The sequence below is a fragment of the Arvicanthis niloticus genome, chromosome 26 (assembly GCF_011762505.2).
Source record: "Arvicanthis niloticus isolate mArvNil1 chromosome 26, mArvNil1.pat.X, whole genome shotgun sequence".
NCBI classification, from domain to species: domain Eukaryota; kingdom Metazoa; phylum Chordata; class Mammalia; order Rodentia; family Muridae; genus Arvicanthis; species Arvicanthis niloticus.
In genome coordinates this window covers 26,777,160-26,919,223 of record NC_133434.1, presented here as the reverse complement: position 1 = coordinate 26,919,223, position 142,064 = coordinate 26,777,160, and the positions used below count along the sequence as shown (strand labels likewise).

General features: G+C 46.5%; 1 protein-coding gene and 2 pseudogenes across 6 annotated transcripts; 1 reads left to right on the top strand and 2 right to left on the bottom strand.

The window, feature by feature from the left end:
* Positions 1 to 12,529: 12,529 nt before the first annotated feature.
* Positions 12,530 to 13,511, bottom strand: LOC143438883 (small ribosomal subunit protein bS16m pseudogene; annotated as a pseudogene).
* Positions 13,512 to 75,929: 62,418 nt separating this feature from the next.
* On the top strand, positions 75,930 to 113,750 carry Anp32a (acidic nuclear phosphoprotein 32 family member A). 5 transcript variants are annotated; one of them, XM_076925332.1, is made up of 7 exons: positions 75,930 to 76,140; positions 105,670 to 105,819; positions 106,008 to 106,130; positions 108,304 to 108,496; positions 109,466 to 109,563; positions 112,213 to 112,276; positions 112,477 to 113,750. In XM_076925332.1, the coding sequence occupies exons 1-7, from the start codon at positions 76,087 to 76,089 to the stop codon at positions 112,536 to 112,538; spliced, it is 744 nt and encodes a 247-aa protein (XP_076781447.1). In that variant the 5' UTR covers positions 75,930 to 76,086; the 3' UTR covers positions 112,539 to 113,750. The 5 variants fall into 5 exon arrangements, with proteins under 5 accessions (XP_076781447.1, XP_076781450.1, XP_076781449.1 ...); XM_076925335.1 differs by lacking the exon at positions 75,930 to 76,140 and adding an exon at positions 76,532 to 76,597; XM_076925334.1 differs by lacking the exon at positions 75,930 to 76,140 and adding an exon at positions 76,569 to 76,836.
* On the bottom strand, positions 76,088 to 79,082 carry LOC143439252 (uncharacterized; annotated as a pseudogene). The gene is made up of 2 exons (XR_013107573.1): positions 78,520 to 79,082; positions 76,088 to 76,572 (listed from the first exon to the last, which is right to left on the bottom strand). The product of XR_013107573.1 is annotated as an uncharacterized LOC143439252 (transcript).
* Positions 113,751 to 142,064: the final 28,314 nt, after the last annotated feature.

Sequence of the window (142,064 nt, the reverse complement as noted above, 5' to 3'; positions counted from 1 at the left end):
CTTAGTTTCCTTGTAGAGACCAGAAGATGTTGAAGAGAGCAGAGTAGAGGCCAGATCTAGTAAGGAGACCCTGGGATACTGCAGGGGAACCTGGACTCCTGGTAGCAGAGGATTCGGAGCATGTGGCATGTGGTAGTGTCTGAGACATGTTTAGAGTTAAAACCAGTAAGATTGTGCTTAGAGAGATGGAGGCAGGATCAAGGGTTGATGTCTAGGCCAGCTCCATGTCTTAGCTACTGGGAATACAATGCAACAAATATGTATGTACAAGTCTGTCTATGGCATGCTCACATCAGGTACATACCCAGGGATGGAATAGTTGACTGTACAGTAGTTTCATTTTTTTAAAAAAGAAAAATGTTTATATGTGGAGCTGGAGAGATAGATAGCTTAGTGGTTAAGAGCACTGACTGCTCTTCCAGAGGACCCAAGTTCAATCCCAAGCAGCCACGTGGTGGCTCACAACCATCTGTAATGGAATCTGATGCCCTCTTCTGGTGTGTCCGAAGTCAGCAACAGTATACCGATCCATATACATAAAATAAATAAATCTTTAAAAAAAAAAAAAAGAAAGAAAGAAGATAGAGTTGAAGGTCAACCTAGACTACATGAGACCCTGCCTCAAAACAAAGATTAGGGAATTGTTTAAATGTGGAGGATGATACAAGATGACACCCATATGACACCCATATTTCTGGCTAGATCATTAGGGTATATATATATATATATATATATATATATATATATATATATATAAAGATTTACTGAAATGTGCAAGGTAGGTACATATGGAAGTGGAGAAGGATAAAGAATTTTGTGCTCAATACTGTTAAGGTAAGGATGGGCTTGGGACCTCCAACCAGAGTGGTCTATCCAGTGAGGAGTTAGTCAGGAAAAAAACTGAAGTTGCAGTTGGGTTATAGGCATGAACATGGAAGCAGAGCTGTCTGAGATAGATCAAGAAAGATGGGCAGATGGAGCAGACCCTGGTCCTAGGATGGATTGCCAGGAGACAGGCAGGCTAGAAAGGACACAATGGAGAGGGAAGGACTCCAGGGAGTGTTGGGCCCCATTTTGGCCCTGGTTTGGGCCTTGTGGACAAACCTGAGCCTGGTTCGAGTTTCTGCGGCCTTGTGGGAGAGCCTAAGCCTGACCTATCTCAGTCAGTTCCGTACTAGGGTGACTCAGATAGACCTGTTTGGCCCTGCCTCTGCCTCACCATTGCTGATGTAAAGCTTTGCCATTGGCCCTGTCAGTCACCCCATACCCTCCGCCACCCTTCCCCACCTCCTACATCATCTCACCCCACCAAAAATCCACTCCCTATGCTCCGAGTTTATATAAGCGAGAGGCTGATGCAATAAAGTTGAGCTCCTGCTTCAAGAAGATTCCCGGCTCAGTGTGGTTGTTCACCGGCTGCCCAACACTCACCATCCTGCTCAGCCCGGGAGAAGAGGCCCGGCGGGACCGGGACCTCTCACCTGGACGTGTGGGCAAGGAGCCGACAAAGGAGGAGTGGAGTAAGGAAACAGAGCAGAGGCACGCCATGGAGGAGGCTCAGGCTGTTAGACTTCTGAAAAGACAATGGGGGGGGGGGTGGCGGTGGCAGTGGACAGAGAGAGTCGGGGAGGCAGACACAAAGACAGGCTTAGGGCTAGCATCAGCTACAAGGCCCTTGACAAGAATAGTTTCGGGGAAATGATTTGGGAAGAAGCCAGGCCAAGCTGAGTCAAAGGATGAGTAAGAGGTAACAAAGTCGTGACAGCTTGCATGGTGCTGTTTCAGGCACGGTTCGTGAGTCTTCGAGGCTCCCCAGCAGTGCTCAACCCAAATATAGCAGCATGCTGGAATCAAACAGTTGGGACTGTTTGAAAAGCAACTTGGAATATGTAACAAAAGCAGTAACATAATATACACACTGTGATATAAATTCTATAACACAGATTTAGGGGGAGAATTTAGGTCCTAAGATAACCATAGCTTGTAATACAGAAACAGTCAAATCTAAAGAGAATATGGACCTAAGGCTCCCATTCCCCTCCCCCAGTCCCCTGTTGAAATCCCAGCCCTCACCAAGATGTGAAAGGGATGGAGCTTTTGAGATATGAATAGATCAAGGGGTTGAACCTTCATGACTGAGATTGGTACCCTAAAACAGAGACCCCAGAGATTGCATGGGAGGACACTGGACGACAGTCATCTGAGAAGAAGGTGGCTTCTACCAGATACCAAATCAACTCTCCCACCTCCCAGTATTTGAACTAAATTGTTGTTTCAATCACCTGGCCTGTGGTGTTATTTGGTACAACAGCCTGAACAGATTAAGCCAGGCAAATTATCTCTGTTGGCTAGAGTGCTGTGCACCTAGGGACTGGGGAAGTGGCTCAGCTGGAAAAGTCCTTACTATGTGAGCATGAGGGCCTTTGTTCTGAGCCTCTGTGTACCCATAAAAAGCCAGGTGTGGTAACTCAGTGCCTGTAACTCCAGTAGTGGGGAGATGGAGACAGGAGGATCCCTGGAGCTTGCTAACTGGCCAATCTAGACAGATTAGACATCTCTGAGAAACCCTGTCTCAGTAAATACAGAGACTGATTAAGGAAGATGTTGACCTTTGGCCTCCATGTGCATGAACACACATGTATTCAAATGCAACACACACACAGAGGCACTTATGGGTGCACACATGTGAAAATAGGAGATACACATAGGCATGGGGTATGCTAAACTGTTCTATTTTGGTTTTCAGAGAGGCAGGAAAAGTTTTTTTCTGCGGTCTCAACCTAAGATTTTCCTTAGACCCCTTCCTTAGCTGGACATAGCACAATCAAAATTTGCATTTACTGTACTTTATTCCTTCTCTCAGTCCAATAGATTGGGGTAAACCTGGTTAGCCAGACACACATGTGTCTCTCTAGCTGAAGATGCACACTCAGGAAGTCCATTGTACACTGCTCAGTGACCACCCCGTGTTCTCCTGGCTAGAAGTGAGCTGAGAAGTTCACACTGGAGCCCCTGCCTACTCTGCAGCATTTTTCACATCCTTACCTCAGATGTCACTTCCACCCTCACTTGGTCCAGTGCTTGGGAAAATAAGTCAATCTCAATACTTCTAAAATGAATACATCCATGGCTCAGCAGTTAAGAGTACTTCCTGTTCTTCCTGAGGACCCAAGTTTAGTTCCCGGCACCCACATCAGGAGGCTTACAACCAGCTGTAACTCCAGCTCCAGGGGATCTGTGTGCTCTGCAAACACCTACACAGCATGCACACGCATCGACACACAGACACTTAAGTAGAAATAAAAGTAAACCTTTTTTTTAAATGAACCTGTGTTGCCGGGTGGTGGTGGTGCATGCCTTTAATCCCAGCACTTGGGAGGCAGAGGCAGGCGGATTTCTGAGTTCGAGGCCAACCTGGTCTACAGAGTGAGTTCCAGGACAGCCAGGGCTACACAGAGAAACCCTGTCTCGAAAAACCAAAAAAAAAAAAAAAAAAAAAAAAAAAAAAAAAAAAAAAAAAAAGAACCTGTGCGTGGTTGACTGTGCCCCCTCTAGTTCCCTCACCTTCTTGGATGTGTGCAGTATACCTGTGAATGTGACTGTGGGGGTACACCATCTGGAGGCCAGAGCAGGAGTCCTAGCTTGCTTTCTGTTACTGTGATAAAACACTGGCTGAAAGCAACTTGGAGAGGAAAGGGTTTATCTGGCTTACAAGTTCACCCATCCTTGAGGAAAGACACAGCAGGAACTCAAGCTAGGACCTGAGACAGAAGCCGCGGGGAATGCTGCTCACTGCCTTGCTCCCCACAGCTCAGCCTGATTATTCCAATCCAGGACCATCTGCCATAAGATGGCACCACCCATAATATGCTGCCCCAAGAACTGTCCCATAGAGATGCCCACGGGTAATCTGATAGAAACAGTCCTTCATTTGAGATTCCCTCTTTCCAGAGGACCAAAGTTTATGTCAAGTTGGCAAAAACTAACCAGTAAATTATCCTCCTCTATCACTCTCTGCTGAATTGCTTTTGAGACAAGTCTCTCACTAAACTGGAAGCTCATTGTTTGGGATGGTCTGGCTCAAATCCACCTGTCTCTTCCTCCCAGTTCTGGAGGTACAGCCATATGCAGCCATTCCTGGCTTTTTATGTGAGCCCTGGGGTTTTAAACTCAGGCCCTCATGCTTGAAGAGGAAGTGTTTTCTCCATGGAGGCATTCAGGTCTCCATTCATCCATCCATCCATCCATCCATCCATCCATCCACTCTAATGATACTTCTAAAGGTACTGTCTCTAAGATACATGTAATGTCTAGTGCCTCATCCCTATAACTTCAGCACTTAGAAAACTGAGGCAGAAAATCTTGCTTTGGGGATGAGTCCAGTCTGAGAGTTGGGAAAGCAAAAGATGTTGGTTCTCCAGGACAAAAATCACAGGTTCTGGCAGAGAAGTAATTCTGCCACACGAGGGCAGCGGAGCCTCACTAATGAGTGAATAGAGTTGGCTGCTAACTTCTGAGCACCTGCTGCTGAGAGGCTAGAAACCAGCCTTTGATTTTGCTACACTGCAGCAATAAATGCTTTTCTATTTATTGTGCATTTTGCGTTCATGCTTCACATTCTAAATACACCAAATATCGCACAGCAATGTTTTTAAACAATTCAATAAGAATAATTTAATAAGCCTCTGCATGTTAAAAGCGTTGTTTCCCCCCTGTAGGCTGTTTTAAGGATTGTTGCCCATCACTCAAGTCTCCAGTTCCAGTGCAGCTGCTCTGCACACAGCCCAGGACTGAAATCAGCTTACAAAACCACACCCATCTTCAGGCACAACAGAGGCTACTTCTGGAAAGTGCCCTCTTTTGCCGGGTTCTGACCCCTAGTTAGACAAATGGGATTTTGTTTTGTTTTTTCACTTGCTATAGAGGACTTGAAATTGGCTCTGTGGAATGTTTTTGTTTGTTTTAGAGTGATTTATTTAATGTTATGGGTTGGCTACTTTGCCTATGTGTGTGTGTGCACCAGAAAAGGGCAGAAGAGATTATCAGATCCTCTAGAACTGAAGTGGCAGAAGATGGTAAGCTTTCTTATGGGTGCTGGAAACCAAGCTTGAGTCCTTTCCTCTGCAAGATCAGCCAGTGCTTTTAACCACTGAGCCAGCTCTCCAGCTGTTAACTGAGCTACTTCTCCAGCCCCTGTGGAATGATTTTAATAAACAGGGTAGGTATGGCTGAAAGGGGACCCAAGCACATGGTCCTTGGCATACATTTAGTCCTATCCAGGAAGACTGCCATTATGACTGTTAGTGTCAGACTTCATGACAGTCTAAGGGTGAAGCTGGTGACCTAAAGATATGTTATAAGTCTCCACAAAGCTGTCCACCTGGATGAACTTCAAAGAAGTCCTCAACACAAGTTCAGTTAGAAACTCATTCAACTTCTGAAGAATAATATATACATAGATAATAGGAAAGTTCTTAAGAAGATAGACTTCTTTCTCTGGTGTGTGTGTGTGTGTGTGTGTTGCTGTCCCATAGACTTTTGCATGTCTGTCTGAGTTCAAGATCTATGAGTATGTGTTGAAGATTATATGATGCAGTTTTCCGGCTGGTGCCACCAAATCAAATAGAAGATAATTTTATATATAAAAAAGGGGGGGGGGGTTTCAGGGCTGTGGAGACAGTCAGCAAAGCACTTAGAGCTCAAGCATAAGAAGTGGTCAGTCCCCAGCAGCTGCAGAAGCATGGTGGTGTGCACTTGTAACCCGGGCACTGGGGAGGTGAGAACAGGTGGCTCTCTGGGCAGCCAGCTTAGCCTAACCATCAAGGTCTGGGTCTCAATGAGAGTGCCTGTCTTAAAAAGAGAGGTGCATGGCTCCCCCAAGAGAGGTGCATGGCTCCTGGGGAATAAGCTGAGAGTGACCACTGTCTTACACACACACACACACACACACACACACACAGTGACTTTCAGTGGGTTATAAATGTGGTGCTGTTGGTGGAGTGAAGAAACTCAGCTAGGAAAGTCCTTATGAACTCTGACTATGCATCATAGCTCCACCAGCAGCTCCACCCTGACGTGTGCTAATAGAAGATATTTTTGGCCACCGAATTGGCCAAAATAGCCTCATTTCTAGACATATTAGAGAAACAGGAGTCTATCATACACACAGCTAATCAGGCCATTTACACACAACTCCAGTGACCACGTATAAACTCTTTACCAGCTTGAAACATCAGTAATTGAGAAAGGTAAAAAAAAAAAAAAAATAAGTATCGTACTGAGCGTTAGCTCAGTGAGCAAGTACCTGGCCAGCGAATGAGTGATGCGAGGCACCTCACTACCTACACACTTGTGCTGTCACAAACTGTGTCCTTTTACCCTTAAAACAAACCCTGAAAGCTAAGTATCCAATATCACAAACACACACACACCACAAACACACCACACCGGGATCTGGAGCAATTAAAACACTGGCTCATTCATTCAGTATATGAGTTTCCTCACCCACCCCGAATCCCTGGCTTACACAATAGCAACTGACTCCTTCGGATTCTTAAGCCTAGAAGAGCAAAGTCTCTTGTGTTTAGTTTCTACTGACGCCTCTCTCTGTGGCTAGTAGGTGACCTCCTCATGTCTCCTCATGATCCTTCTGTACGTCTGTGCTTTTGTATCTTCATATAAAGACACTGGTCATATTGAAGACGGGCATGGGTCTATGGCTGTAACCCCAGCACTCGGGGGGCAAAAGCAGAAGCAGGTTGGAGGCCAGCATGGGCTACGAAGTGCATTACACAGCAGTTGTGAATAGAGATCCTATCTCCAAAGAAAAGAAGAGGAGCAGAAGGAGTAGGAAGAGGGATGGCTGGAGAGGGAGGAGAAGACTGGGAAGGGGCAAGGGGAAGAGAACTCACTGGTCATTTAAGATTGAGAGCTCGCCCACAGGACCTTATTTCTCATTTTACCTTGGTTGCTTCTCTTAAAGACCCCATCTGTGGTGCTGGAGATTAGGGCTTTGTGTATACATTTTGAGGAGACATAGTTCAGCCCATCACACAGCCCCATTGGAATCTGGAAGCTTGGGCATGATCTTCCTGACATAAAAATCAAGACATTCACCAAGGGCCCTTGAAGATGAACAAAGAATCCAGAAGTGTATCTTAGGGCCTAAAGAGATGCAGGGTGCAGAGGGAGGAGCCTGGCATGATCTGAGGATGATTTGGGTCTTCCTGGAGTGCTCAAGAAAGTGAAGACATGTGCTGGAGGGATGGCTCAGCAGTTAAGAGCATTGATTGTTCTTCCAGAGGTCCTGAGTTCAATTCCCAGCAACCACATGGTGGTTCACAACCATCTGTAATGGGATCCGATGCTCTCTTCTGGTGTATATGAAGACAGCTACAGTGTACCCATACAAATAAAATAAATCTTAAGAAAGAAAAGAAGAAGGAGAAGAAGAAGGAAGGAAGAGGAGGAAGAAGAGGAGGAAGAGAAGGAGAAGGAGGAGAAAGGAGGAGGAGGAGGAGAAGGAGAAAGGAGGAGGAGGAGAAGGAGAAAAGAAGAAGGAGAAGGAGAAGGAGGAGAAGGAGAAGGAGAAAAGAAGAAGGAGAAGGAGAGAAGAAGAAGGAGAAAAGAAGGAGGAGGAGGAGGAGGAGAAAAGAAGAAGGAGAAGGAGAAGGAGAAAAGAAGAAGGAGAAGGAGAGAAGAAGAAGGAGAAAAGAAGGAGGAGGAGGAGAAGGAGAGGAGAAGGAGGAGGAGGAGGAGAAGGAGGAGAAGAAGAAGCAGGTGGTGAAGGCATAACAACTGGAGAGTTTGTCTAGAGAGCAGAGGACCTTCTGTCCAAGGCAGCTAGGAGGTAACAAGGTAGCCAGAACTTCAGCCCTGTGCTGCTCTTGTATGGCAGGAAGGAGGGAACAGAAGGAGCCAGTGGAGACTGGGAGGTAAGGCAGAAGCAGAGGCCACAGGAAAACCCTATCTATCAGCCCCAGCACTCGGAAAGGGATGGGCAAAAGCTGAACACCATTGGGCAGTTGGAATCTCTAAGAACAATGCAAAGGCTGGTATAAAAGTAGGCCATCACAATGTGCTTGGTGTCTCTGTGCCCTCGCACGCCTTGTCAAGACTCAGGACAGGCACTAAATATTAGGACTCGATCAGTGCTTACAGAAGCACATGCAGGTGTCAAACCGGAGGGTCGTGACATCATGTCACGAGTTCTACTCTGTCGGTCACGTGTTGATATGCAGCTAAAACAAAAGGAGGTGAGGCATATAATTGGAGCACATCTGTCATCTTCACAGTTAGCATAAACCTGAGTCCAGGCTACCCCTGTCCTGTCACAGCTCGATGACAACCTTTCAAGCTACAAGACCTTCCTCCACCACTGCTGCCTCCCACAAAAGCCATTCAAAGCCAACAACTTCTCCAGTTCTTTGTTCAAATAGCCTCTGGGCAACTCCTACATTTCTTCACAGTGCCTCATTGTTGATTTTCCAACCGTTTTAAAACACTTCTAAATGAACATCCTATGCCTTTCATATGACATCTGTCTCACCATCACTACTGGATTTGAGTTTGCCACCTGTGATTCCAGCTCCCTGTATAACTCCTGGAGGGCAGGAAACCTGCCATGTTATCCACCTGTTCAGGTTTCCTTTGTGTTGCTCTGTCAGATGTTGAGTACCAAAAGCAAGTTTATTTCAGCTTCTACTTCCAGGCAACAGCTCGTGGAGGGAAGTCAGGGCAGGAACTCAAGGCAGAGGCATGTAGCAGAAAACATGGAGGAATGATGATATTGTCATTATCATCTGCCCAACCCCCACCCGATTGCCCTCTGGCTCTGCTTAACTAAAGCATCCAGCATGTCTTGCTCCTGGGAACTGGAACAAAGAGAGAAAGAAGTAAAGAGACAGCAACACATATATAAGGTGAGATTCAGACCAGGTGGAGGTGGTACACGTCTTTAATCCCAGCATTCAGGAGACGAAGGCAGGCAGATTTCAACGGGTTCGAGGCCAGCCTGGTCTCTCCAGATAAGCTCCAGGACAGCCGGGGCTACACAGAGAAACTCTGTCTCCGAAAAACAAAACAAACAAACAAAAAATCCAGGAGAGACTGGATGGGCTGTGCTCAGTTGATGGAGCTCCCTACTACAAACAGCCTAGAAGATGCCCAGAGCTTTGATCATGTGCAACACAGGAGGGGGTTAGCTAGTCTGTGGGAAGTCTCATGTGGGGAAGTAGCCTCAACCTGAGTTGTAGGAGGAAGAAGCTGTGGTTGTTAGTTTTTGCACACACTGCCAACATCTACACATAGACCAGAGGAAGGTTTTGCCAGTTTCCTGAGCCTGAGGAAGGCTTTGCCCTTCTTGTGGCTCTGAGGCATTGGGGTCTTCACCATACCCGCGCTCTGTCAATAAAACCCACTCACTCAGTACTCCTCTGATCCTTCCACATTCGCCCAGGGCCTCCTCTGTTCCTCACCTCACGGCTACCCTTATAGAGCCCAGAATACAGTGCAGCCTACAGTGGGGTGTGTCCTTCTACACCGATTAACAGTCAAGGCCATCCCCCACAGACACACCCACAGGCCCTTCTGATGGAGGCAGTTCCTCAGTGGAAGCTTTCCTCGCCCGACTCTAGGCTGAGTCAAGTTGTCAGTTCAAGCTAACTAGGACACCCCACTTACCATGATGCAATTCTTCAGCCTGGCCCAGCCTTCCTTCAGCAGGCTCTCAATCGGTGTGCTGAATTCAGCTGAAATGAAAATGATGGGAGAGGTTGTTATAAAGAGATTGTTCTGCACAAGCATTTGCTTTCATACAGTTCCACATGGAGCAACCAATGAAAACGCAGCCGCCTGGACAACCGTCTACTCCACAGTGCCTCGTTCTCTCCTCGAGCTTGGCCAGCCAAGCTCCACTCTGCCCCCTAACCCGTCTCCCCCGCATGCCCAGTCACCGATGACTATGCTATTGGTCTCCAAACTTCCTCCGTGAACTTGCTCAGGGAAACGGAAGAATCACTATACATTATCACTAATTATTCCTCTTGGCCCATCTGTGCAATAAGAAATAGCACCAGGGCTGAGAGATAACCCAGTGGTCAAGAGTGGGTGCTACTCTTGCAAGGGACCCAAGTTCAGTTCCTGGCACTCAAGTCTAGCAACTTTAGCTCCAGGACATCTAATGACTTCTTCTGGAAACCTTGGACACCTACAAATACACACACACACACACACACACACACACACACACACATACACACAATTAAAAATAAAATTTAAAAGGATCTTTTACAATATTGTGTGTGCACCAGCATGTGAAGGCCAGGGGTTGACATCAGATATCTCCCTCCATTGTTCTTCATCTCATCTCTTTGAGACAGGGTCTCTCACTGAACTCACTGATAGTTCAAACAGTGGCCAGCAAGTTTCTGGGTTCCACCTGTCTCCTCTTCCCCAGCACAGAAATCACAGGTGCACACTGCCATGCCTGCCTTTTTATGTAGGTGCTAGATATGGAAACCAAGGCTCTCATGGTCTCACACACTGACACACACGCACCTTTACTGGCAGAGCCATCTCCCTAGCCCCAGGACACACACCTTTTTGCTCTCCATGGTATTCCATGCTTTGCCAGTGCCTCTTCTGACCTCCTTCCCTGGCCTCCCTCCCTGGCCTCTCTCACATTTTGCTGTCCTTAAAGCCAACCCTTTCCTATTTTAATGATTCTCTATATTACCCCAGTGTACTTAGCAGGTAATGCCATCAGCAATTCAGGGATTTCCAAGTTCTTTTGGGCAGGACATAAGAGTCCCATCAGGAAGGACAGGCCTTCTCCAAAGGCAACAGTGACTTGTGTGGGGAGCCGACAGAAGACAGCTATCATCCTTGCAGCCATCTTGAGCCACATACCCTGACAAGAGACTTGATTACAATAGCCTACAACAGCTGAGCACACTCTGATAACATCTTGTTTTAGATACCCAAGATCTTCCCTTGGGTGTGTGAGACTTAAAAGTGTAATTTAGAGCCAAGACTTAAGGGCATGACTTAGAGATCAGATTTAGAGACAAGACCTAAGGGCATGACTTAAAGGCGTGGCTTAGAAGTGAGACATAAAAGGCAAGAGGCAGAAAGAAGAAATTATTAGGTATTAGGCACTTAACACTTGGAGAAAGAACTTGGAACTGGGAAATTGACTAGCAACAGGCACTAGGATTAGGTGCTAGGAACTAGGGACTAGGAACTCAAGACTTGGGACTTGGACTAGGAAGAGAGACTGAAGAAAAAACGGGATTGAATCACACTCTATCTGGTCTCCATTCTTCGAGTCCGTCCTCACTCTCTCTCTCTCTTGCTGAACCCTGACCCATGGACCGGAGCAGCTTGGGGCAGTGCGGGCTCTGACAACTTAGCCCCCAAGGCTTTTGGCAGTGTGGGTTCCAACACTGATAGAGCGGTCCATGACATTTTGGCCCCCAAACGTGTGGCAGCTCGGGCCGAAACAGACTTGAGCAATTAGTCAGCTATTACAGAATACCAGCCCAGTCCTAGTGAACACAACTCACTCTTCCAATGTCATTTTACCGCTGAACTCTGAGATGGCTTGATGGCTTAGCCAGTAAGGTGCTTGGCACTGAGCCTGGGGACCTGAGTTCAGTCCCTGGAACCCACGTGGTTCCAGGAAGGAGAGAGCCGACTTTCACAAGTTGCCCTTTGATCTCCACACACACAAATGACAGACAGATAGATGATAGATGTTAATGTTCTTTGAAAGGTGAACTCTGAGTGAATCTCTAAATATGTTTATTTTACTGGCATCCATAATTCACATAAGGATAGGGGACTGGGTTTTGTTGCCTGTCACCTCCTGTCCTAGTGTTTGGTTTCTAGAAGCTTCACAGATATTTGTGAAGAGACTCTAGCAAAGGGGATCCATTCATTGGTAACTTTTTTTGGAGACAGGATTGCATGTAATCCCGGCAGTTCTCTAACTCCGACTCCTGTGTGCCCTTGAATCCCTGACCCTCGCAACTCCACTTCCCGGTGGTCTTGACCTCCTGACCAGTGCTGGGATCACAGCACACCCAGCAAATTCTGAAAGAAATGCCCTCAACTGTGCCTCTCAGCTTTGGCCGTCCACTAAACCAGCCTCTGTAGCTCCTTTTTCCTACCTGTTCTCGGACACACCAGAAGAGGGCATCGGATCACGCTAGAGCTGGCTGTGAGCTACCATGTGGTTGCTGGGAACTGGACTCAGGACCTATCTTTCCAGCCCTCCTCTTTATTCTTCCCATCTTTTTCCTGTCTCCTTCCTCTCTCCTCCTCCTCCTCCTCCTCCTCCTCCTCCTCCTCCTCCTCCTCCTCATTCTCTCTCTCTCTCTCTCTCTCTCTCTCTCTCTCTCTCTCTCTCTCTCTCTCTCTCTCTCTCTCTCTCTCTCTTCCTTCTTCTTCATACTCACACCCAACACAAAGCTCTATGCGCAAGTTTTACAGGCCCTTGACCTTGCGACCACAGCTGGGTTGGCTGAAGTCAGCTTGCTTCTGTCTCTTTGAGCTCTGATTCTTCTTTCTGAGATTCTAAGAGGAAATCAAGTGCTCTCTTTCTCCGTAGTCTCTCAGCATTAGTGATCATCATCTGATGCGGGGGGTGGGGGGTGGGGGTGGGGGAGGTGAGGGAGCCAGAAAGACCCGGAAGGTTCTCCGTAGGCTTAGACAGGTGAGCCCCACAACTAATCCAATGCCGGATCCAGTCCAGGTTGAGAGCAACAAGTTTTTCTGCGTTACTGTTGGGCGGAGGATCGTAGAAGCCCAACTGCTCCGGAAGCGGCCATCCCTGGGACACTTGTGAACAGCCGCAATGCAACGCGGTAAAAAGACCAGTTGGTGCAGCCACCCAAAGCAAGGCATAGGCTTTGGTGTCCTCCATGATAGGTTTTGCAGGAAAAGATTGTGAGGTGGACCATGGTGCTTCCGCGAGCGGCTCTTCTACTGTGTTTTCTTTTTCTTAATGCTAACAGACATCCTGTGTTGTGTCTTCCGCTGTCCTAGCCCCTCTGAGAGACTCTGGTGCCCTCAGAGTATAAGGCTCCAGGTTGATTTTCAAGACAGGCTTGCCACAGCCCACTAGGGGGCACCAAACAACACAAGCAAGTCAGGAAGATGGCTCAAACCTACTTGAAGATAGATTTTCAGTCATGCCCCTATCTTCAGGAACAGTTTTCTGTTTTTCTTCCATGTGTCTTACCTGAAGGGCACACACACATGAACATCAGAGATCATGAAGACTCTGAGTAGGAAATGAAGAACGACTGCCTTCCCCAGCAGGAATCAGCTTCTATACAGAGTATCTGGAAACCACCTCTGCTGACTTCAGCTGAAGCTCACCGTCTGCAGCCAGGCTGAGGATAGGGCTGGGGCTGACGTCATTTCATAACATAAAACAGTAGCAATGCACTGTGGAGCACAGGGTATCCCTGGGGGGCTGCCCCGTGGGGGTCAGGCACAATTAAGGTTTTGGGGGTTCTGTTTGTTTGTTTGGTTGGTTGATTTGGAAGGGTTGTTTTGGTTTGGTTTTTTTTGTTTTTGAGACAGGATCTTGGCTGACCTGGAACTCATTTCAAAGGCGAGGTTGGCCTCATAGAATATTACCTGCCTCTGCTCTGATTGCTGAAACTAAAGGCGCAGGCCACCCCAGCAAACTGTACATGAGTTTTTAATCCCTCCTGATTGAAAGATGCTGGGATGTGTGGGAAAAAAAATCTGGCGGGGGGGAGGGGAGGAAGGTCTGGTGGTGGGGTCCCACGGAGGTCCGGGGTCCCACGGAGGTCCGGCGTCCCAGAGGGCTTCCCACACCGCCGGTGGAGGAGGGTCCCACATTCACACAACTGTAGTTCAAGGTTTTAAAGGCTGGGAATCTGGCGGCAGGCGCAGGAAGGCCCAGGCTACACGTGGAGTCCGGTTTTCCAAAGCTTTTATTGTTCATGGCATGGTGAATGGGTATAGATGGCGTGCACTCCCCGCCAAAAGTCAGGGGGCCTGGCTTTTTATAGGGAAAGAGAAAAGGGGCGGGAATAACTTAATTAGCTATGCCCCCGCCTTTAGATAACTCATTAATATTTTAATCTCTGGAGGTGGAGACTTGCTAATCACGCCCTCTATCTGTGTGCTAAGTGACTGAAGGTCACAGGTTAAATGGAGTTACCTTGTCCAAGGCCCGACAGGGATGGATTGTTCAGCTTGGACTTGAGGAAGGCTCAGCTAGGAGGGAACAAAGCAGGCAGGGTCAGTTCCACTATCTTAGGGCAGATATGGGAGACTGTGACTGCCTTTCTTTGAAACTATTCCAAGACAATGTTCATCCTCTGCTCAGCTGCCAAGGTTTAAAATGCAAGGGAGGTCACCGCTCAGCTGTCACCTGAAAGCAGCTCTGTTCCCAAGGACACAGGTCAACATTAGTAGTCAACTTTACTGGCTGGAGGAAAGTGCGGGAAAATGCAGACTTTTGCTAAGCCATCTGCCCTTACATTCTCATGATTGTCTTCTTTAGTAAGGAGACAGGCTGAACAGAGCAGCACTCGCTGTCGTCCCAGCACAGTGAGGGTAAGACAGGTCTTTAGTCTGAAGCCTTTAGACGGGCTGCATAGGGAATTCTAAGCCAGGCCAGGAGACAATCACAGACAGAAGGATTCAATCACAAAAATAAATAAATAAATAAATAAATAAATAAATAAATAAATAAATGTAATAACAAAATTAAAACATAGCAAGTCAGTTTCATAGAATTCGATAGATCACAGGAAACTTCAGAAATGAAGACCCCAAAAAAATTTAGGGAAATTCCCTCTTCGTTTAGGTTCAGCAAGGCACCTGTGGAAATTTGATCAGACAAAGGGGGCAACAGTGACACTCACACAGGGGCCCAGCTTGTGGGTTCAAATTGGTTCTGCCTGAGTTTGGAGCAAAGTTGCCTGGAATGAGGGTCCTTGGAGGAGAAGGGATGGGTTTTACAGCTCGGTTTGCAGTTCCTGTAAATTCTTGTCTCTGACATCCACTTTTAACAGGAGGACGGGAGACAGTCGGAGCAGCCCTTGCTTGGAAGCTGCGTCTGAGGCTTTCTGATGGCTTTAGTTCAAAGTACCCAGCACCCATAAACACCATGCTTCCGGGTATCGCGCTCCAGAACCCAACACTACCACCCAGTGAAACTGATGGGAGAGCCTGAGCTCAGACAATTCTAACTATTGGCCTCGACACAAAATAACAACAACAAAACAGCTCTCACTTCAGAAGGGAAAGGAAGATTTATTCTGGAGTTAAGTATGAGTGACTGTGGCCCAGAAACAGAGATTTAGGTTACCCCAAATTTTCATTTTCCAATATGGATGAAGTTTCATGGAATCTTATAGGAACGGAGCAAAGAAACTCACTAAAGCAGACACTTTTCAAACATATTGGTGCAAATACTCAGTGGACAGTGAGGGGCCAGACCTCAGCAGTACGCCCTGGATGTTATCTAACGACTCAGCTTTGGTTGACAGAAAATTAGGCTTTTGCTAATTAACTACATTCCAAAGGGTTTTATCCGTAGCCACAGTGTTCCTTCTGAGCCGGGGCTTGGGAGCAGGGCAAAGATTGGCTACTTAGTGGGCTAACAATGGCCCAAGATGAATGATAATTTCGCTCTAGATGGACAACATTCCAAACTCTCCACAGACCACTGAAGTTTATCAGTCAATCTGCCTCTACAGAGACAGCTTCTGCTTAAGAATTCGCCATCACAGCCTTGAGGCACCAGTAATTTTGAGGCCGCAGATATAGTATAGCCAGACCAGACACAGTTGGGATGAGCTCCCGGCCACACTGCTAGGCTGTATACATATAGACAAGCCTGGTGATCTTCCAGAGGCTCCAGTGACCATCTATAAGATGCACTGTCATGGAAATCAAATGACAGGCACCAAGTCATCTCTCCAGAAGGGACTTTTTAAAAAATGAACAGAGGGCTGGAGAGATGGCTCAGGGGTTAAGAGCGCTGAGTGCTCTTCCAGAGGTCCTGAGTTCAAATCCCAGCAACCACATGGTGGTTCCCAACCATCTGAAATGAGATCTGATGCCTCCTTCTGGTGTTTCTGAAGACAGCTACAGTGTACTTATATATAATAAATAAATGTTTAAAAAAATGAACAGAAAGAGCCTGATTATCAGGAAGACCTGAAAGAAAACTTGGTGGTATCTGGGCTGCAGGCACCTTGGCAGCAGACAAGGGGGTCCTGTTGTCTGCAATGGCAAGGTGGGGAAACAGGATGATCTCACGGTGTCTATAGCAGGAGTGGACAGAATTGCAAAGATGGAGCCATAATTATGATGGAAGATTTTAATGATTCCCCTCTAGTTAACAGAGCAATAGACCAAAGATCAATATGAGATGCATATTGGAGCAGTGGAGCACATGGGATACAGTACACATTGTCAGCCACTTCTCTCACGGTGACAAGCGATAGAGAGAAACAGTGTAGACAAGGAGAGATTCACTTGGGCTCCTGGTTTCAGAGGTCTCAACCCACAGTCACACTTGCCATGGGCCTGTGGTAAGCCATGGGGAGCTTCACGGTAGGGAGGGCAGAGCTGCCTGCTCTGTGGGCATAGACAGGAAAGGGCCAGGGCACCTTCCTTCCCTTCAGTCTGCTCCCTCTATCATGTCTCACCAAGTGAAGTTTCTACCACTTCCCAAAAGGCAACAATGTTCCAACTGCAACGAGTAGGAACCAACTGAGAGCTGAAGACCACACCCGAGCCTGCGGGGCATAAAGTGGAAATGTCTGCTTTCTCTGGAGACTCAGTTAGGTTATAATGAGGTTTTGCTGGAGCAGACACACACGGGTAAAAGGATGAAGGATGCTTAGAACGAATATAAACGGGAGCCCAGCTCGAGCATTAGTTTCCTTTGCTTCGCCTTGCGAGTCTTCGCTGACAACAATGTATCGATTCACCCTTACCTCGAGGGTCTGAGCTTCGCTTGTGGTGACTTTATAGAGAGAAACTCACCAAAAAACTCGTAAGATTCCTGCAGCTTCCTGCAGCTTCTGTGGGCTTGGGCCAATTGGTGAGCCTCATGGTTTCTTCGGGATTGAACTGCCTTTGCTGATCTGAGTGTGCTGTTTGCTAGTGGACTGGACTGAGAACAAGAGAGATTAGAATCATCCTAAAGAACTATTTCTAAACAGGTCCACTTCCTCCATATCCTAATAACTTTTCTTTTCCACTACCTCTGAGGGAAGGTTGAACCCTTATTAAAGTAGGTTGTGAACTCACTATGTAGACCGGGCTGGCCTCTAACTGATAGAGATACCCAACTCCTGATGATGCCTCTGGTGGTATTAAAGGTGTGTGCCACCATACTCTGCTGCTTGTATAATAATATTTCTATGAATTTAATGTATGTAACACCATAAATCAAATCACAGCAAATTTCAATGGGTGGATTGCATCACAAGTAAGTTAAGAATCAACAGTACAAACATAATCAAAAAATCCATTCTGACCAGTGGCATGTTGGGAAATGCATAGCTAGTGGCTTCCAGGATATCAAAGCTACAGCCTTTCTCCTTCAGGTCATGTTGAAATATGAAGTGTCTGTCCACTCAGAACTACCCCAGAATTCTTTTTGTTTTGGTTTTTGGTTTGTTTGTTTGTTTTTTTTTTTCAAGACAGTATTTCTCTGTTTAGCCTTGGCTGTCCTGGAACTTGTTCTATAGACCAAAGCAGAGATTCAACTGCCTTTGCCTCCCAAGTGCTAGGATTGAAGGTGACTTTCTTTTTCTTATCAGTTTGGCTTATTTAAAATTTCTGTCCAGGTGGTGGTGATGGCACATGTCTTTGGTCTCAGCAAAGGCAGGCAGATCCTTTGCGTTCAAGGCAACTCTATGGAGAGAGTTTCAGAACAACAGGGCTATACAGAGAAAACCCTGTCTCAAAAAAAAAAAAAAAAAAGAAAGAAGGAAAGAAAGAGAGAAAAAAAGAAAGAAAGAAAGAAAGGAAGGAAAGAAGGAAAGAAAGCCTAGAAAGTAAGTAGGCAAACAAGGAAATGCAGAGTCAGATACCACCGAAACCACCTCAGAAGGTTCATGCAATCTTCACCTTCCCAGTCAACTGGACTGGATCTTAGAACCACTTGGGAGACTCACCTTTGGGTGAGTTCATGAGGTTGTTTCCACAGAGATGTAACTGAAAGGGTTAACAGGCAGAGCAGAACCAAGAGTGCAGGTCAACTTGGTCGTGAGCTCTGTGTTTCAGGAACTTGGCTGACCACAAGATAGATGGTTGATTATGAATAGACTCTTAGAGAATAGCCTATACAAAATGTTCCCCATGACTGTTCCTTGGACCCTGTCACAAACTGAATAATGGGCTGGGACTTTCCACAGGTACTCTCCAATATCCCTCCTTTACTCCCCCTGGGTTGTGGTTTCCCCCCTGGGTTGTGGTTTTGGCCTTTACATTTTCTCTGCCTCCAAAGCCCTGGGGTCAGACCCCACTGCTCCTGGGTGGGTCATGGGTCTTGACCTCAGTATACTGATCGAAATATACCTCTTGCTGATTGCATCAAGTTCGGTGTCTTGTCAGTTAATGGGTGGCCCGAATTCCCGAGGCTTGGGTGAGGTCCTCCCTTCCTGGGGGCCTTACATAACTGGGGAAGGGGGTGGGGGACTATACCCTGTCCGGGACACAGAATGAATAAAAGAAAGAGAAAATGAGCTGAGGACCTGTGTTCATCTCTCTCAGTTTCCTAACTGCGGCAGACCTAACTGCGGTAATGGTAACATGGGGGTGAGACCCGCATGAACGAGGTTAGTGTCCTCCTAACTAAGGTCTGAGAGAGTTCTCTTCATCCTTTACCAGGATAAGGTACAGCAAGAAGTTGCCATGAGCCAGGAAACAGGCCCTCAGCATACATGGAACCTGCCAGGACCTTGTCCTTGGATAGTCCAGAACTGTGAGGAATAACTTTCTTCCTTGCTTCTTTCTCAAGAATCTCCAGACTCATTAGAACTTGCCCCGTAGTCACAGATGACCTTGAACTTCAGATCACTCTTCCTTCGTCTCTGAAATGTTATGGAAAAACCACACTCAGTTTATGAAATGCTCGGGATAAAAATCCAGAGCTTCATATACGCTAGGCAAGCTCTGCCAAGTGGGCTAAAACTTACTACATATCTAGCTGGACAGGATGACTTATACCTTTAATCCCAGCGCTTGGAAAGCAGAGGCAAGGAAATCTGGTGTACATAGGAAGTTCCAGGTCAGCCAAGGCTACACGGTGAGACTCTGTCTCAAACAACTAAAAAAAAAAAAGAAGAAAAACAGGGAGAGGAGGGAGGGAGGGAAGGAAAGAACGTCTATTACCTCTAAGATGCACAGTTTGTTACAGCAGCCAGCTGATTTTTAATAAGGTATATATTCTCTCTACTGCTATCCAATATAGTATTTGTGGTGGTTTGAATAGGTTTGGCCCCCATGGAGTCATATGTTTGAATGTTTGCCATAGGGAGTAGCATTATTAGGAGGTGTGGCCTTGTTGGAAGAAGTATGTCCTGTGTAGGTGAGCTTTGAGGCCTCCTGTGCTCAGGCTCTACCCAGTGTGGAATCAGACTCTCTTCCTGGCTGCCTTTGGATCGAGATATAGAATTTTCAGTTCCTTCTCCAGCACCATGTCTGCCTGGGTGCTACCATGCTTCCCGCCATGATGATAGTGGACTGAACCTCTGATACCGTAAGCCAGCCCCAATTAATGTTGTCCTTTTAAAAGAATTGCCTTGGTCATGGTGTCTCTTCACAGCAATGAAATACTAAGATAGTATTTGCCTTAGTTAGAGCAATTAAGCAAGAAAAAGAAATGAGGGATATAAATGGAAAAGAAAGAAATCAAATTATCCCTGCATACAGATGATATGATTCTATACTGAAAAGTCGCTAAATGTTCTGCTAGGAAAAAATCTTGAATCAGATCAACACTTTCAGCAAAGTAGCAGGATACAAACCAACATGCAAAAAGCAGTAGCTTCCTATAATGAATTACTAAAAAGGACGTATGGGGGAAACTCTCATTCTCAATACTTTCCAAAAATACTTACTTAATCAAGGAAGTAAAAGACACCATAATGAAGTCTAAAACACTGGAGAAATCCAGGTGTGGTGTCACACACCTGTAATCCCTGTACTCAGAAGGCAAAGACAGGAGGGTCAGGAGTTCACATTCATCCTTCAATATGTAATGAGTTCGAGTCTAAACTGGGCTACAAGAGACCCTGTCTCAATTCCCCACAACCAACAGAAAGGTATACACAGAAGAAAGAAATTAAGGAAGACCTCTTCCCATATTCATAGACTAAATAATTAATATTGAGAAATGGATAGATTGACAAAAGTAATCAATAGACCCAAACCACACCTCTCTGCCTGCACTAAAATCAAATCAAAATGGATCAGACTGTTTAAGGTAAGGCTTAAAACTTTGAAACTATTAGAAGAAACCATACGGCAGACGCTTGAAGATGTAGATACAAGCGAGGCCTTTTGAAAAGAGACTTCAATAGCTCAGGAAATACATAAAAAAAAAAAAAAAAAAAAAAAAAAAAAACCTGGCCAATGGGGTTGCATGAAACTAAGGAGTTTCTGCACAGAGAAAGAGTCAGCAGAGTGAAGAGGAATCGTGCAGAAATCAAAATGTCTGCCAATCATACACCTGACAGAGGGCTAGCGTGGGTAATCTCTAAAGAGTTCTAAACACTAAACACCAAGAAAACCAACAGACAGGCAAATGAATCAGACAATTCTCAAAAGGAGAAATGAAAATGGCCAATAAATATTTGAAAAAAAAAAAGTTCAAGATTCCTAGTCATCCAGGAAATACAAGTTAAAAATCACTAGGAGATCCCATCTCATCGACGGCAAGGTGACTACTATCAAGAAAACGAGAGCCGGGCGGTGGTGGCGCACACCTTTAATCCCAGCACTTGGGAGGCAGAGGCAGGTGGATTTCTGAGTTCGAGGCCAGCCTGGTCTACAGAGTTCAGGACAGCCAGGGCTATACAGAGAAACCCTGTCTCAAAAAACAAAAACAAACAAAGAAAACGAGAGGCATGTGCTAAGGTGACAGTTTCCACCTGTGATGGACCCTGATCAAACAATCCACAAAAATAAAAAAGACAACAGCTACAATGGAGTGAGACTGTACACAGGTGCAGCCCGTGTGGGAATCAGAAAAAAAAAAAGGGGGGGGGGAGTCAGAGAGGTTGGTCTTGCAGAGGACCCAGGTTCAATTCCCAGCACCCACATGGTGGCTCACAGCCTGGTGACTGCAGTTCCAGGGGACCTAATTCTCTCTTCTAAACTCCGAGGGCACTGTATACACACACGTGGTACACGGACATACATTTAAACAAAATGCCCATACACATAAATTTTTTTTTTTAAAAAACGAAACTACTGTACAATCAACTGTTCCATCCCTGGGTGCGTACTTGAAATCAGCATGCCACAGACAGACTTTTATATACATACTGAGTGCTTTGTCATCACAATAGCTAAGGCATGGAGCTGGCCTAGATGCCCACCACTGATGAGTGGACAGAGGAACTCCACCAGTCAATGGAGCTTTGCTCTGCCATAAAGAAGAACCAAACTATGCCGTTTATAAGAGAATGAATGGAGGTGGAAATCACTGGGTTGTGTTAAGTAAATTAGACTCAAAAAGACAAGTATTACATGTTTTCTCTTGCCCACATGGACATACACACATGCACACACACAAATTAATCAGTTGTTATTTAAAACTTCTTTTACTATTTCTAGTATTAATGATATTTATAGTGTCGCTATTGTCCTTGTGATACATTGGTTTTTTTTTTTTTTCTCTGTGTATATCTTCTCAGTTGTTGGGTATTGAAACAACTATTTGTTCATAGACTTCTTCATACTGGTGCATACTGTATTAGAGATTAAGTCTCAGAACCTGAACTGAGAAATACATATTTGATTTTCTTTAAGGTAACAAAACCTACAGCGTGTTAAGATAAAAATACACATTTTTATTACAAAGAACTTTATTTTCTGAGACAAAAAAAAAAAAGTATAGCAGTTTTTTAGTCAGGCTTTTACTGCTGTGAACAGACACCATGACCAAGCCAATTCTATAAAAAAAAAAAAAAAAAAAAAACAACATTTAATTGGAGCTGGCTTACAGGTTCAGAGATTTAATCCATTATCATCAAGGTGGGAGCATGGCAGCATCCAGGCAGGCATGGTGCAGGAGGAGCTGAGAGTTCTACATCTTCATCTGAAGGCTGCTAGCAGAATACTTGCTTCCAGGCAGCTAGGAAGAGGGTCTTAAAGCCCACACCCACAGTGACACACCTACTGCAGCAGAGCCACACCTCCTAATAGTGTCACTCCCTTAGCTGAGCATACACAAACCATCACAAGCAGGAAAACAAAAGCATTATTTCCCATTTTTACAGTTCTTCCTGGTGACTGGCTTCACAGGAGATAGCTAAGTACTTACACCAACTTCTGTGTTCAGTTGTGGTTTGTTATTTGCTAGACCACGTGAAGTTAATCCAGCCACACAGATAGGGGATTAAAAGGGAGGGGTAGTTTTAGGGAAGTTGCAAGGTAGGATGTGAAACTGTGTTGACTCTTCATTCATCATTATACTGTGCCCAGGGTCAAATCCATCCTCCGTTAGACTGGATCTGACACCCACCCAACTTTGTAGGAGTAACATGGCCTGGATCGGAGGGTAACAGGGCCCAAGTGATTACCTACTCCGTCACTGCTATTCGCTGGGGTTTATGGGCACTGAGTCACAGGGATTTAGAGTTTATATTGTCTCCTTTTAACTGAAGGATTGCATTTGAGGTGTACAGATGTTATTTGAGCCTAGGAAGTGACCTTGGGTCAAAGGGACATTAGTAAAGCTGGCACAAGTGAACAGGGTGATGGCTAACCTGAGGCGTCTCCAGTTTACAAGGTTAAAGACAGAAAGAAGCATCAGGTAACCATTTTTAACAGCAAGATTTCCAGAAAAAGGCCTGGAAATAGCAGGAGGAGGGCTGTTTACTGCCAACCTCCCATATGAGCTGCGGTGTCTACGCTGATTCATGAGGGAAGAAAGCAGTCTCAGGAGCTCTCTGGGCAGTGTGTGTGTCCATCTTAGAAAGAAAGCACAGTGTGTGTGTGTGTGTGTGTGTGTGTGTGTGTGTGTGTGTGTGTGTTTGCATGTGTGGATATAAGTGTGCATGTGTGAACGTCCATGTGGAGGCCACAAATTTCTTCATCAATAGTGTTCTATCATTTTTATGTATGTATTGTTTTTGATACAGGATCTCACTATGTAGCCCTTGCTGGCCAGGCATTCACTATGTAGACCAGGCTACCCTCTAACTCTGAGAGAGCTACCTGCCTCTGTATTCCAAGCACTACAATTAAAGGTGTATACCCCAATACCTAGCAACCGTTTTAGTTTTGAGATAAAATCTCTCCTTGAATCTAGAACTGAGAAATTTGGCTACACTGACCAGCCACTGAGTCACCAGGGATTCTCTCATCTCTGATTCCCTAGTACCTGGGAGTGCACCATGTTCTGCCATACCTGGCTTTCTCTATGAATGCTGGGGACCCAAATCCAGGTGCTCACACTTGCATGGCAAACATGTCACTGGCTGAGCATCCCCTCAGACTTAGAACACTTTCTATAAAGTCAGCAGCAGCCTTCGCTGTCAATAAGAAAGTGAATAATTACTCAGCCATGTCAATATACCTCAAGTCTATACAAGACACACATAAATTATTCTCCCAAGTAGCTGAACATTTCCTTAACTATTTCTAAGGCAACATAAAGGAAAAAGTAAGAACAAGTTTTTAAAAATTTAGAAATGGGGAGCTGGTGAGATGGCTCAGCTGTTAAGAGCACCCACTGGCTGCTCTTCCAGCAACCACATGGTGGCTCACAACCATCTGTAATGGGATCCAATGCCCTCTTCTGGTGTGTCTGAAGACTGCAACAGTGTACTCACATAAAATAATAAATCTTTTAAAGAAAGAAAGAACAAAAGAAAGAAAGAAAAGATCTAAAAAAATATAAAAATAAAAATTTAGAAATACTAAACAGGAATTAATCTGAAGATGTTCTGAGTGTCTCTTATGTAATTAGCCAAGAATGGAGAAAGAAATGGTACACTGAACTCTCAGGGTATGTTGCCATCTCACATATCCTGTAATATGCCCATTGTACCTCGTCGATTCCTCACTTATGATTAACAGTTCATCACTGAGGACAGAGTGAGACTTGGTGTTGTAGGCCCTAGGAAGAGGCCATGCCCTTGTGGGTACCCTAACCGAGCTCATGGTCACACACACACAAAGATATGAACACAGAAGGCAGAGAGAGGCTAAGTGGGGAGAGGAAAGGGACCAGGGAGCAGGTGTGGTTCAAGTTGGTAATGAGGTATAAAGCAGGGAAGACAAGCCACAGGAGACAGCAACAGTGTGAGATCTAGTGTCACGGATGTGGACGAAAATCAGGAATATTGGGATATTTTTTTGTTCCCCTTTTACAACTGAGGAGCAACTCATTCTGTTGCACTATTTAAGACTCAGTGCTAGAGAAAACTGTGTACATACATTTATAAGTGTTTGATAAGTGTCATGAGATCCAGCTGGGCCGTGGTGGCTCACGCCTTTAATCCCAGCACTTGGGAGGCAGAGGCAGGTGGATTTCTGAGTTCTAGGTCAGCCTGGTCCACAGAGTGAGTTCCAGGACAGCCAAGGCTATACAGAGAAACCATGTCTTGGAAAACAAAAACCAAAAACAAACAAACAAAAAAGAGTCATGATATTCTAGAGCCAAGGAATATGTTCTCATTTTATTTGTTGTTGTTGCTTAATTTTTTTTTTATTTAACTTTTTTACTGATTCTTTGTGAATTTCGAAACATGCACCCCAATCCCACTCAACTCTCTGGCCCTTCGTACCCACCTTCTACCCTTGCAACCTCCAAAGGGGGAAAAAAATCTCCTTGTGGAAGCCATCGTGTGTCACAGCCTGTCCCACAGCCTCTGGCTTCTGCTACATTATTAATATTGGATCCTCACGGGGCTCCTCTCAGACAGCCTGTTTCGGCTTGTGTCATGGAGACCCTGCAGCTTTTCATCTGTAGGACCCGCCACTCACGAGCTCCAGCAGTTCGTAGATGAGGTAGATGCTGGGACAGGTCAACTCAAAGTTCTGGATCTGGGCCTGAGTTGTAGCTGAGCTGATCAACCCGCCAGCTCTCCGACACCAGGAGGAATTCTCCAGCACTGCCCCCGCTAGCTCACCCAATGCTGCAGCCTGCAAGCGGCAGAGCTGGCTCTCCCACTCTCATGCCTTCAGGGTGGGCTTGCCCACGCTAGCAGGGCCAGCTCTAGTGTGTTGTCCAAGCCAGATACAAGGCTGCCATAAGTGGTGAGGGGCAAGGGGAAAGCTGTATTTTCATTGTTGTTGTTGTTGTTTCAAGAAAAATCTTAACACCTTTCATATTAGGCCTGAATAAACTACCAAATTCTGAACCGAGCCATTGCCAATTAGTCGAATTTGATCAAGTATGGCAGGCTCCTCTCATCTAAGATAGGTGGGTTAGAAGTGATCATTCCGTGCCGCTCACTCGGTCTCTTGTTCTTTAATATGTTCTTTAATATGATGTTTACAAGGGCGCTCAGGCTGTGGGTTCTGTTGCCGTGGAACTGACTAGAGCCAGTTCTTCAGAAGGTCAGGTCAGGGCTGAAGAGATGACTCTGCAGTTAAGAGCACACACTGCCGTTGCAGACGACTGGACTTTGGCTCTCAGCACTCAGGTTGGTGGTGGCTCCAGATCCGAAGCTCTCTCTTCTACTCCTGTTATAGACCAGTTTCCTCCAACTGAGAGCGGAAGGAGCACAAGTCTGAGAAAACAGAACCTTGAAAGACTCACAGCCACCTCTCCCCAGCAGTATAAAACCAGTAAACAGTTGCTGGGGGAGGAGACTCTGACCAGCCCAACAGCAAAGACAGGAGATTTCTGGACGGCCAGACCTCAGAACTGCCTGCCAGCATCGCAGAGAGTTCTGGAGGTGTAGCTTCTAGCTGCAGTGAGCTGTGCAGAGCTCTGGGTGGTTGTGAGCTGCTTGAGTAGGGTTGTGCCTCTCTATTCCCTGTAGGTAGTCACTAACCCGTCCTCATGCTAGGAACCCCACAGACTCTCATTGGCTCACCAAGTTAGACTTCCGCGCATGCTCTGTCATGTGTTCCCTTTCTGGAGTGACTAGATGCGACGCCGTTGTTTTCACGGGAAAAGTCTGTCACACAACTCTATGAGTACCTGTAACCACACGTGGACATAAACAGAAATGTATTCTTAAAGAATAAAAGTAAATAATTGGTTAAAATTTTTTTTTTAATTTTCCTCAAGAGTTGGAGGCCAACCTGGTCTACAGGACAAGTTCCTGGACTCCCGAGGTTATACAAAGAAGCCGTCTCGAAAGCAAAACAAGCAACAAGCAAAAAAGTAAAGTTTCAAAATGTAAGCCCTTTCTCATTGGCTTCCGCCCTTCCCCCCAGACCCCCCCCACCCCCACCCCCCGTGATTAACAATCCACAGGCATTAGGTATTTGCAGGTATACTGGTTTTACTGAAGCCTCAGTACCTCGTCTGAGCCGTGCTCTGCAAAGATAATATTGAGCGCCACGCTCCATCTATCTATGGAAGAGCCTGTGAAGCCTCTCTCTCTCTGTCTCTGTCTCTCTCTGTCTGTCTCTCTCTCTCTCTCTCTCTCTCTCTCTCTTTTGTTTGTTTTTCGAGACAGGGTTTCTCTGTATAGCCTTGGTTGTCCTGGAACTCACTCTGTAGACCAGGCTGGCCTCGAACTCAGAAATCCACCTGCCTCTGCCTCCCAAGTGCTGGGATTAAAGGCGTGCGCCATCACTGCCCGGCATGAAGCCTCTCGTATTAAAGAATGTTCTTGGGCTGGGAATTGAATCCAGGTCCTTTTCCCTGGACTACTGCTCCAGTCAAGTTGTTAAAGGAACAAAGGAAATTTAGTTCTTTTAATCTTCAGTGTATCTGTTTATGTCATTAAGTAGTAAAAATTGTTTATAACCTCACCTACTACTAACTACAATTAAAATTCATCTGAATGAACACACAGAAACACACAATTATCCTAATAGGTATATATCTGGAGGAAACTAGAAATGATAGATATACATAGCTAGCTATATATAGATAATTATATGTATTACTTAACTATATGTAGATAACCATACCCAAATAAGTATACAGAAACGTGGAGTCACATAGCCTCCTGGACTTCTGTATTGTTATAACTATGGCTGCCTACTTTTTTCCTTTCTGTCTTTTACCAAAAAAATAAAATTCCCTTCTTCCCCTTCCCCTTCCCCTTCCCCTTTTCCTTTCCCTTCCTCTCTCTCTCTCTCTCTCTCTCTCTAAGTGTAAGTGGATAAGGGGCATTAACCATGTGATCACGATGGCCTGAGTTTGCAACTCCAGCTCCAAGGAATCTGATGCCCTTGTTTTGGCTCTGTGTTGGCACAGATATGTGCATCCCTCCTCCAACACACACACGCCACGCGCGCACACACACACACACACAGACAAATATACTCACACAAAAACAAATAAATAAAAAGAATAGGATAAGAAATGCCAAAATAAGTTAGCTATTCTGGGCTGGTGAGCTGTCTCAGCGTGTAAATGATGTTGGCCATCAGACATGGTAAAGGAGGGAACTGACTCCTGAAAGTTTCCCCTGACTCTCGCTCATGAGCTGTGTACGTGCACACCGAGAAGGTAATAATAAATTGAAATATTTAAATTTGTAAAGTATTCTTATCACTGTCGTTTGAGTTACTAATATTGGAACATGGTTTTAAGGAGGCACCGTCACTTCCATTTTCCAGAAGAGGAAATAATAGATAACAAGCTTTAAATAAACTGCAATCTGGGCAATTTTAACCTCTTTCAGTTTTTTGAGACAGTGTCCATGTATCCCTAGTTGGTCTAGGACTTGCTCTGGAAACCAACCTGATCTCAAATTCATTGAGATGCATCCTCTTCTACCTCTTGACTGCTGGGATTAAAGGTATGTGTGACTGGGCCCTGTACGACTCAGTCCTAGACTCCAAACCTGTATATTTAATCTATGTCAATAAATACTGGTGAGTACATTGGCTTAAAATTAATTGTTCAATTTAGTAAAGTCATGAGTGCAAAACTTTGTTTCAGTTTAAATTATAAGTCATTTTCTCATTCTTCCTATAAATAAAAAGATTTTAATGATCATTTATAAAGAGCTTGGATTGCTTTTGGTCCCATTTACAAATTTAATTAAATGCCTTAATTATTTTAAATTGAATTCTGAAATTTAACTCAGCCAGTACCTTTGTCAGTATCCCAGTTATCTCATTAGCATAGACCCTTCCAGTTAAGTAATACTTGTAAATTTAATATGTTCAATATAAATATGTCTTAAATGCCTTTAATTATTCTTCTACTGTTTATAAAATAAATAAGATTTAGACATTAAATAACAGGCTTAAGCCAGTTACTCATGGACACATTAACGAATAGAATTGCAAATCAAGCCATCAATTCTATTAGACATTACAAATGCCAACGTGTTAAACAGAAACACACTCATTAACACATAAATATTAATGCTATTTGTTGGATTTACTTCATCTTGATATTTAATTCTAAATATCTTTAATCAAAGCGTTCAAGCAGTCAGTTCCTGTAGAGGAGGAGGATCCCATATTATGGCAATTGTCTCATTAATAGCAAGAATTCCGGACAAAATGTGAGGAAACAGCAGTATGCAGACACTGGAGGGCAGCTGGAAGTAAGACAGAAGGAAAATGTATCTTTTCCAAGCAGGAGAGCTACCTGAATGTAGTTTAGTCAGGTCGGCTTTTCCCAGCACACTTCCGGGCTCACGGCAGAAGCAGGGGCAATCCAGCTGAAGCAGGGGCTGGCATCTCCCTAGGCTGACGAGATCTAAGACAAAGCTTTGAAAAGATCCTGATGCATTAAAAACCGTGTCGTGGGGGAGGGTGGGTGGTAGAGGCGGGGCCAGGTACAGAACAGAGAAAGGCAGAGGAAAGAGATTCAATTATTTGACATTTTAAAAAGCTAAAGATGGCATAGAGGGTAAGAGCGCTTGCTGTGCAAGCATGGGGACCTGAGTTCAAATCCCCAGCTGTTTCATCAAAAAACATACAGATAAAAACCCAAGAAACAAAGAGCCTGGTGTAGCAGAAAGCACAAAATGTCATGTTAGCGATGAGGAGGTAGCAATTTGAATGACAGAGGATTGTCACAAGAAAGTAGAAGCCAGAAGAAATCCACACACCATCTATTAGGTGCTCAAAGACCCGGCAACCAGAGTCCTAGCGTTCCTCAATGACAGCCTTTAGTAAGGAAATATAAAGCAAGGTATTTTCAGATGATGAACACCAACAGAGCGTGCGCGATGCCAGCAGACCTGCGCGGGCAGCGGCAAGTGTTCTTAACTACGGAGCAATCTCTCCAGTCCCGCTCAAAACAGGGAAAAAAAATAAAGATAAAAGAGTAAAATATGTAAGTGGCTATAATAGGCTCTCTTCCCCTTGAGTTCTCTAACTGCATCTGAGAGTTGGGGCTAAAATTATAACATTGTATGACATAGCTCTGCATGGGGCTCGTCTTTAAGATAACTGCATTATAAGGAGGGTAAAAGAATCCATAGGTTCCTGCTTCTTACTCATGTAGGGAAGCAGGAAGTACAGCTGCTGCAAAACACACAAAAGATGGCTTCAGTGGGTAAGTGCGCTTGCCGCTCTGTTTGCGTGAGGATGGAGGTTTGGATCCCAGAACCTACGTAACAAAGTCCGGTTGGTCCTACACATGCTTATAACCCTACCAGTGAGGTGAGCAGAGACAGGAGGATTGCCACAGCCTAGCCAAAAAATCATGAGCTCCAGGTTTAGTTGAGACACCCTCCTCTGATGTCTAAGACTTGTATATAGATTTGTGATCACACATGTTTGCTTGTACACGTGCACGTGCACGTACACACACACACACACACACACACACACACACACACACACACACACAAAACCACTAAAGATTACTGGGGTTAACTCAGTGGTAATGTGCTTGCCCTACATAAGCTAAGCCCTGAAGCCAATTATTATTTTGTGTGTATGGGTGTTTTGCCTACATGCATGTCTGTGCACCATGTACATCCCGTGGAGACCAGTAGAGGATATTGATTGGAACTGGAATTACAGATGGTTGTAAGCTGCTACGTAGGTGCTGAGAACTGAACCCAGGTCCTTTGAAAGAGCAGTCCCCAAGTTAAAATCTTATAGAGTATATTCATTAATTGCAATGGGCTCAAACTTAGAAATTATAAATAGAATGATTAAATAGAATAGATTAAAATAGAGGCTAAAGCAGAGAAAAAAAATCTCCCAAACCTATAAATAAAACAACATACTCTAGCATCATCCATGTATCAAAGTGAGTCTCAGGAGAGAATTTTAAAACGCATTAGGCATAAAAACAGAGTGCTTTAAAGTATGTGGAATACAGCTTTGGCAGAGCTGAAAGGCAAATTCACAGTCCTGGAATTCTTAGATTAGGAAATGGAATTGGAGCTGAGAGATGGCTCAGCTAATAAGAGCCCTCACTGCTCTGGAGGACCTGAGTTTGGCTCCCAGTACCACATGTTAGGCAGCTCACAAACACCTATAGCTCTAACTCCAGGGGAGTAGACCAGACTGGCCTTGAACTCACAGAGATCTATCTACCTCTGCCTCCCAAGTTCTGTGCTCAAAAGTATACACTAACACGTCCAGTATAAAATAGTTGCATTAGTTAAAAACATAATAGAGGGGCTGAAGAGATGGCTAAGCCAGTAAGAGCACATGCTATTATTGCAGGGGATCAAATACCCTCTTTGACCCTCCAAAGGTCACGGACACGTGCACACATACAGAGAGAGAGAGAGAGAGAGAGAGAGAGAGAGAGAGAGAGAGAGAGAGAGAGAGAGAAGATCTTAAAAATAATAACAGATAACGGAGGACTGGTAGTTAGGGAGCTTATAGAGCTTGCAGGAAGACTTGGGTTCTATCCTGCACTGCATAAAACAGATACAGGGGCACAGACCTGTAATCTCAAAACTTGAGAAGTAGAGACAGGAGAATGAGAAGATCAAGGTCATCCTCAGCTACATAACAAGTTTGAGCCGGGCGGTGGTGGCGCACGCCTTTAATCCCAGCACTTGGGAGGCAGAGGCAGGCGGATCTCTGAGTTCGAGGCCAGCCTGGTCTACAGAGTGAGTTCCAGGACAGCCAGGGCTATACAGAGAAACCAAAAACAAAAAAACAAAAAAACAAAAAAACAAAAAAACAAAAAAACAAAAAACAAGTTTGAGGCCAGTCTAGGATATGAGATACCCTGAAGAGAGAGAGAGAGAGAGAGAGAGAGAGAGAGAGAGAGAGAGAGAGAGAGAGAGAGAGAGAGAGATTTACAATCTTTCAAAGAGGAAAAGGAGACGATGACCTCTATATGTAAAATGAAATTCGTGCAGAAAGAGTGTTGCAGAACAGCAGATCTTCTGTAGAACGTTGGTCGGCTCCTCTGCTGACCGGGCATGATGATTAGATTCAGGTGGTGCATCTCTGTCAGGAATCTTGAAGAAACTGCTATGTTCTCATGGCGTCTTCTCAGTTGGTACAGGGTTTCAATTTATTGTGTTACTGGAAAGGTCACCTTGATTGTTTCAGTAAGACACTGCCTTTGAGGTTTTCCACTATAGATTTTTTTTTATTTTGTTTTTTTAAGTTAAAGAGCTGAAGAACAAGCCCGTTCAGTAAAGCACTTGCCGTGCATCCATGAGACCTGAGTTTTATTTCCCTAGAATCCATGTGAGAAAGCCGAGCTCAGAGGCACTTGCCTGTAGTCCTGGTGCTGGGGAGGAAGAGACAGGAGGACACTTGGGTCCTGCTCTCTAGATAGTCTGTCCAATCAGTGAGAGGCCTATCCTGAAAAGATAAAGAATGATTGAGAATGAGCCCTGAGGACACACATACACACACAAAAGAAAAAACAAAGTTTGGAAAAAAGAAAGGAGAGAGAGAGAGAGAGAGAGAGAGAGAGAGAGAGAGAGAGAGAGAGAGAGAGTTGGTTACACATAGGGCCTGGGAAAATAGCTCAGTAGGTAAAGCTGTTCATACTAAGCCTGACAACCTGAGTTTCATTCCGAGGACCCATGTGAAGGAAGGAAAAAACCAGTTCCCATAAGTTGTCTTCTGATTGCTACAGAGTCAATGTGGCATGTGTGCACAACCTCTCTTTCCCCAACACTAAGTAAGTAAGCAAATAAATAAAAAAACAAATGTAATTTTTAAAAAGTTTTAAAATTGTAATTGTGGGGAACCTCGGAGTTAGCTCAGGATATCCCAAGACCAAGTTCTTAGCACAAGGAGATTTGCTCCAAAGAGACAGAGGGCAGGGATAAAGAATAAAACCTGGAGATAGAGGATGAGGGAGGAGGAGAAGTGAGTAACAGAGAGGCAGAAAAGGGGGCAAGGGAGAGGGCAAAGGGTATTTGTCCTAGGAGGGGGACAAAGGACTGCCTCTGGATAGAGAGGAGATAGACATAGGAAATAGGAAAATGGCGGTTTAGGTTTATAATGGTATTGGGCATGTTAGTTAGGTGAGCCAAAGGGGGCTTTTGATTGCTGGGTTTTAACACTTTGATAGCTGGACCTTGGTAGTCAGCCTCAGGAGGAGAAAATGGCCAAATAAAGGAATAGACCTTAGTGGCTAGCTTTAGGAATGTAATCTAATGCTTTTTAGCAAGGCATCGGGTGTTCCGAGCCCCTTCCGAATCCCCTTCACCCTCAAAAGAGACACGTGAGGCAGTGTTCGGGTAGTTACTACAAGGAGGCTTTATTCTTGTATCAGCAGAAGCGGAAAGACCCCAAGCCCAGGAAAGGCACTGCTATATATACCCTAGAGTGGCGTGTTCACTTCTGATTGGCTGTTCACTCATCACCCCATATTACGCCCCGGGATGGGCAGTGACTTTGGTGCGCTTTTGCCTTTTGCACCTGCGCAGTTAGTTGTTTATTTGTGGGAGCACAGGATGCCCTCGCCATCTTGTAATGGCGAATGCTGTCAAGCTCACCGCAGCTCCTAACATCTCCCCCATCTATATATTTAAGATGGAACAGCCTATTGTCTATCAAGCGCAGCACCAACTCAGTGAGGGAAAGCAGAGGCCTGATTCCCTGTGCAAAATGAGGTATTGTAATAGGTTTCTTCTCTTGTCGTCGTGCAATTAGTAATACTTTCCATACCCATCTCGATGCCTTTTGACGGGGAAAGGGAGCCTCTGCCCTGGGGCACCACCAGGGGAGGAGGTTTCTTGACATCAAACCTTTGTGCAATCAGGCATACTTTCGGGAAATCTATCCACACTCGTGGAACATTCCCTGTCGAGTACCCACTCGCAAACATCTCTAAATATTTAGGTACCACAATTATTCAGGCAGGGGCTGGCTAGACTTAGACCTCTCATTGACCCAGTGCAATGGGCCGAACCCTTGGGGTGCATCGACTGAGGGTCTCAGTCATCAGTTACTTTCTTAGCATAGATAGCCAAATTTCAGGGGAAGGTCCTTGCTCCAGGCTACGAGTGCTTGGGCGATAGCGACCTTGTCACGTTTTTGTTGGGCTCTGAGCTTGCAGACCAACCATAACATGAACACTAATCCACAACATAGGGCTGCACCAAACAGGCCTATCCCCACCCTTTAAGAAAGAAAGAAAAGGCAGAGGTAAGCCAAGAAGTAAAATCGCCAGGGGTAACAGGGTCCACTCGTGTTCCATCAAGGCTCAAGATCCGGATCTGCAATTGCTGCTGCATCTGGTCCAGCTCCCCAGTCCAATTCCCTTGTAAATAAGCAGAAAGATTATGGCTTTGAATAAATGTATCATTCATAAATCTCAGAGGTGTAATACATAGATGTGGGGTTGCTGACACGCAGCTCATCTGAACCACATCTGTGAGTTGTTCCACATGGGCTTGGAGCAAATCAATTCTCTGATTGACCAACAGAATGTCTGATGCCAAGTATGCATCCACTTTCTGTAGAGTGGTCAAAGCCTCAGAAGTCTTTTCTGAAATTTGATTAACAACAGCAGCTGCTGTAACTTGATTAGCCAAGGCTATGCCGGCTGTCACAGCTGCAGCTGCAGAAATGGTAATAGCAGTGACAATGGCTGCAGTAATGCCAAAGTCTCTTTTATGTCTTATTAATGATGTAATAGGGAAAGTTTCAGGATCAGCTTCTACTGGAATGGGCACAAAGGTAGGCACGTGCACAACCAAGGCCAGGTCCAGTGATCCATTCCAGCATTGTGCCAAAAAGCATGTAACATTCTTACAATCCAAGATATCAGAATTATTTTGAAAGTTGGATAATATAAAGAAAAATGGGGGGTCCACACACACCGACACCACTTGTACAGATGCATTCCTAAACACCTTATTAATTTTAATGTTATTCAAATGGCTAGAGATATTAGATACTTCATGAAATATACCATTCAACAAGGCAAAGGCAGATACACTGGCACTAGCTCCAGCCTCATTACTCAACACCCGTTGATAAAAGGGCCAAATATTTTCTATGCCAGTGTTCTTACCTATAATATTCATTATAGCCAAATCGAGAGGAGGGGATAAATTAAATCCTCTGGCAATTTGTTTCTTGGGTTTAATCTTAGACTGGCAAGGTGAAAACACCACTGGAAAGGACAAATCTGGATAGCACCACGGTATCATCTGTTGTGAAGTGGCAGTATTGGTATGCCAATTGGGCCTCTTAATTATAGTAACATTACTTCTAATCATGGTGGTGGTAATGTTTATAGGTGCTGATTAATTCAGACCGACATTTCCTGGTCCTTCCATCTGTCCTGAACTAATCTGATTCAAGACAGCCCCTAGCACTCTTGTCTCTACCTTACTGTAAGTCACAGGATCCACCCAATTAGCAAGAGTAGCTTTCTTAAGAATCATACAAGGTGTATGCAGTTTACTTGTCTATTACCCTTGCTTGCTGCCACAAAACAAAGTGTAAAATTTAATGGAAAACTTGTAGCATTATATAACTCAGGCTGCTGGTGGGTGCGCCTGCCGAGAGCGAGAGCACGGGGCATCCATGTAACACCCAGTAGCTGTAAACAACGGCAGCACTGCAGAATTTGAATGTACTGGCATGGGAACAGGCCAAGATCTAACTATGGCCCATAGTGGTATACTTATCCCCAAATCGAACATCAGCATCAGGAGAATCAGAGCCGTCATCTTGCAATCTAGCTTCATTCTTCACAATCTACACCAGTTGCGTGGGGACCCAAATTGGATTGTCTTCTTCCTGTGGAATAACACAGACAGCTCCCCTCCCCGGCCGTGGCGGGGGGGAGGGGTCTATCGCGTCCGTGACCTTGGAGAAGGACAATAGCCATCTCTAAATTAGCTGCCGCAAGTCCTGCATTAGTAAGGGGGCCTACCAAGCCGAGACAGGCTCTCAACCAGTCTTGTAACCCTCTGTTCCTACGAGGGGCAATGACTGTGCGGCATTCCGCTGTAGCATTTTCAAAGACCATTTGTTCTATCAATGGCATCACCTGTTCCGGGTCACCAAAAATCCTACCTGCTGCCTCGGTCATTCGGGCCACAAAATCAGAAAAAGACTCATTAGATGTCTGAATTATCTTGGACAAATAAAGATTACTGCCTTCCTTCCTAGGGAGAGACTTCCATGCCTTTATTGCAGCTGATGCTATCTGTGCGTAGACCTGCCAGGGATGAGTGGTCTGGTTGTTCGCGTGTACGCCAACTCCAGCCAGCATGTCAAAAGTCCATAATTGTTGTCCCTCAGTGTTTGCATTAATCCTGGCTTGTGCTTGCAGTGCCTTGTGCCACAAGGCCTTCCACTCTAGGTATTGGCCCATATTGGTAAGTACCACCTTCACTGTGTCCTGCCAGTCTCCTGGCGTCATAGCAGCTGCACTTAACCTCTCCACTTGGGATATGGTAAAATTAGCCCCAATTCCATATGCACGTACTGCCTCAGCTAATTCTTTGACCTGCCTATACTCTACTGGGGCATGAACACGTGCTCCTTCTACCGCTTCAAAGACTGGAAATGACAGCTGTAGCTGTCTCCGATCTCCTGGGCTGAGAAATGAATTAGAGGCACTGCCCAAGGCATAGACCGGAGGCAAGGGCGGGGCTGAGGGACTCAAGGTCTTTCTTAGTCTTATCACAGGACAGTTATTTTTTGCATAGGCGGCTGCCTCCTGCTCTAGGCTCTCCTCCTCTCCTTGCATTAGGTCTTCCTCAGAGCTGCTAAGGTCTATGGCGGCAAGCTCCTTAATGGGGTAAAGGGGGGTCCTTTTGACCTCCACTCTCTCTTCACCAGCCGGTGAAGGGTCCTTAACCTTAACAGGCCCTGCAGTGGCCCCTGTTCCTTTTGAGTACTCTTTTCTTTGACCAGGCTCCTTGGCCTGTCTCTGTTGCCCAGGCTTTTTTGCCTGCTTCTCCTTTCCAGGCTCCTTGGCCTTGTCTTTTTCCCCAGGCTCCTTGGCCTGATGCCGGCTAACATGCTCTGTTTCTGATACCCTGGAGTGGACCTCTCCTGAAACCTCTTGACTTGCCCTAATAGCTGTGCTACGAGCTGGATCCCCACAACACAAATAAGCTAAAAGCAAAAGCAACACAAGCAAGAGGCCAACTAGTGCAGTGGCGCGGCAATGAGTGAAAATCCGCTCGCAACCAAGGCTTCCACCCCAAACATACCTCTCAGAGACGTACCTCGATCCTGTAGTCTTTTAACCTGCCCCGAATCTCGGGGGGGGGGGGTCTCCGCGGTGCCTTGAAATTCCTGGGTTTCGGCACCAGATTATTCCGAGTCCCCTTCACCCACGAAAGAGACACGTGAGGCAGTGTTCGGGTAGTTACTACAAGGAGGCTTTATTCTTATATCAGCAGAATCGGAAAGACCCCAAGCCCGGGAAAGGCACTGCTATATGTACCCTAGAGTGGCGTGTTCACTTCTGATTGGCTGTTCACTCATCACCCCACATTACACCCCGGGATGGGCAGTGACTTTGGCACCCTTTTGCCTTTTGCACCTGCGCAGTTAGTTGTTTATTTGTGGGAGCACAGGATGCCCACGCCATCTTGTAATGGCGAATGTTGTCACGCTCACCATGGCTCCTAACAATCGGGAATCAGGGAGAAGGGCCAGGCCTGCCAGAGCCATGTTTGCCATGCTCGGGCTGGCTGGAGTCCCTTCAGTAATTACATGTAGTAAAACTCACTCTTTTTTTTGGAACACAGTTTTGTAAGTTTTGACAAATATACAAAACAACATCACCACCACTAACCTCAAGATAGAGGGCAGTTTTTATTTGTTTATTTGTTAGTTTTAAAACAGGGTTTCTCTGTATAACCTTGGCTGTCCTGGAACTCTCTCCACAGGCCAGGCTAAGCTTGAACTTGGGGATCTTCCTGCTTTTGGCTCCAGCATGCTAGGTGGGCCTAAAAGGAAGGGCCACCACTGCCCAGCTAAATTTCTTTTTTAGATTTATTTATTTCATTTTATGTGAATGAGATTTTGCTTGTGTGTGTGTGTGTGTGTGTGTGTGTGTGTGTGTGTGTCTGTGTGTGTGTATGCCTGGTGTCTACTGAGGAAGCTAGAGTTGTGGTCGACGGTTGTAAGCTGCCATGAGGGTGCCGGGACTTGCACCCAGTTTTTCTGCAATGACGACAAGCACTCATAACCACTGGGACACCTCTTCTGCCAGAAAGGACAGTTCTACATTGAAGGAAAATATTTCTTCCTTCGTAACTCTTCTCTGCAACCAACCGTCTCCCATCCCTAATGCCAAACGCCACCGATCCTTTCTTCGTCTCTGTGGCTCAGCCTTTTCCATGCTGTCAGTTTGTGCTGGAACATAAACAGAATCACACATTATGTAGCTAAAGCATGTATGTAGAAGCACACAGTGTTGGACTAGGCATGGTAGCCCTAAGTGAATTCAAGGTAAGCCTGGGCTATAAGAGATGGCATGCAGGGGAGGGGGACTTCCATATAATCCAAAACACATTTATAGGAAGACAGATGTGGGGCTGGAGAGGTGGCTCAGAGGTTAAGAGCACTGTTTGCTCTTCCAGAGGACCTGAGTTCAATTCCCAGCAACCACATGGTGGCTCACAACCATCTGTAATGGGAGCTAATGCCCTCTTCTGGCTTGCAGGCATAAATGCAGGCAGAACACCGTATACATAATAAATAAATCAATCAAAAAAAAGAAGAAGAAGAAGAAGAAGAAGAAGAAGAAGAAGAAGACAGATGTGATGGTCCATGCCTGAAATATCAGCACCAAGAAAACTGAGGCAGAAGATTCTTGGCCAGCCAGCTGGAGCTACATACTAAATAAACTCCAAACCTGTTTCAGAAACATAACCAGACCTCATCTTAATTAAAAAAAAAAAAAAAGCAAATTGCAGGAAAATAAGTTAAATTTTACACACACACACACACACACACACACACACACACATATCATGATATGATTGTACACAAGTGTGTCAAGGTATAATTGTGAAGGTCAAAGGACAACTTTGGGCAATTGGTTTTCTTCTGCCACGTAGATCCAGAACCAAATTCAAGCCATCTTCAAGTTTGGCAGCAAGCCCCTTTACTCACTGAGCCATCTTGCTGACCCAGGAAAGCAATTGTAAACTATGTGACATTCTTTTCCCATGTGAAAATTTCAAGGTACCGGCCCTTTGTGTCGGCATGGATATAGTCACAATCCTTCACTGCCATCATGCATTTTGGAGCTCAGATTTTCCATGACTGGGCTACGGCAAGCCCTTTTTGTTGGCTCTAAGACTTTTTGAGCGGTTATCATTTTGGAGGCACTCCTGTGTTCTGGAACATGACATGCCAGGCTTTGCTTGTATTCACACCTAGAGGGACGTTACTTGTCACAGTCAGCGCAGGGACCTGCATGAGTGCCTGTGTAAGAACCTTAAGTTCTTCTTTGAGTTGGTAAGTCAACAGACTCACTGTCAGAGTGGAAGAAAGAATAAGCAACTGTCATTCTAGAACAACCACCTACTTTGCTGTGATAAGAAATTATGCATATTCTGTTCCTTTCCAGAAAGAGTCAACATGAAAGCAACCATATTGGATTCTTGCTGTACTTTGATGAGCCCGGATGTGAGTGAAAAATCTCTCTTGGTATCTAGTGTGAATTATGAAAGTTGACAACATTTAAATGTTTGCATGCAACAAATGTGGCCTTTAAAAAACTTCACAGCAGAGGCAGCCTTTCAGTTCCCTCACTGGCTAGAGGAGACTGAGGAGAACCTGAGTTCACAGCCTTCCTCAGCTAGTGCTGTCCAGGGAGGAGCCATAGGGCAAAAGTTGCCTTTGGCCTCCACTCCTTGGTCCCCCAAATGCACAAGAGATGTGAGCTCATTTGCATATAACACTCACAAGCCAAACAATGAAGTCACTCTGTAAACTGTGAGTCACTGTGACAAGCTCCAAATGGGAGAGCTGTCCCACAGAATCAGGTGCAGAAGGAGCCCTGATTATGGACTTGGCCCTGGGCATGAACTCAGAAGGGAGAGGATTCAAGTGTAACAAATGACCAGCTTTAGAGGGCTTACTCCTGTGTTAAGGAGTTGCGGCTCTAACACAGGACCCAGGTCCGGTTCCCAGCACCCACATCACTGTGGCTCACAACACATGTAACTCCGTTTCCAGGGTGTAGGAAGCTGACCTGACAGACCTGACGGCTGGAAGGCACCGCAGGTCTGTCATGTCAGCTTGAAAAGCGGCGGCATTGCCGCCGCTTCAAAGCAGCTACCCATTTTTTCTTACCGACTCAAGGCGGCTGCCCGTTTCTGCTCTCGGCGTCACTGACTAAAAGCGGCTGTGGCTGCCAGCTGAGAGAAGCAGCGCCCCAGCCTCAAAAGCGGCTGACAGGCTGACATTCGCCCGTCAGCCGCTGAGGCAACAATCCAAGATGGCGGCTACTCAAGGCTTTCAGGGAAAACTAGGAACTTGACTCCAGCCCCTCCCAAACGGGGCATGCAAATGAGGTACAACTAGGGTACCACGAACCTGGCCAATCACCCCACCCGGGCGGGGTATGCTAATGAGTATGCTAATGAGTCATTGCAAATTGACCAATCGGACACCTCCATGTGCTTTGCCACGCCCAGGGCTGGGGGTATATAAGTAGCCCGTTCTGGGCATTCCAGTTAGTTTCTCCCAGAAACCTAAAAGAGCACTTCCAATAAAGGCTGTTGAGAAGAATCCGGTTTGTCGCGTCTTCCTTGCTGGACAAGCGGGGCGCAACAAAGTGGTGCTGAAACCCGGGTGGAAGAAAGAAGAAAAGAAGACAGAAGAAAAGAAGAAAGAAGAAAAGAAGAAAGAAGAAAAGAAGAAGAAACGAAGAAAGAAGAAAAGAAGAAAGAAGAAAGAAGAAATCCGGGACAGAAGAAAGAAAAAAAGAAGGCATCTGAGAACGGGGGACCCGAGGAGAAATTCTCGCGGATTCAGAACTCTTCACCCTGAGAAGCGGCGGTACCGGTAAGTTCCCTGATCAAATGGGATAAAAGGTCCTCAGAAAGAGAGGATTCGAAAATCTGCAGATTCAGAAAGACCTCGGTAAAGAGGCACCTCAGAAGACCTCAGAAAAGAGGCAGTTCAGAAGTCCGCAGTCTAGCGGCAGTTTGCCCAAGGGAAAGTTCCTGAGGGAACGGGACAATATAAGCCCAATTTTTGATTAGGACAGACGGGGTTAGGCCACTCCACCTGTCCACCCGTGTGTAAACCTCACATAGCTAAGTGAGTAACATGGGGAATACTCAATCCAGCCAATTCTTGAGTGCGTTGCAAGAGCTCCTTGAGCAACGACACCTTGATATAAAAAGAAAAATCCTAGAGGGCTTTCTACGTGAGATAGAGCGAGTAGCCCCATGGTTGGCGCTCACAGGGTCTCTAACCATTAGCTCATGGGAGAAATTGGGTCGAGAGCTTGATAAGGAGGCTGAGGAAGGGTCAGTGAAACCTGGGGTGAGGCCTCTTTGGCGCATAATACGTGCCTGCTTGGAGGATAAAAGATGTGTTGAGGGTGTGAAAGCAGGACAGAAATTGCTTCAAGAGCATCAGGAGAGCATGTCAGAAGAGGAAAGGGCCTTTAAGGAGAAAAAGGAGGATAAGGGGTACAAAGATAAAGAAAAGGGAAAAGCTAGCATAGCCAGAGACAGGTCTAAACGACCTGAAAAGGATAAAAAGGAGAAAAGGGAAGAGGGATCCAGAGGGATTTACCCCTCTTTGAAAGAATTAGAAACTTCAGATGAGTCCGGGTTAGCTTCTGAGGAAGAAGCAGAGCTGGAAAGGGGAGCCGCTAAGTGTAGACAAAAAAGATGTGATTTTGGTCGGGGAAACATCAGTAAGGCCAAGGATAAACAGGAAGAGAATAAGTTAGACAAAAGGGATGAGGAGCTGAAAGAGTTCCTAGCCGAAATGAGATCAATGACTCTTTCAAGAAAGAAACAGGAAGAGGGGAGAAAAGATGGGAAAAAGGGATCTTCTTTTTTCCCTCAGACGTGGAAGGAGGCAGCGGGGGCCTTTCCTATTTTTGAAGATGATAATCGGCAGAGATTTTATGAGCCTTTAGAGTTTAAGCAACTAAAGGCCTTGGCTGAGTCCGTCCAGGCGTATGGGGTTAATGCATCTTTTACTCAGGCATTGTTGGAAAGACTAACCTTGCGTGCTATGACCCCATCCGATTGGATGAGTACAGTTAAAGCCTGCTTAACTATGGGTCAGTATTTGAACTGGAAGGCCCTGTATATCGAGTACGCTCAAAGCCAGGCTCGGGCCAACCAGATCGATGGCCAAGATGCCTGGTCCTTTGACATGTTAATGGGTCAGGGTCAATGGGCCGCAAATCAGACAGGTTATCCCATACCAGTTTACAACCAGATTAACGCCATGGCCATAAAGGCATGGAGGTCCCTGCCCAACAAAGGAGAGGTATCAGGAAACCTAACAAAGGTCATCCAGGGGCCCACAGAGCCATTTTCTGACTTTGTGGCAAGAATGATAGAGGCAGCAGAGAGGATTTTTGGTGACCCAGATACAGCCATGCCATTGATAGAACAGCTTGTCTATGAGCAGTGTACGAAGGAATGTAGGAATGCTATCACTCCATGGAAGGCTAAAGGATTGCAGGCATGGATGAAGGCATGCAGGGAAATAGGAGGCCCTTTGTCCAATGCAGGATTAGCAGCTGCTGTCCTACAAGCTACAAAAGGAATAGAGAGAGCCAAAACCTGCTTTATTTGCGGGAAGTCTGGGCACTTCAAAAGACAGTGCCCCGAGAGGAGTAACAGTACAGGACAACACGGACAGGGCCCTGGGCCTTGTCCCAGATGTAAGAAGGGGAATCATTGGGCAAAAGAATGTCGCTCCTTCAGAGATATTAACAGACGTCCCCTACGTAACAACTATGGTGGTGTTTGTCCAAAAAACGGGCAGAAGGGCCCACGACCCCAGGGCCCGCAAATGTATGGGGCCATTCAGAGTCCATCTCTGCGAGCCCCTCGGAACCAAGGAGGGCCACTCCAGGTTCCGCAGGACTGGACCTCAGTGCCACCATTAGAATCGTGCTGACACCGCAAATGGGAGTGCAGCCTATAGAGTCTAATTTTTCAGGACCATTGCCCAAAGACACTGTAGGCCTACTTTTAGGACGATCATCCTCAGCTCTGAGGGGATTACAGATCGTTCCAGGAGTCGTAGATGCAGACTATACGGGGAAGGCCAAAATATTGGCCTCCTCTCCAAAAGGAATTACGGCTATTTCCCCAGGAGATAGGATAGCTCAGTTGTTACTACTGCCCAGTTTGCATAGCTATTTTCCATCCCATAACAAGACTAGAGGTAATAGCGGGCTCGGGTCTACCGGGTCTCACTTTGCCTATCTTTCTTTAGAATTACAAGATCGTCCTATGACGACACTATGGGTAGAAGGTCGATCTTTTTTGGGACTGTTGGACACGGGGGCAGATCATAGCATCATATCTGCCCATGACTGGCCTGCCAAATGGCCGACCCAGAGGTCTGCCCAAAACATCCGGGGATTAGGCTATGAATCTTCCCCCATGATGAGCTCTAAGGAGCTGGTGTGGAAGAATCAGGAAGGGAAAACAGGAAGGTTTACTCCGTATGTTCTGGACCTCCCGGTCACCTTGTGGGGAAGAGACGTACTAGTACAATTAGGCATGAAACTCACAAATGATTACTCTGCTTAATCACAAAATATGATGCAGGGCATGGGCTATAGGCCAGGCAAGGGACTGGGAAAGAATCTGCAAGGCAGCCCAGATGTGATAACTATACTTCCCAAACATGATAGGACTGGGCTGGGTTTTTCTTAGGGGCCACTGAGGGAGGTACACCTATCACTTGGAAAACGGGGGACTCAGTGTGGGTCCCTCAGTGGCCATTGCCTATAGAAAAGTTACAGGTGGCAAGAGCCTTAGTGCAAGAACAATTAGAGGCAGGACATATAGAACCATCCCAATCCCCCTGGAACACTCCAATCTTTGTAATAAGAAAGAAATCGGGTAAATGGAGATTGCTACATGATTTGCGGGCCATCAACGCCCAGATGCAACCTATGGGCCCCATTCAATGAGGCCTTCCTCTACTTTCTAGTCTGCCAAAGGAATGGCCTATCTTTATAATTGACATTAAGGATTGTTTCTTTTCTATACCATTGGCCCCGCCGATTGCGAGCGGTTTGCTTTTACTGTCCCTGCAATAAACAATGAAGAACCTGATGCCCGCTACCAATGGCGGGTACTACCACAAGGAATGGCCAATAGTCCTACTATGTGTCAGCTGTATGTAGGGCGAGCTTTGCTGCCAATTAGGTAGACCTTCCCAGAGATTAGAGTTTGTCATTACATGGATGACATTTTACTGGCCGTTCCCACCAGAGACCAGTTGGATTCTGCTTATGCAGCATTGATTAAACAACTGAAGAAAGCACAATTATATGTGGCTCCAGAGAAGGTACAGACAGAAACGGTAGGACGATTCCTGGGAGCAGTAATATCTTCCAGGGACATTAGACCTCAGAAAATAAATATCAGAAAAGATCATTTACGTACGCTAAATGATTTTCAACAATTGTTAGGAGATATCAATTGGATTAGACCCTATTTAAAGATCCCCAATCATGAGTTGGTTCCCTTGTTTGACATCTTGAAAGGGGATCCTCACCTGACCTCCCCCAGGAGCCTCACACCAGATGCTAGGTTAGCCCTGCAAAGGGTAGAAACTGCTCTAAGTAAGGCACAAGTTACTCGCGTCCGCGATGTGCATACCATCCTTTTATGTATTTTACAGACACTAAGACAACCTACTGCGGTACTATGGCAGGAGGGCCCCCTATTATGGATACATCCTCATGTTTCTCCTAGTAAAACTGTGGAACACTATTCCACGGTCATAGCACAGTTAGCTTTAATGGGCCTTAAATCGTGCTTGGCACACTTCGGTGTGCCTCCAATGAGGATTATTACCCCTTACACTAGTCAGCAGATACAAACTTTGTGTGCCGTGATAGATGATTGAACTATTCTCAGATGTAGCTTTGATGGGGATTTTGATAATCATTTCCCCAAGAGCCCTATCCTGCAGTTTTTTACCAATCACCCCATTATATTTCCAAAGGTTACAGCCTCATTACCTATACCTGAGGCAGTGGATATATATACGGATGGCTCCAAAACAGGAGTTGGCAGTTACGTTGTTGGCTCTGAACCCCCAGTACAAATTCAGTTTACCCCTGGAACTCCACAACTCATGGAGTGCCAAATTGTGTTGGTAGTCTTTCAAACCTTCCCTGGTCCATTTAATTTGGTATCAGACTCCAGGTACGTAGTTAATGCTGTAGCTTCTTTGGAACTTGCAGGACCTATTAAGTCAAATAGTCCTGTTCGCCACCTTCTCCAGCAAATCCAGAAGCTTATTTGGCTAAGGGAAAATAAGTTTTTCGTCCAACATATGAGAGCCCATACTATGCTGCCAGGTCCCATGACAGAGCGCAATGCTCTGGTGGATGCAGCCACCCGCATGGAATTTGTCTTCCACACGGACGCAATTACTAAAGCCTCTGCTTTTCATAAGCAGTTTCATGTACCATCCACCACACTCCGCCATATGTTTCGCTTGCCACGAGCAGCAGCCAGAAATATTGTAACCAATTGTCCAGATTGTGCACAGTTTCTTCATCCGCCTCATACCGGCGTTAACCCTAGAGGCTTGTTGCCTCTCAAACTGTGGCAAATGGATGTTACCCACATATCCCGCTTTGGGACTCTTAAGTATGTCCACCTTTCTATAGATACATGTTCAGGCATCGTCTATGCCTCTCCCCTAAGTGGGGAAAAAGTCCGCAATGTGATAAGCCATTGCCTTGCGGCTTGGGCGGCATGGGGAAAACCCGATGTCATTAAAACGGACAATGGACCGGCCTATGCATCTAGGCCTTTTGCCACATTTTGTCAACACATGAAGGTGAAACATATCACTGGTTTACCTTACAACCCTCAAGGTCAGGGTATTGTGGAACGTGCCCATCACACACTAAAGGAACTGTTAATAAAACAAAAAGGGGGAGTAGCTCATGGGCACTCCCCAAAAGATCAACTTTCTTTAGCCCTCTTCACTCTAAATTTTTTGACATTGGATTCGGATGGATGCTCAGCGGCCGACAGGCATTCACTGTCCACCCCAACTGTTAAGCAAGAAGTAAAATGGAAGGATGTCTTAACAGGCTCATGGCATGGTCCGGATCCGGTTATTTCCAGATCCAGGGGAGCTGTCTGTGTTTTTCCACAGGACCAGGAAGATCCGATTTGGGTCCCTGAACGCCTCACTAGACGTATTGAACCACCCCGGGACCAGAACGATGCGGAAGACATACGTGAGGATCCAGATGATAAGTCTACTGCTGATGGTAACCCAGGGATTAGCCATTCAACTATGGGCAATAGCCAAAACCTGGCCGGTTCCCATGCCCATCCATAGCAATTCCCAGGTTCTGCCCACCTTTTTCTCCACCTCTTGTGACCAAGATATGCCCTGCACTATTCCCACTCAGGAGGCCCCTGCAAGATATACAGCCACTAATTACACCTTGGCAGGCACCTTATGTTTCACCTTTAATAGGAGTGTTGCTCCATGCATTTTCCTAGCATCCCGGTATTTGGTGAATTGGCTAGATCCCATAGATATAGGGGGAACAAGCACCGGAGTATTACACACAGCTCTATCAAAGCTGAGCTCCGGCCTTAGCCAGGGTTCAGGAAAGACAGGCACTAATTCTAGTGCCTCCCTCAATATCACCACCTTTCTTATGTCGCAATATTTAGTTATACCCTCTAATGGTAATTCCACCCAAGCCAAGTCCACTAAGTGCAAAATCCTGCCTATTTGTCCACCATACCAAGAGTTTCCCCCCGATTTCTCTCCTTGCCAGAGTCCCGATCACCGGGACACCCAGATATCTTCTGGGTTTGAATTTAGCCCCCCTTTGTTTAAAGCAAAATATACCAATAACTTAAGGATTGCATCCAGGCCAGGTAACATCTGGCCCTGGTATCAATGGCTGCTCTCTAATAACAAGTCAGCCTTTACTTCTCTCACCCCATTCTCTAGGTTGAGAGGGGGCAATTTCTCATTGGTTAACATTACTGCCACCAGGCACCCCGATGTGAGTTTGTCAGATATCAAGATTAAGGGGCAATTACAGAATCTTTCTTATGCAGAGGCTCCCGTTTGTGTGAAGCCCCCCTTTTTCTTCATTCTGACTAACTCCTCAGGGGTAGTGCTAAGTTGCAATGCCTCTGGGGTTGCCTGCTTGATATCTGAGTGCTGGGATGGGACAAGTACCACAGCTCTGGTGGTGCAGTTACCAACCTTTGTACCCGTCCCTGTCGAAGCTGATCCTGAACAATTTCCAATACTTACCCTGTTGCGCCAGAAGCGTGATTTTGGTATCACAGCAGCGATAGTAACTGCTGTTGTAATAGCTGCTGCCGCGGCCACAACTGCTGAGATTAATGCCCATCTTACCTCTGGAATACTACTGGCTAACCAACGCATTGATATAGTCCAAAACCAAGTAGAGGAACTATTCAAAGTCATTCAGGCCTCCTGTGTGTACTCCACGAGAGGCCTCTGTGTCACCCCTCTACAAACTAACTTTTCTCAGTCTATCAATCAATCTAGGATGCTGTCGGAATACCTGCGAGGCAACTGGTCGTTGCAAGCAGAAGAGATGGTGACCAGATTGTTTGTCCAGGTTGCCCAGCTGAATGGGACCAGACTGCAGCCTCTCTCCCTCAGTGACCTCACATCCTGGATGGCCAATGCCTTTTCCTTCTTTAAAGAGTGGGCGGGAGTCCTGGTTTGGGGAGCCATGGTGTTGGCCGGTTGTGTCTTTTGCATATGGCTTCTATGCAGACTAAGGAGAGACCATGCCAGGCACAAAACCGTAGTCTACCAAGCCTTAGCCGCCCTCGAGAATGGTGAATCTCCCCATGTTTGGCTAGCAACCCTGAAGGAAATATGAGCTGGTTTCATAGATACGAGCCCTTTAGGAGTGCTCTACTGGCAGTTTGAGGTGTTTGCGAGTGGGTACTCGACAGGGAATGTTCCACGAGTATGGATAGATTTCCCGAAAGTATGCCTGATTGCATAAAGGTTTGATGCCAAAAACCTCCTCTCCTGGTGGTGCCCCAGGGTGAAGGCTCCCTTTCCCCGTCAAAAGGCATTGAGATGGGTATGGGAAGTATTCAAGAGAAGAAACCCATTACAATATCTCATCTTGCACAGGGGATCAGGCCTCTGCTTTCCCTCACTGTACAACTATACTCATAGGGCAACTATCGTGTACCCGTTCTATGACCCAGGGTTTGCAAATAAAATAAAAAAAGGGGGAGATGTAGGAAGCTGACCTGACAGACCTGACGGCTAGAAGGCACCGCAGGTCTGTCATGTCAGCTTCCTACACCAGGGGATCCAACACCCTCATCTGGCTTCCACAAGAATCAGGAACGCACATGGTGCACATATACATGCAGGCAAAACGCATACAAATAAATGTGTAGGGGCCAGGAGGGCAGCTTAGTCTTGGCCTGCTGGAGAATGAAATCGCTGGTGTCTTCTGACTCCCTTACTCTTTTATATTTTTCACATCACTGGGCTGATGTGTAAGATTATACGCACTCATATTTGTGCCTTACATATCTCGGTTGGACAGGGCTATTATAAAAGTGGTATCTCCTCTGGAAAAATATCAGCGAGCCACCTGTGCTGAAGCTAATGGCGGTAGTGGTAAGGGACAGACAGCCAAATGAAAGGAAAAGTTGTTTGATACATTTCTGTTGCCTCCCTGGGCTGAAGCTATAGTTTAGGGATAAGTCGTATTCTGTTGCTTTCAAGGACAGTTGGTGATGTGGGTATATTGTCTTTTCCCGTGGGTATAAGGTAAGAACACACACACACACACAAAGCGCCATTCATTAAAACAGTCTCATGATAAATATTTTATGTGGTCACTAAAGCCTGACTAATGGGTTTGCACTTAGCATTAATTTACACAGCCCCAGACAGCTCAGGGGAAAGCTTTAACTCCAGAGTTGTCTGCTGTCTTCATTGTTTACTGGGCTCCGTCTGTTCCTGTGCTGTATTGTGTCTGAGTGATTGTGTGTCAGTGTCAGTGTGGGAGCACGTCAGGCACCGCACCTGTGTGAGGTCAGAGGACAATTCTCAGAAGTCAATTTTCTCCTTCCACTGTGGGATCCAGGGATCAAAAGTCAGATTATCAGGGGACTGGAGAGATGGTTCAATGGCTAAGAACACTGGCCGCTCTCCCAGAATACTTAGGCTTTGTTCTAAACACCCACATGGAGGTTCACGACCTCCAGTTTCACCCAATACAATGCCTTCTTCTTGTGGTACTGTATATTCATGGTGCACAGACATACATATAGATACAAAACACCTCTACAGGTAAAATAAAACATAAAGATCTTTTTCTGTTTGGTTATTGTTTTGTTTTTTAAGACAGGGTTTCTCTGTGTAGCTCCGCTGTTCTGGGTCTCACTCCGTAGACTAGGCTAGCTCCAAAGTAGGCAAGAACCCATCCTTAAAAGTTGTCCTCAGACCTCCGCATGTACCCTATAGCACATAAACACCCAAATTCATATGAGCACATCAAAAGATTTTTCTTGAAAGGGTTAAAATGGGCCAGTGAGATAGATTGGTGGGTAAGGATGCTAGCAGCAAGGCTGATGACCTGAGTTTGATCCCTGGGATCTACACGGTTAAAAGTTAAATTGACATATTTTGTAATGTAGATTTTATAACTATTGTTTTTCCAGTGGTTTATAGCGTGTCCAGAGTTGGACAACAATCACTGTGCAGTGTGAGCAGAGCTGTAACCTTTCATGTCAAAACCCTGCACTCACTAGAAGCCACTCCCCCACGTCCCCTCCCCATTCTGGTGGCTACAACTCTACTTTTACCTCCTACCTATTTGCCTGTTCTAGAGACTTCTGTAAGTGAAATCCTACCCAGAGCACGCAGCACACACCTAAGAAAACCCAGCACTTCAGACCTGAAGTAGGAAGACTATGAGAACAAAGCCAATGAGGGTGGGGGGTGCCGGGGGTGGGGTGGGGGGGTCTGGGGTGGGGGGGTGGCATTTGCCTTTAATCCCAGCACTGGGAGGCAGAAGCAAACAGAGCTCTGAGTCCCAGGACAGTCAGGACTACACAGGGAGAAACCCTGTTTCAAAAAAAGCAAAAAACAAAAAGAGAAAGAAAGAAAGAGAGAGAAAGAAAGAAATCAAAACCAGTGGGGGATATATATAAGACCAACCTTTTCTCACATGACCATATTCATTAACTAATTAATTAATTAACAGATAGCCTTTGTGACTTCCACTTAGCATAAGTTTTCAAACTCACGCAGGCTAGGATTGTGGTTCAGTGGGTTGAGTGTGGACCTAACGTGCACAAAGCCCCCACACTGCCTGAACCAAGTGTAGCAGCACAACCTGTCATCACAGGGAGACACAGGTAGGAAGATCACAAGTAGTAAGTCGTCCTCAGCTACACAGTGAGTTCAAGGCCAGTCCCAGCTACGGGAGACCCCGTCTCGATATCCAGCAGCAGATCAACCACACTCTTTATCATTACATTTCTCCTCTCAGCCGAATAATATTTGAATACACTACCTTCGTTGGTTGCCTTATTAATTGGTGGATTTTGGGGTTGGATCCGTGACTACTTAATGCTAGTGTGAGCATCAGGTGAACCAATGTCCCGTCCCCCGCCCAGTGCGTGCTTAAAAACAGAATTGCCTGGCTGTATGATAGCTTCACATTTCACTTGCTGAGACACCGCCAGGCTGTTTCCCACAGCGGCTGAGGGCTGCAGCTCCCACTATTCAGCTGAACAGCTTTCAAACGCTGTCATTTTCCAAACTTGGGAAGTTACATAACCTTGTTCAGATTGTACATTTGTTTTGTCTCACTTTGTCGGGTTAGCAATAAAACGAGCTGGGACTGTCACACACTTGAAGAACGACAGGCTGGGCTAGGGCATAGCTTAGTTGGTGGAAGACTTCCCTAGCATGCATGAGGCCCTGGGTTCACTCCCCAGCACCATACACACTACCTAGGGTGGTGCACACCTGAAATCACAGCCCCAGTAGAGTGGTTAGAGTGGATACAGAAGATGAGAAGTTCAAGGTCATCCTCAGATACACAGATACCTGGTGAGGAAGGACAGTTAATAACATGCAGAGCATAGTTTATGTCACCCATAATTGAGATTATTTTTCTTCCTGACCTATCATTTCCAGCTGCCTGGCTGACTGGACGGTAGAAAGGAAGAGATCCACATAATGGATGGACTGGTGAAACTTTCATACTAGTGCTACAAGCCGGGTGACAGGAGCTACATTTCTTAGGTTAGAACTTTCCTTGAGAGAAACCTGGAGACATCTAGGAAGCAGAAGGGAAGGGTGTGTCTTCATCCACAGAGGCAGAAATAGCTAGGCTTCCCTTTAAGGCCCGAAGGAGTCAGCTGCCTGGTGCTGACACCTTCCCTTCCCTCTGCTCCTCCACTGGCCCTGCAAGCCCTGTGCTGTGTCCCCAGGCACAGCGAGTAGTTTGTGTTTTTCTTTTCTTTTTTTTTTTTTTTTAAGGATTTTATTTATTTTATGTATACGAGTACACTGCAGCTATCTTCAGACATGCCAGAAGAGGGCATCGGAACTCATTACAGATGGTTGTGAGCCACCATGTGGTTGCTGAGAATTGAACTCAGGACCTCAGGAAGAAGATTCAGTGCTCTTAACCACCGAGCCATCTCTCCAGCCCAGTTTGTGTTTTTCTAAACAGACCCTAAGTAATAACATTGGGGGCAGGGTGGGGGAACACAAATCTGACAGACAATGGGGAAGAGGTAGAGAAAAGGAGAAGAAAGAAGAGGAGGAGGAAGAGAAAGAAGAAGAAGAGGAGGAGGAGGAAGAAGAGGAGGAGGAGGAAACTCAGGAGGACAGAAGGACGGGAGGACTGACGAGATGTACTTAAAAGCTGTAGGATTTTTTTTCGTTTTTTTTTTTTTCTTTTTTGATTTTGAAGCTGTCTCACTACTACTCCTCACACACCCTTATTTTTCTATTTCCTTTCCTTTAGACTCCTAGTTTCTCTTTTGCTAACTTCCTAAATTGAATGTTAATTCTGTCTGTTGGACCTAAAGATCCAAAACCGGGGGGATTCGCTCCCACAGAAACACCCACAGACTGGATTCGCTGCAATAACATGAGGTTTATTGATAATGATAATGATAACCAGTGCACTGGGGTTCTCTTGCATGCAGGCAAGAAGAGCCCCGAACTACAGTTAAGGGCAGTTTATATACCATTTTTTACAGAGTTCACAAGGACAGTTAATTACTTCTTAAACAATAACCATAAAGGATTTTAAACAGCTGTTCCCAGGCCTGGTTTCTAAGTAACTCAAATTTGCACCTTATCTTTACAACAAAGAGGGTCAGCTTAAGTGGCTTCTGTTTACCCAGGTATACTGTGTTAAGGGCTCATCTCCCTGATAAACTCTCATCTTGGGCCCTTCTTCCTGGAATGTTTGTTTGAGTCTTTGGAATGTGCTCTTCCTGGGATGTGTCCCTGGGGGAAGTTAATGTTTGAGTGTAAACTGAAACTCAGATTTAAACATCTTTTAATTTTAAGTTCAAGCTGAGAGCTGAAATTACATTCTTACACTGTCATGTTCAGTTTTTCTTTATTAATAAAAGAAAAGGAAGTCCTCAGCTTAAGAATCTGTATAGTCTGCAATCTCAGAACTTGGGAGGCTGATTCAGGAGGATTGCTACAAGTGTGAGGCTAGCCTTGGCTACAGATCAAGACCCTGTCTCAAGAAACAAAGCAATAAACTAAGCGTGGTGACACGTGGCTTAAACCACAGCACTTGGGAGGTAGAGGCAGGGGATCTCTATGAGTTTAGGGCTAGCCTGATCTACCTAGTGAGTTCAGGACAGTCAGACCTACATAAGACCCTGTCTCAAAACAAAACAAACAAACATAAAAAGATTTTCTGTGGCTGCATTCTGCAGTATTTTGTATGTATTTTCTTATTGTTATCAAACTTTGTGGTTAACCTTATTTATTTTTAAAAATCTTATTTGTGGGTGTGTGGGTGGGTATAGGGGTGTGTTGGTATGATGTGTGTCTGAGTGAAGGTTCATGTGTGGAGGGCAGAGGGCAACTTTGGGGTTAATTCTCTCATTCCAGCGGTATGTGAGTTCTGAAGGTCAAGCTCAGGTCATCAGGCTTGTGGGGAGTGGGGCAAGCCTAGGACATGGCTTTTCACTACTAAAATTATTTTTTTCCAAACCAAATGGAAGCTCAGCCTTGTTACTCTTAATTTACAATAAGCGTATTTTAAAGGATTAGAAGTAGCAGGTCATTAAGAAGTCATTATAAATAGTATTTAATGGTATAATAATAACCCATCAAATGGCTAGCCCATCATTTAATGAATCAGTCTCATGGGTGTTGGCTGTTATTTTTATTATTTTGTATTACAAGTAATCCTATAAAGTGGACCCTCTTGCTCTCTCATTCTTTTTCAAAGCTTCTATATTTACATTTACATGCATGTCAATGCCCAAATTGTTGTAGTTTGAGTATGTGTCCCTCCCAAATGGCTCTTGTGCTGAATGAAGGCTTGATCTCCTTCTAGTGTTGCTATTAAGAGGAAACTTCTTTCACAGGCCCCATTAATGAGCTCACAGCCGTGGACTATTAGGAGGTAGGCCTGGACTGGAGAAGATACAGTGTTGAGAGTGTGTTCCAAGGGTGGACCTTGTCACTGACCCTTTCCTGTCTGTGTCTCTCCAGGTCTATGAAAGATACCTCGTGGGAGGACAGAGCCAACTCCTGCATGCTGTCCTCACACCTGTACACCATAAATAGGTAAGTAAAGTCCAGGTGTACTTTCTGTACACAGGTTGCTCAGTGATTTGTATTTTCTGCTCATTTCCTCTTCTCTCATTTGTTCCTCCCCTCTTCTCCTACTCTCCTCCTCCTTCTCCTCTCCCTCCTCCCCTCTCCCCCTCCCTTTTTTCACCCTTTATTCAACCTAGAATTGACACCCTTAAGCTGGCACATTTTTGTGACTCTCCCTAATTCTGGTTCTGTTTAACTTTGTGTGTACTTTATTACGCATTTTAATATTCTCACATAACAAATATATGTGCTGCTTTATAGTTCCCACAAAGCTTTGAAAAATCTGTTTGGCATCTGAAATCTGGTAAATATTAACCTTTCTACTTTTGATTACTTATGACTTGATTTAGACTGTTTGGCTTGATTTTTATGTATTAATTCTTTGATTTATGTATTCATTCTTTGATGTACTTTATCATGTTGGGGCCTGTTAAAAGAGGATCTAATGCTACCCTATCTCAGCCCTCCAAACATACATAGTTGCTCAATGTTACATGTAATTGGTAGAAACTTTCTGTTCTGAGGAAATGATGAGGTTCCAAGGGTGGGGGTGGGGGGGGCTGAACCTTCTCTCTGCAGAGCTTCCAAGAGGACTCCAGAGAAACAAACAAAACCCAGGGCTAGCAAGATGGATCAGCAGGTAAAAGTGCTTGCAATAGTCTTGATCCCCCGAAGCCACTCAAAAAGCCAGATTCAGTGGCAACTGTAACCCCAGCACTCCCAGGGTGACATAGGAGTTTATGGACCAGCTCATCTGGGACACAGAAGAAATGGCCAAAGAGATTCTGCTTCAAGAAGGTAGAAAGAGAGAACTAATTCCCGAAAGCTGACCTCTGACCTCCACACACATTCTGTGGCTCTGTGGCACACTCCTGCTTGCACACACCTTAATAATAATACCAATAATAATAAACACTACTGATTATTTGATGTATTTCACATTTTTCTTAGCTTTCTTTACATTGAAGTATATTTTATAAATATAGCATCTCTATATTTTTAAGGAAATAATTTGATTTTTGATAAATATACACTACTACTTAATGATAAGTTTTATTTTTCCACCGGAGAAATGAGCCAATTCAAGCTAGATTCTGGTATATAAAGGCTCAGGTTTATTGGGAAGCTGCTCTCAGTGGGTTCACTGGTCCCAAGGCCAGGGAAATTGCCATGGGTAGAGAGAGAGAAAGAGCATATACATGCAGGGAGAGAGAAAAATGCAGAGATGGGGAGAGAAGAGAGAAGAAGAGATAGATTAAAATGACTAGATTATATAGAAAAAATTTCTAGGGGAGGAGAAGCCCAGCCCCTGGGCTGGAAAGTTCAGGGTAGAGGGTAGGGTATGCCAGGTAGGGACTGAGAGATGCTGGGAGAACCTGTAGGCCAGGTCCACTTTGGTGTGTTAAATATCCACCTCAGCTGTCTGTCCTGGGTCTGAGTCCCAACAACTGATAGGATATAAAACAGTCCTCCATCTGAAAAAGCTGCCCCTGTCTCCCCTAGTTGGTTCCCATACCTGCTCAACCAACAACTATGCAGTCCTCATTATTACAGTTGAGCTTCAGATGAACTTAACTTCGTATAAGCAGAATCCACAGCACAACTCACCTGTGCTTGGTGCCCACTACTCAATGCTTTTCAGATTCACCCATATCAATCTGCATATTGAAGACTTTTTTAAAAATCTATTTATTTTAATTTTATTTATATGAGTACACTGTAACTGTCTTCAGACACATCAAAAAAGGGCATCAGATTCTATTACAGATGGTTGTGAGCCACTGTGTGGTTGCTGGGATTTGAACTCAGGACATCTGGAAGAACAGGCAGTGTTCTTAACTACTGAGCCATCTCTCCAGCCTCATATTGAAGTTTATTTATATTTATTGCTGAATAGAAAACCAGTATGCAGCCAGGTAGTGGTGGTGCACCCCTTTAATCCCAGCACTTGGGAGGCAGAGGCACGCGGTGCAGATTTCTGAGTTTGAGGCCAGCCTGATCTACAGAATGAGTTCTAAGACAGCCAGGGCTACACAGAGAAACCCTGTCTCAAAAAAACAAAAACAAACAAAAACAAACAAACAAAAAAAAAAACAAAAATAAAAGAAAGAAAACCAGTATGCAGATAAGCCACCGTTTTTTAAAATCTGTTTCCTTTAAAAACATTTATTTTTATTTTACATGTATGGCTGCTTTGTCTGTGCACCATCTGCATGCACTGCCCTGCAAGGCCACAAGAGGGCTTTGGATTTCCCGGGATTGGAGTTAACAGATGTTGGTAAGCTACCATGTGGGTGCTGGGAACTGAACCCAGGTTCTCTGAAGGAACAGCCAGTGCTCTTAACCACTGAGCCACCTCTCCAGCCTTTACCTAGACTCTTAGTAATGGACACTCAGACTTTATTTATTTAGCACTATGCTAAATAAATCTGCTAAGAACACACAAGCCCTCTGTGGATGTTTCTGAGAGGGGAATGAGTGGGTCAGAGGGTAGATGTAATGTTGAGATTACACCATTTCTGGAATTTGTGCTACTTACCCACCAACAGCTCAGAACACCTGCTTTGCACCTCTGCAAACACTTGGTGTTAAATCTTGTTTTAATTTAGGTGCAGGCACACATTTACAAAAAAAAAAAATTCTTTTCTTTCTTTTTCTTTTTTGCTTTATTTTCTTTAAAATAAATCTCTTTTGATTTTATCTTTTTAAAGATTTATTTATTTTATTTATGTGAGTATACTGTTGCTGCCTTCAGACACACCAGAAGAGGGCATCAGATCCCATTACAGATGGTTGTGAGCCACCATGTGGTTGCTGGGAATTGATCTCAGGACCTCTGGAAGAGCAGTTGGTGCTCTTAACCACTGAGCCATTTCTCTAGCCCTTTTTGGTTTTTTTTTTTTTTTTTTTTTTTGAGAAAGGGTCTCTCTGCATAGTCCTGGTTATCCTGGATAACAAGATGGGGTAGCTGAGTGGTTCTGGAGTCCCGTCCCTGTGGGGGACAAAGACAGGAGGATTGCTGGGACTTGCTACCTGCCGGCCTAGCTCTGGTGCAATGAAAAAGCTTGTCTTAATGACATAAAGCAGAGAGTGATGGAGTAGGACACTTGACGTCATCCCTGGCCACTCTGAGCATTGGAATGGGTCCAACAAGCACTTTCACACTCACACCTACCACACACATTCCACGTGCACACTCTACACGCACATATGCACATACACACTAACACTGTTGTGCATAAACACAGTGATTAGATCCCACTGAAGCTTTCAAATTATCCCAGTGACATTCCCAGCAGCGTGTAGCCGTCAGGCCTCCTTAGCTCTCTCAGGCTCCAGTGTTCCTAGGTTTCCTTGAATCTTAGTTTCTTGGTTGTTTTGAACCTTATAAGAAAATCAATTGGTAGAGCAGTTCTATATTTGAGATTTAAGTTTGCCAAATCTTTCAAATATATATAATATATATTATACATATAACTATATATATTATATAACTATATATAATTTATGTGTATGAATATTGTGCCTGCATGCATGTTTTGTGTGTACTACTGGTGCCCTTAGGAAGACAGAAAATAGTGTCATATTCCCAGAACTGCAGTTAGAGAAGGTTGGGAGACACCATGTGTGTGCTGGGAGCTGAACCCAGGTCCTCTAGAAGAACAATCAGTGCTCTTAATCACTGAGCTGTCTCTCCAGCCCTGTCTAATCTTTCTTTATAATTATATTCCGACTGCAAACTGTGAAGGAGAACTTCTGAAAAGAAGCTGTATTTGCAAAGGCTGACTGACGGAAACTTCAGTAGTGTGGAGAACATGGACTATGGCAAGCCAAAAGCCCAATTCCAATTTATCTCATTTATTCCAGTTGAAACATAACCATTCCCTGTCCTTCTCTTCGTGAGACTTGTCACTGTCAGATAAAGCCAGACCTAACACCCCAAGAGCTTTAAAAAACAAAGAAACAAAGAACCACAACCTAAAAAAACCTTTTGGAATGTATTAACAAGCCTTAGTTTTCCACCATCCAAAGAGCTAAGAATGTTGTCAGATGATATTTAAGGCTGATAGCAAAGTTCTCTCCTTCTGGCTTTACCCGCCTACTTGATACACCCCACCCCCCAACATTGTAGTTAATAAGTGCCTTAGTTTATGACTCTTTTTTTTTTGTGGCTTTTTATGGGGTTTTGTTTTTTTTAGTTTTTCAAGACAGGGTTTCTCTGTGTAGCCCTGGCTGTCCTGGAACTCACTCTGTAGACCAGACTGGCCTCGAACTCAGAAATCTGCCTGCCTCTGCCTCCCAAGTGCTGGGACTAAAGGTGCGCCACCAATGCCCGTCTGTTTTTTGTTTTGTTTTGAGACAGGGTTTCTCTGGGTAGTCCTGGCTGTCCGAGAACTTGCTCTATAGACCAGGCTGGCCTTAAACTCAGAGATCCAACTGCCTCTGTCTCCTGAATGCTGGGATTAAAGGTATATGCTACACCTTGCCTGGCTGACTTGTATTTATTACTGTAAAGATGTCAAGAAACTGTTTCCTTATTAGAACTTGCCAATTGGGGTAACCTAAATCTGCATTCTGTGCTACGGTCACTCACATTTGGCTCCAGAATAAATGACTTCTTCTTCCCTTGGAGGGAAGGGCTGTGCTTCTGTGTTGATAGAAGCTTTGGTGTAGTTGTCAGAGAGAGCCTGTGGCATGGAGCTTCAATTTGCCTCCTTTCTGGTGCAGGTTGTAAACATTTGGGCTGAATTCAGCTACTTTTTTTTTTTTCTTTGAGAGAGAGAGGGAGGGGAGGGGAGGGGGAACCCATTGGTAACAGAAGGTAAACGGGGATGCACTCTGTGGTATGGCAGAATGCCACTCTTGTGTGATTCTACATATATCTGACTGACCTTGTATGTGTTTGCTTATAGGTCTATGTGCCTACACTCCTGGTTTGTGCACCAGTCTATACACACTGTCCTGGCATGTGCCTGGGTCACTGCTGATGGCTGCCTGACTGGAGGTCTGTGCACTGGTAAGTAAAACATATCTTCTCTGCCTGCGGCTCTTCACAGTCTCTTCAGCCTCCTTACCCTGTGACCCTCACAACATCACAACATGGACCTCACAATGTGCAAGTCAGAGGACAACTTTGTGGAGTTGATTCCGTCATGTGGGCTCTTAGGATTGAACTCAGGCTCTCAGACTTGGCCGCAAGCACCTTTACCCACTGAGCCAAGTATCGGGCTTGGTGCGTCTGGTTTTTTGTTTGTTTAATGTTTTTGTTTTTGTTTTGGTACATAGTATACTGGTTTGATTACTCTATTTTTTAAAGATTTATTTATTTATTTTATGTGTATGAGTACACCACTGCTCTCTTCAGCCACACCAGAGGAGAGCATCAGATCCCCTTACCATGTGGTTGCCGGGAATTGAACTCTGGACCTCTGGAAGAGCTCTGAACCGCTGAGCCATCTCTCCAGCCTGATTACTGTATTTTTATAGTCTCGTTCTTTTGGCTCACAATTGCTCACAGAGTCTTTTCTGACTCAGGGTCTTTTGTGCTTCTTTGTGAATCCTAGAGTTGTTTTTTCTAGTTAGGTAAAGAATGTCTTTGACATTTGTATTTGTTGGATGGTTTAATTAAAAGATAGTGTGGCTCCTTATCTCTGCCTGGCCTGGAACTCAATATTTAGACCAGGTTATTCCTGAAGCCACACCAATCCTTCTGCTTCTGCTTCCCCAGCACTGGGATGACAATGTGTACCTAGCAAACCCCACCCGTCATCAGTATTTTCCTCTGTTCTGTATAGTCTGTAAATTACTTTGGATGATGGACATTTTAATAATCTTAATCAGGAAATACACCTGAACTTCTACTTTGGAAAAAAATATTACCCATGTATATATGTATGTGTGAGCACGCATGCCACAGTGTTTGTGCAGAGGCAGATTGCAACTTGGAGAACTTGGTTTTCTCCTTTCATCTTTAAGTAGCTTCTGGGAATGAAACTCAGGTCAGTCACCAGGCTTGTCCTGAGCCGTCTCACAAGCCTTATTTATTTCATATTCTCTAATTTCTTTCATTAATGCTTTGTGAGTAGGTGGCAAATCTGGGTGGTTATGTTGACTATAGCAATGAATATTTCACACTGAGGGTCAGCTAAGACACAAGCCCAGATTTAGGCTTCTCTGGCTTCTTCGGTACACACTGCTGTAGTTCCTTCCCCATGTCCTGAAAACCTTCCAGGATGTCTGGACAACACTAGCTTGTTTGTATTCTTCCACCAACAGGCTACTACAGCTGGCATGTCTGGGATGAAGAGACATGTGTTTGTAGTATTTTTAATGGAGTCTTTGCAAGCCTTGGTATATCTGATCATAGCCTTCATATTCTGCAATCTGAGTGTTCCCTCCGGTTGGGCCTGTGCTTTTATGTATAGGGGCTGAAAAGTAGTTAAGAGTGATTGCTGTTCTTTCAGAGGACCAGGATTTGGTTCCTTGAAGCATCCGCACCTGGCAGCTCACAAACACCTGTAACGTAACTGGAGAGAGTACAGCACCCTCCTCAGGACTCCATGTCATTGGCACCGACATACCTAGGCACACAAATAAAAACAAAACTGTTATTTTAAAAAAGATAATTGTTCAACTGGAGAGGTGGTTCAGTGGTTAGGAGCTCTAGCTGCTCCTCCTAGAGGTCCTGAATTCAATTCCCAGCAATCACATGGTGCTTTACAACCATCTATAATGAGTTCTGATGCCCTCTTCTGGCATGCAGGTGTACATGCAGATAGAACACTCATACATAAAACAAATTAATACACCTTTAAAAAAAAGGGGGGGGCGGGCAGTGGTGGCGCACACCTTTAATCCCAGCACTTGGGAGGCAGAGGCAGGCAGATTTCTGAGTTCCAGGCCAGCCTGGTCTACAAAGTGAGTTCCAGGACAGCCTGGGCTATACAGAGAAACCCTGTCTCAAAAAACAAACAAACAAAACAAAACAAGATAATTGTTGGTTGAACAGTGGTGGCATGTCTTTGATAACAACACATGGGAGATAGAGGCAGGCAAGATCTCTGAGTTTGAAGCCAGCCTGTTCTACAGAACAAGTTACAGGACAGCCAAGGCTACACAGAAGAACCTTGAGTCTTAGTTAGGGTTTCCATTGCTGTGAACAGATCAAGGCCTACTCCACAGGCCACACCTCCTAATAATGCCACTCCCTGGGACAAACATATTCAAACCACCACATTCCAACCTCTGGCCCCCATAAGCTTGTTTAAACACATGAGTCTATGGGGGCCATACCTAGCCATAGCACAACTCGAAATACATTTAGTCCAATTTCAAAAGTCCCCATAGTCTATCACAGTCTCAACAATGTTAAAAGTCCAAAGTTCAAAGTCTCCTATGAGATTCATGCAATTCCGTAACTGTAATCCCCACAAAGTCAAAATCAAAAAACATATCACATACTTCCAACATCACAGGATATACATTACCTTTCCAAAAAGTCATAGTGAGGAAATACTGGACCACGGCAAGACAGAAAACCAGCTGGGCAAACTTCAAGCACTGCATCTCCATGTCTGATGTCCAAGCACTCTTCAAATCAACAACTCCCTTCATCTTTGTTGACCGTAACAGCTTCTTCTCTTTGGCTGGTTCTACTCCCTGTTAGCAGTTTTCCTCAGCAGGTATCACAAGGCTCTGGCATCTCTAACATCTTGGGGTCTCCAAGGCAACTTCAACTTTACACCTTCTTCTTCCAATCACTGGGATCCACACAGAATCTGGGCTCCTCCAAAGGACTCGGGTGACGTCTTCAGATCTGTTCTCTGTAGCACTCTGGGCTCTGGTTGAGTCCATTGCATTGCTGCTGCTCTTCTTGGTGGTCATCCCAGGCTACTGGCATCTCCAATATGCTGGGGTCTTCCACTGCAACTAGGCTTTGCTTTAATAGTCTCTTACAGGCTCTCTTCATGGTGCCAAGCCTCAACTTCTTTGCATGACCCCTTCAGTCCTGGGCCATCAATTTCTACGGAGACTGTACCTTCACCAATGGGCTTTCCTGGCCTTTCACAGTGCCAAGCCTCAGCTGCTCTCCATGACCCCTTTATACCTTCAAAACCACCTGGGTGACTCTTACACATTACCAAGTGCAGCTGCAGCATGGGGTGCAACCTTGGCTATCTCTGGAACACAGCTTCTTTGTGCTCTCAGAAAACATTTCCCAGAAGATTTCACATCAGTGATGCTGGTCTCTTCTTAGTTACCACTAAGCTCCAGCTAACCAGCATCAATTTTCCCAGTCTCTTATATTCTTGACTCTAAAGCCAGAGTCATATGGCCAAAGCTGCTGAGTTCTGCAATGTTAGGGCTGGAACATGGCCCCCTTCTATTATATTATCACCAGCTTTCTGTTATCCATCTTCTTCCCTGCCTAAGCTTGGTTGTCCTGGAACTTGCTCTATAGATTGACTTGAACTCAGAGATCTGTTTGCCTTTGTCTCCTGGGATTAAATATATGTACCTCCATGCCTGGGCCAAAGTTTTTCATGGTCACTACTCCTCAAGATCTGAATTAAAAGCCTGTGTCTTCCAGCCTAAAGATCTGGGTCACAAGTGTGCTCTCATTTCTGAATTGTAATCCATTCCAGATTAAAATCCAAAATGAAAACAATAACCAGGTAATAACACCTAACATGACACAACTATTCCTTGTTCAACTGCAAACACAAACAATAAACTTAGCTGGGTGAGATCTTGCCCTGAGATCACCACTCCCTTAATCTGTTTATCTCCTTGAGCACAGGATTCAACTCTATTTTACTTCCTGGTGCCCCTTTATTACTTGAACCATACGTTTTGTATTTCTCCTTTCTAAGCTTGCTGTACTTAATCAAAACGCTGTTCATGAGAGTAAACCAGAAGACAAAGTCTATCCTGGGTTTTTCTGAGACTTCCTTTGTCAATGCAATTAATTAAAATCTCCTTACCTTAGCCTCAGGTAGACTTTTCAGATAAGGGCCAAAAGCACCCACATTCTTCACTAAAATAACAAAAGAACAGTCTCTAGGCCACATACTAAAATTCTTCTCCTCTGAAACCTTTTGAGCTAGGGACCCACAGTTCAGAACACCCTCAGGAACACTGTCTTCATGCTTATATTAGTATGGCCCATTAAGACACATTTAAAGCAGTCAACATCTTCCCAAATTTAAAGTCCCAACATACACATTTCCCCAAACAAAACCATGGTCAGGACTACGGACTATCACAGCAATACTCTAATGCCGTGTACCAACTTCTGTCCTAGTTAGGGTTTCTATTCTCTGAAGAGATACCATGACCCAGGCAACTCTTATAAAGGACAGCATTTAATTGGGGCTGGCTTACAGGTACAGAGGTTCAGTTTATTATCCTCAAAGTGGGAGCATGACAGTGACCAGGCAGGCATGGCACAAGAGGATCTAATAGTTCTGCATCTTGTTCCAGAGGGAATCAGGGGAAGACTGTCTTCCAGGCAGCTAGGAAGAGGGTCTCAAAGCCCACAGCCACAGTGACACATCTGCTACAACAAGGCTACACTTACTCCACCAAGGCCATGCCTCCCTTGGCCAACCGTATTCAAACCACCACTGAAGTGGAATTTTCTGGTTTCTTTGGAGACTCAGTTGTGTCATGTGATGTTTTTCTGGAAGTGTTGTCTTATGAGAGGATGTTTTTGCTGAAGCAGACACAGGGGAGAATGTTTTGCTGAGAACAGACATATGTGGTGTTTTTCTGAAAGCAGCCTGGAAAAGAGCATGTGATGTTTTTGCTAGAGCAGATGCTTGAGAGAACACGTGATGTTTTGAAAGGGTAGAATTATAATGTAACAGACAGTGGATGACACTGTGTGGTATTGGTACTCCTTACCCTTCTTTGCTGGTCGTTTGTTGTGACTTCATAGAGAGAAATGCACCAAAGAACTTCTGGTGTTCCCACAGCTTCTTGCAGCTTCCACAGACTTGGATGATTGGCAGAGCCTTGATGTTTCTGCTGGATTGAGCTGCCTGTTGCTGATTCATGAATGGTGTTTGTAAGTAGATCGAGCTGCTGCTGTTGCCGATTAGTGTGAACTGAACTGCTGATATCCTGTGGGCTCAAGGGCAGCCTGGTCTACAGAGCTAGTTCCAGGACAGTCAGGGCTACACAGAGAAGCTTTGTCTCAAAAAACAAAGTAAACAAAACAAAAAATTTTCTCCAGTAACACTTATTTTAGAGCTTTTATTTTTAAATTTAATTAAAATGTACTTTATTTTATTGAATTATTTATTTTTTGAATTTATTTTTTTGAGATTTATTTATTTTTATTTATATGAGTACACTGTAGCTTGTCTTCAGACACACACCAGAAGAGGGCATCAGACCGCATTACAGATGGTTGTGAGCCACCATGTAGTTGCTGGGAATTGAACTCAGGGCCTCTGGGAGAGCAGTCAGTGCTCTTAACCACTGAGCCATCTCTCCAGCCCTTGAATGTATTTTTTAATTAATTAATTATTTTTTGAGACAGGGTTTCCTCTGTGTAACAGCTGTACACATTCTGGAAAATGCTTTGTAGATAACGCTGGCCTTGAACTCACAGAGATCTGCCTGTCTCTGCTTCCAGAGTGCTGGGACTAAAGGCATGTATCATCATGTCCAGCGAATTTTTTAAATTTTGAGTTTATAAATTTCATTGAATTTATTAGTTTATTAAATTAAACATGTATATGTGTGGGTATGTGCACACAAGTGTAGATACCCTCAGAGACTAGAGGTGCTAGATTCCTTGGGGATGGCTGCCCAGTGTGCATGCTGGGAGCCAACCTAAGTCCTCTAGAGGGGCAGTAAGTGTTCTTCACCACTGCGTCATTTCTCTAAGCCCCCTAATTTACTTTATTATTGGCAGTGGTGTTGCTGCATGTGTGCAATCGCGTGTGCATGTGTGTTGAGTATTTGTGTACGTATGTGGTGTGTGTGCATGCATGCATGTGTGGTCAGAGGACACATTTTGCGAGTGGGTTTCCTGCTGAGACGTAGCTCAGGGGTCAGGCTTGCATGGCAAGTGCTTCTTCTACCCACTGAGAATTCTTGCTGCCCCTGGAGCTTTTCTTCCTTGTGTGTAGATGGATCCTTGGGCTGCCCACAAGCGAGGCAAGTGCTATACCAACTAGTTAAGGCTTCAGTCCCACTCTGACCTTAATCTTTGCTTAATCCCTTATTTCTCGTATAATCAGCATAAAACTGAAAATTTACACATTGATTTTCATATTGACAGACCACTTGAGGGAAGAAGAAAAATGCCAGTTCAAGGATGGAAGGATGTGGCAGTGCTGAGCTTTCAAGGAGCCTATGAGGTGGCCCATTTCTGTAATCTTAGCAACGAGGAGGCAGTGACGGGTAGAGCTCTGTGAGATCTAGGCCAGCCTGCTCTACCGGCTAGGCCTACACCCTGAGATCCTGTCTCAGAAAATCAAAACAAAACAATAGCAAAAAGATTTCCTTCAGATGTTAATAAAAGGTGAATAGATGTTACAAGATGGTTCACACCTATAGTCTCAACACAAGGCGGCCTGAGGCAGCAGTACTCTAGGCCAGCCTGGGAGCCACAGTGAGATATAAAGATATAAAGTTAAAGACGTGGAGCCAAAGAGGTATTTGTAGCTACAGCTCATCAGATAAGAGCACCTGCTGTGTTTACGAAGGGCTATGGGTCAGTCCCTAGAGGTCAGTAAATTCAGCTCCATGGGGACCAATACCTTTTGGTTTCCAGGGATACTTGTATACATGAGTGCATGCACGTATGTGCCTAAACATAAACACAAAGTACATCTAAAACAAAACACATACTGAAAGGTCGTATTTCACAGCTGTAATCTCAGCATTTCAGACACTCAAGCAGGAGGATAGTAAGGCTGAGGCCAGCCTGAGAGCTACAGACTGAACTCGATGTAAAAATAAATAAATAAATAAATAAATAAATAAATAAATAAATAAATACATTGTGAGGTGGTGAAGCCTTTAATCCCAGGACTCAGGAGACAGAGACAGGCAGATCTCTGAGTTTGGGGCTAGCCTGGTCTAGAGAGTGAATTCCTGGACAGCCAGGGCTACACAGAGAAACCCTGTCTCAGAAAACAAAACAAAGATAGATAGATAGATAGATAGATAGATAGATAGATAGATAGATAGAGAGATAGAGAGATAGATAGATAGATAGATAGAGAGATAGATAGATAGAGTAAAAAATAAAGGGACTGGAGAGATGTTTCAGTCAGTAAGAGCCCTTGACCTAAAACCATAAGGACTGTAAGGACCTGGGTTCAGCACGCATGCCTGGAACAGTCAGATAAGATGTCTAGACAAGAGGAATGGAAGCTGTGCACCTGATGCTGGCACTCACACTTGGATCTGAGTAACAGAGCTAAGAGCCCTGCAATCTCCATTTCTCCTACAAACTTTCAAGACAATTCAAATCCTGAGTAGAGCCTGAAATAAAGACAATTCTGGAGGTGCCTAAAATAAAATCCTCGTAGTAGGAAGGCCTCTGTATTACAGTCCTAGAAACAGAAATTTATTTTTGTTCCCCTTGTGTTAGAAAGAGGTTACTTAGCAATCCTCTTCCACCAGTCCTCTGATACTATCTATGGAACTGGAACTGATGAGTAAAGATATGTCTCCCATCCAAATCTTAACCAGGCTTGACCCTGCTTAGCTTCCAAGTACAGAGATACGGCCATATATGATCAAAGTTACTTCTATGGTGGTTTTTACTTGTGTGTTGGGGGGTAGTGGGGGGTGGGATTTGGTTTTTTTGATCTAGGTTTTCTCTGTGTAACTTTGGCTGTCCTGGAACTCTCTCTGTAGACCAGGCTGGCCACACACGTGTCACTACTGCCTGGCTCTGTGTGTGTGTGTGTGTGTGTGTGTGTCTGTGTAAGACAGAGTCACCTTATGCAGTAATGATCTAGAAATTGAAACCTCTTGCCTCAGCCTCCCCCTCTCCCCACCCGCCACAAGTCTGGGATGACATCTAAGTGCCATCTTGCCAGGGTATTAGGTACTTACTTTGCTCTGCTCAAACTGTTGGGTATCTTGATATTTTATATGGGTGTTGAGGATTTGAACTCTGGTCCTAACTGCCCAGGAAGCCAAACCATCTCCTACCTCCTTGCCTGTCATTTCTTGAGCTTCCTTATAACTCTGCTTTATTCAGAGTTCACTGGGATATACTGTATGCCTTATTCAGAGTTCACTGGGATATACTGTATGCTTTATTCAGAGTTCACTGGGATATACTGTATGCTTTATTCAGAGTTCACTGGGATATATTGTATACTTTGTTCAGAGTTCACTGGGGTATATTGTGTGCTTTATGGTACTTTAAACCTCAAGTTCAAAGATATATTGTAAGTATAACATTATTCAAATTCATAGTTGATGTACATAACCAAGAAGTGGATACATCACTAGGATTGAAAATTTAAAAATCTGTTAGTGAATTAGTGAGAACAGGCTGCAGTAATGAGTCAAACATATCACGATAGTTTCTGTCTTGGAACTTGTCCTGATAACACAGGCCTGTAATCATAGCTCCTCAGGAGGCTGAGGAAGGAGGATCACAGGTTCTACGGCTTTCCTGGGCTACAGAATGAGTTCAAAGTTACCCTGGGCTACTTAAAGAGACTGTCTAAAAATAACTAGCACAAAAAAGGGGTACTTTTTGGGGTAGCTCAGTAGGAGAACACTTGCCTAGCATATGCGAAGCCCTGAGTTCAATCCCAATACATTAAAAAAAAAAAAAAACACAACAAACAACTTTGTGGCTTTACAATGGTTTCTCCCCATCCTCAGTTTTGTCTTAAATTTCTTTATGTACTTGTTTGTTTGTTTAGCGTGTGGGTGCACATGGCTCACATGTGGAGGTCATAGGACATCTCTTGGTTCTCTTCTTCCACCATGTAGCTCCCAGAATCATCCAGCTTGATGTCAAGCACTTTTACCCAGTGAGTTAACTGGCTGACTCCCAGTTATCTCTTGATAGACAGGTGAGTAAATTGCTAGAATGGCTCTAGGGGACATAGGCTGCAGAAAGTTTTACCTCATAATACATGTACGCTCGGGCAAGTATGTAGCACCCATCTTGGCATGCACTGGTGATCTCAGGCCCCGAAATGGCAGCCTCACTACCTTGTATACCCTACTGATTAGAACTCAATAAGGTGATCCCATCTAGCTGTAGAGATAGCTGGGAAGCATGGTCGAGCTTCCTCTATTCAGGAAGAAGAGAGAATGGATTTCAGTGAGTAATTAACACTGTCATAATTTGTATTCAATCACCCGAGAAAAACTCCATCCTAACACACTGAGTTCTTGGTTGTAAAGAACATTTTGTATTATCAGTAAGCAGGATCATTAGTGTCACTTCTCTGGAAAGAAGTTATTGCCACTGACAAATTCATGCAGAAGTTATGCCACTGTGGTGTCTTGAAAGAAATGTCCCCCATAGGCTCAGGTATTTGAATATGTGGTCTCCAGCTGGTGAGGCTGGTGAGGAGCCTTAGAGCATGGAGCCTCGCTAAGGAAGCTTGTCACTGGGGGCAGGCTTTGAGAATTTATAGCCTCATGTAACGTCTGTTCCTGGCTGTCTGCTTCCTGTGGCAGTTGAGATGTGATGCCTTAGCCTCCTGCTTTGGCCCATCTGCAATCAGACCTCCCCTGCCCGTCTCCTGCTGTTATGGACTCTGCCTCTGGAACAGTAAGCTGGAATAAACTTTTTTTTTGTTTTTTTTGTGTGTGTGTGTGTGTGTGTGTGTGTTTTTTTTTTTTTTCTCCCGAGACAGGGTTTCTCTGTGTAGTCCTGGCTGTCCTGGAACTCACTCTGTAGACCAGGCTGGCCTTGAACTCAGAAATCCGCCTGCCTCTGCCTCCCAAGTGCTGAGATTAAAGGCGTGCGCCACCCCCCCCACCCCCCCCACCCCCCGCTGGAATAAATTTTATCTGCAAGTCGGTTTGGTCATGGTGTTTCATTATAGCAACCAAAAATAACTAACACACTGGGCAGTAGTGGTGCAAAACCAAAAAACCAACCCCCCAAAAAACCAAAATAACAACAATAAAACCCTAACACAACCACACTATAACAAATACAAAAATATTGAATTCCTACAACACCTTTTTAACCTTAAAAAAATTAATTTCGGCTCTGTGTGTGTGTGTTTTCTAGCTGAAATACAAAGTAATATAACTGATCCAAAATGGTGTATGAAGGGGTATAGTTCAGCCTTGATAGTGATTTTCTTATCAATTGTAGGGCCAGGCAGGTTCTCTACCACTGAGCTATAGCCCTCGATTCCCGAGCTCCCCCTGAAGCCACAGCAAACTTTGAATTTTTTATCCTCTTAGCCTCCCAGGCAGCTGAGAGCATCGGCCTGGAGCACCAGTTCCAGCTAGTATCCATACATTTCTACAAGCGCAAGCTCAATTAGCTTTTTGTCCACAGGAATACCAGTCTTATTGATGTGTCTGTGGGTTTTCCATTCATTTTGCCATTAATATTTTCTGGTTTTCCCCTTTTGGTCTTTAGGGTGTCTGGGTGGTGGAGCCCAGGGAACCACTTGCCTACTTCCAGAGATCTTCACTGCAATGTTCATATCCCTCAGCTTCAGTCTGCACCTAAGTCTGAACCCTGCTTACAGCAGCAGACTGAAACTGTGCCGCCCAATAGCCACAGGTCTCTGTAGTCAGACATGAAATGCAATAGGTTGATTATTCTTGTCTTTAGATTGTCTTTTAGATTACTCTTTAGGAGTATGTTTTAATTGAAGACTATCAGGTTGCTGCTGGTGACTAATCCCAGCACTTGGGAGGCAGAGATATATGGATCTCTGTGAGTTAGAGGCCAGTCTAACTCACAAGTTAGACTGTTAGACAAGTTAGAGGCAAGTTCTAGAACTGCCAGGGCTTAACATAGAGAAACCCTGTTTTGAAAAACCAAAACAAACAATAACAAAAAAAGATCAACTATCTGGACTGGACTAGAGATGGTTTCTTGCAAAGTCGTAAGGTTCTTGTTGGCTCTACCTTCATAAAAACTCACTGCCAATACTATGATACGCTGTTTATTCTAAGGAAGGAAAGAGGGGCTCCAAAGAACATTAAGATTTCAGATGTTAACGCTACTTCAGGTCAATGAAAAACATAGAATGAGGTCCCTTTTCCGGTACATGCAGCAAACAGGAGAAACAGGGTTACGTGAGATACATGGATGTTAACCTTCCACACAGGCTGGGGAGGTGGAGGCAAGAAGATGATCTGAACCTCAAGGTCATGTCAGCTCCTCAGGGAGTGAACAAGGCTGGCCTGTTTTGCATGACCCTCCTGACCTTTACTCTGGAGACAGGGCATTCCTTTTTTGTTTTGTTTCCTTAAGCCATTATGAAAGTGCCTGGACAGCATACCCACGTGCTGGGCCCGCATCTTGTCCCACACATTTCCCAGTCATGCGTGCTCTTCTGCTTTCGATACGGCAGTGCTGCGCCACGCTGATCTAGACACAAAGATTCCATCTGGCCGAGTGAAATGTATTTGTCACCCTTGCTAAATTTACCTTTAAGTAAGTACAAGTGACATGATCCTCAAGCACAAGAGGCATGTAAGCTGCATTCGGATCAATTAGCTACTCTAGCAGGGACTAGGTGTCCTTCTGCTGGGTGAGAGTCCTCAAAGTCCTCATAGGGTCATCTCATCCAGTCATATGCAAATGATTTCATCGGGTCAGTGAGATCAGTGAGATCAGATCGTTTAGTGGGCAGGATTGCCACCAGGTTTGATGACCTGAGTTCTATCCCCAGAAGCCACACAGTAGAGGGAGAGAACTCACTCTTATGGGCTGCCTTCTGACAAGCACACATTTTAAAAGACAAAACAAAACAAAACAAACAAACAAAACAAAAAACCCTTTATATTCGAGTTACAATCATCTAGAGTGTCCAGGCAAGGTTTAAAGCACTTAACTCTTCTGGGACAGCCCAACATTTCAAATGAAAATATAGTACAAGTTTATTAATTTCTCCAAGTGCATCGAGCAGACTTCTAACTGCAGTGTACACCTCTGACGAGGGGCAGATACACCACGGAAGCTAATGAAGAGCACTTGCAAATAAAAATGTGCTAAAAGCTCTTATAAAGTTATATTTGGATCCCCATATTAATATATTTCATTATTGAGACAAGATCTGGAACTCACTATGTATACCGGGCCAGCCTCAAACTCAGAAGTCTGCCTCTGCAGTGTTGGGATTTAAAGGTGTACACCACACCTGTCTCTTACTGTATTTTAACAATTTTTTTTTCTAAAGAGGTGAGCTTCAACTCCATATTGCTTAAAAATAAATTAATAACTCAAAATTAGTTGATGTTACTATATTCTTTTTGGTTTCTCATGACAGTATTTATCTGTGTAATAGCCCTGGATGTGCTGGAACTTACTTTGTAGACCAGACTGGCCTGAGAGATCCTCCTATCTCCCAAGTGAGATTAAAGGCCAATTTTTCTATATTCTTTATCTGAATTGCCTTTACATTGTTAATTGGCTTCATATTCCATTGTCTTTTTTCATATTTATTTTACACATATGAATAGATACTCTGTGTCTAGGAATTAGATGGTTGTGAGTTACCGTGTGGGTGCTGGGGACAGAACCCAGTCCTTTATAAGAGTAATAAATGCTCTTAACCACTTGGTTATCTCTCCAGCCCCTCCATTGTCTTTTTGCCATTATTTTCTGGAATGTTTCATGTAGCCCAGGCTAGCCTCAAACTCACTAGGGAACAAAGGATGACCCTGAACTTCTGACCCTCTTGCTCATACCTTCCAAGTACTGGGATTGTCGGTATGCATCCCTTTGCTCACTTTCTTTCTAGGATTCATTCATATAGGTGTTTTGTCTGCATGTATGTATGTGCACCACATGTGCCTGGTACCCACAGAAATGAGGACAGCGTATCAAATCCCCTGTAACTGGAGTTACAGATGGTTGTGAGCCAGCATGTAGGTGCTGGCAACTTAACTCAGGTTCTATAGGCAAGAACAGCAGTTGCTCTAAGCTGTTGAGCCATGTCTCCTGTCTTTTTTTTTTTTTAATAGCCATATTTTATTTTTGAAATTTTATATGTATGGGTGTTTTACATGGATGTTTGTGTACCACTTGTCCCTGATGCCCTTGGAGGCACCAGATGCCCTGGAACTGGAGCTCTAGACAGTTGTAACTGCCATGCCGGGAACTGAACCCAAGCCCCTGGAAGAGCAGCCAGAGGTCTTAATTGCTGAGCCGTTTCTCCAGCCCTACTTAACTTTTAATATAGGGTCTTAGGTAGCCCAGTCTGCTTCTACTTCCATGCTGGACATAGGCATAGGCTATCATGCCTGGCTTATTGATACAGTGTTATCAATAGCCCAGGTTGCCTCAAACCCATTGTTATTACAGGCAGGAGTCACCAGGTTATTTTTTTTTATTGACCTGTAATGACTATTTTTGGTTAATACTTTTTCTCCATGACCAACTCATTAACAAGATAACTATTCAATCATTAAAGCATTAAAATAAAACAAAAAACAAAACTCACCCAGGCTAGCCAGATGGCTCCATGGGTAAAGGTGCCAAGTTTGATGACCTGATTTCAATCTCTGGGCCCCACAAGGTAGGAGGGCTGACTCCTGAAAGTTGTTCTTTGGTCTTCAGACATGTGAAGTAGCCCAGGCCCCCAGCAACATACAAAAATAAATGTAATGTACACTTTGAAAAATTCCAATGCTTCATTAAGCAATAGAAAACTACTGAGTAACTTTAGATTTTGGGCTTCAACATTCCTTTGCTATTCAAATCAAAAGGCAGACATCCTCACATTGTTACCATGGGTTTCAAAAGAATAATCTCCATTTCTAAAAGCTATTTATATGTAAGGACAGAAGCGCACACAGGCAAGCTGGAGCCTTTCCATGTCATTGTCTTTGGGATCCAGGCAGCCCAGCTCTAGTGTAAGCGGAAGAGGGTTATGGCTAGGTTCCAGTCTAGATGCTTCAAGCTGAAGAAAAGTTAAACTGTCTCTACATTAGCTTGAGTAATAAAAACCAAAGGGTCGCCATCTTCAGAGACTCAACAAAGGACCCCCCCCACCCCCTCCAGCTAAAACAGCAACAGTATGGGTCCATGCCGGATACGGTTGAGATGGCTGAGCAGTTAGGGGCACTTGTTGCTCTTGCAGGGGACAAGGGTACCTGTCCCAGCACCTATATGCCCATTCACAATCCTGGCACTCCTGCTCCAGAGGGACCCAACATTCTCGTCTAGCCTCCTTAGCAACTGTACTTATGTGCACACACACACAATACACATTAAAAACAAACAAACAAACAAACAAACAAACACAAAACTTCAAGACACACTGAGGCTAAGGACACCCATTGATTGCTCTTATCTTTGAGAGAGAACAGGCTGTTCATTAGTTTGGAATGGTTCTTGGTAGCCCTTGAAGATGACCTTCTTACTTGAAACCCACCCTTTTCAGTGGTGGTTCAAAACTTCATTTGCATCTCATTAATTCCCAGAAGGAATCAAACCTTGCTGCAGACTGCCTATTCCTAAAGCATGTTGTAGGTTCTGTCTGTAATGAGGAACTGCACCAGTTTCAGGTCCATATAAAAATTCTTCTAAGAGAGGCTGGGCTTCTCTTACTCCTTTCCTAAAATACAAACTGGGAGCAGTACCTACTACTAAAATACACAATAAAACCATAATTTAATAACCCTGTAAATTATAAAATTATTAAATTATATCTCCAAGTCTTTTTTGTTTGTTTGTTTTGGAGACAGGGTTTCTCTGTGTATCTCTGGCTGTCCTGGAACTCACTCTGTAGAGCAGGCTGGCCTCGAACTCAGAAATCCACCTGCCTCTGCCTCCCAAGTGTTGGGATTAAAGGCGTGCGCCACCACCACCCGGCTATATCTAAGTCTTATAGTGCAAATGGCTGAGATGTCTTCCTGTTTGCTAATAAAACCACCCAAGTCCTATTAAAACTTTCTTAGATAACTACAAGAGGAATTTTCTTCCTTCAACATATACTAGCAATTGGGCAATACTCAAAGTGCTTTTATAGCTCAGCTTCTATACTGACTGACATCCATCCATTGAAAGCCATCTTTCAGTTTTGTGACACTAAATGCAAAAGCTGTTATTCAAAATTTGTAAAAGGAAGATGCTCTAAAAACAGTTATATCTAATAACATCAGTGATTAGGTCATTGTTTTTTTTTTCCCTAATTAGTCTCTAGTACTCTGGTTCTCTTCGTATGAAACTTCTGCCTCTTCATAATTTTGTTTCTGTCTATTCTTTGTTAAGGGGAGATGTGTGTTGGGATCCCAAGTAATTTTCTTCTCTGTCACTTGAGCTTCTATTTAGCAGAGGTAGTACAATGGACACCTCCTTGCTTCAGTGGATTTGAGAATTATTCCTTGGAAAGGACTTTCTCACAACATTGCTGATAGCCGGGACCTCAACTATGCTTCAGTGTGTAAGAAACTAACGAGCATTTACCATCCAAAAAGAACATAAACTTCAAGACCCTATAGATTTTGTACACTACACCCTCTTAAAACATTTGTGATGAAAAGCTATTATTGCTTTAAAAACGTTATCGTATCCAGAAACATGAACTGACACACTTACATAGCCTTTGTAAAAATTAATGAAAACTTAAGGATAAGAAAAGTTAAATGAACAACTTAAAGAAATTACATATTTACCCAGATGACATGTTTTTATTTTGTACTTCCAGCTACTTAGAATAAACATTTATCAGATTTTAAATCCATTTATTGTTTGATATAAAAGAACTAACTGAATAAAATGCTTAGTTCTAATGTATCCAAAAAGATAGAATTACTTTGGGGGTGTTTGCGGAAGAGTCTGAAGAGAAAAAGACACTATGATATAGTTGTGTGGATGAAATTAAACATGTATCCCGTGATCTGTCCACTGCCACAGACATCCACATAGTACATAAGTGCCAGGGCTGCCCATAAGAAGCTGGTAACCCAGTGGGAACCAGGGCTGTAAAGGTTTCTTAAAAAAAACATAACGTGGTTAAACAAAAACAAAACCCAAAGCAACTAGAAGGCCTGGAGTATGCCCCAGTTAGCGATTCTTTGGCAACTCAGATCCAACCAAATGACTCTGGTGGGCGATTAGAATGAAATGTGCAACGCGCTCTCTCAAAAAACCAAACAACCAAAACAAAAAACAAAAAAACCCAAAACAAAACAAAACAAAAAACCCTATAAAGCCCGTCAATTGTGCGGCTCTGAGAATCCGCAGTTCCCAGCACCTTCCTTTTCCATTTTTAATATTTTATAAAGTTCTGCATCTGCGGCCTTTCCATTTATTAATTGCCCTACACAAGATCCCCCCCGGTCGGTGGCTCTCGGGAAATTGCTTCTTTTAAAGGCAGGACATCAGAATGCCAAGCCTCTGGGGTCGAGATCGCGACCTCGCTCCTCCGGAGGTGGGAGCGTCACGCACTTAGACTTGATTATTTAATTGCGGGGATGCTCGAAGTAGACCCAGTCTGAGGGGCTGTGCTAAGGCGGGCACTCCGGGGTGTGTGTGTGGTGGGATTTGTCCTTCGTGCGCCTCAAGAATGCGCGCCCTCCTTGGGCCTCCCTTGTGCCCGCGCGCCCCAGGCCTCGTCCGCCCGCCCAGCACCCAGAGGATGCCCCCGCAAGGACCCCGCCCCTCCCGTGTCCACGCACCTGCGGCCCCGCCCCCGGCCACGAACCTTCAAGTCCACGCACCTGCCCTGCCTTCCCTCCCGCCCCCCGCGCGCAACCACCAAGGTGCAGCCTCGCTCCTCTTCGGCGGCCTGGGTATCTAAAGGGGTCCGTCTCCGGCACCACAGCCAAATGGCTGAGTCTCCCTGGCCCGCTGCGCAGGCTGCCCATTGGACCCTGCCCCCCGCCGCCACCACCCCCATTGGCTGGCGTCCGAAGTCTCGCCGCTCGATTGGCTCCTGGTGCCGCCGCTCCACGCAGGAGCCGCAGGTCCCGCCTCTACGGCGATCAGGTTAGTGTGCGCCGCGGGTGCTGGGGGCTCGAGAACCGAGCGGAGCTGGTTGAGCCTTCAAAGTCCTAAAACGCGCGGCCGTGGGTTCGGGGTTTATTGATTGAATTCCGCTGGCGCAGGATCCTCTGCAGAAAGAGAGAGCGCGAGAGATGGAGATGGACAAACGGATTTATTTAGAGCTGCGGAACAGGACGCCCTCTGATGTGAGCATTTGCCAAAAATATCTCTGTCGGTCCATTCTCCTACTTTGTGTTATGTGTGCGTGTGTGTTTTGAGGGGAAGGCACTTTTTCAGGGACGGGGGGCTCCGGGGAGGTGTGGGGGTTTGGGGTCTGACTGCAAATGAATTGCAAGGTTGGATGGCGGAGGGGGGGTTGCAATGCCATCGGAGCATGTTTCGTCCGCCGTCGCTGCTGCCCTTGGTGTGTGACTGACTACCTGTGCGTGTGCTCCCGCGTGTGCGGGTACGGGTGCGAGGGTGTGCGTGCGAGTGTGCACCCAGCGGGGGGGCCGGCGGGGCGCACGCGTTCGGGTCGGAGGGAAGGCGGCGATCTCACCCTCGTCCGAGCTCTCAGCTCCCACGACTCGCATCTGGATGGAAAAGATGATCGAGGGGAGGAGAAGATGGGCTGCCTCCTGGATTAAACAACAAAAAGGGGGTGTTATATTTTAGAAGCGTAACCCCCTTTCCGCCCCCTCCCGCACCTGCCCCCTCCCTTTGCCGTCTCTTTCGCTCGCTCGCACACAATAAGTTTTGGGGCTTCGCGAGTCCGGTATAGTTTCTGATCAATGTAGCCCGAGGCCCCCGGGGAGAGCGCGTGGGGACCCTACTGCTGCGGAGTTGGGAGATGGCTCGAGTTTAAAGCGCGTCTTCGTTTCTCTGCGGGGATGAGGCGAGAGGTGGGGAGCCATATTTGTAACTTTGTCGTTCGTGAACGCGCCCTTTCTCTCCCTCCCTCCCTTTCTCTCTGCCTGCCTTCCTTCTCCTTTCTCTCTCACTCTTTCCACCCCACCTTTGGGCCAGATGCTGTCTTTTCTCCCTTCTTCCTCGCGGAAAGGGGGGGGGTACCTTAGAGAAAGGGGGAGGGATTGTAGAGTGTGCAAATACTCAGATAATCCTCGCGCCTCCCCAACCACGAGCGTCACTAATGTAAGTTGCCCGCAGGCTGCGTCCCGTTCTGGCCCCCGGCTCCCTCCCCAGATGCCAGCCTTGGCACCCTGACGCCTCATCGGCAGCAGACACTCCACCTTCCTGGTCCCGCTTCTCCTGGGGTGGACTCCCTGGCAGCCATTCGGCGCTTGGTTAATAAATGGGCACGAGAAACTTTATCAGAACCCGAGCTGCCCAGAGCTAGTGCCACTATGGGGACCGACCCAGGCTACATTCTTGCGGGCACGGTTGGCACGCAGCTCTGGGATGGGCAGTTCGTCTGGCCGTAGCCGTTATGGATTGGGCAGTGGCGGGGAGTGTGGCAGGAGGAAACTTACACCGGTGGGAACAGGGAGGCTTAGGCGTGAGCCCACTGCAAGGGGAAGTGACTCGAAAGCTACTGTTTATTTTTGTCTCCCTCTCGCTTTCACACACTCGTGTCGTCTGCAAGTTGACCCACTCGAGAGACCCTAGGGTCTAGGATGGAAAACCCTTAGCCAACTTCCCCTCTAGGCCCGGTCGTGGAGGAGCAGGGGCTCGCGGGCGGGAAGATCTCGGATCTAGCCTGAGGGTCTGAGGCTCGGGCGAGTTGGGGGGCTCGCGCAGCACGTTGTTCTGACCTGTCGCCCCTCCAGCCACTTGGCCCCTCGAATCCTGACAAAGGCAGGCCTAGTTTCCTCTTTTCTCCCAATTCCTCCTTCTAAACCTGAGTAAGACTTTTTTGAAAACAAGCTTTCTGCCGTCCGCCCATCCTCACGCAGCTGTGTCCTGGAGACGTGCTACGGCCTTATGGCGCGCAGGGCGGGAGGAAGGAGCACCCCTAGCAGAAGGACTTGCCGCGGGGCTGCCTGGTTCAGCCGGTGGCGTCCCGACCCAGCCAGGGTGCCGGATCCCGGGGGTGGAGGGGACTGGGTGTGGTGCTGGGGGAGGGGGCCGAACGCGACTTCCCGCGTACTTTTCCGGGAAGACCCCGGTGTACGTAGTTGGGGGGCTTCAGGGTCGCGGCGAGTAGGTGCGCAGCAGCGCCGTACCCGACCGAGCGGTCCACAGTCCTGGCTGACCCGGAGCGAAACGGAAAGCGGGTCGAACCGGCTCTTTAAACTTCCCCGAGTGTGTGCGCTGGGGGAGGGGCGGGCGCTCTGGGCTGGGCGCGATTTCTCACGCTTCGCCCCCTCGCCGTGAGTCTGCTGCCCACTCGCCGGCCTCCGGGCTTATGGCGGGGTGGGGCGCGCGGGTGGCGGGGGAGGGGGCACTTGCTGCGCATGGGGGAGGGGAGGGCAGCAAGCTCTCGAAAGAGGGACAAAAGGGGTGGGGGAGGAGGAACTGGCTTTTTGTTGTTGTTTTGCTCGGGTTTTTGTTGTTTTCAAATAAACGCTTTTGGAAAACTGTCGTTCCGGGGAACCTCCCTCCTGAGTCCCCTTCCACGCACCCACCTTCTGCAACCTTTCTCCCAAGTCGCATCTTGGGGACTGGTGGCCGCGACGCCGCCGTACTAAGACGAGCAGCCATGTTTCCCGGGGCGCCGGAGGCCCACCCCTCCCCCACGGCGGCCGTGGACCGGGCTCCGCGGGGACCGTGGCGCCCAGCGGTGGGGGCCCGGGCGCGCACAGGCACAGCCGAAGCTCGGCGGCGCGGTCCTGGGGATCCGGTCTAGAGAGGGCGCGGCGGGCCGGGGACCCTCGACCTCCTAGGATCTGTGGGCCCGTCTGCTCTCGCCATTTGCACTGCTAGGCCATTGGGAGACCTAGCCCCAGGGTGCCCTGGCATTCGCGAGGTGCAGGGGCGGCAATCCCCGGCTGTGTGCGGGTGGCTCGTCAGTCGGGCGCCGAGCTGCCATTTTGTCACCGTGGCTGTTGTCGCGCTTGGGGGTGGTGAGACGCTTGCGCCATCGCCCCGACGGCCGCCCTCTAGCGAGGTGGCTGCTTGGGGAGCTGGCCCCTGGGACACCCCCACCCCATATTCACATTCGGCCTTATAGGGGCTCCCACCCAGGGTCCAAGGATCCCGAAACTGTCGTAGCCCCCGAAAAGGTGACGGTCTACCTTATCAAGCGCCGCCTCCCCCGCCCCAACTCCCTGCCCCCCCCCCCGTTCGGTTTTCCGCCGCGGCTCCTGCTGCGCTCGGCACGTAGTGAAAGGTGGCCTTGAAGGCGAAACGATCGCGCTGGTGTTTGCGCCTTCAGCGGAAATGATAGGGTGGTGTATGGGGGTTGGGGTGAAACTAGAGGGCGGGAGGGGCTCAGGCCTCTCTAGTCTGGTGGCCCTTACTAAAGCCGAGGGCGTCAGCCTTCTACCCGGGAGGGACGAGTTGTCGGGATGCGCTGGGGAAACGCCCTCTGGGGCTGGGCTCTTTCTAGAAAGGTTGGTCTAGTTTCAGGTGGGTGTCGCAGCACCCTGCGGGTGTGGGGAGCTCTCTCTTTATCCAATCCCCGACCCCGCGCCTTTTTTTTTTTCCCCCACGTTTTTGTTTTGGCGGGGAAGGTAGGTAACTACATAGTAAACGCTACCCCAAACCGAAAGAGAAATAGGATTTTCCTTCCTTTAAAAAAAAAAAAAAAGTAAACTGTCTTTTTATGTTGCCTTCAGACTGAGGCAGTTTGTTAGCAATGCTGGCCCCGATGTGGGACTCAAAGCGTGTGATAGGCACCTCGCATGCGTAGGCTGGTGTCTGCACTAAGAGACTAACTTCCATGGAAGTGTCGGGCAAAGGCTGCCGTCGGAGCCAGCGTCTACTTTGACCTCTGGAATGCATTGCATTTTTTCTTCCAGGTTGACTTACTGCCTAATTGGGTTCAAGCGAGTGGCCAGGCAGTAGCCAGGCGGTTTGCTCCAATTTATGCAAGCCAAGCAGGGATTGGGGGCAGAGAGCTGAGCGTGGCCTTGGTGTGGGGTGATCAGTTGAATCTTGTGACTGGCAGCTGCTGAGGCTTGTTTTGGATCTTACGGTTCCGTGGTGAGGCTTGGTTCTGAAGCCACACAGACCTGAGCTTGAGTTCACCGGCTACAAGGAGGTAGGATTCTGCCAACCTGTGATCTGGGACAGATTACCTTAGTTTACCTCCAAAGTTTTGTACATGTGTCCTGTAAGACGGGACAATTCTGTTTTATCAATAAGTGACTATTGGCTTGAGTTGGCCCCTAGGTGCTTGGTATAGTCGCTGGTACTGGGGAGTGGCGAGGAATACTTAGGGCCTCTTGGAGGTTTAAAATAACAACACCAACAATAATAGCAGATGCTCACATGGCTCCTTACTGTGTCTGGCATGTTGCTAAGTGGATTACAGACATCAGTTAAATTATCCTCACAAGGGCACTAAGTTAAGTACTGTTGTTATTCTTACCCTAAATGCAAGGAAATTGAGTCAGCGCTCCAGATCACCACTGGTCAGAACTGGTCAGTGCAGAACTGGGATTCTAACTCAGTTATACTCGGCCTCTGTACTGCCTTTAAGCACTGTATTTTTGTAAAGCACCACGGAGAAGGGCTTTTTCTCCTCCAGCCTTGGAGTGAGCCACTTATTAACAAGAGGGTGGGTTTGTTCATATTGAGGACACAGAAACAAAGCATAGCTTCCTGTTGAAGCTTTAGGTGGAATAGACGAGCAGGGTGGGTAGGCATTTTAAGGAGGAGCCTTACCCTGGTTTTGCATATTAAATACACACTTGAGATGTATTTGGCCTCTTAGATTACACTTCAGGTAATGAGAAGACAAGCAGGAGCCATTCTTAGCGAGTAGTTATTTGGGATCTTATATAATGCATTTACTGTTTTTATTAGTCTTTTCTGTAGAAAGAAAAAAAAATCTCTGGATAGAATACACGGGTCCTTAGTGTTGAGATGTAGCTAATAGCAATGCCAGTAACACTGTCTGAAGCAGCTCACCTAACTCTGCTTGCAGTTCCTTAAACATAGCGAACCTCTCAGTTCTGTGGACGGATCACTTAGGACTCACCCTCCCAAGGCAGTCAGTCTGTGGACAGGAGAGAATTCAGGTTGTGTAGTTCTGTAATTGACCAAGGCCCAAACATGACCTATATTACCAGATCATCAGGGGAACCGGTAAAATGCAAATTCCCGGGCTCCACCCCCTGGGTGTGGGTTTTGTACCGGGTCACCAAACTGCAACTAAGTGGTTCATTTTATGCTTCTGAGTTGAAAACAACTTAGTGCTTACACAAACAAGAGATTTGTGAATCTGGAAGTGAACCTTTGAGTCCTCCTCACTCATCACGTTAACAAAGTTGTAGTAACAAAAAAATTGTACTTAATTCGAACTTGATCAATAAAAGAATTAGAGGGAGATGTGTATCCTTTTGTTATAAAAGCACCCGTGTTGTGTTCTAAATTTTGCTTCTTGAAGTTTACTACCTGGAAAGTTAGTTCTCTTTGTTTAGCAGGCAGGGGAGGCCCCTGGGGTCCTCTGCTTTGTTCTTTTAGGAGTGTGACAAGTCCTACATTTGATGGTGCACTGTGAATTTTCCAAGATCTTCTCTATACGCATTTAAACTACTTTGATCCTCATAGAGATGGGCCCCAGTTCACCAGCCTCTATAAGAAGTTGCTCTCATTCCAGGCTCCCTATGGAGCAGCCCTCTCTGTCTCAGAGATAGAGAGGAGGAACTTTAAGTCACCAAATTCCAGGCTTTGAGGCCTACTGAAGGCAAAGCTGTTGTGTACCCAGTGCCTGACAGGCCTGACATCAGGGTCAGGACATAGCACCGAAAACACTAGGTCACCCTGGCAGCTCCGTCTCGGGCCTGCTGCTCTTCCACAGTGCATGTTTCCTGGGGAGACAACCCTCAGCAAGGCAGAAATGGCTTTTGAGTTCAAAACCTTTGTCGAATTGCAGCTTCTTAATGCCTGAGCTACTAAGCAGAAGTGGATGGAGTGTGACGTTCCAGACTGCAGAATCAGACCCTGTCCCCTCCCTGGCCTGGGGCCACGCTATCGGCCTCTCAAGGTGACTTACTTGGGACTTCTGCAGTTAGCCATCTTTCTTCCTTGCAGCACAGTGGGAAAGAGGTCTGACTCAGTGCTAACTCACCACACTGAAGAGCCAGGAGCTGTTCACACCAGCTGTCTGCTCACCCCTCTTCCTTCTCTGTGTCGCCCAGAGCTTGTTGCCGAGGGGCCACAGTGGGGGTCTGATGGAATGAACTTGGTCCAGCATTCTGGCCTGAATTCTGACCTGGAAGAAGAGGAAGCTCATTGCTATGGTGTCTAGAAGGGCGTTTCCCTTGGAGACATCCCCTTTTGGGCAGTGCCTCCTGGGACCTACTCTCCACCGGTACCCAGCACCTGCTTTCCACAGACAAGTAGAAAAACACGAACCTGAACTGACTTGAGTCTTATATTACACTGGCATATAATTATACAGCAAATACTGAGTTGAAGGGGGGGGGGCTCCTGACTGGAACGGGGGTAGTCATTCAAAAACGTTTCATTTAATAGAATTGGTTGAAGCCAGATGAGCAAACGACCCATGGCCTTCATCATGTCTATTTCCAGACACAAACAGCCTCCTTGTATAGGACCAGTTGTCTGGGTGATGCAGGTATCTTTGTGCATCACACCCTGCTCTCTGCCGTGCCCCACAGTACCTTGTGGGGAGGTCCCCTCAAACTGATTTTGTTTTGCTCCATGCTGTGCAACTCCCCCCACCCCTGACACACCCGATCTACCATTTTCTTTACCTCCAGGCAGCATGTCTAAAAGATGACCCTACTCATGACTTCCTCTGCCATGGGTTACAGTCCCTGCCTTTCTCCCAGAGGTATTTGCATTTTGGGAGTCTGGTTTAGTGAGGAAATTATTGAGAACCATTAGAGACATGGACTCTCTTCTCAGCTTGGTCATTAACTTGAGTTGGACAAGTTGTTCAGCATCTCTCCTCGTCATCTAAAATAGAGTGGGAGGGGGTAGGGCCGGGGTTGTAACTCAGTGACTAGAGAGCTCTCCGATGGAATGCACAGAGCCCTAGGTTCTGTTTTCCGTACTGCACGAACCAAATGTAATGCCAGCACTCGCTGCAGTCCCAGTACTTCAGGGTGGAGGCAGGAGAAAGTTGGTCATTCTCAGCTCCAAATCAAGTTCAAGGTTAGCCTGTGCTACATGTGACCCTGTCCAAATAAATAACACTGAGGATGCTGAGTTCAAGCCCAGTGGTGTTTTTAACTTTTTGAACCTACTAGTCACTGGATTCACACTATTGCCCAGCACATACATACATACATACATACATACATACATACATACATACTACTTTTAAAAATCATGAACACTTTTGATTCATTGAAAAGCCAGTATGGTAGCTGAGACTCATGAGTTAATTTCACTCTATTGCTGTTTGGAAAATATTCAAGGTTGGAGATTAAGGTTCCTTCCACTGTTTTGCCTTTTGTTGTGGGGCTGGAGCTTGCCTTCCCGAGCCTTGTATAATCTCTGCAGTGACATAGCAGGGCTTTTTTCAATTCCATGGCAGCTCACTGCTGGGTCCTCTGCTCTCCAGCTGCTCTCTGGTTGACCCCAGACAACCTCATGGTAAAAGCAGCCATTAGCTTAAGATGGTACCTGCAGTTATTGGCTACCCCAGTTCTCCTTGCTACCATGTCCCCTAGCCCTTCTTTCTGCTGTACTATGAAGAGTACCCATACTCTTCTGTCACTGAGTCAGAAAGTTTAGAGAGGGTGCCTGGTGTGTGCTTGTCTCTCACTCCCAGTCCTGGCAAGCTGCCTCACAGTGTATACTGGGGTCTCCAAAATGAGGCTGTCATAGCGCCCACCAACAGTCTCAGGCACCAGAAGCGTCACTGCTGATGTGCTAGAGTATGCAAGCTGGCAGTCGTTTAAAAAGAGAAAGTGAAGCTCGGGAGATGGCTCAGTGGTAAAAACACTTGCCACCAGGCCTTGACCTGAGTTCAGATTCTCAAAACCCACATGAAAGTTGGAGGTGTGACATGAGCATCTGTAATCCAGGACAGCAGACAAGAGACTAGGCTCTGGAAGCTTGCTACCTGCAACAGAAATCAACAGGCCCTGTCTCAAACAAGGTGGAGTAGAAGGACCAGCACCTGTGGAAAAGAGAGTGACTGAGACTGACTTACATTAAAGTAAGTGGTACTCATGTCTGTAGGGACGAGGTCAGAATCTGGAGATGTCAGCCAGTCAGCACTGTAGGTCCGAGATCAGCTGCAGCATCGCAGAGCAGCCCAGCCCTTGGCCCAGCACTGCCTTCCCACTATGGTTTCTATAGAGGTCATGTGTGTCCACTGCTCTCTTCCAGCCTGAGACAGCTTCCACAAGGTTTCCTAAGAAGTCCTTTCCCTTCCCTGCAGTCCCTCCTTTGTGTGTGTGTGTGTGTGTGTGTGTGTGTGTGTGTGTGTGTGTGTGGTGTGTGCGTGTCTCTGGGTGTGTATACATGCGTGCGATGCTCCTGGAGGTCCGAGGACAGTTTGGGGAAGTTGCTTCCCTCCTTTCACCACGTGTGTTTGGGAATTAAACAGGCGGTCAGAGTTGGTAGCATGCTCCTTCATTTACCTGTTGGAGCCATCTCTCCCCAACTCCACTGATTCTCCCTGTATATAGATTTTTTTTGAGCTGAGGATGCTTCTCTGGTCTTGCACTGGACCTGGTCAGAGGGAGCAATTTGGAGACTGAGACAGGACCATAAAATTAGCCTGGGCTATACAATAGAAACCTTGTCTCAAACAAAACAAAAAACCAGACCCTCTTGATTGAGCCGGATCCCTCCACGTAGCTGCCGTCTCCTGTCTTTTAGATTGCTGTAACTGCATTTACCAACCCAGTTTCCTTTAAGTAGCCTTGCTTCCTGGATGTGGCTCTGGGAATCCATCAACTCCTGTGTGAGTCTTGCAGTATTTGGAGTTCTAGACTTTTTCTGGGGGAAAAAAAAAAAAAAAAGATTCCATCTTTCTGGGCATGTTCCTTAATGGTTCTGGCTGCTTCTCAAGTTTCTAATATTTTAAACTCAGTTGAATGTGGGACCTGGGTCTTTAAGACATCTTCTCATTAATGGATGTGTACAGATGCTACATGCTGCCCAGGCTGTGATGTTTACCCCACAGTCATACTTTACCTGGGTCTCTGCAGCACCCTGTATTCTAGTCCACAGGGAACCCATGGCCTCTGTACCTGGTCTATGCCCCCCTTTCAACCTACCACAGGTCCTATTTACAACACTGTTTGGTCCATCCCAGATAACTTCCCCATGCCACAGTTCTGGTCTCTTTGAAGCCAGGATTCCAACTTCAGCCAAAAAAACAAAAAACAAAAACCTGATCCTATCAAATCACCTCTGGGATAAAATCTAAAAATCCTTAGTAATGTAATTCCGCTCCCCCACTGGCCTTTTAACTGGTCTTTCTCCTTTCTGGCCCGTTTCTCCCTCCTTCCCAAGCCACTCCCACCACAGTTTATGGTTAACTCTCTCCTCCCCTTCCTTCCTGGGAAGGTCTAAGTCAGATTCTTTTGTTGTAAAACTTTCATAGGAGTTTCTCTTGCACATTCCTATTAGTCAGCATCTCTTTCCCCTGGGAAGCCAGTGTGCTGTGTGCTTTAAGGGACCTGAGTTTCCTTTACCCTTGGGTCTCCCCAGTGCTCTGCACTGCACCCACAAGCATTCTAGTGTTGATGGAGTGAAGGACCTGTAGGCTAGTGGTCTGGTCTCTTTCTGTTGTTCAGACAGGGTTTCTCTGGGCAACAGCTCTGACTGTTCTGGACTCAATTTGTAGATCAGGCTTGGCCTTGAGCTCACAGAGATCTGACTGCCTCAGCCTCCAGAGTGCTGAGATTAAAGGCAAGCCCCACCATGCCCTGCCCTGGTGGGTGGTGTTAACACAACACCGGTTGTCTGGCAGACCACAGCTGGAAGCCCTGCTGAAGTTTCTGACTCAGGTGTCTTGGGAAGGATGAGGTGGAGTCTCTTAGCACTGTCCACATCAGTGGGCTTCCAGGTTTTGTTTTTTGTTTTTTGTTTTTTTTTCCCCAGATTTTCTTTAAATTTCTTAGGGTTAAAAAAAATTATAATCCACATGCTAGAATCTTCACTCCCATTTGTTAATTACCGTGATGGATGCTGTTTGGTTATCTTTCAGGTCCCATCTGAAGTATGGATGCAGGGATGTGGGCAGAGTTCCTGTCACATAGATCTAGCTAGTTTCATATTCCCTATATAACCCAAGCAAACCCTGAATTCAAGGCAGTTGTCCTGTAACAAGATTATAGACATATGTTACCACACCTAGTCACCTTTTTGTTTCTTTTGAGAAATGCTCTGAATTTGTGGTCCTTCTGCCTCAGCTTTGGAAATGCTGGCATTATAGATATGTGCCCCTATGTTCCTTATCCCTTCCCTTTTTTTCTGAGACAACATGACCTTCCTATATTGCCATGGCTGGCCTTGGATTCATGGATTCATTATGCCCCTGCCCCAGTCTAACCAAGTAGCTGTGACCATAGGTGTGTATCACTGTACCCAGCCACTGTCTGTTAATTATAGATTGTTTACATATAAGTATGTGTTACATATCCCAGAGAACATAAATTTTTAAAAATATTCAAAGTAATATTCTTCCCTGTGCCTAGTGGATTATTCTACTCAGTTTAACAGTTCAGTTAAAAAGTCAGTATTCAAAATTTTTCTCTTTCCTTCCCTCCATCCCTCCCTTCCTCTTTTTCTCTTTCTCTCTCTCTCTCTTTCTTTCGACAGAGTTTTACTTGTAGTGCTTATTGGCTTGAAACTCCCTATGTAGATCAGACCACCCTTGAAATCACAGAAATCTACCTGCCTTTGTCCTCTAAGTGCTGGAATTGCAGGTCTATGCCATCACACCTGACTTGCTTGCTTTATTTTTAATTTGGTTGTGAAAGTCCATGGTGTAAAAGAGAGTCTGTACCATGCCAAACACTCTCTATGTGCAGATTTCCCACCCCTGGCATGAAGGGCAGGGTGGGGGATAGTCACAGCCTCCACTCCTAAGCCAGCATACCTCAGGTACCTAGCTCATCCAAGGCCACTGCTGTGTGGCAGCTTGATTGGTTAATCCGTGTGTGTAGATCCACCAAAGTCCACTCTGATGCTCTTCAGGGTTCCAGGGGGTTCTGCCCTGGCTTCTCTCTGCAGATAGCCTGAAAAGCTAGGAGTGGGCCTAGTGACCAGAGTCTCAGGGCTGATGGATACCTGGGTGGTTTTTCTCTTGCTTTTCTGTGTCTGAGAATGCTACCAGGGAAGAATCTGCTGCAGGCTGGAAGGTAGATGAGCAGTGGGGGGAAGGCTGAGGCTCAGATGATTGAGGGGTGTGCGTGTGTGTGTGTGTGTGTGTGTGTGTGTGTGTGTGTGCAGCCAGCCACAGGGCCCAGGCTTGGATTTCTCCATTGGTCTGTCTCCTGCTAAAGTCATGAGGATTGTGGGGTTAAGAGGGCTGGCAAGGTAGAGGTCAGGACCTGTTACAGCAAATTTAGAAGGATCAGACATCTGGGGGAGGGATTCAGGCCCACTTCCTGCATCCAGTCCACCATCTTCCCATGACCTCATAGGAGACCAACATGGTGTGGCTGCCAGGGAAATCAGAGGGCCCCACAGTGACTCCCTGTCCCTCAGCTGTGCCCAATGCATTGGTGTTGGAATAAGGCTGGGTAATTCTCCTAAGCCATTTGCACGGCAGACTTAATTGTATTCTCTTCCTGTGTCCTGGGTGGGTTGGGTGGGGCAGAGGTATGGGAGGACTAGATTTCAGAGGGCGGTGATGCCTGTGTCTTGCAGTGGAGCCTGGGTGATGGACAGGATGAAAGAATGTGGCTAGTGACTCAGATTGCAGCCTCATCTGGCATCAGAACTACCAGAGGAGCATCTAAGGGACTTCCCAGGTTCTTCCCCAACTGCTGAATCTGTCTCTGCGTGATATCCCAATGCATGTGTTTTTAAAGCCCTAAGGGGGGATGCAAAGGCACACTGAAGCAGGGTGCAGATCTTCACAGTAGATAGGAAGAAACATGCTAAAGGGAAGTAAATGAAAGCAGAACTAAAGAATGGTCCAGGCTCTAATGTGCTGGGCTGCAAGGACCCATTTCTTGGCCTGTGCCACCCCCACCCCCACCCCCATGCAGTCTTTAAACACTCCCCCTTTCACTTATCACACTTGTGTCTGTGTATCTGTGTCCCATGAGGCTGCTGCTACCAGAGTATGACCAAGAGTGGGCCTGGTGAGATGGCTTAGTTGCTGAAGTGCCTGCTATAGTGAGCATGAGGTCCCAGATCTCCCAGTGCCCAAGTAAGCTGTGCATGGTAGTGTATATACCAGTACTAGGGGTTGGGCAGAAACAAGAGGATTACTGACTGCACCGGCTGGCTGCCTTAGCCCAATCAGTGAGCGCCAGGTTCATTGAGAGACCTTGCTTCAGAAAATTTGATGGAGAGCCATTGAGGAAGTCAGGCGTTGACTCACACCATGCACAGGATTCTCTCCCGGACTCTCTGCATCTGCCCAGGTCTCATATAAGATTTGAGGGTGTGGTCTGTCCCCCGTGGATTCCCACAGTGTCTCATGGGACTGTGTGCTGGTTGCTCTCCCTGGTTCACCTGCTCAGTGTTTCTTTGTACACGTGCCAGAGAGCATACGAGATTATGTGGAGTCCATTGTGACTCCCCCACAGCTGCAACAGGTGACAGAGATGCTTTTCAGTCTGCCCAACTGCTTTCGAGAAGCAACCCCATCCACATGCAGGGTTGGGAGCTGACCTTCTGCTGCTGCGTGTCTCTCGTTGCTGTGAGGATATTGCCTGGGATAGCGGGCTGTGAGTGTGCTAGTCTCCCTCGCCAGCTCTGAGAGGCTGGGGAAGCTTCTGCAGAGGCTGGCCTGCAGCCATAGCAAGCAGCTCCGCTTCTGAACACCATCTAGTTTGTGGCTCTGTTACAGACATGCTTGTATATGTCTTAGGTGAATGCCGGTGTATCTGTTCTTCTGGGGTAGTTTCTGGAGCAACACTCTGGGCTGCTGAGTAGGGTACTGGGGTTCAGGGCATATGTTTGCTCTCTGAGAGCATTCAGGAACTTTCTATCTACTCTAGTGGCCTGTGTGGTCACTGATAAGAGTGGCACAGGACATACTTACATCTGCCCCTGAGCTTGACCAGTGGCTGTAGACCCTGGTCAGGTCAAACCCGTTCTGAGGGGGCCAGGTGCCACTGCACCAGAACACAGATTTGTATCCTCTGAATGCATTAGTTCCATGAGAGTTAGGGCATGGATGTCCCCGTGGTAAGCAGCCCTTGACTGCTGGATATTTGACATGAACCAGTTTTCTGCAGCTTACCTGGTATTTCCCAGCTGGCAAACAGCAGTGCAGACTTGGAATCCCATCATCCTCCCTGACCCCCGCTGACGCCAGCCTTGACTGGTCCGTTCTTTCTTTCTTTCTACACACAGAGATTGAATACCTGCTGTCTGCTGGGTATGTTGCAGGCTGTCTGGATATGACAGTTAAAAAGACAAGCACATCCATCACCTGTCCTGAGCACACAGCCTCCATTCATGGCCAGTCTGTTAATAAACCACAGCAAAGGCCCCACTAAGTGCCATGAAAACAAAGCTGTGCTTCAGGGAAGGCGACATTTTAAGAACACTCTGAGATCCCAGGAGAATAAATGTGGATTGACACACGTGTGACACCAGAGCCAAGGCAAGAGGATATGGCAAGGCTGAGACCAGGATGGACTAGAGGGAGTTCCAGGCTAACTTGGGCAACTTAGTGACACTCTGTGTTGATTAAAAAAGTAAACCAGAGAGCTGGGCTGTAGCTCAGTGGCAGAGTGCTTGTCTAGCCTGCATAGAACCCTGGGTGCAATCTACAGTGCTACACACGACCAGGTTTGGTGATGTGTTCCATCACTTGGGTACTTGAGACAGGAGAATTCAAGGAGAGGAGGAGGAGGGGGAGGAGAGAAGGAATGCCATGGACGACTGTGGATGGGGTGACTTAAATGAACTGATACAAGTGTGGGAAGTTATGTTGGCTGGCGAGTACTCTGTGCACGGCAGCCCCAGGCAGAACCTTGCCATGGAAGAGCTTCTTACTCTCTTAAGGCTCAGACCTTGAATGGTTGGAACTCTGAAATACAATGTTTTTTAGATTTATTAATTTACTGTATGTATATGAGTACACTATAGCTGTCTCCAGACACACCAGAAGAGGGCATTGGGTCCCATCAACAGACGGTTGTGAGCCACCATATGGTTGCTGGGAATTGAACTCAGGACCTCTGGAAGAGCAGCCATTGCTCTTAACCACGGAGCCATCTCTCCAGCCCCTGAAATGCGTTTGTTAATTTACCTTTTTCAGCTGTGACTGAGTGTGTTGAAGGCAATGGACTCTGACCACATCAGCCATCCTTCCATGCAAGACTACTTTTAAGTTGGGGTCTTCTCTTGTCTGGATAGAGATGGCAGCCATTTTGGTAACCATTGGCCTACCCTTCTCTCTCCCTCTTCCCTGTCTCTTTTGGTTTTTTGTTTGTTTGTTTGTTTATTTGTTTGTTTTGTTTTGTTTTGAGACAAGGTTTTTCTGTGTAGCCTTGGTTGGCTATCTGTCCTGGAACTCATTCTGTATAGACAGCTGGTCTTGAACTCACAAATGAGCTTAAGTGCTGGGATTAGAGGCATGTGCCACCACGTCTGCCTGGCTCTACCCTGGTCTTTCTGAGGTTACAGCAGCTCCAGAAGACACCCATTACTGCTCGGCTTCTGCCTAGACCTTTTCTGCCTTTACTCTGGTGGGTGGAGGTTCAGGTGCTTTGAGGTGGGTGGACAGTACTCTTTGCTGTGGTAATCTGCATGTTGATGCAGGATTCTTGATGCCCCCTGCACTGGTATTTGTGGGGAGAGAACTTGACAGGCTTGTCTTAAGGGCCAGAGTGGACCACCCTGGGCCACTGGATTTTACCCAGAGAGAGTCTGAATGGTGGTTCTGGTTCCTACTGTTAGCGCTGATTCATAATACTATTCTACCGTCTAGGCTAGTGATTTGGTTCTAAACTGTGAAGGAAAATAATGTCTTTTAAAATTGTTTTTTGTTTGCTTGTTACTGTTCCATGCCTGTGTGCCACATACCTTACTGAAAGGACAGAACTGCTATGAAGTAGTTAAGATTCTTCCTAGGAAACAGGTGAGTGGATGGGGCTTGAACGTTCGAGTGGGTAGCTTGTTCCAGGTCACGGCTGCTGAGGAGCTGTCCTGGGTGCACAGCCAGGTCAACTTCAGAGCTGTGCACGAAACCTTAGCTTTGACCCACACCTGCCAACCACTCTGGCAATAACCTGGAGGTCCTCTAGTCTGTCTGTCTGTCTGTCTGTCCATCCCCCCCACCCCCTTTCCTTCACCTTTGCCTCACTATGAATCTGGGTTCTCCTGGAGCTCTCTGGATGTGGCAGGGTCTTAGGGGAAGTCCTTTCCCTTCATGGCTCTGACATACTTAATATAATAAGGTCAGTGCTCACAGATGAGAAACATACCCAGAGATTTTGACCCACGTCTGGAAAATAGGAAAAGATGCATAGTTTTCCAATCAAAGTAGGCTAAAGTGTAATTAGGGGCCTAGGGCTTGCCTCTGCAAACAGGAGCAGGAATCTGATTGGCAGCCTGTTGAGCAAGAGCAGAGTAGCACCCTGTGAATCGTCATGGCAACCGTGTATGCAGAACACCTCCCTACTCTGTTAAGCTAAGCCCTCTCCTGGGATAAGAGGTGGCTTACTTGACCTTTACTAAGTGCCTAGGGAGAGTTTAGGGTGGTGCTTGTTGTTAGGTACTTGGTAAACTTACCTTTTGGATCTATTAGCACATCCCGAGGTGTAGGTTGGGCCACTTGTTCTTTGAGATAGGAAGACTGGCCTGGAGAGGTCAGATTGGCAAACTGGACCCCACTTTTGTGTTGTAATGGCCTCTTTTTGCATGCCCCTTCCAGACTAGATACCCTTGGGTCAGGAGGCAAGGACACTGTTTCTGCTGTCACCCTATCTCCTGTTGAGTGAGTTCCAGCATTTGTGGGATAAATTGAGGCTGAGTGATCTTTCCAGAACAGTGATGAGGCCCTTAGGTTTGCAGGACCTTGTGGACTGTGACCCTATAATCAGGGTGGGATCTGATTTAAGGACTTACTCCTAAGCCAGTGGATACAAAGTGACATGTGCCAGCTTATTGTATTCCATGGTTATTTATTACAGCTAAAAATGGGAAGCCACCCAAAACAACCCCACCCCCAAAGGCAGTGTTGTAGGTTAGTTTGAGGGTAAAGGCAAGAAAAATAAGAATCCAAAGTTCTAAACACACTTTGGAGATAGATAGGTGGAGTAGTTACTGGGGCAACAGGAAGACTGGAGGTAGGAGGGTTCGCTGAATTCTCGTAGTCTGATTCTGAAACCAGGATGATGAGTATATTTCTACTTCATCATCATCACCATCCCTGGAAAACAAACAACAAAAAGGTGGGTTCTGAACCAGGTATTCTATTGTGGATCACAGCACAGTCCGCTTGTCCTGGCTCTCGGGAAGTTTGAGGAAGACTGAGATACCACCACAGCAAGGAGCCGCTTCCAAGGTGTCAGCCCTGGTCTCCACCCCTGGAGCTTATCCCCAATTGCCACGGTGTAATGCAGTCTTTTCCCAACTGAGTGAAGTGAAGGGTCCAATAGACTGTTCCAGAGCATTCTTGATGCCATGTGAAGGGTCCGGTAGACTGTTCTAGAGCATTCTTGATGCCATGTGAAGGGTCCGGTAGACTGTTCTAGAGCATTCTTGATGCCATGTGAAGGGTCCGGTAGACTGTTCTAGAGCATTCTTGATGCCATGTGAAGGGTCCAGTAGACTGCTCTAGAGCATTCTTGATTTCCCAGGTTATTTTTGATGCCTTTCTGATCAGCAAACATTTACTGAGAGCTAATCACAAGGAGGAGTAGGGGACTGGGGCAGAGAGTCCCTGTCTCTGTTCTCTGGGTGCAGCTCCTTGCTTGGTAAGGAGCACGCTTGTGAAAAGCCAAGCACAGCACAGTCTCCCAAGTGCCTTCCTACCCAGTATCTGGCCTGGTTCCTTGGGTTCCTCTGCGGGGATAGATCTTCCCATTCTAGTGGTGAGCACTCTCAAAAGCCACAGTTCTGGCCTGGGGTTGGAACTCATTTTGTGGAGTTTGCCTAGCATGCCGAAGTCTTGGGTTCATCTCCAGCACAGTAACCTGGATACACACCCAGCTTCCTGGTACTTGGGTGGCAGAGGCAAGAGGGTCAGAAGTTAAAGGTCTTCAGTTGCAGTAGAGACTTTATGGCAGCCGGGCCTACATGAGAGTCTGTCTTAAAACAACAAACAAACAATATATTCTTAAGTGGAAACGCCTAGAGCCAGAATACACTGACTCCATCTCACATGTCCCTGTGCTAATAATCAAAGCAGCATTCCCTAGGATGTCCCCATTGTGTGGCAGAGGCCTACTTCTACCAGAAAATGTGGCCGTTGGCAGCCTTCAGTAAAGTCCTTTTGCACACTTGCCACAGAACAACTGTAACAGTCAGAGCAGCCTGTCTGAGTCAGGTCGCTCCTTCCCCTGTAGGGTCCAAGGACCGAACTCAGCTCATCAGGCTGACTCCAGCCATCTCTCCAGTGCCTCCCGCCCCCACCCTCTTACAGCCACCCAGCTGCAGAGTGTGGCCAAGCCTGCTTCCCACTTACTTAGCGTTTGGCCATAGCTGTTCTTCCATTTTTAAGAGCCCCCCAGAGAAAACAAAACCCAACAGCATTTTTAGAAGTGACCCACAACACATGCTTAGCAGGGCTTCATATGATATTACTCATCTGTATAATGGGCGCTCGGCACAGTTTCTATACAAAACTCTTGTTTAGGGTTTTGATTAGCGTGGGTTTCCCACTTTCCTGCCTAAACACCCCTAATGCCCTCAGCTGTCCGTCATCCCAGTTCTCAGATGCCCTCCCACCCTGGTTGTCTTCTTCCTCTCAGTCTGCCCTTGAAGTTCTGGAATTTACGGTTTGGTCTTATAGGTGCAGCTGGAGTTCGGGACACTATCACCAAGTAGTTAAGTTTTTGTTACATTTTTCTGGACAGTTGTGTATTCAAACGTGGGTGTCATAGTATCCATGTGGAGGTCAGAGGACAACTTGTAGGAGCTGGTTCTTTCCACATGTATGCTTCACAAATCCAGCTCAGGTCATTAGGTTTGGTAACAGAGCATCTTCACACCGAGTCCCCCCCTCCCCGCCCCCATCCTTGGTACCAGAGCTTGAATACAAGGCATGTTAGTACCTGCTAGGCAAGCACTCTACCGGTGAGCCACACCCCCGCCCATGCCTGCCTTTTTCACTTGACACAGACTGAAGAGCTTAGCTTTGTCTTTGTGGGCTGCTGTGATTGAGGGCGGTGGGGTGCTCTTTCAGAAACTGATCCCCCAGCGTTATCACCTATGTCCAGCCAACTAGCCCCTCCCAGCAGTCCTAAAAGTTGTAACATTTTATTCTTCGGCATTTTAAGATTAAAGCAGTTGCTAGTCTGTGGTGGTGCATGCCTTTAATCCCAGCACTCGGGAGGCAGAGGCAGGTGGATGGATTTCTGAATTCAAGTCCAGCCTGCTCTACAGAGCAAGTTCCAGGACAGCCAGTGGTACACAGAGAAACCCTGTCTTGACAAGAAACAAAACAAAATTAAAGCAGCTACAGACCCATGAACAACAGCTAACTCAATCTGTATTCTATTTTTAAAATAATTAAGTATAGGTCAGGTTGCATAGCAAGACCAGGAGGAGGAAAGGAAGGGCCCTGCGGAGCTAAGGGAAACCTGCAGCGCCTGGTTTGGCTTACTTTTCCCTTCCTCCTCTTCCTTTCCCCCTCCCTCTCCCTTTCTTCCCCCTTATTGCCCTCCCCTTCCTCCTCCTTTTGCCCCTCCTTCCTGCCCTCCTCCCCCTCCCCCTTCCACTAGGAGTTTTACCATTAAGGATTTGATTTGTCCAGCTTGGCAAGTTGAGTGCATCCTGTTAGGCTAAGGGGGACTGATTAACTGATGAACTCGCTTCAAATGCATGGCCGTGGCTGATTGGTGAGGTTCTTCTACATGGTCGCTGCCCAGATCATCCGGTCCCCATTGGAGCTTGGGTGCCTGGGCACCAGGACTTGCTCAGCTCCTGTGATTGAGGAGGCTGCTCGTCAGGTCTGGTCAAGGTGGCAGGAAGGGAGCCAAGGGCAAGGTTTCTTCTGAGGTTATTAGACTTCGTGTCTGTTTCCATGCCTTCTGGGGTCTGAGAGGCCTGGTAGAGAGGCCGTGGCCCAGCCCGAGCCTGTGGACCACCCTCTCTGGTTCTTTTATTTGCCCCACTTTCCTCTTGCTTCAAGGAGTTTCCCCCTGGATATCTGGGGCCTAGGCTGAGAGGACAGGGAGCAGCCCAAGGTTTCCATCACAGACTAATTCTGATCTTTGCATATAGAACGGTTGGTTTCCAGCTCATTAGGCGACTGAAGATAGCTTTGACCTCTTGGTCTCCTGCTGAGAGCTGGGACCACACTTCATCAGGCATAGTCTGTTTGGTGCTGGGGATCAAACCCAGGGTCTCACGTGTGCTAAATAAACAAGCATTCTACCAACTTAGCTATATCGGCATCCCTCAGGCGTGTTTGTTTTGGTTTTTTGCATAGCCAATTGGAAGTGGGGTAGATGTCCAAACCAGGGCTCCAGTGCCCTGGCCCGGGATTCTGAATGCTTTGTGCCTTTTGAGATGAGTCATGGCGGGGTCGCGGATGGTCGCAGTCCTTTGAACAGTGAAGCTGGAGAAGTGATCTCACTTGTATCATGCAGTCAACATCTCAAGGTAGAAACCCCAGGGAATGTGCCCAGCTTTCTTTAGCAGTCAGCCGTGAGTCCACTAGTGGTCACAGAATCACTAGGTCTAAACCTCCCGTCTGATTGCCACTGGCATCCCTCAGCTGGCACAGCTGGGCTGCCCAACTGTGGCTCTAGTGGGATGTTTTGCCTCAGAAATCATCTAGAAGCTTCTCTAGAACAATTGCCCACCTCCAGCCGGAGTGGCTTGTTCCTCATGTGACCGCTCAGTGAGCACACACTGATGCCAGCCCCTCTGTGCAGGGAGCCTGGGAATGTGGACTGAGTCTTTAGACCTGTGCAGAGGCTGTCAGAGGGCCTTGGTAGACAGGAACCAGCTCCTGAGAATGGTAGGGTAGGGGACGTTAGCATTCCTGTGACATGCAATGCTGGTGAGGCATAGCTTGGAAGGAGGCGTGGGGTTGTGGGCCTGGAAATCCTGCTTTGGGTTTGCACTTGATCTCCATGCCCATTAAAGGTTTCGAGGGAGGAATAATGGTCCACAACATAACATCACTGGATCTGTGGCCCCAACCCAACCTTTCTGCGTCCAGCTTTTCTATTGCACAGGGACTGCAGCCTTTTCTAAGAGCATATCAACCACTGTGGCTTTCTCGGGAATTACAGTGTTAAGTGGGGTGGAGGATCTTGTTAGTGGAGGGGGTTCCTGCCCATTCCCACCCCCTCACCAGGGGCTTGGGTACCGCTGGGTGCTTGCTCTCTGAGATGACTGATGAGACCCCCACATTTGGAACCTCACAACCTGGGCGTCTGGGGACTAATTTTATAATCTTGGTGTACAGAAAGAGCCTAGCTGACCAGTTTATCCATTTTAACTATTACCTAGAATAATGAACCGTCTTGTACCTTTGCATGCTGAATCCATGTCTAAGGTCGCTGTGCCTCCTTTAGGGAGTCCTGCCTGAGGGGATGTTCATGGACATGGAATTTTAGGACCTCAGCTCTTTATTCGAGCCCCACTGCCCAGTGTGTAGCCTGGAGGATGAGGCAGAAGCCCAGAGTGGGCCAGCAACTTCTACCAGGGGACACAGCAAATTTAGAGATACATCAGGGACAGAAGCCAAGCATCTGCTGCATAGTGTGTGAGTGGCTTTTGACTAACCAGCCCTTTTCTGGCTACCTGGACTACTAGTGCCCTGTCTCTTACTGTACGCCAGCCCCCACGGGAAGGAGGGAAGGCGGGAAGGCGGGAAGGGAACACCTGTTAAGAGAATGGAGCCTGTTACACTTGGCCACCACCTCCGGCCTCCCTCGCTTCTCTCTCCACCCCATCTCTCTTTCACCACTGTACCCTCCTGACAGGCAGTCAGACCCCACAGCCGCTCTCTGGCTGTTTCCAGCTTCTTTGGTAACTTTCTGTTACCTGAAAGTGGGACCAGGGCAGGGCCAGGCAACCAAGGAAGGCTTGGTTGAAATGGAAGGCAGGAACGAGGCTTTAAAAGGAGGACAACTTGGGGCGGGAGTTCGGCTCAGCAGTTAACAGCCCTTGCTGCTCTTGTAGAAGACCCCGGGTCGGTCAGAATCTACTTGAGGCTCACTGGCGTTTGTAACACCCGTTTCAAAATATCTGACAACTTTTCTGGCCCCTTCGAGCAGCACACAGTGCACAGGCACGTATTTTAATCTTTAAAAAACCAAAGATAAGAGGAACGCAAAGGCTGGGGGCAGAAGCTAAGTGTCCTTTTGGACAAGCCTCGCCAGCACCGGACATTTCCAGCGAGTGGAAGCGTCCCTAGCACCGACTCCTTCTGTGGCGAAGCACAGGCGATGTCACCCGACAGCACGTGGAGAGGGGGGAGGAGCCGGGGACAAGTGCGAGTCACTGGGCTGGCGGGCTGCTGCAGTCGCAGCCTGCCCTGCCTACTGGACCTATGAGCCTGCCTGATCATCTTCGGCCCGCCCTCCTGCCTCCAAGTAATGAGGATGGCGTCACCGCTGCCCGAGCCACGTGCTCCCCCGCCGCCTGCCTGCCGAGCTGCTTTGTACGCAGCAGCAAAAATCCGAGGCCCAGAGAGGCTTTCAATTCTTGGGGAGGGTTTTGTTTGTTTTTAAAGAGAAGGACCTTGCCCCTGGCTAAGACTAAGGAAGACCCTGAGAGGCATGGACACCCCAAGCCTGGCTGCCAGGATGCTGCAGGAACTCGGGAGCTTACTTTAGGGGATGGAGGTGGAGGGCTGATTCTGACCTAGGACAGAAGACTTGGTGTGGCAGAAAAGAAAAATAAATCACCCAGCTCAGAGTTCCTTGGTCTCTCTCTGCCCAGCCCCTCTGCACCTGGGTCTTCTGCTGAACAATCAATCTCTCTGGCCCACTTGAGCCCATACTGTGGGCCACATTTTAAAAATTTAAATAATAAGAGGGCTGGAGAGATGGCTCAGCAGTTAAGAGCAGTAGCGCTCTTGCAGAGGACCTGGGTTCTGTTCTCAGGACTCACATCCAGCTCCTCACAGGCCCCTGTAATTCCTCCCAGAGATTGTCTCCTGCAGGCTCCCCTACACAAGTGGCATTCTCTCACAGAGACATAAATAAAACTTAGGATTTCATCTAGAGATTTTTTTTAAATCTTAAGTGTGGTGTTAGTTTTCACTGTGTGTGTATGTATGCACACGCGCGCGCACGCGCACACACACCTATACACACAAAAAGTATCTGCGTTCTGAGTAAATGGTTTTGTTTGCTTGCTTTTAGTTTTATTTGTATTGATGTGGATGTGTAATTAATGTGTACTCAAGGCCCTGGGGGAGACTAGGGGATCCACTCTCCTCCCCAGCTGGAGTTACAGGCAGTTGTGAGCCTCTGCCCTTGGTGCACTACGAAAGCTGCAAGTGCGCTTGCCTGCTGAGCCGTCTCTCTAAGCTCCTAAAATGTATTCCTTGAGGTGGGTTATGGTGGGAAAACACTGACCTGTACTCCGTAAGACCTCTGTAACTTTGAAAATATCCAACCTTCCCCCCAGAGCTGCGTCCCTTTCCTTGTGGAGCTTGATTGGCTTCTGTAGGTTTCACCACACGGGTTGGTAAGTAGATTTTACCGTTAAAAGGAACGAATGCAAGTGTATGTCTGTTATCGCTGTTCCAAACCTCGGTGACTCACACAATTTGGCCTTCTAGCCAGGGATGGGATCTGCCGCAGGGGATGGCCCATTTAAAAGCTGACCTAGTTAAAACCCAGGAGCACCAAAAAACACTGGGTCAATTTGATTTGAGTCTTTTTGTTGGAAGCTTGGAACCCGGAGCCTAAATTGGTCAGGGACTGACAAGTTTGAAACCAAACTGCATATGTTTATCCAATTCTTGTTCAGTAAAGGAAGCACAAATTATAGCTGGAGGTTGGTGTAGAAAACCAGGCAGAGCAAGATGTAGAGGTTGAACCTAGAGGGTTTGTTTGAACGTGCTCCACAGCTCCAGAGCAGGAGGGAAGGCTTGGGATGTTGGGCTAGGAGCCCGTGGCAGGAAAAGCTTGGAGGGCTGGAAGTCCCATGCGGTGTTACCATCTTCCCGTGGATGCCACAGTAGAGCCCACAGGTAAGGGGATGATGGGTAGCTTTATTTTTTTTTTCAAGCTGGCAAAATTCTAGGCTAGGCTTCTTACGTGTTTAATCCAGCCCTAGGCCGTTGGCACTAGAATTCTGAGAGGAAACTGGAAGCCCAGAGAGGTGAGAAGAGGGAGACCAGTGGTTCCCACCCTTCTTAACATGGGGATCCCAACCATCAATTATTCTCATTGCTACTTCATAACTGTAATTTTGCTACTGCTGTGAATCGTACTGTAAATATCTGTGTTTTCTGATGGTCTTGGGCGGACCCCTGTGGAAGGGTCGTTCAACCCCAGAGAGGTCAAGACCCACAGGTTAAGAACAGCTGGGCCGCTGGGTGGTGGCGGCGCATGCCTTTAATCCCAGCACTTGGGAGGCAGAGGCAGGTGGATTTCTGAGTTCGAGGCCAGCCTGGTCTACAGAGTGAGTTCCAGGACAGCCAGGGCTACACAGAGAAACCCTGTCTCGAAAAACAAACAAACCAAAAAAAAAAAAAAAAGAACAGCTGGGCCAGAGAAGAACTTGGACTAGAGCCAGGTCTGTCTGACTAGAGTCCACCTTCTGCCTAGCCTGAGTTGCCATAGAAGTTTTGAAAAAGTAAGAGGCAGCTGTCAAAGTGTCCTTCGCCCTGGATCATTATGTTTTTAAAAGGCTGTCATAGACCCAAGCTGTCCATTTTAATCGGAGCCAGCGTCACAGCCATGTGACCTACACACATAGTTGGCGGTCACTGTCATGGACTTGTATGTGAGGCTTCGTTTTGTATTTTGTTTTGAGACGAGTTTCACATAGCCCAGGCTGGTCTCAAACTCAGTGTGTAGCTGAGGATGGTATTGAACTTGTAATCCTTCTTTCCGGTTTATGTAGTATTGGGGGGGTCAAACAGGAGACTTAGTACATGCTAGGGAAACATATTTTATCTACATATTTTATCAAGCAAGGGGCCCACCGTTTCCTTTTGCACTGGGCTGTAGTTGTAACTACAGCCATTCCTGACCGAGACAGCACCTCTCCTTGGTCTCTCTGGGTGCCTCTATCTCCCCTCTGTGGCCTGTTGGGGCTGTTTACCAGCTAGCTGTGGCTTCCCAGCATGCCACCATCTCTCTTTCTGGCCGACTACTCCTCTACCCCCATCTCGGTTCACCATGGATTCTGTGACCCTTCAGTCAACAATGCGGCAGGAGCGTCCTGCGTAGAGAGGACTGAAGCTATGTGTGCTGAGTGCTGCGGCAGTTTGGTAGGGTCCGCTGATCCTCTGTCAGGGCTGGGACCTGACTGGCATAGGCACGCACCCAAAGCCTTTGCATGAAAGATAGAGTGTGTGCACCGATTCCACCTGCTGTAGTGCACTTTTTATGCTCCTTATGCCTGGGCTGTCTGCACCCCCACCTCCTTGTATTCCCAGTACTTATATTGTCCCTGTAAGAGGGACGTTTGCTAAAGCAGTGCTGTCCTGTGCGTGCGTTCCCTCTAGGCTGATTATGGGGAAGGACAGTCTCTGACCTCTAGGGGGATCAGATGCTTAATTTAATACACAGTGAAATGATTCATGTTGTCGCCTCAGAGCTTGGTGCCCAGCCTTGGGTTCTTAGAGCCAGCCACAGGGATGGCTTCCTGGGTGGAGATCTTGAACTAGATTTGGGTACAAGGGTAGGTGATGGGGAAGGCTAGTAGGTCATTAACCAGCTGTGATTGTGATTTTAGAAGCTAGAGTTTGTAGTTATATATAGGTTAAGCTGATGTCACTCCCCTTCTCCTAAGGAGGTGTAATCTTCGACTCCAGAGAACAGAGGTGGTATCATTCAACCCAGATTAGGGGGTCTTGCATCCATGGTGAGACCGGTCACCAGTAGCCCAGGCTGTTGCATGACCACATCCTTCAAGACAAACATGCCTGAAGTAACTGCGCGGCCGTGACTGGGGCTGCAGCGTTAGAGAGAAGAAAGGTCACATCTGAGAAATTTGTAAGGACCTTGAAACAAACAAGTTCTTGTGTTGAGTGAATGTGTTTGTGTTTATCATGAAGTTCAGCTCTCACTGGTAAGAAACAAGACAGACCCAAGCCTGGGGTGGGGGTCACGGGGTAAGGTTTACGAACACAAGAGCCAGGCCAGGCTGACTTCTTATGAATGTGTGGTGCCTCCCTACTGACTGCAGAGTGTGAATGTCACCTCCTCCTGGGTGTGACCTCTGGGGCAATGAAGATAGCCTCCTGCCTGGGGCTGGACGAACCTGTGTAAGCAGAGTAGTCCTGGTCTCTGGGGCCATAGAGTAATTAAGTGCATTGGGATGTTGTTGTTGTTTTAAGGGCTGGTGGAACCAGCAAGTCGTCTAAACCCAAAGTACAAATTTTCAGTTTAATTTTAACTTGTAGTTCGCTTACACTCAGGACTTGGCAAGGGAAGTGGGCCTTTATTCTATTTTTTTTTTTAAGCACAGCCCTCCTTGGATACAAAAGGGATGTTCTCACATGGAAGGGCTGAAGAGGCTGCCAAGGACAGCGGAAGTGGGTTAGAAATGATAACAGTTGCAGGGTGAGTCCCCTAAGTCGCAGGCCTTGGGAGACAGGCAGGGGTTGGGGTGGAGAGAGGACAGGCAGGGAGGACGGTCAGAGGCTCACATGGGAACTATGGCTAGAGTTTTCCACTCTGTCCGGTTTGAGCCACTTCTTGGCCTGCAGGGCTTGGGCTTTCTGCACAGTCCTGAAACCTTTGGGTTTATTCCCCGGCCCCTCCTAAACAGTGCAGGACACCCTTACTCATTGTCAGGAAGGAGGTGCAGAAAAGCCAAGGAGACTGGGAAAGGCTACCTCAGACTTTTCCAGGAGAGGAAACAGCCCCTGCTCTTTGGAGCCCCATACCCCACAGGAGGAGGAGTGCATAGCCCCCTGAGCCAGGCCAGATTGAGATCTGCACCTTGGTGACTGAGGAGGTGGATGTGATGCTTACCTAGCTGGTGAGACTGAAAAGGACTGAAGGGAAGCCATTACAGCCATGGGGGCTTATGGAGTTGAGTGACATCTGGGCAGGCACACCTGTGCCTTGGAATGTCAGATGCTTCAGGGTCAGCCATGCTGAGTAGCCAGCATTGCACTTTGCTTAGGCAGCCACCTGCTGGGCCTGCACTTCAGGCTAAGTCTTTCTTTTTCTTACTCATTGTTTGAGACAATTTCTCCTATAATCCAGGCGGGCATCATACTTGGCTGTGTAGCCAGTGGTGACCTTGAACAGAGTTTGCGTGCCGTGCTGCTGGGGATCAGATCCCAATACTCTACCGACTGAGCCAGGTCCTCACTGGTGTTTCTGAGTGTGGCTGGAAATGGAGGACTCCCCCTCCATGGCGTAGCTAGGGTGTGTGTAATGTTAAGATGTGTCTGTTAAGGGGAAGGCTGTCAGAGACAGAGAAGAGAGAGAGAGAGAGAGAGAGAGAGAGAGAGAGAGAGAGAGAGAGAGAGAAACAGTAGCTGTGATGACTTACATATTATCCCTGAGAGGAGGGGCTCCCAGTTTGGGTGTGGTGCTGGGAGGTGAAGGGGACTGGCCTGATCAGCTAGCTGTTGGTAGCAGGAATTGGGGAGGTGCCGACCGTCCCTCCCTCCCATTACCCACCCCCCACATAGAGACAACTTGCCCTAGAAATTCCATTGACCATCCAGCATTACTTTCCTCATCCCAGGTCCCTCTCATGCTTGCTAATGGCATTGAGGGGGGAGGCCGTTGACCACTCTAGGAAAACCACATATGTCTGCAGCCTCTGAGGGTACATGAGGATCTGCCTCTGGAAACCAGAAAAACAGCTAAGGAAGGAGACCAGGAGACCGGACCACAGGAGCCCAACCCCTCATACTCATCTCCCTCAGCCCCACAGCCACGCTCCCTCCGCTCACTTGCTGCCCAAGGCCAGGCCTCCTCTCGATGCAGTTTTCTGCTTTAGGGTGGAGGGTTCCAAGAGCGTCATTCTTTTGCTCTAACCAGTGAGTGGCTGGACCTGGGCCCGTGGCCTCTTAGATCCATCGAGAAGATGGAGCATGGCCAGGGCAGAGGCTTGGAGCTTGTGATTCAGGGAGGAAGGTGATGTTCCTGGCTTTCTTTCCTTCAGGTAGAACTGTGAAACCCTGCTAGGCTGTACTGCATGGAGCACTCACTGTCTCCACAGGGAAGAAAGAAGGCAGGGCTCTGAGACCCTGGTGCCTGTAGCCCCTGCCCTGCCCTGCCCTGCCCTGCCCTGCCCTGCCCTGCCCTGCCCTGCCCTGCCCTGCCCTGCCCTGCCCTGCCCTGCCCATTAGCCTGGAGTAGACCCTGTTGTACTTTCCCTGCAGAGTGACTGAATACAAGCAGTTGCTGGAAGACCAGAGGAATCTCTAGAGAAGGTCCTCTTAGAGGAAAGGTGCAGTCATGGCTGGGGACTGGCTTGTGGGCTATTTGTGCAAGGTGTTCAGGGAGGGGGACAGTGACAACTCTGTGAGCCATGTGGGCCTGTGGTGAGTCCCATGGATGGGGGGTGCAGCACATCCAGTCAGCATTTTTTGATGTTTCCCAGAGGCTACAGGGTGGAAGCTGGTTCTGAGGCTGAGGACAAGTGCCATCTGGAGGGGTCAGTCTCCTCTGTTTAGTCTGCCTTCAGCCAATCCTGGGGCCACAGATCTCTAATCCCAAGAAGTGAGTCAGGATTACAAATTGAAGGCCTTTAAAGCTATGTATAAGGGAAGTTCAGGTCCAACTTAGGCAACTCCGAGAAAGCCTGTGCCAAATAAAAAGGGATGGGAAAAAAAAAAGTGAAATAAAGTAAACGGTGCTTGCCTAGCGTGTCTGAGTCCCTCGGCTCAACCCTCAATTCCACAGCACAGTAAGGTTCCCGATGTCACCAAGAAAGAGACTGGGCCTCACAAGCACCTGGCTTGCCCAGGAGTCCTTGGTCTACCTGCCAATTCCTACAGTTGTTTGTGACTTTTCTGAGACCCACTGGCTTTCCCCTGACCTATTATCCATTTGCTGTGTTCACCCGAGCCAGCAACTGCCTCTGCAGTGAGTTTGGTTTGGAATCTCCTCACAAGAGTGACTTTTACTGTCTCTGTCATAAACAGAGAAATACCTCCCACCACCTTTCCTCCCTGTCTTTCGAGAGGGAGTAGGTAGAGACCCTCATGTTTCAGCATGGGCTATCTTCGGAGTACAGGTTTTCTCTTCATCTACAAGGCAGGGACCAAGGAACGCATCCATGAACCATGTGGTCCAGTAACCGTGCCTCTTATCTCTGTATACCTAAGATTAAAATAACACCAAGTGTTGAGGGCTTCCCGAGGCTTGTGACTCTGTTCTTGGACAGCACCAAGTATTTTCTTTCTGGTGGGACCATCTGCTGGGCAGTACTGTCTAAGCACGAGGATGTGGAAGAGGGTTCTCTGCAATACTGCTCCTACAGTGATGAGGGCCAGGCCTCGGTGACAGGCTGAGGCCCAAGGAAGGAGGGTGAGCAAGCGTGAATGAGTGTGCTGTGTGCAAGCCATGATCATTGGGGGTGGGGGTGGGGAGATGGGACAGGGGTGGGGAGAGAGGACCAGGACCACAAGGTGGGGGCGGAACATGGGAAGTCAGTAGCTTTCCTCCAGTGGGCATCTGGTCTGGGCATTTGTTTTGTTTTTTAGGTTTTTCTCTCTTTTTTTTTTTTTTTTTTTTTGGTTTTTTGTTTGTTTGTTTGTTTGTTTTGTTTTTCGAGACAGGGTTTCTCTGCCTCCCAAGTGCTGGGATTAAAGGCGTGCACCACCACTGCCCGGCTGGCCTGGGCATTTGTAGGCCGGGATACCAAGTGCCACCATCATTCTGCCTGATGCCTGTAGGCAGTGGGGACTGTGGTTTTCATTGTATACTGGGGTTGAAGAAAGACTATGTAGCAGGGATATATACACACACACACATGCAGGCGTGCGCGCCTTGGTAACAGCAAAGCGTCCTGGTTATGCTCTGTGTTGATGATGCTCTGGTTATGCTCTGGGTCTTGTTGATGGTGGAAAGATGGTAGGCTGGTCATCAAAGGCTTGCTTGCTCCAAGGCAGTTCTGATCTGAATAAGGCAATAGCTGGGACACTGGGGTTAGGGCACCTCTCTGACCCCTTCCCCATGTCCACTCACACACCCACCTTCCCTTTTCAGGTGAAAGAGCTGGTCCTGGATAACTGTAAGTCAATTGAAGGCAAAATTAAAGGCCTCACGGATGAGTTTGAAGAACTGGAATTCCTAAGTACAATCAACGTAGGCCTCACCTCCATTTCGAACTTACCAAAGTTAAACAAACTCAAGAAGGTAAACAGCCTAGGAGCTGGGAGGCTCCGGGTGGGGGTGCTTTGTGTTCCGGGAGCATAATTAAGGGCAAGACCAGGTGCTTGCTGCAACCTGCTGGCATGGTCCCTGGGGATGTTCCCTTCCTGATGTCTGGGGAGAATGACTCTGAGGTTGGTGTTAAATGCACTTTCCCTTCCTGCCTCATACAGCTTGAATTAAGTGAAAACAGAATCTCAGGGGACCTGGAAGTATTGGCAGAGAAATGTCCGAACCTTAAGCATCTAAATTTAAGTGGCAACAAAATAAAAGATCTCAGCACAATAGAGCCGCTGGTAAGTCCCTAGGGTCCTCCCCTTTCCTTGGGGGCAGTGGGGAGCCCAATTTTCACAGTTATATTTATTTATCACTGTTTTCTTTGACTCTCATCCTGTGCTGTGAGATAGCATGGGTACTATTTCTGCTTAGTCCATGGAGAATTCAGTTGGACCAAGGTCACCTGGCCAGAATGGGCACCCAGCGTGGGGCAGGGAATGGAGCCTGGTCTGGTGTGTGCCCTTCAGCCTGGGTTGTGGTATGTCTGGGCTCATAGCCTGACTGGCTTGCCACCCTTTGAGGAGAGAGGAGCAAATCTAGTAAGCTGACTCGAGGTAGATCGACCATCACTTCTTCCAAGCGTTAGGCTAGTGGGTTAGGGGTTAGTGCCAGCACAGACACGGTATCCCTGGAGTCTGAGGCTGTGCCTGGTGGGAGCCCTATGTAGGCCTTCATTTGCATACAGAGAGAAGAGTATCTCTATTGGTGACCAGGGCCTCAGAGACCGGATGGATGACACTTCTGGTTCTTGCTTTACTCCTTTTCCACTTAGAAAGGGAGCTTTTAGTCAGAATGACAGTCTCTACGACCAGCATCCCAACATCCCAGCATCCCAACATCCCGGGTGCAGCTTTGCTTTTGGTTTTTAAGGAAACGGCCTGAAGATGTGACAAAAAGACATCCTTTAAAGATAGAGAAAAGTCGCAAAGCTTGACTTGAGGAAGGGCCAGGGACGCGGCAAAAGTGGCTGGTCCGAGTCCACAGAGCACTCATCAGTCTCTGGACACTCTGAGGTCATGGCATCAGGTGGCCATAACAGCAAGCTTTTTCAAACTCAGGCTTTGCCTGTCTGTCTGTCTGTCTGTCTGTCTTGCTAATAAGGCACAGGACCACAGGAAGTTCTTTCTAGCTCTCCCACTGACCTAGGTGAAGGCAGAGCTACTGTCTGTCATCTGCTTGGAAGCCCTGACATCATCATTTTGTTACAAAAGGAAACCTCTTTAAAGTCCTGGCTCACTTGTGTCAGGAGTGTGTATATACCTTGATTCTGTAAGGTCTTCCCGAGGCAGTGTGGGGCTCACTTGTGTCAGGAGTGTGTATACACCTGATTCTGTAAGGTCTTCCCGAGGCAGTGTGGGGCTCACTTGTGTCAGGAGTGTGTATATACCTGATTCTGTAAGGTCTTCCTGAGGCAGTGTGGCAGGGTCACCACGGGGGAGCATGCAGGTCACCTGTGTTCATGTGGCTTCCTGTCCTGGTTATTGATATGGTGTCCTCTCTCCTCCCAGGGTTGGAACCTGTTTTGGGTTGTGAAGGTGCTGAGCTGCCTCACACAGACCAGAGCTCAGATGTCCTTTGCCTTTGGCCCCTCCACTAAGAGTCACCTGGTCTATATACAAAAGTAGTAGAGGATCAAGACTGACTCTGAGGGGTCTACTCTTCCTAGTTTGACCTGGTCCCCATGGCAACAGGGACTCAGTGTATGATGGGTCCTTGAATGAGGTGAGAGGTCAGGATTCAGCTGCATTTCTTGTTAGCTGTGTGCCCCCTCACTTCCTGGGCCTCCATTTTCTTAATAAAGCCCTTACTGTGCAGACATGAAGATATGAGTTCAAATCCTCAGAGCCCAAGTAACAGCTGGAATTGGCAATGCACCCCTGGACCCCCAGTGCTAGGATATTGTCCTCATATGGGTTTCAGGGGCTGGGCCAGCAGTCTAACCAAAATGATGAGTTCCATACATACATACATACGTACGTACATACATACATACACACACACACGTGTGTGTGTGAATAAAAGAAAAATAAACAGATAAAGAGAAAGATAAACAGAGTTGACATCTAACTTCTTCTCAGGACTTTTTTTTTTTTTTTTTGAGACAGGGTTTCTCTGTATAACCCTGGCTGTCCTGGAACTCACTCTGTAGACCAGGCTGGCCTCAAACTCAGAAATCTGCCTGCCTCTGCCTGCCAAGTACTGAGATTAAAGGCGTGCGCCACCACTGCCCAACATCTAACTTCTACAAGTGAGTGTGCATGCACACGTGTACACACACCATGAATGCATACACACTATGGATGCAGACATTCCTTCTCTCGGAAATCTTGGGCTGTCCCTGCTGCCTTTCCTAGGGCATTTTCCCTCTCCCCACAGTCACCCTCACTGTTGACTACCTTTCTCCTCTTGCAGAAGAAGTTGGAGAATCTCAAGAGCCTAGACCTGTTCAACTGTGAGGTGACCAACCTGAATGCCTACCGAGAAAACGTGTTCAAGCTCCTGCCCCAGGTCATGTACCTTGATGGCTATGACAGGGACAACAAGGAGGCCCCTGACTCTGATGTTGAGGGCTATGTGGAAGATGACGATGAGGAAGATGAGGATGGTAGGTGGGGATGGGGACCCTGGGATGCAGTGCTCACTCTGAACAAGCTGGCAAGCTATCTGCCGTTTGTTTGCAAAGCGGTAGAGGGAAATGGGACTGGTGGCTTCAAGTCCCCAGGGAGGGACACTGTGTATATCTCTATAGTGTGATCCCAGACTTGGGAGGAGGAGAGGCCAGTTGTAGGGACGGGCTCCCCAGGACCTTGTTTCCATCTGGGAGACCAGGGTCTTCAGCTGAAGAGTCTGTGGCGCCCCCTGGTGGTTGCAGCATGCAGGACTACTGGCCAGCATCGGGCCCTTCCCCAGGAAAGTTGGGGGCTATAGTGAATGCCAGATCCCTTGGGAGGGAAGGAAAGGCTAAGGGCCCCTCCTCCCTACCCCATCCCATTGTCTCTGCTGGTTCCTTGCAGTTGGCACCCTGTGGGGCTTTATAGCCCAAAGAAGCACTCAGATAGTACCAGTCAGTGCAGACATAAGATTCTGTTGTCCTTGTTGGTCTGGGGTCTTCTATGAGATGTTCGTATATGTTCATATATTCTGTCAGCCTTGGTGGAGATCCTTTGCCCAAAAGATTGGACAGTGTGGTACTGTGATGTGTGGCAGGGGTCTGTGGTACAGCCCGGGGCCAGTCCTCCAAGACCCTGGCCAGTTGCTCCACTACACAGGCCACCTGTGGCCCTGAACAAGGCATTTCTCTGAAGAGGGATTAGTTGTGCTGATTTGCCCTCTCTGCTTCCCTGGGCCCCCAGAGCTTCTGTTCAAACCTCCATGTCTGTGGCCTTACTCACACATAGGATCTTCCACATATCTGACTTGGAGGAAGGCTTATAACCTGAGTCACCTTTTGTGTGTTTGGTCGTGTGCTGTGTGCATAAGAGCAGTTGGGCTCTGAGCTTTGGTGGGGGTAGGGCAGACATGGATCCCCAGCCATCTCAGTCCGTGTTGTCTTCTTGCTGCCCATCCCCCACAGAAGAGGAGTATGATGAGTATGCCCAGCTAGTGGAAGATGAAGAGGAAGAGGATGAGGAGGAAGAAGGGGAGGAAGAGGATGTGAGTGGAGAGGAGGAGGTAAGGAGACGGGGCTGGGCTCCTGTGTCAACCCCACCTCTGACCTGGCCGGCACCTCATGATCAGTCACAGCCACCCAGGAAGCAGCCTTGGTTGTCTGTCCCCTGCCCACTGGCAGGGAAAGGAAAGGGGTCCATTTCCAAAACTTTTATGGTACAGACTTTGTTGCACAGGCATCAGCTGATGTTCTGACGAAGTTGTTTCAGAGTAGGGGAAGGGATGCTGGGAGCAGGCTCAATGTGCTTTTAGGGGGGCCTGTCTTTGAGGAGGTCAGAGGACAACTTTTGGGAGTCAGTTCTGTTCTTTCACTGTGTGATTCCTGGATCGGACTCAGGTTGCCAGGCTTGGTAGCCTTACCTCACTAAGCCTGCTCGCCAGCCCCTACCTTTTGTTTTGTTGGTTTTTTGTTCTTTGTTTTTGTTTTGAGACAGCTTTTCTTTGTGTAGTTCTAGCTGTCTTAGAACTTACTCTGTAGACCAGACTGGCTTCAACCTCATAGAGACCCACCTGCCTCTGTCTCCCAGAGTGTTGGGATTAAAGGCGTGTGCCACCACTCCCCAGCTCCTACTTACTTCTGTAATAGCTGGTTCCAGCCCTGGCCTGAGCTGTGTGCATTTGGACAGATTTCTTGGGTTTCTTGTCATCTGTGAAGTAGGAACCGTGTCACCTCTCTCACTGGGTTATTGAGAGTAACACATTGACAGAAGGGGTCTGGTGGGGGGGCTAGTGGTGCCCAGGTACAGCAGCCAGGAGTCTCGAGTGTCCACACAAGGAGTGTCCTTCCTCCTTGTTCCTTGTGTGTTAGGATTTGAGTTTGGATGCTCAGGGTCATAGCACAGTAATTTTTCATGAGTTGTTTAGAATGATGAATCTTCTTGCCACTACTAACTGGTACACCAGGAAGGTTTGCAGTATACACTCGTGAACAGGTGCCTTCAGGTACATGTGCGCGGTACTCACACCATAGTCCCTCCTTCTGATTTTTCCGCCTCCATGCTTGTAGTACATAAGTCCAACCACCACACACACCACCTGGAGCAGGTTTCCTGGGCCTTCCTAGCCCAGGGCTCAGAAGGGTAGATGCCAGCAGAAAAGCCAGGTTCCCATCTGTTTCTGTGGTTTTTCTGTCTTCTGGGTTCAGGCTGCCAGCCCCACCCTTGGGATACTTGCAGGAGGGAACCTCTTTCCTTGAGGAATAGGTAATGGGACATACTGGCTGGTGGACTGCCCCTCATACCATTCCTGCCTGCTGTCATAAGCCCCACATGTGGATTTGTTCTGTTTTTCTGTAATCTTGTTGGCCATCTGGCCTTTACCAGTTACCAGTGAAAGAGCTCTTACACACACACACACACACACACACACATACATACACACACACAGTCTGTCTTAGCAAACAGACTAGAGAGAGAACTATTCAACAATATAAAAGCAAATTTACTTCAACCGTTCTTAGAAACAGTGAGCTGCTGCGTGCCTTAGAAACCATAGAAACCAGGCCTTCAGGTACAGAGAGGCTACCAGTATGGAACCCTGGGAAAGACCAAGAACAAGGACCCTAGGATGAAAGGATGAAGCCACAGGCCTGGCTGAATCCCAAGCAAGTTGAAAGTAAGGTCGCCAAGGGCCCTTGAATCTATCCCCTGCACCCCCACCCCTTCAGCTGCCTAGGCTTGGCTGAGGGAAGGGCCCAGGAGAGGAGAGCTAGGCTTGTCCACTTGATTCTGGATTTGCTGAAACTGGGGTCTTTCCTTGAAGCTAAAACCATATTGAGACAGATGCAAGAAAGGATGGCCTACTTTCTTTTTTGTTGTTGTTGTTTTTTGTTTTTTGAGACAGGGTTTCTCTGTGTAGCCCTGGCTGTCCTAGAACTCACTCTGTAGACCAGGCTGGTCTCGAACTCAGAAATCCACCTGCCTCTGCCTCTCAAGTGCTGGGATTAAAGGCATTCACCACCACTGCCCAGTGGATGGCCTACTTTCAATGACAGGGCATTGCTTAGGGAGCTTGGTCTAAGAGCCTGCACACTGGCAAGTGGCATTTTTTTCTAGGGACGTCACATCCAGTGTTTCTAACATGGGGCAATCCAAAACTACCCCACACCCAAGGTAACCCCCAATATCTTACTTGATGTGGGAAATGTCTTAGGGCACATATTGAAAGTCTTCTGACTCAAGTGGTTCCTTGATACAAAACAGTAAGGAGGCCTACTGTGTGTTCACCCTGAGCTGCAGGCCTCATTGTGAGCTCTGAGATGGGATGCAAGGCCTTCCTAGGCAGGGACATCTTTCTTTTCTCTAACTCATGTTATGTATGTGGGTGTAGTGTATGTACTTGCGTGTGTACACATGTTTGTGTGTGCGTGCACCATGTGTGGAGGCCAGAAGTCAGTGTCCGTTGTGTTTCTCAGTTCCTCTCTGCCTTATATTTTGAGCCAGGGTCTCTTGTTGAACCCGGAGCTCACTGATTTGGCTAAACTAGCTTCTGGTGAGCTCCAGGGTTCCACCTGTCTGTGTCTCCAAGGTGCTGCTGGGCCCAGCCAGCCTTTACATGGGTGCTGGGTGGAGCTTGGGTTGGTGGAACTGTGAGCTGCCTCCCCAGACCCAGTAGGGTCAGTTCCAATGCCCTGCCGTCTGTCTTTGCCCCTAGGAGGATGAAGAAGGTTACAATGATGGAGAAGTGGATGATGAGGAAGACGAAGAAGAAGCTGGTGGTATGTCAGCTTTCGTGCTCTCTCCAGATGACAGCCTGACCCCTTTAACTCTAGCATTGTCTTGCTTGGGCTTTAAGGGCCAGACAATGGGAGGGGGGGGTGCCCATGCTTCCTAGATGTGCTCTGGTTCCCGGTGGGGGCAGGGCTGCCTGAAAGATGGCTGCCTGGTAATCATCCCTTTCTCTCAATGTTTTTTACAGAAGAAGAAGGGAGTCAGAAGCGAAAACGAGAACCGGACGATGAGGGTGAAGAGGATGACTAAGGGGAATGAACCTGTTTGGGGAAATTCCTGTTGTGATTTGACTGTTTTTACCCATCTCCCCTCCCCCTCCTATTCCTGCCCCCCGAAACTTATTTTTTTCTGATTGTAGCGTTGCTGTGGGAATGAGAGGGGAAAAGTGTACTGGGGGTTGCCGGGGGTGGGGGTGGGAGGGGAGGAATAAAATACTATTTTTACTGCCATACTTAATTTTCCCCCCTCCTTTTTCCTTGTGTCTGGTTTTGACCCCATAAATGCAATAGCTTAGTACACACCAAGCAAGTGTTTGTTCTTACTCTCTGGAGAGGATGGCGTGGAGGTCTCTAACATTTTCTGGTATATCCCACATCCCCAGAGTTGATCAGGAGGCTGTGGCTGGCCTCAGCCCGAGAGCCACTGAATCCCAGCCCCTGTCTTCTTCACTAACTCCTGTTCTGGTTCAGTTCGTGTGGTCCCTGCCAGAGGCACCCAGCACCCTGGTTTGTAAATAGCAACTGAAAGGCGTATTTTGGCACTGGTTTGGGGACAGTCCCCATCACTCATCCCTTTTCCCCCTCCACAGATGGCAGTGGGCTTTGCGTTTTGCAAAGAGAACTCTTGTTACTCTGGGGCTTCGATCCTGAGAGCCAAAAAGAGGAAAGCAAAAAACAAAACAACAACCAACAAAAAGCAAAAGGCAGGCTTAGGAGATACATGTAAAATGGGGAAGAGGTGAACCTTCATGTTTTAACTTCTTTAAAAAAACAAAACAAAAAAAAACAAACAAACAAAAAAAAACCCTGTTCTATCTGGTTCTGTAAAATATTGGAGCAATTTGTTTTGCAGAAATGACAGGAGGACTCTGTCTGGGGCGCTCCAGCTGAGAGCCTTTTTACAAATCTAAGCTCTGGAGGCTCCCTGTGTGTCCTCTGGGTTTTTGTTCTGTTTGTTTTCCTTCTCCACCCTTCTCCATCAGAGCACGGAAAAGGAATGCAGAGTTGTATTTTCTTACCTGGTGGGACTCTGAAGTGGCCACAGGTTTCTCCTAGTGAATGCTGTGTGCCTTCAGCATCCCTCTTCCAGATTGCTTTAGAAGTGACGTGCTATTTCCTACCCTGCGTCTCATTTGTACAGAACAACTGAAACTCATTTTTCTCCCACCCTTGAGAAAGAGCCAAACTTTGAGTTTTATGTCTGTTTGTCATTGATAAATTTCAATAAATCTTTTTTATACAATTTTTTGGGAGATGGCTTCTTTTGAGTCCTTACAAGCCATTGATTGTCCTAGGATCAACTGCTGGCCCTGAAGGGGAGTCTTGTTATGTCACCCGCTAAACATCTTTCTTACAGAGTAAATAACCTTACGCCGAGGTTGGAGACTTTTTGTTTGTAAAGCAAGCCTGGGTGGGATATGTTCTACTTAAAGGCGACATTTTTTTTTTAAATGGGGGGGAGGAAGAGAAAAGGGTACAATACTTATAAATAAATAAGTCACCCAAGAGGCAGACTGACAAATAGCTCTTGCTTTTTTTAAAATATCTTTGAATATTTTTGATTTTTTTTTTTTGTATTGTAAAAGAATGTATGCTTAAACTCAGGAACGTATAAAACATTATTTAACAAACCCTAGACTTAACAGCTGGTATTTATTGGATTACTTTTTTACTTGTGGTCCTGGGTCTCTCTCTGTTCTTGGGATTTTCTGAAGTGCTCGGGTGGGTTCCCTGCTAATCCCATGGCTGGGTTCTGATTGGATTCATTGTAACCAAATAGGTAGATTGTTGGGTTCATTTCCAGTTTCTCCTGCATCACCCTTCTCATAAGAATTCACACTTAAATTTTTAAAAAATTTATTTACAGTGTGTGTGCCTGTGTGTCTGTGTGTTGGCAGGGCAACTTTGGGGAGTCAGAAGTTGGTCCTCTCCTCCCATCCTGTAAGTCCCAATGATTGGACTTGAAGCATCGGGCTCCATAGAAAGACTTGTACTCAGTGGGCTGTCTCCATCTCTCCAACCCCAAGTACTTACTGAAAGGAAGATGAAAGGAAAACCTGGCCGCCGTACAGAATAGACTACTCCAGACCACGTGGTTCCAAGGGGTGGGGGTAGGTTTATTCAGGGAAAGGGCAAAGGTGGGGAGAGATAGGTGGGAGAGATAAGAGGTTAAAAGAGGGCGCGAGTCCGGTGTACTGCCTGTTTTATATGGGCAGTGACGTAGTATCTCCCAGGTAAAGGTGAGGGAGCCAGGTGGATTCTGGGAGCGTGGGGCTGTTCCCTCGGCAACGATGTGAGGGTCGCCTAGAAGTGGGAGTCGCCTAGAAGTGACGTCACTGGGTTCAGAGGCTGATACCAACACTTACACCTTTCGTTTTTCTTTTTAATATTTCCCCCCCATCCCCACCTCCACCCTCGGTAAATCGCACTGGCTGGCCTGGAGCTCTGTAGATCAGGCTAGCATCATAGAGATCCACCTGCCTCTACCTCCCAAGTGCCTCTCCTCAGATTCTTCACAGTCAACTCTTAGACAATTTGCTCATTAGGCCAAACCTCTCCTAGCATTTCTGTAATGGTCGTGTGTGCGATTGCTGTCGGGAACAGTGACAGCAATCTATAGGTGCACTGGTTGCACACCCCTCTTCTTGGCCGTACAGCTTTGCATCTCATAGCAAGCACTCACTATCTTGCAATCATGGCGGGACTCCAGTGACTCTTACATGCTTCTGAAAAGACCTGGACACCCTGACACCTGCTCTTTTAGGCTAGCTACCTCTGGCTCCAGAAGCAGGGTCAGGTGGTCTCCTGCAGGCTAAGCTTTGTGGTCATGAGGAGCCAGGCAGGTATGTCCACAAAGGAGGGTACCACAAACATGGAAGTGATATGTCAGGACAGGTGCAATGGACCCCAACCCCTCTGCTGGTTTAATTGGCATAGTGTGAGCAGTGAACATCAGCTTTGCAGGCAGCCTCCATTCTGTATCAGGCCAGGTGTTTCCGTCCACCTTGGAGGAAGGTTGACGAAAGTTCTGGGGAGATGCTCAGTATAAACATGAGGACCTGAGTACCATCTTCAGCGTCCATTGTATAAAGCTGCATGTGTTGTGTACTACTTGTAACCTAGCACTGAGAGGCAGACAGGCAGATCTCTGGGGCTCACTGGTCAGCCAGGCTACCCTACTTGGCAGGCCCCAGATCCTACTGAGAGACCCTGTGTCAATCAAGATGGACAGCTAGGAGCATCCACTGAGGTTTACCTCTGGCTTCCGTATATTTGCACATATGAATCCATTCTCTGTTCCCCCTTGAGTTGTCTCCCTGTGAGTACCTTGGAGCATACCCAGGCCTGTCACACTGTCATATTAGTTTTGTTGAATGGAAAGAATGAAGAGTGAGCCATTTCTGAGCCTTGTCCCTGTGGCCACCCGAGAACTTCAAGCGCAGCCAGTCCAGCTGGTTCCCTTAGAGTCTCAGAGTGACTCAGTGTCATACAGAAGAGCCCCAAGGAGCTGAGCTCATGTCTGGTCCCAGAGCCAACTTTCTTGTCCTTATACTAAGTCCCCCTAGCTGCCTGTGTCCTTGACTTGTGCAAGACTACTGGGTGAGGCATCAGGAACTGGCTCCTCAGCTCACACCTTCATGACTGGAGTCACCAGCGTGCTAATAAGTGCTATATGGATGAATCCCAAGAGGCCGGTAGAAGTCATCTAGTCCTAGCTGTCCATAGTGACACCCACCTGTAGTCCCAGAACTTGGAAATTGGAGGCTAGAAGATCAGAAATTTCAAGGCCATCCTTGCCTATATAACAAGCTTTTGAACAGCCTGGTTACTTGAGAAATTGTCTAAAAATATAAAACAAAAGCCTCCTCGTTTACACTCTTAACTTGATGAAGTTCAGGGAGGACAAGGTCACACCACGGGAGTGGAAGAGCCCAACCTCAAGCTCAGGATAGCTTTTCTGGGCTTTGGTACTCTGCAGTAAGGGCAGAGGGAAGAAGTGCAGTGTTTCCAGCAGAAGCCAAGCCTACCGGTTTCCTATGGCAATAGGATCCATCACCAGCTCTCCACACTCGCTGTGCAGTGGGTTTCTGATGCCGACTAGTAGAGGCTTCTTTGTCAAGCCACTGTCTGGAGAAAGGATGGTCGCGGGTGGGTGGGCATAATCTGTGATGTGGCCTCCAGGCCTCATGCTTTCAGACCGCCACTCCCTCCAGTCTCCTAGATTGCACAAAGATGGAAATTGAGCTTCAGAGGCAAGGTGACTCTCCAGCTAGTAAGTGCCTTAAAACCCCAGGTCCCTGACACCAGAGACATGACTCTTATCCGTGTTAGAAGTGCTCACAGATGCAGGCCAGAGGTGAGCAATTCGGGCTCTCATTTGCTGACTTGCAAAGACTATTTATATCCTGGTTCCAAAACTCATTGTTCACATTTGGAAGGATTCCCACCCTGGATCCCTAACAAGCAGTTCCTGTGGCAGGCTTGGCATAAGCAAGAAGAGGGCAGGGAGAGGCTGGAGATGGAGACTGATCTGAAGTCAGCCAGGAAGGCTAACAGGAGAGCCAAACCCAGGGGGACATTGTCACTGAGACTCCAGACCAGACACAGGGACATTGGACTATGGGTGGACCAGTGGATGTGAATGTTCTTCACTTCAGATGTCCAGATGAATGATGTCCTCTGCTCACTCTCAAGGACAGCAGGTGTCAAGTCAAGGAGTCCCTGCCTGGCGTGGATAGTGTGGTAGAGTAGAGACAGTTTTGTTATTGCTTGAAAGAATTGATGTTTTAAATTATGTGTGTGTGTCTGTGTGTCTGTGAGGGGCCATATTCACATGAGTGCAGGTGCGCAAGGGGGCCAGAACAGGAAGTCAGAAACCCTGAAGTTTATAGGCAGTTGTGAGCCACTTGAAGCAGATGCTGGGAATCAAACTCAGTTTGCCTGCAAACACAGTAGTATTGTACTCTTAACCACAGGCACCTCTCCTGGTCAACAGGGACAGTTATTAATAAGACCATTCTTAGGCTATGCATGGTGGCGAACACCTTTAATCTTAGTACTCAGGAGGATTTCTGAGAGTTCAAGGCCAGCATGGTCTAACCCAGTCAGGGCTACACAGTGAGACCAGTCTCAACAAACAAACAAACAAGAAACCACCACCAACCAAAAGCGAAACCCATAAATCTTTCTGCACAGAACTGGGAGAAGGAGCCTGGTTGTGGAGGTGCATCTTCCAAGAAAAGCCTGTAACCAGAGCCAGGAAGTCAGGTTAGCTACCATCCCAGGCCTCCATTCAGCCTCAGCCTGACCAATGCAGAGCCTACGGTAACCCCCAGTGGTCCTTGGACTATGAACCTACTAGAACAATATTTGGCTCACAGTCATCCTCACTAGGAAGATTGCACACGTGTTAGGTGCTCAGTAAAGATTAACTGCTTAGCACTGGGCACAGTAATTGATACTCAGTCCCAGTGTTCCCAAAGATTTCCTGACTGGACTCCACAGGGTTTGTCCGTTGGCCAGGTCTTACCCCATGGGAATTCTGGTTCACTCTAGTTTGGGACTTTGAAAACCCAAGACTCAAGGTTTTAACAATCCCCAAAGCAGCCTTGCCATGAGGGAAGTTTGGTGAATAGTGTATTAAACTGAGTATGCCCAATGACCTGGAGAGAAAAGTTTGATTGTACCACATTCATTCAGTTAAAGGCCTTGAGACTCAGAGACACTGAATGATCTAATTTGTCACACAGCCAACAAGTAGCAGAGCTGAGTTTCAAGCCTGGATCTACATGATTTTCATAGCTCCTGTAGAGTAGGTGAGAGCAACTGCCTGCAAGCCTCAAGGCTGGGAGATACCGGGAAAAAAACAAAACAAAACAAAAAAACAAGGGGAAATATGAGAGTGAAAACTAATTTTTTTTTTTTTTTTTTTTTTTTTTTTTTGAGACAGGGTTTCTCTGTGTAGCCCTGGCTGTCCTGGAACTCACTCTGTAGACCAGGCTGGCCTTGAAGTCAGAAATCCACCTGCCTCTGTCTCCCAAGTGCTGGGATTAAAGGCGTGTGCCACCACTGTCTGGCCCCGGCCGAAAACTATTTTTTTTTAAAGTGATATGACATCGAGATGACTCGAGGGGGGGGTGGGAGGGGGGGGTTAAGGCATTTGCTGCCAAACCTGGAACCTTCATGGTCCGAGGTGCGAACCAACTATGAGGGCTAAAGTTAAGTTTAAATTACCGAGCTTAAGAAATTTATAGAACAAAAAGGCCTCTAAACTGTAAGCCCCACTTGCCCAAGGACGGATAACTTTCTGGAATGCTGGGGGTATTAAGAAAATGTCTATGGTGGCCTGAATAGGTATGGCCCCCACAGACTCAGGTGTTTGAATGCTTGGCCAAAGGGGGTGGCACTACTCGGAGGTGTGGCCTTGTTGGAGTGGGTGTGGCCTTGTTGGAGGAAGTGTGTCACTGTGGGATCAGCTTTCAGGTTTCCTATGTTCAAGCTACACCCAGTGTGGAACAGTCTCCTGCTGCCTGCAGATCAAGATGTAGGATTCTTGGCTCCTCCAGCAACGGCCTGCAAGCTTCTATGCTTTCTGATAATCAACTAAACCTCTGAAACTGTAAGCCCGCCCCAATTAAATGTTTCCCTTTATAAGAGTGGCCTTAGTAATGGTGTCTATTCATGGCAATAAAACCGTAAGACAATGCCCTACACCTGGATCTTATGGCGGCATCTTCTCACTTGATGTTCCCTCCTTTCAGATGACTTTAGCTTGTGTCAAGTTGACATAAAACTGGCCAGCACAGACAGAGTCACTTCAGGAGTATCAGCTGAAGTGATTTACTGTTTTGTTTCCCAACACTTTCTTCAAAATAGTCATTACCCATTCAAGGTCACCCAGACAGAAATGCATCGATAGCATCAGAACTCATAGTCTCCCGCTCTGAATACAAGGGTGACTTCTCAGTTCTCAGGGCCAGTGTGGCTTACGGGCCAACACGGCAAGATTCGTCGTCTTGACTAACACACGGTTCCCTCAAGATTCGAGCTCTCAGACCCAGCACAGTCTCAGTCTCTCTCTCTCTCTCTCTCTCTCTCTCTCTCTCTCTCTCTCTCTCTCTCTCCCTCTCTCTCTCTCTCTCTCTCTCTCTCTCTCTCTCTCTCATCTCTGCAATTCTCTCTGCTCCAAGCCCAGAGGCATAGTACTCCCATTGTCCCTGGGGACAGATGTCTCATAACAAACGTGTTCTAAAACTCAAGTATGAAACTCAAGAATGAGCCTCTTGCTGCTTTGCAGAGGTGCTGACTTTTTCCAAGCATTAACAGTAGTCTCTGATGCTTTAAAAATCAGGCGAGGCTGCATAGCTCAAGGGGCAAAACTCAGTGCCCGGAGGTTTATGTGACCTTGGACAAGCTACTTCTCATTGTCCAGCTCTAGAAGGCTCAGGAGGTCAGGGTGTACATTCTGCTAGGGATGGTGCAGGAGAAAGAGTTATGAATGACATCAAGTAATGAGGAAGCATGGGGTCTTGGATTTAAATTCAAGTTTGACTTGTGATTGCTATTCTTGGTTGTCGACTTGACTATATATGAAATTAACTAAAATCCAAAATGAGGGCACACCAATGAGGAATTTTTCTTATTCTGACGTAGGAAGATCCACTTCAAATCTAGATATTGATGGGGAGGATACAGTCCACATCTTTAATCTGGGCCATACTTTCCGTTGGAAGTCCATATAAGGTCATGGAAGAAGGAAGCTTTTGCTCTTTGCCTGGTTGCTTTCACCTGTTAGCCAATCCATTTCCCCCCTTGGCATGAGAGCCTGCTTCTTCAGGATTCCAGCACATACTGAAGACCAGCTGAGACATCCAGCCCCATGGACTGGGCAACTACTAGATTCTTGGACTTCCTGTTCACAGCCTGCCATTGTTGGATTAGCTGCACTGGAGCCTGTAAGTCATTCCAATAAATCCCCTTTATATCTAGAGAGATATTCATTCTATAAGTTTTGTTACTTTAGAGAATCCTGACTAACACAGTCTTCTATAGAGACAGGACACACCTCATCCTTTGTAACTGGAGAGCAAGAGAAAGGCCATTCATTGATGGCTTAAGTGGATTGATTCACTGGTGGGAAATTGGAAGGTGGGTACCTTTGGCTTTTGAAGAAAGTGTAATCCTGGATCATCAATAAGACACAGGTATAGTGAAGGGTGGGATGAGGGTAGGGGCTTGAGGCATCGACAAAAGGCATGAGGAAGTAGTTCTGGGTGGTGGGAAAGCAACCACAAGGCAACAGAAGATTGTGTATGGCTTTAAAGGTATATTTAGGAGCTGGGGCTATAGCTGAGTGGGTGAAGTTCTTACCCAGCATGCCCACTGTTCAGCTTCCTTCCCCAGCACTGCAGAAACTGGGCAGAGTGGTGCACACCTGTCATCTCGGCACTTGGGAGAGGAAGGCAGAAGGATCAGAAGTTCAAGGTCACCTTCAGCTACATACTTTGTTCAACATCAGGCTGGGATACATGAGACCCTGTCTCAAAACAAACAAACAAACAAACAATAGCCCTCTAAAGTAGACTGTTTGGCGAGTTACGAGGGTACAGTTTGAGTTCTAAGCTGGTTAAGGCAGTGAGACAGGATTGACAGGAAGGAAGAGGGAGAGGGCCAGTGGAGGAGCTGCATGCCAGAGGTGAAGATGTCAGGGTGGAGAAGGGAGTCTCATTGGAGGTGAGGGGTATTTTCCTAGTACTTCAGAGGTAGAAACAAAGATGTCAGGAGTTCAAGGTCAGCCTCAGCCAGTTCCTAAGCCAACCTGGGCTATATGAGACAGCCTTTCTCAAGAGGGTTGTAGCCCTTCCCCATATTTCTCTCCACGATTCTCCCACATCCACTTGTGTCTCCCCTTTGACGGGAACAGCTTTGCTCAACCCCTCCCTTCCATGGTAGCTTCCTACCTCAGCACAAGTCCAGAGACAATGGACTCAGTTGACCACAGATCAAAAGTTCTGAGGCCATGAGCCAAAGTAAATATTTTGTCATTTTAAGTCACTCATTTCCCTCAGATATTTGTGACAGAAATAACATAGACTCCAAGGTAGGGGTGGGGAGAAATGAGGCAGTCATGGGGAATCAGAAGGAGTCTCAAGCCCAGGTATAGGAGCCCATGATGAAAGGACAGCCCCCCCCACCCCCCCACCCCCCCACCCCCCCACCCCCCCACCCCCCCACCCCCTCCACCCCCCCACCCCCCACCCCCTCCCACCCCCCGTCGTGGCTGCTTCACTGGAAGACTGACAGGGAACAGGGCCACCCAAGAGAGTCAGAAGCACCAGGAAAGAGCTCATCAGGCAGGCAGCGTGCGATGGAGGAGGCTTGCCCTCTGCTAACCCATGAGCTACTTTCCTCATTGCTCCAACAGCCAATGAGAACAGCTAAAGAAAGAAGGCTTGTTTGACTCTCAGTTTGAGGGTACCTGTTGGTGGGTAGTCATGGTAACAGGAGAGCGAGTATTGTAGCTGGTCCCAATGGGTCCATGGTCATGAAGCAGAGAGAACAACTCTGGTGCTCAGCCTACTTTCTTCTTTTTATTCAGTTCAGGACCCACATTTAGGGTAGGTCTTTTGACTTAATGTGGAGAGAAGATGAAGTCAGGTCAGTTCCCCAGCTGTGACTCATGGCGCTCAGAGTCTTACTTTGATGGCGATTCTAAATGCTATCAAATTGATAATTAAAACCAACCACATCACATTTGGTTCCTGAAAGTTGAAGTGTAAGGATAGAAGAAAAAAAAAAATAACCCTTCTGGGCAGAGCGGGTGAGGTGCTTCCTGCTAACGCTGAAGACCCAAATTCTATCCCCAAGACCCACGTGTGGAGAACCAGCTTCAGCAAATTGTTGTCTGACCCCCACATGTACAGCATGTTTGCATCCCAGACACACCATACATACAGTAAACAAGCAAACAAACAAGAAAATAGCCTTCGTTCTTGTCTGCAATTTTGACATAGTTCAACTGGACGCTGTAGGCAGGAAATGTACCACGCCCTCCCATTCCAGTGGGACAGGTGTTTTCAGATCGCTGGTGGTTTTGTGTTCTGTTTGTCTTTTCTGAGTCTCTGGAGCCTCTTGGCCCCTCATTTGGGGCCCTCTCAGATCTCTTGTCCCCTCCCCCCCCCCACCTCCGATTCTCTGTTTTAACTGGGTACAGGGATGGTCTTTCTCCTGTCATCCCAGATCCATCTACTCCCATAGACCAGATTCAGAGGGAAGTTCTGTGTTGGAGCCCCAGGTACACACCCTCTTAAACATGTAGACATTTTGGGTGTCCCCTCTACTGGCATTCCTTCAGCCAGCATTCCAGACCTCATCACCAGAAGTCGGGTGTCAAGGAGAAAATCAGGAGGCACCCACAGCAGCCCAGCTGTGAACAGAACATAGAACAGGTATTTTTAAGACTTAACAACGAATGTTACCCTTTGTCACTCAAACACACTGCTGCTCCTCGGACATTCAGTTAGCTCCACTGCATGTTCCAGGCCAAACTAGGCAGTTGGAGCCAGTTATTTTTTTGTTTGCTTGTTATGTTTTGTTTTGGGTAGATAAAATCTTGCTAAATGCAGTTTAGGCTAGCCCTTCCTTGAACTTTTTTTTTAATATAAAAAAATTTTTAAATCTTTTAAAAAGACTTATTAATAAATAAATATTTCATGTATATAAGTACACCACTGCTCTCTTCAGACACACAGAAGAGGGCATCACACCCCATCACAGATGGCTGTGAGCCACCATGTGGTTGCTGGGAATTGAACTCAGGACCTCTGGAAGAAGATTCAGTGCTCTTAACCACTGAGCCATCTCTCCAGCCTGCCAATTACTATTTTTAACCGGGAACCTTCACCCCTTCTACCCCCACCCCACCCAAGATTGGATGGTTTCTGCTTTAGACAGGGAATGAAAATAAGGACACAATCACTCTGAGGTAAGGTTGAAGTTTATTGTAGCCTTGAGGGAGAGAACAGCCAGAGGCATCTGGAGGAAAATCTGGAAAGGAGGGAAGAAAAGCAGAGGCCTAGCCTTCCCGCTAGAGAGGCTTAGGGTAAGAGTGCTGGGGGGGGGGGGATAGAGGAAGAGCCACATGTACTGAGTGAGACTTGTCCCAGGTTTCTTTGGGACCTGACAGATGGTTAGCTTCTAGTGCTGTGACAGATTACCAAGAGGAGAGACATGAGAAGGCACATTCATTCTGACTCATGGTTTCACAGGACCTATCTCCTAGTGGGCCTCACTTCCTGATGTCACTGCCACCACACAATATGTTGTCAATTAGGAATCTATCAACAGGTAAGGTCCCTGATGAAGCCAAAGCCCTCATGACCCAGTCACTTCCTTGTGGTTGTATCTACCAGCTGGGTATTAGATTTTCCCATATGAGCTATTCATATCCATATCATAACAGACACCAACCATTGCTCCAGTCATCTGGCCAGGGGACTCCAACCTTAATTGAATTGACAGACTCTCCAAATGGTGCAGAAAGAACCGCTGGGGGTCCGTCCCAGAGGAATCTGTGGGCATGCTTGCCTGTTTGTTTGTCTGAGGCAAGGTCTCACAGATTCCAGGGAGGCCCTCAACTTGCTTAAGTAGCCAAAGACTACTTTGAAATTGTCCCTCCTGCTTCCACCCTCCTAGTGCTGGGATCACAGACATGCTCTGCTAGTGTGGTGCTGGGGATTGAACCCTGGGCTTCATGTGTGCTGGGCAAGCCCTCTGCTGAGCTACATCCCAATGCTCTCCTCTTCATGTTTCCTAGACCCACCAAGAAATCAGAGCAGTTTTTTGTTTTTTTGTTTTTGTTATTTTTTTCTTTGAGACTGAGTTTCTCAATGTAACCCCAGCTGTCCTGGAACTCACAATGTCAACCAGGCTGGCCTTGAACTCATAGAGAGCTGCCTCTTATCAGTAAGCCCCCAGGAGCCTGTGTCACCACCCTACTCAAAAGTAACCTACAATGGCGGGTGTCAGATACTGGTTTGCCACCAGGAGCACAGGGCTGGGAATGTATTGGAGAGGTGGGAGGGTGGACCTGAAATGGTGGAATTACTCTACATCTTAATTGGGTGTGGATTATACATGTGTATGCATTTATCAAAATTCATCAACCATGTAAGATTTATGCATCCCGCTGTGTGTAAACTAAAAAGCCATACAACTGTAAATAAACACCGAGCCACAGCTAATGATGTGTGTGTGCTGAGGCACTCGGAGATGAAGTGGTGCTGATTTCTGGAATTTATTTAGTAATGCTTAAAAATTATCTGGATCAATGTACATGTGATAAAGTAAGTATAGAAAAAGGTTAATTATAGAATGGAGGTGACACATATATTATGGGGCTTTCTGTGTGTATGAAAACACTGTAATTAAACAACAGCATGGAGAGGCTATGGGAAACGAAGATCACAAACTGACAGCCATAGCCAATTTGTAATCGCCTAGAACGTTAACATGTTTTTACAGTCAACTAAAATACTCCAATGTGATTTTTCATATTACTAAAGTGAAAGGGGCTAGTGAGACAGTTTAGTGAGTAAAAGTGTCTGCCACCAAGCTCAGTCACCTGAACCCAAGGTGGAAAGAGGAAAAATGATGTCCTAAAGTTGTCCTTTGATCTCTACACATGCACTATGCTCTCTCTCTCTCTCTCTCTCTCTCTCTCTCTCTCTCTCACACACACACACACACACACACACACACACACTAAATAGAAACTTTGGACCGTGGTTGGATATAGTGGCTAACACCTGCAGTCCCAACACTCGGGAGGCAGGGACAGGCAGATCTCTCTGAGTTCAAAGCTAATCTATTCTACACAGTGGGTTCCAGGCCAGCCAGGGTTACAGAGTGAGATCTTGTCTCAATCAATGAATCAGTGAATCAATGAATCAATAAGTTAGTTTCACGACCCACCTATAACTCATTTAAGAACACAGAAACATGCTTCCTCTTTCACTTAAGTGTGTAGCCTCATTAAGCTGACTTCCAAAGCATAATTTTCAGTCAGCAGTGTCCCCTGCATGCATGTTACCTGTGTAGACTGTTGTCATATTCTAGCTCACCTCCAACTTTCTGTCTAGAACAAGGCTTGGGGAATATTGTCTCAGGCCATGTTTTGGATTTTCCTTCCTTAATGTGGATTCCTGGATTGTGCCAGAGGTTGATGGCTTTGTTTTACGTTTTGAATATTTAATGCTAGCAAATTATTTTCCAGAAAGTTTTGAATTTCTTTATCCCACGTGGTATACGAGAGGGTCTGCCTACATCTGCATCATGGCTACCTTTGGGTTTCCTTTGCATTTACCTGTGCCCCCTCTCCCATTTTACAGGAGGAAATTCACAGTGAGTGTGCACGAACATGTACACTCACTGTGAATGCACACACAGTGTGAAAGGGAGTTAGAGGACAGGGCTTAGGACTCAGTTCTGCTTTCTACCATTCTGAGCCTTGGGAGCTGAATTCCTCTCTCTCTCTTCAGGGTTGTGTGGCGTGCACTCTTATCTGTTGAACTGTCTTGCTGGTCTGAATTAAATATTTTCGAAAGATATATTATTTTTAAATATGTGTGTGTCCTTCCCATGTGTGTTCAGATGCTGGAGGAGTCCAGACCTGCTACATCCCTTGGATCTGGAGTTACGGCTAGCTGTGAGCCACGTGGTGTGTGTGGGTGCTGGGAACTAAACCCAGGTCCTCTACAAGAGGAACACATGCTCTTATCCATTGAGCCATCCCTCCAGGCTTCTTACAAGTTAATATTTTTTTCTTTGGGTTATTATTCTCCATGTTTACATGTGTGTGAAGCTGGGAGTTGAACCCAGGACTTTGATAAAAAATTCACATAGCTCTTTAAGTCATCAGGTGGGAGGGGATAGCTAGTGCTTTTCTGAGATTCATGGGAGCTTTTCGTGAGGTCACTGTGTTAACCCCACGCCTCGTCAGATGGTACCATTTGTTTCTTATTGCTTATCTTTAAATTCATTTTGATTTTAAACTGTAGATAATATGATTTTTCTTTTTTCTTTCTTTCTTTCTTTCTTTCTTTTTTTTTTTTTTTTTTTGGTTTTTCGAGACAGGGTTTCTCTGTGTAGCCCTGGCTGTCCTGGAACTCACTTTGTAGACCAGGCTGGCCTCTAAGTCAGAAATCTGCCTGCCTCTGCCTCCCAAGTGCTGGGATTAAAGGCGTGTGCCACCACCGCCCAGCGATAATATGATTTTTCATGTCAGGAATGTATAACCATTGCACTATGAGTGAATGTTTATGAATTCTGTAATTATCTCCTGGTTAGCAAAAATTGAATGAATTGATTTTAACATTGTTTTTGTACTAAAAGGGTATATTTTAGTATACACATGTAGTTTCACACAGACTTGGATATATATATGAGACTTTTGTCTCTACAGTGAAGTGAAATAAGATTAAATCCAATTAAAATGCAGATATTTGAAATATACTATAATATGTTTTTGTAAGCCTATTTAGATGTCTCTCCATTGTATACTTTATCAGGTACTTAAAAAGTGATGTTAGTGGGACTGGAGAGATGTTTCAGTGGTTAAAAGCACTTTTTGTTTGTTTGTTTGTTTTGGTTTTTCGAGACAGGGTTTCTCTGTGTAGCCCTGGCTGTCCTGGAACTCACTCTGTAGACCAGGCTGGCCTCGAACTCAGAAATCCGCCTGCCTCTGCCTCCCAAGTGCTGGGACTAAAGGCGTGCGCTACCACTGCCCAGCTTGATCTCTGAACATTGAATAACATTGAATAAAACTGGAAGGTAACCTATCATGGCCTCTGGGGAAGTGACAACAAAGAATCTTTGCAACCCAAACACTTATTAAAAGTGGAAATTTTATGATGGTCTCTGGAGACTGAGAGAGATTTAGCATTCCTACATTTACCTGACACCATCCTAGAATAAAATAAGTACATGCATGTCCTGGTAAGGCCAAACTCTGGCCCTTTCTGGTGGCATTTGGAGGGACTGGGACTGGGGTGCAAGTGACAAGAGTGCCTGCTTGCCTGTCACACAGAAAACCATGGCTTTCATTTTCAGCAATGAATAAACTAGGCATGGTGGTGCATACTTATAATCCCAGCATTTGGGAGGCGGAGGCAGGGAGGCAGCCTGGGCTATTTGGGATCCAGGACCCACCCACCCACACACACACACACCACAATCTTGGTGGGATGTCTCAGTTTTTTACCCCATAAACGATGCCTGAGTTTGATCCCTGGAGCCACATAAAAGTGAAAGGACAGAATATATTCTGCAGTGTGTGTCTATGCTTGCACATCAGACACACACACACACACACACACAGAGAGAGAGAGAGAGAGAGAGAGAGAGAGAGAGAGAGAGAGAGAGAGAGAGATATTTTTTAAAAATGGGAAAGATGCTGTTTTGAATCTTGATATTTAAGCAATTCAGACCCAATGAATTGTGAGGCAGAGGATGTCAGAGTCAACACCACTGAACCTGTAGGGAGATGAAGGACTTAAAAGACAATCCCCATTCCAACACAGCTGGCATCTGTGCTGTTGCCCTCAGAGGGGAAGGCAGATTTCCTGGCTGGTTAGCCATGGTGCTGTGTTGGCTTGATCTGGGGAACCCACATGTGAGGCGGAGCCATGGGATTGCAGTTTCAAAATCATGGCATGTGTGGTCAGGCTTAAGTGAAGCATTCAGCTGTTGTCCCTTGAAACTTCAAAATAGCAAAATGAAATCTGTCAGAGGCTTAAAAGATAAAAATCAAAATATCAAAACAACAAATGGATATGGAAGCTTCATTGACTGTGTGGCTCCTGCCCTTGGGGTGCAGATAACTTAGTAAAAGTGCTTGCTGCCAAGCCCAATGACCTGAATCTGATTACCAGACTTAGGAAGACCTAGTCCCATGGGCTGTCTGTTCTCTTATCTACACACACACACACACACACACACACACACACACACACACACACAGTGCTTGTGTGCTTTAGCAGGTAAACACAAGCACACACACACTCACATACTGACTAAATAAATGTAGTAAAAAGAAATATATGTATAATATCTGCGTATCATGCAAGGCAATGCCTTGAACTTGGTAAATGCTATTGACTTAAATAGAATTCCAAATGCTATAGGTTGTAAAACATGTCGTTATTTTATATACCAAGAATGGTCTTTGATAGTAATCTATCTTCATTTCAAATATGCTACCAAGTGAGGAAGCACATGTCCTCAGCCTAATGGAGGGAGGGATCTGGGTACTAAAGTTTCCACTCTTGGATTTTCACTGAGAGAAATATATCTTGGATATTGTTCTGGGAACAAAGAGAGCCTTCTTTCTATTTTAAATGGTGATACAGTAATCCACTGTGTGGGTAAGCAGTGAGTTATTTAACTAGTCCTCTGTTGTTTTCCAGGCTGTTACTGTTAGGAATGAAGTTGTGATGTGTTCTCGGTAGCCATGTTGTCTGGAGAGCCAGCAGCAATGCCTGGATGATTCATTTCCAGACTTGGCATCCTGAGGTCAACACGCATATGGACTTGAAACTTTCACATCTCTGTTAAACTCAAGTTTTAAAAATCAAGTCCTGCTTCTAACCGTGTCAAGACTGGTGTAACTGGGGAGGGGTGTCTCATATAACCTAGGTTGATCTCAGACTCACTGCCCTTCCAGAGGACCCAGATTCAATTCCCAGTACCCACATGGCAGCTCATAACTGTCTGTAACTCCACTTCTAGAGAGAGTCTGACACCCTCACACCAATGCACATAATTAAAAATAAAAAGGGAGTTAGTTACTATTATTATAAAGCCATGCCATGGAAAGTGGTGCAGCCATAATGAAGAAAGCAGTAAACCTGCATTTGGGAGTGGAGAGATGGCAGAGAAATTAAGGGCACTTGCTGCTCCTGCAGAGGACCCAGGTTTGGTTTCCAGCACCCATGGGAGACTCACAATCACCTATAGCACTTATTTATTTTGTGTGGGTGGGTGGGTGGGTGGGTAGGTGGGTGCATGCATGCCAAGATGCTCACATGGAGACCAGAGGATGGCTCTGTGGACCTGGTTCTCTCCTTTCACCTTTGCATGGGTTCCTGGGGATGGAACTCACGTTAACAGTTAACAGGCTTGTTCTGCAAGTTCCTTCACCCTGTGAGCCATCTTGATGGCCTGACAAAAATGAAAAAAATTTAAAGGGGGGTTGGTGTACAACTTAGCAGTACATGTTTTGCTTAGCATTTCTGAGGTCCTAGGTTTGGTTCTTAGAACCACAAAAGGTCTGTAAATTCTTAAGTTAACCCTTTATAGACAGAGACTCACTTTGTGGCTTTAGCTGAAACTCCTTATATAGACGAAGCTGGCTTTGAACCCACAAAGATCTGACTGCCTCTCAGGTGCTGGGATTAAAGGTGTGGACCACTAGGTCTGGCTCAAAAATATCAGTTTAAAGAGAAGCTGCAGGGTAAGTGGAGCCCTTTCCTCCCCTGCCCTCTCCTCCCATTCCAGCCCCTTTCTCTTCAGCTTTGCATTTGGGGGATTAGAGGCACTTTAAGGCTGTGAATCCATAGACACAGGGAGTGGGGCAGGACTCAGCCACTGCTCAATCCAGCAAACTTCCCAGCTTCTGACAGAAAAGGGACTTAATTGATTCAGGAACCCAATCTATAAAAGTAGTAAATACTGTAACAGGTCACAACTGTTCTTGCTAGCCTCTGTGTGTCAGCCAGGATGTGGTTTTTATGAATAAAAGGAAGGCAAAGAAAGGCAAGGCTTGGGGCTGCATGATTTGGGCAAGATCCCTATGTAGCCACGGACCAGCAACACAGTCTTTCTATTCTGCTTTGAAATATATATATATATATATATATATATATATATATATATATATATATATAGTGTGTGTGTGTGTGTGTGTGTGTGTGTGTGTGTGTGTAGGCCTGGAGTGTTATTCCTCAGGTGCTATCTACTTGCTGTTTTTTTTTTTTAAAAAAAAATGATTTATTTATATTTGATGTTCATTGGTGTTTTGCCTGTATACATATCTGTGTTACAGTGTCAAATTCCCTGCAACTGGAGTTATAGATGGTTGTGAGCTGCTATGTGGGTGCTGGGAATTGAACCCAGATTTTTTGGAAGAGCAGTCAGTGCTCTTAACCACTGAGCCATCACTCCAGGGTCAAAAGCAACTCAAGGGAGAAAGGCTTTATTTGTTTGCTTGCTTGTTTGTGACAGGGTTTCTCTGTGTAGCCCTGGCTACCCTGGAACTCACTCTGTAGACCAGGCTGGCCTCGATCTCAGAGATCTAGTTGCCTTAATCTCCCTAGTGCTGGGACTAGAGGCATGCGCCACCACCTGGTGCTGTTTTCTTTGTTTTGAGAATTATTTTACTTTTAGAATATATTTATGTGTATGGCTATATGCAAGCGAGAGCAGGTGGTTCTCTGGGAAATCAGGACAGGATGTTGGGTCCCTGGACCTGGAATTTCAGACAGTTACTAAGCTGCCTAAAGTGGCTGCTACTGAGTTATCTCTCCAGCCTCACTAACTTGGTTTTGAGACAAAGTTTCTCTTTGTTCTGCAGTTTGCAGATCAGGCTAGCTTTCTGTCTTTGCCTCCTTGTGCTAGGATTACAAGCGCATGTCCCCGTGCCTCTTTTTTTCTTTTTTCTTTTTTCCTTCTTCTTCTTCTTTTTTCTTTTTCTTTTCTTTCTTTTTTTCAAAAAACAAGGATTCTTGGAATGTAACTCAGGTTCTCATGCCTACTCAGCAAGCACTTTGCCAACTGCACCATCTCCCAGTCTCTTGGTACATTTTCATCTCTTAGACCTTTCTGTCAGTTGTAGCGGTTGAAATGCTCTTTGTAACTGATTTCCACCCGATGCGTTTCTTTTACTACACACCTCTCTTGTATATGAGCATTAAAAAAGAAAAACAGTAGCGAAATTGATTGGTGATAGCATCCCTAAGACTTCTCCACTCTTGTAATCTGCTTCTTCTGTACAGCTGTGGCCCAGCTTCGGTGGCAGCCACATTTCTGGACACAAAGCTGTGTTCTGTGTCAGCAAGAAGCTGGAGACACATCCTTCCTCCAAGGTCACTTTTTTGTATTCTTTGTAACTCTCTTCCTTGGCTGGCACTGACTTGCAAGTGCAGGCAATTACAGGCCCTCAAGATTGCTGCCTGGCTGGTAGGATGACGTCAAAGAAAAGACATAAGGGTCGGAACACAGCTGGGTGAGTCTGTCTACCAACTGCTAGACTTTAGCATGTAGGAAGCCCTGGATCCCACCCTTTATTAACTTGACATGGTAAAACACACATGTAATTTCAGCATTGAGGAAGCAGAGGCAGGAGAATCAGAAGTTCAAGGTTATCTTCTGCTACATCATGACTTTGGGGCCAGCTTTGGATACATAAAAACTGTCTCAAAAAAAAAAAAAAAAAAAAAAAAAAAAAAAAAAAAAGAGGTGGGGTGGGGAGAAATGGGGCTCCTGGAACCAGACACAGAGTATAGAACACATTTTGCCTGTGTGTGTGTGTGTGTGTGTGTGATGTAGTGACCAACAGCCTACTTTTGGCATCACTAACAGCCTTTTGGGACACAGCTTTGTGTCCAGAAATGTGGCTGCTACAGAAGCTGGGCCACAGCAGTACAGATTGCAAGAGTAGAGGGATAGCATCTTAGGGATGCTATCGCCAGTCAGTTTCGCTGTTGCTTTTCTTTTTTAATGCTCATATTTCTTCTCTCTTTAAGTCTGGAAATGGAGGCTCAGAAGAGTGAAATGATTTGTGCAACCCACTGGGGGAAGGACTGACATCCTGCTGTGTCAGGAGTAGTGGATGTCTTTCTCCTTCCCTTTCCTCTACTCAGAGTCCCCGCCCCACCCCCCACCCCCTTCCTGACCCTTTGAAACCGCACAGGGCACTCCAGGGTAACAGCTTGGGGTCCTGGTTCTCTAGCCACCCCAGTGAGGGTGCCAGCTATGACTCATCCTCTCCCAGAGAACTGCAGGGAGCTGAGGCTTTTGATCCTTCATTGGTCCTACTGTGGGTCTAGAGCCACCAGCCTTAGGGCCCTCCCGCGGGGCACTCCGTGTTCTCTGAGTACCCTTCCGTGTTCTCTGAGTACCCTTCGCCAAAACTGAGCATCCTTCGTGTTTCCTGCCCACGCCTGGGTTCTCACACGGTGCTTGTGGGGTGGGTCTTTCTTCTGAGAGAGGCTCCACTCTTTTGTTGATAGAAGTCTGGTGTAGCCTAGGCTGGCCTCGAACTTACTATGTAGCCAAGGATGATCTTAAACTTCTGATTCCCCTGCTTCTGTCTTCTGAGGCTTGGGATTATAAGCTATACTTTCATGGTAGCGTTCTGTGATGCTGGGGCGAGGAGAACTGCTAGCGGGGTGGGGAGCTCTGACAATAGCTCCCAAGCGCGCTCTCTCTCTCTCTCTCTCTCTCTCTCTCTCTCTCTCTCTCTCTCTCTCTCTCTCACTCACTGTGTATCCCATGGTAGCTTTGAACTTACAGTCCTGGAAGAGGCTCTTTTGATGCCTATGAAGAATGATTCTCCTTCCTTTTCTCTTTCTGCCTCAAGCCAGTCTCTCAGCTCCATACCAACGCTCTAGTTCAGTTCAGAAACACAAGAGCAGCCCCTGTAGTACAGGGCTAAGGGCTGTGTTTACAGATCTTAACAGAAGGTCTGCTTCCCTGTGACCATTTTCTGTTGCTGCCGCCACAAATTACCACAAATAAAGTTTATTATGTAGACAATGCTAACCATGAACTCATAGAAATTCTCTTCCTTTTTTTTTCTCCTAAGTGCCAGGATTATGGCTATGAACCACCATACCCACCTTTTCTCCTCCTTCTTCCTCTCCTCCTCCTCCTCCTCTTCCTCCTCCTCATCTTTTCTGGAGGCAGACGTCAGGTAACCCAGGCTAGACTCAAATTCACAATGTAGCAGAGGAATACCTTGAACTTCTGATTCTTCAGCCTTTACCTTCCAAGTTCTGGCATTACAGGGAAACATCACCATGGTCACATAGGTCTGTGAAGGGCTGGAGATTGGACCCAGGCTTTCCTGCATGCTAGGCATTAACTGACCTACACTCCCAGCCTCATGTGCTCACCCACTTAAGAAAATAATGAATTTACTTATTTACTTATGTTGGGGTTGAATCCAGGGCATGCTAGACAACAAACACTAAAATATTATTTATTTTATGTGCATGAGTGTTTTGTCTGTTTGTATGTTTATGCACTATGTATGTGCCTGTGGAAGGCATCAGATCTCTGGGACCAGAGTTGCAGACAGTTGTGAACTGCCATGTTGGTACTAGGTATCAAACCCAGGTCCTCTGGAAAAAGAGCCACGAAACCATCTCTCCAGCCCACAACACACATTTTAAAAATTCTTGCTGCTGTTGTTATTATTATTATCACTACTAAACAGTCTTACCATGTTTTCCTGGCTGGTTGGATAGTGTTCAGCGCAGGCTGCCCTCCAACTTGCACAGGCCTCTTGCCTCTGCCTCCCTAGTGCTGGGATTGTGAGCATGTGCCCCGAGTACATTTCTTATCTCACAGCAGTGTAGGATAGAGGACCACTAATGCTGGGTCCTTAGGAGGTTAAAATCAAGGGTTCAGCGTCCCTGGGATCTTGTCCAGAGGCTTTGGCGGGGGGGGGGGGGGGGGGGCCTCTTCCTAGGAGTGCTAATAAAATCCAGCTGCTTGGGGTTGCAGGGTTTGGTTCCTGTACCCGCAGGCCGCCAGTCAGAGTCTTGTCTTTGTTCTTGGAGTCTGTACATCTCCAGGGGACCATTATTTAACCACTGTGTCTGCTGGTTTGGAATATCCTTGAGGAGCCAGGATGATGTTAGCTTAGCCGTGTGGGCATCTAAAACCCAAACTATCGCTAGGAACTCAGAGGGGGCTGCTGGGACATGGAATTAACAGGCAGTTTCTTCGACAGATTTCTATCACTGTGATAAAGCACCATGACCAAAAGCAAGAAGTAAAAGGTAATCCTTCCACCTTACAACTCTTGGGTCACACTCTATCATGAAAGGAACTCAGGCAGGAGCCTAGCAGTACAAACTGATGCAGAGACCATGAAGGGGTGCTGCTTACTGGCTTGCTCTCTACGGCTTGCTCAGCCTGCTTTCTTAGACAACCCAAGTGCTCAGAGATGGCACCACTCACAGTGAGTTGGGCTGTTCTACATCAATCATTGACGAAGAAAAGTGTCAAGAGTTGTCTACAGGCCAGTCTTATGGAAGTGTTTTTCTAAGATTCCCCTCTTCCCAAATGGTTCTTGAAGTAGAAACTTAAGGGTTCTTTGGAGAGTTGGTTGTGTTGACTGGTATTTTGCTGGGGCAAATACATGAAAGAGTGTTGTCCTGAAGTGAACACAGGCAAAAGGCTAAGGCAGACTCGTGAAGGACCGTTTCCCTGAGGCAGACACATGATAAAGGATGTTCTGTTAAAGCTAGCATGTGAAAGGACATGTGATGAAGGATTGTTTGCTAACAATATGCATGTATTGATCTGCCTTACATTGCATAGTTGAACTGTATTTGTCGGGACTCCAAAGAGAGAAACGCACCAAAAAACTTCTGGTGGTGTGCTGCAGATTTTTGCCACTTCTGCAGACTCAGGCTGTTTGCCAGAGTGATGTCAGCTGAGACAGACTCATGCTGAGGCAAGACACGAGGAGAAGACCCTCAGAGGACACATGATGTTTGGGGGAAGTATATGTCGAGCTTGATAGACAGTGAGAGCCGAGTTTGGCTTGCTGATACAACTAGCTGTGCAGTGCGTTTTGGTCTCATGTAAGAGAGGCACAGCCGAGAACTTCTCCTGGTGTCGCTCCGGGTCCCTCCTGCTGACATGTGCCAAGGCTGAGGCCTGGCTGTCTATGCTAGCTAGTGCCATTGCTGTTGATTCATGTTTGCTGTCACGACTCTGCCGAGATGAACTACTGGTGCATCTGTAAAGTGTTTGCAAGTGGCTGGAGCTTCTGCAGCTGATCTGTGAACTGAACTGCTGATTTCCAGACAACACAGATGGAAGTTGCTCCAAAGAGCCTTTCTAAACAGGTCCTCTTCCCTGAAGCCTTTCTTCCCCACTACCTCTGGTGGGTGGTGGGCTACAAGAGAGGTTAAAGCATTTAAGAACCACCGTTAAAAATAGGCTTTGAAATCATTAAAGTTACTGATTCTAATTCCTGTTAAGTTGACAAACACAACACAACAAAACAAAAACCCAAGATAACAAAATAAAACAAAACACAAAACCAAAACAAACAAACAAACAAACAAACAAACAAAAAACCAAACCAAACCAAACCAAACCAAAACCCAACCAGAATAGATGTTTAAAAAAAAAAAAAACCAAAAACAAAAACAAAAACAACAAAAAAAAACAACTTCTGAGGTGCCCGGTGTGGTGGCACATGCCTTTAATCCCAGCATTTGGGAGGCAGAGACAGGCGGATTTCTGAGTTCCAGGACAGCCAGGGCTACACAGAGATACACTGTCTCGAAAAACCAAAAAAAAAAAAAAAACAACAACAACAACAAAAAAAAAACAAAAAACAAACAAAAAAACTTCTGAGAATTTATTTTAAAAAAAAAAAAGATTTATTAGTTTTAAATTGTGTGTGCATGAGTGTGTGTGCACGTGAGTGCAAGTGGTGGAAGAGGCTTAGAACCTGAGTCACAGGCAGTCGTAAGCCTCGAGGTGTGGATGAAGGGAGCCATCAGGTCCTCTGCCAGGGCAATGAGTGCTCTTAATCAGGGTGTCATCTCTCCAGCCTGAACATTTAATTTACATAGTACTTTTTTTTTGTTTTTATATGAGCATTTATGTGTGTGTGTGTGTGTGTGTGTGTGTGTGTGAGATGTGTGTGCAGATGCCTACAGAGGCCATAAGAGGGCACCAGAGCCCCTGAAGCTGGTGTAATACGAGGTTGTCAGTTGTCCTATGTGGGTATAGGGATCTGAACTCTTAACTGCTGCAAGCACTCTTAACTGCTGAGCCATCTCTCTAGCCCCTGAAAAGTCGAGTTTAAAAGTATTCTTTCTTCAGGAGTTATAGAAGAGAGATCACTTCCTGTTGGGCCCACAAAGGTTTTTTTGCCTACAGATTTCTAGGAAAACCAGAAATGCTAATCATATTTTCCTGCTTAGAAAGCTGGGAGTGAGTATTGTTAATGACCTTTTAGCTTTCTGTGCAGGTAGACCTGACCCAAATCCCTGAGAATGATAATCCCAGACTCACCTCCCTAGGCTGTTATCTTTAGGCACCAGCTAACAGAACCCATCCATAGGGAAGATGTCACATGTACTTTATTGCTGCTGACCTCCGTGATGTTGGTTGGAGACCACCATAGAGTCTAGGCCTTTTAGCTAGAGAACCCATCCTCATAGTCACATGTATTTTACAAAGGAGTTTCTATGTAGTCTCACCGAGGGCTTTATTGTAAGCCTGGGATTGGACTGATTGTTGCCTAGAAACCTGGAATGGAAATTTTATTGTCTGGAAACTTTTCCCTAAATTGCATTGTGCTTTAAATATGCTGACAATGAACTGCCTGGCATCTGACTCCCTGAGGTTTGATCCAGGTTGATGAAGTCAATGTGAACGGAGTTTTTATTGTTACCTCTCTATGGCTTTGTTTCCCTGTACACCTGTAGAAATACCACCCCACCCCCACCTCCTTGTGGCAAATGCCCCGGCTGGCATAGTCCTTCGTGTTTGCTTCCCACAAGTGTAGAGAGGACTCTGTTTGCTGCTTGTTGGTGCTCGGGCACATGTACAAGTGGGGTACTCAGGCCTGGGGCAGGCCCAGAGAAGCAGGCATTCCCCAGGGACCCCTGGGCTTTGTTGTGAGTAGTCTTGAACTCACTACTTAGCCACAGAAATCTTACACTTCTGACCCTCCAGTTCCCGAGCACTGAGTGCTGGTTTTGTTTGTTTGTTTGTTTGTTTTTTGTTTGTTTGTTTGTTTTTGTTTTTTGGTTTTTTTTTTTGGAGTGCTGGTTTTACAGGCAGTTTTATACAGTGGTGTAGGTTGAAGCCAGGGCTTCCTGTGTGTGAGTGAGCACTGTACTGATACTTTTTATACCCCGGCAGTCTTAACAATGTCTTACAGGTTTTGTATTTATATAATTGTATATGTGTTTGGTGTGTGTACATGCCTACACTTTCTCTCTCTCTCTCTCTCTCTCTCTCTCTCTCTCGCACGCACGCACACACACACATGTGCACAAACACACGCATAGACAGAGAGTGAGAGAGAGCAGGTATACATATGCCACAGCCACATGTGGAAGTCTAAGGACAACTTTTTTTTTTTTTTTTTTTTTTTTTTTTTTTGGTTTTTCAAGACAGGGTTTCTCTGTGTAGCCCTGGCTGTCTTGGAACTTGCTCTGTAGACCAGGCTGGCCTCGAACTCACAGAGATCTGCCTGTCTCAGCCTTACAAGTACTGGGATTAAAGGTGTGTGTAAAGTATCTTTTATTTGCCTGATGTAATTGTCGTCTCAGAGGCTTACTACCTCCAGCTGCTAACCTAGGCCTAGTCCTGGAAGCTTCTGGCCTCCATACAATCTTATCTAGGCCTAGAATGTTTTCAGCTTTTGAGACTTACTGATGAATAAGCTTACTTTTTCTGGCTCTTTTTGAACTCTGGCTGGCTGGGTCAACTCAGCTGTTCTGGCTCAAGCTTCTCTCAAAGCTGACTGATTTATTCTGGTGTCTCTTTCTTGGCCTCTGACTGAATTGCTCTGCTTGGCCTCAAACTAACTTAGTATGTACTAAGGGTGTGTCTGTTTTCTAGCCAGAGGGATTAAAGGTGTGTGCTAAGGCTGAGCCACACCACAACCAGCAACAGGTTTTTCTGGTAAACAGCACAATTTCAGGGTTCACAGTGTGATCAGATATCCTGCAACATGCATGTGCCACCACCTCCAGGAGCTTTTTTGGGGGTGAGTGGGAAGGGAGGGTCATTTTGTCTTTGATTTTTTTAAAGACAGTGTTTCACGGAGCCCAGGCTGCTCTCCAGACTAAGTATCTGAGAATGGCCTTGAACTCCCAATTTTTTTTTTTTTTTTTTTTTTTTTTTTTTGCTTTTACCTCCAGATTTCTGGGATTATGGTCACATACCACTAAACCTAACTACATAGTTTTATATTTCTTTCTACTTCCTGAATAGTTCTCGTCATTTTTTTTCTTGTCTCTTCAAGAGCTTGCATTTCACATCTAATCCACACTTCCCTTCTGTCTCCTCATTGCCTTTCTACTCTTCAGGGCTGTCTGACCACTCAGGATTCAACAAGACAAAATAGACAGACGCTTTACCTTGATAGCAGGTACAGTATGTAGTTATCACGGAGGACTCCTGGTACAGCTATATCAGATAAGCATTGTCCAGAGCCTACAGTAGCCCCAGGCAGTCAGAAAAGGGAAGCAGGAAGCTAAATGTAACCTCTTACCTGGGTGATTCCAAAGTCAGTGCTGAAGTTCAGCCATAACAGTCTGACCTTAGCCAGAGAGAAGCCTAGAGAAAATGTTTACCCTGATAACAGACAAGAACTGTGCCCTGAACATGTCCAGGTGGCTGCCAGGCTGATCCTAATACAGTGACTACACGATATTGTGTGAATTCTGTATCACAAACTAGGGAAATCTTCATGGGCTGCCACAAGCTCTGAGAATTCCCTAGCTCAGGGTTCTAAAGTTCCCTCTTTGCTGTCTTATGGATACACCTTCATCTGTGCCCCAGAATTGTCCTCAAAGTGGACACAGCCCACTCTCCTCTAATCCCCATTCATTTGCTGTTAGGGGATTGGTGTAGCATTTATTGGCACTTTTGGAGATGTGTATTATATTGGAGAAATAATATAACTGTTATTAAAGAGTTTTCTTGGCTGCAGAGATGGCTCAGTAGTTAAGAGCACTTGTTGCTCTTCCAGAGGACCAGGGTTGGGTTCTCAGCATGTATGTAGTGGTTCACAACCATTCTTAAGTTCAGTTCCCGAGGATACAATGTCCTCTTCTGACTTCTGTGGGAGCCAGGTACACACATGGTACATATACATACATACAGGCAAAATACTTATACACATAGAATAAAATAAATAAATCTTATGCAAATGAAAAGGGAGCTTCTACAATAGCCCACCTGTGAAGGCTTTTGTGTCTTCTTTTTTAAAACTTGTATTTTTAAATTAACCAGTTTATATGTATGTGTATTTGCTTGCATAAGTTCATTATGTGCACCACACATGTGCACTGCCCCCACCCCAGGAGACCAGAAGAGAAACCCAGACTCCCTGGAACTAGAGACACAATTGGTTGTGAGCCACTCTTTGGCTGCTGGATTCTCTGCAAGAGTAGCAAGGAACCATCTCTCCAGCCCCTAGTATTAGGGTTTGTTGTTATTGTTGTTTTTTTTTTTTTTTTTTTTTTGTTTGTTTGTTTGTTTTTCGAGACAGGGTTTCTCTGTGTAGCCCTGTAGCCCTGGCTGTCCTGGAACTCACTCTGTAGACCAGGCTGGCCTCGAACTCAGAAATCCACCTGCCTCTGCCTCCCAAGTGCTGGGATTAAAGGTGTGCGCCACCACCGCCCGGCCGTTATTGTTGTTTTGTTTTATTTTTGTTTCATTTTTTAAAATTGAGCTCTTACTGTATATCCCTGTCTGGCCTCCAACTGCCAATCCTCATGCCTCAGCTTTTCCAGTGCTGAAGCTATGGAATCTGCCTGAGTGGGCTGCAGCTTTGTGTTCCTTTTCATCTGTCCTTCCTCACCCCAGACTCCGGCTCGTTCCTCAGACTCTTTTGCTATCTATTGTTTTTTCCTCCCTGTCTCACCCTTACCCAACATGGTATTCTCCCTAAACAAAGACACTTCCTTCCCTACAAGGAACTCTGGTGTCAGCTGATAAGGCAGCCTCTAGTTCCCTCTCTCACATCTGCAGTGAGATGGCCAAGTTGTAGGTACTCTCTGGCCCTCTGACTTTCCTGGGGCTGCTGGCCTCGGTTAGAGTGACACTCCTGGTGGCTTTGTTCAGCAGCCACCACCTCAGTGGTGCTCTCACATCCCAGGAGATGTGGGTAGCTCCAGCTAACACATTTTGTTTTGTTATTCACTCTTTACTTTCCTGGCTGGCCTTGTATTGATTCCTGGACCCATCACTGGTTTTGTTTGTTTGTTTGTTTGTTTTGCTTTCCTATTTTTTTTTTTTTTTGGAGATAAGATCTCAAGCAGCTCAAGAAGGCCACAAACTCAATGTGTAGCTGAGGCTAACCTTGAACTCCTAACATCCTCACTTCTGCCTCTCAACTGCTGGGATCACAGGCTTGTGCCACCAGGCCTACTGTATGCAACACTGTAGCCCAGTAGGTGTGACCTTTCGGAAAGAAATGTGTCACTGTGGGGGTGGGCTTTGATCCTCATCCTAGCTGCCTGAAAGACAGTCTCCTGACTGTCTTTAGATTAAGATGTAGGCCTCTCAGCTCCTCCTCCAGCACCATGTCCGCCTGGATGTTGCCATGCTTCTTGCTGTGATGATAATGGACCGAACCTCTGAAAATGTAAGCCAGCTCCATTGAAATATTTGCCTTTATAAGAGTTGTCTTGGTCATGGTGTCTCATCATAGAAATGGAAACTCTAACTTAAAAGACATATCCCTTGCTAGTCAAGCCAGTGTTTGGGGGGTGAACTTGCTCTCCCTGTAAGGAAGGTCCAAGGAAATGGGAGCTAATTGGGCAGACAGGTTTTACAGATGGGCAGGAGGACCTATCAGCAGAGCCTGCTTCTTCACAGTATGGACTGCTATCTCCCTAAGACAGTCCTCTTGGGCTGTTAGGAAGGGAAAGCTGAGGAGGGGCCTGTATACCACCACACTGAAACCAGGGTTGCTGCTTCCCAAAGCCTCCTCTCACCCCGTCTTGCCCTTCTACCAGCTTCATTCACACCTGAGTGTCTTCAAGGCCTAGTTCCTACTAGTGACGATGCCCTGGGAAGCTATCCCTGATGGCAGGCATGGTGGCATTCTCTTGGGAACACTTCCGTGACAATTCCTCTCTTCTTGGCACTGTTAGCGTCTTGTAGGCAAGAGGCAGCCAAATCCTGTTGATTGGGAAACACTCTCCTTCCGTCTCATCTCCTTACGTCTCACCTCCTTACGTCTCACCTCTGTCTATCTTAGGGCACACACTATAAAAAGTCTTCCTGATCTCATTTGCTCATGTGGAACCATTGAAACCTCCAGGTTGGAGGGAGCCCTGGCTCAGTGGGTGAAAGTCTTAGGGGGCAATCCTGATGACTGGAACGGAGCCAAGGAAGCCATGTAAAGGTTGGTCACAGCGGCATGTGTCTGTAACCTTTCTATGACTTTGTCCAATAGGGCTGAACAGGAGACTCCTGGAAGCTATTTGGCCAGTTAGCCTGGAGTGAAACCTCCCTAGGAGGCCTGTAGAGTAACTTCTCAGCAGCTTGCCAGCCTTCCTCT

Coding starts and splice junctions, on each gene's coding strand:
- Anp32a (XM_076925330.1), top strand. CDS start 76,961: ATGCTGTCTTTTCTCCCTTCTTCCTCGCGGAAAGGGGGGGGGTACCTT. Junction 106,131..108,303: donor TCAGCACAATAGAGCCGCTG/GTAAGTCCCTAG, acceptor CTCCTCTTGCAG/AAGAAGTTGGAGAATCTCAA. Junction 112,277..112,476: donor AGACGAAGAAGAAGCTGGTG/GTATGTCAGCTT, acceptor TGTTTTTTACAG/AAGAAGAAGGGAGTCAGAAG.